Genomic DNA, 144,179 nt, shown 5'->3' on the forward strand with positions numbered 1-144,179 from the left:
ATGAGGTGGGTGGGGGACGATGGGTATGGTGTCTGCAAGTTGGTGGTTAATCTGTCCATAGAGAGAATAAGTAATAATGGTGAATGGGCTGAACCTTAGTGGAGTCTACACCGATGGCGAAGGGTCCAAAAACTCCAACTGAACAACAAACAGCACATTTGACATTGTGATACAAAAATGTCCTCCATTGTCATTTTGGGTTCTGTTATGGCCATCATAGTCCATTGTTAATTTTTCTCCTTTCCACTTAGTCTCTTGAAGACACGTGATGCTAATTCGATTATTTTAAAGGACACTGACCAGCTCATGGTGTCTTCTGGTGCTGGTACCGACATTGAGAGTGCCAAGATGTAATTAGACCCGCTTCTTTAGCCCACCATCTTTGCATACCTCTAAGGCGGGGATAGTACACATCCCTTAATGGGAATGCCCTAGCCCATTGTTCCAAAGCCTGGAATGATATTGCATTATATAGATGTGACTGAGAAGATACCGTATTTACTCGCGTATTAGACCCCCTCGCGTATTAGATCCCCTTGGCTTTTCGAGACGAAGAAAATGAAAAAAATCTGGCATACAAGACCCCCCAACGTAATTCGTCACAGAAGAACAACGATTCCGCAAGCTTTATGCAGCTCTGATGACATCACACACATTTGTGAATAGTTTCGTCCGTTCGACCCACTCAATGAAAACACGCGTCGAAGTCATGCTGTACATCTGTGTTTCCTAGTTAAGAAATGTGGAAAATAAAAACCTTCCATCAACCAGATTTCGATTGTGTTTGTGAACTGTGCGAAAAGGTGTGCGAAAGACATCATGCATATTTGTGTTCTCGGAGGAAAATCTCACTGGCCAGAGATCTGTAGCGAGTGACTTACTTATATTGCACATATTCATTGCAACTCATATCCATATTGAACCCATGACCTTTGTGCCCTAAGAACATTATGCATAATGTAACAATTAAACTAAAAGTTGGATTCTTGATAGCATGGATTTGACACGTGACGAGGGGGTGATTACCTTCGGTCCCACGCTCTGGGGTACGTGACGTCAACCACACGTGTCGACGGCGGAAGAATCTCAAGTCATTTTTATGAACTATTTCAAAGCGCGTGTACATGGCGTGACCACGCCAAGTCAAAAAAATATAGTGCCTATCAAAGGAGGTCAATCATCTCACAAATCGAACCCGTAAAAATTTTAAATGTCCGTGAACACTACCGCCAGAAATGTAGCAAGCATGTAGTCACTTTCAAAACTCTTGAAATTGCAGTTTAGGTAAGTCAGAAAATTTATAGAAATTTTCTTGGCGGCAAAGGGAGAGATCCGAAGAGAGGGGGTAACTGCTATAAATATGAAGGAACGCCATGACGAAGTCTCCTTCTCCGGCATTTGTGATACAAAGCGGACGAAAAATTGTTGAGCTGCTCTGCGAAATCAAACCAACGAAAGTAGACTGAGTTCAACTGCAGATTTTAGCCATTGCGGCTAAGTCTTGACTCCATGAGGAGATAGTTTTCTTGAGTGAAATAATTGTACCAGATAGGACGGTCAAAGTACTGAATAAATTCTAATGAGATTAAGTAATTCGTGTGCGTAAATAACTATAGTCCATCATGTGCACTCAACAAACAAGTGAAGGGTATTTTCTTTTTTTATGCTTTATTCCAGGAAACCTGAAGAAAATTAATAATGAACTGTGAAGCCATGAATGTAAAAATGGCTAAATAAAATGCCAGGGTCACAGGTGAGCCCTATGACGAACACTGGCGTGACGACATGAGGTAGGTGACTTTCCATCTTACTACCTTCTATATCTTGTCTCGTGATTTCTTAAAGTGTATTTGAATGGGGATATACGACGCAGTGGTCACCCCTACTAAGTTTTGTAAATGTGAGCGCACGACTAAAAGAGTCATTTGTTTTATTTTCCATTTGGATAAAAGTTTGAAGTCTTGCGAGTGCCGTATAATGTTGTAAAAAGTTATTGAATAGGGTTCCGAAGTGATATCACGTCCAATGTAGATCGTCATCCGTGTGAGTGTACTGCCTATATTTTGTGGTGTCAAATTAAGATGTTCATTCGACGTAAAATTCTTTTGTCTGCAATTTGACGTTAATAATAATAATCCATGGTCACTCATTTTCAATTGAGCGGAAGCGCGCTGTCGGGTGAGAACCTAGGGTGATGAATTTGGTCACGGAGAGAAACGTTTTTATTTAATGCCCATTTTAAACTGTGTCTGACTGACAATAAAAGATCTAGTAGAATGTTTCAGTCATTTCTCGTAAAAATCAAGTTATTAAATACGATATCATTTATGCGAAGTTATTCATGATTAATGCATTGTGCGATATTAGACGTCGGGATTTCTAGTGAGGATTTTATTCCAGTTCTTTGTCGATGATAATTGTGGAGCTGGGAAACAGAGGTTAGTTTGTGAATCAGGTTGGACCTGTCATTGAAGCCGGGACACGGAAGCCCGAGGAGTGTTTTATATGAGTTGAGATGAGATGTGCGAATCAGGTTAGAGTCCTGTCATTGAAGCCGGGACATGATAGGCCGAGGAATATTTTATAATGTTGGGAATGGAAAGAAATTCATAGAAATCCATAGCGGTATCAATTGGCGACGCGTGTAATTAGTGTGGGCATCTTGAAGCATAATCTGTGCATTTTGTTGGTTAGGATATCGTATTTGTTTAATTATGTCGGCAGAGTTTAAAGGGAGCATTTTGAGAAGTCAGTCAACTGTGAATATTCCAGGTGTTTCCTGTAACTGCCAAGCGAGCTTGGGGGGATGAGAGGCCTCAGCTATGATAAACGGGAAAGGAGCGGAGTTGAGATTGTACTGTAATTCTCGGCCAGGGGAAACGTTAAAATGCTGGATTTAGTTGAAATTCATAGCCGGTAATGATCTAAGTATTGTGAAATACTGTAATTGGGGACGTAATGAACATTTGAAATCACGAACTTTGAGTATAAGGAACAGAGTAACCCAATTTCAGGGTTGTCCAAATATATAGAGCGATGGTCGTGATGATCGGTTTGTCTGTGAGGGGTGTGCAAAATTCATTATGGTATGACGAGATATGACATCGTAATTATATGGCGAGTTGTTTGGTTTGTACGTAGATTATTAGGATATCCAAGCGTTAATAACGGTTAGGACTAGATTAGATTTTTAAGCGTGATATCACGAGACAGGATATATATAGCTGGGCATGAATTATGTAAAATTCTTTTCCAGCCAGATAAACATCGCAATATTGAACTCACATCACAGCTGCGTAGAAATTTGTGAAGAAACCAGAGTCCGCGGAGATAAAATTTGTTGTTCGTTAATATTTCGTTAAATCATTTAAATTTATTTAATTATTAAATTCAGTGAAACCGCATTTGAAATAACTTTAATCAAGCGAATAACTTGGAGATGCATTCTGGAAATTTTAGTTTGTTTTCTGGGGAGTGTTAACATGTAAAGTAACGATTAAGGGGACATATCCGAAGGAAATGGATTTTACTGCCACAAAGTTTGTGAGCATTGCTATTGTTGTAATTATTGAACTTTGATTGATTGAGCAGTGAATGTGCTGGGGATAGTAAAGTGGAACTTTGGTCATAAACCGATGTAACTTAATTGTGTTTAGCCTTCAGCCTAGAAACTCGGATGGTCAGGGGGTCATCAACCTCACTGACTTAGATTAGGGCCATATGCCATCGTAGCATCATTTCCTTGCGGTCATCATCCACAATGACTTTAAAGTAACTTAGAAGATTAGATGTCGGTCCATGACATAGACGCAGGTCACATCGATTCAGTTAAGGGTCCATGCCGTAGAACCACTGTGTGGCACACACCGATTGGACGGCCTTAATTATACTCAGAGTCCAGAGTTCGTGTTACGAGGGCTGGACCATAACGAATCACTATGATGGTACATGTGATCTCACATGGAAGCCGAATTTAAGGATTTCCAGACTTTCCTTTCTTAAATGATTAATAATTGAGACAAAGGTTTCTAGTAAAAATGCCCATCAGGCAGTTACGTTAAAGTCTCACACCAGTGTTCTGATATTTATGTAAAAATGATTGTGGTGTCCAGTGGACACAATTGACTATGACACCGTTGACATAGTAAATTACTTCAGAATTTCCTGAATAAATAGGAATCTTTTAAACAGACCTTTCATTCCTGTAGATAGATTAGAATTAATGAACCCTACCTTTACCTCAGCAAGTGACGAAGAACCCGAAACGACCCAAGAGACAGATCTCATGAACTTTGCTGATAGGTAAGGAAGGTAGGTATCCCTCAATATGGACCTAAAGGGTTCAATATATTCCCGTAGGCCTACTGCAGCTCTAATGACATCGCACAAATAGGTGAATAGTTTCGTGTCCGACCCGCGCATTGCAAGCACACATGTCATTTATAAATGTCTGTGTTTTGTGGTTAAGAATGTCCGCCAGCGTGATGGTTCGCACAATTAGCTGCCGTTCTCGGGAGCCTGAGTTCGATTCCTGGTATCATATTGCTAGATTTATGAATGGCAGGAAGGTTGATTTGCGGTAAAAATGTTACATGCAACCCCCTTCCACTGGGAGCCTGTCTAAAAAAGAGCTGCACCACCTCCGGATGAGAAATGAGTTGACTTTATTTACGAAATATTCACAGTTGTTGCTAGGCCTATTAATATAGGCAGGCGAGATCATTAACAAAGTGATCGTTTAATATCTCGTAATTCGGGCCAATATGGGGTTTTTTGGGAGATAAGTAGTTTTAAAACGTGATAAAAACAATTCAATAACAGTTGTTTTACTCGCCAACGCACCTAACAAATAATAATAATATCGATTTTTTATGTCCCCACTTACTTTCAACGATTTTCGGACACGCCAAACAAAACATACTAGGGTATGCGTTAATAAAAAATGGGAGACAACGAACGTACGAAATTAAACATTATAATAATAAAACGCATTACCGACACACCTGTAGATATCCATAAATGCGGCAAACTTTCCTGTTCTTTATTTATTCTTTCCGTCGTGGAACTTTTGGCACTATCCGGGCGATACCATACCTAACTGAAACAATGCGGTCTCTCTTATCTCATTTACAGCTGTTTAGGTATTACCCATCGTCGCCATAAGACCTATCTGTGTCGGTGCGACGTAAAACAAATCTTAATCTGAAGGAATAATTAGGGTCATCGTGTTAGTCGGTAATGCTATTTTTAATGGGAAATGAGTTAATAACCTATCTTCGGAAAATATTTACAAAGCTAATTTATACCATGAAATCAACCGAATGTAGCGGAGCATCATATGAACTCCGCCACACTATGACCCGCTTCGCCATCCATGGTTTTATAATAATAATAATAATAATAATAATAATAATAATAATAATAATAATAATAATAATAATAATAATAATAATAATAATAATAATAATAATTAATAATAATAATAATAATAATAATAATAATAATAATAATAATAATAATAATAATAATGTTATTTTCTTTACGTCCCACTAACTACTTTTTAAGGTCTTCGGAGACGCCAAGGTGCCGGAATTTAGTACCGCAGGAGTTCTTTTACGTGCCAGTAAATCTACCGACACGGGGCAGTCGTATTTGAGCACCTTCAAATACCACCGGACTGAGCCAGGATCGAACCTGCCCAGTTGGGGTTAGAAGGCCAGCGCCTTAACCGTCTGAGCCACTCAGCCCGGCATCCATGGTTTTCACTACAAGATTTGCAAAATAAAAACCTTCCATCAACCAGATTTCGATTGTGTTTGTGAACTGTGCGAAAAGGTGTGCGAAAGACATCATGCATATTTGTATTCTCGGAGGAAAATCTCACTGGCCAGAGATCTGTAGCGAGTGACTTACTTATATTGCACATATTCATTGCAACTTATATCCATGCATATTGTCCGGGAGGCAATTAGGCATACAAACAACACCATTACTATTAAGTAGATGATTAGGTTTAATTAATCATTATTATTAATAATAATTTAATTGTCTGACTCCCCGGCTGATTGTTCAGCGTTGAAGCCTTCGGCTCAGAGGGTCCCTGGTTCGATTCCCGGTAGGATCGGGGATTTTAATCGCGTCTGATTATTTCTTCTGACTCGGGGATTGGGTGTTTGTGTTTGGCCCAACACTTTCATCGTCATATTCAGACAACATACCGCACTACCAACCACCACAGAAACAGGCAATAGTGATTATATCTCTCCATATAGGGTTGGTATTATAAGAAGGGCATCGGCCGTAAAACAGGGCCAAATACACATGTGTGACACAGTTCGCACTCGCGACCCCACAGGTGTTGGAAAAAGCTGTAAAACATTATTATTATTATTATTATTATTATTATTATTATTATTATTATTATTATTATTATTATATTCATTAAATTTTTACCAACCTCCTTTATTACTAAAGTCCAAGAATATAGAGAAGCAACATGAATCAGCAGACTGCTGCCGTCCATCTATTGCTTGCTGTAGCATAATAATGACCTTGACACAGAGGGAGAGCATGATCTTGCGAAGTATTTAATTATGCGATTTGAAACAATTAGGAACTTGACTTCAATAAAATATTATAAGTTCTGTCGGTGACATGTTATAAACAAACTTCGGCATGAAAAGCACCTGCTAATAACTACAAATAAAAATGTTATTGGCTTTATGCCACACTAACAACTTTTTACGGTTTTTGGAGACGCCGAGGTGCCGGAGTTTAGTCCCGAAGGAGTTCTTTTACGTGTCAGTGAAGCTACTGAGACGAGGCGGACGTATTTGAGCACCTTCAAATACCACCGAACTGAGCCAGGATCGAACGTCAACTTGGGGTCAGAAGGCCAGCGCCTCAACCGTTTGAGCCATTTAGCCGCGCCCGCTGGTATTGTTTTCTGAAACAACTAGCATATGTACCCGTCCTTCGCACGGGATTTGATAATCGATTACTTCATGAATTCATGCGAAGTTACATACCTGTATTCAAACGTTATGCGAAATGTTAAATTGATAATCTTCTACGAAAACACGTGGCAGAAACGTGAAGTTTGATAAAGCTGAACAAAGGGGAGACAGAATGAGGACGATCAGAGAGTTTATCAAACGGTTCGCCTCCTGGTCCGAAGTTGTGCGTCGTTGTAATTACACCTCAGTTACATATTCTTGTTGATCTGAATCCGGCAATGGCGCATTTTATCAATCAATCAGGCACTACTGATCTGCATTTAGGGCAGTCGCCCAGGTGGCAGATTCCCTATCATTCTGTTGTTTTCCTAGCCTTTTAATCTCAGTGACCCCGAAAACTATGGATTCGACACTAATATCGGCTGTTTTCGATTATTTTACATGTCACCCCCTCTCCCAGGGATGTCTTACCCCTACAGTATCTTTTCGAGACAGTAACTGATATCCATGTCAAGTTTGGTTGAGAGCTGTGATGGGGTATGACATTCAACTTAAAGGCACCCGGATTGTCAGTATTGATCTAAGCGACCACGAAGATGGATTAGACAGTAATAATCGTCGTTTTAGATTTTTTTCGTATCATCCCCTCCGCCAGGGGTGCTCCGGATATCTTACCCCCCAAAAAACCAAACCAAACCCCATGGCACTACAGCCCTTGAAGGGCCTTGGCCTACCAAGCGACCGCTGCTCAGCCCGAAGGCCTGCAGATTACGAGGTGTCGTGTGGTAAGCACGACGAATCCTCTCGGCCGTTATTCTTGGCTTTCTAGACCGGATATCTTACCCCACGTAATTATTTTCCAGATAGTACAGTAAGTCATGTGTGCACCAATTTTAGTTGAGAGCTATGCTGGAATGTGTCGCATACATCCATTTCGGACATTCTTTTTCTCACCTCTTCTCAACCTCCATTCCGACTGGGCCTGAAGTATGACTTCAACGGCATCCAAAGAGTCACGGTGTTAGGGGAGTCCTTCCCCCACAATCAATCAATCAATCAATCAATCAATCAATCAATCAATCAATCAATCAATCAATCAATCAATCAATCAATCAATCAATCAATCAATCAATCAATCAATCAATCAATCAATCAATCAATCAATCAATCAATCAATCAATCAATCAATCAATCAATCAATCAATCAATCAATCAATCAATCAATCAATCAATCAATCAATCAATCAATCAATCAATCAATCAATCAATCAATCAATCAATCAATCAATCAATCCTGATCTGCATTTAGGGCAGTCACCCAGGTGGCAGATTCACTATCTGTTGTTATCCTAGCCTTTTCCTAAATAATTTAAAAGAAATTGGAAATTTAATGACAATCACCCTTGGTAAGTTATTCCAATCCCTAACTCCCTTTCCTATAAATGGATATTTACCCCAATTTGTCCTCTTGAATTCCAACTTTATCTTCATATTGTGATATTTCCTACTTTTAAAGACGCAACTCAAACTTATTCGTCTACTAATGTCATTCCACGCCATCTCTCTGCTGACAGTTCGGAACATTTCACTTAGTCGAGCAGCTCGTCTTCTTTGTTCCAATTCTTTCCAGCCCAAACTTTGCAACAGTTTTGTAACGCTACTCTTTTGTCGGAAATTACCCTGAACAAATCGAGCTGCTTTTATTTGGAATTTTTCAGTCCTTGAATCAGGTAGTCCTGGTGGGGGTCCCGTACACTGGAACCATACTCTAGTTGGGGTCTTACCGGAGACTTATATGCCTTCTCCTTTACATCCTTACTACAACCCCTAAACACCCTCATAACTATGTGCAGAGATCTGTATCCTTTATATACAATCCCTTTTATGTGTTTACCCCAATGAAGATCTTTACTTATATTAACACCTAGATACTTACAACGATCCCCAAAAGGAACTTTCACCCCATCAACGCAGTAATTAAAACTGAGAGAACTTTTCCTATTTGTGAAACTCACAACCTGACTTTTAACCCCGTTTATCAACATACCATTGCCTGCTGTCCAGATCACAACATAATCGAGGTCATGTTTCAGTTGCTCACAACCTTGTAACTTATTTATAACTCTGTATAGAATAACATCATCTGCAAAAAACCTTATCTCTGAACCCACTTCTTTACACATATTATTGATATATATATAAGAAAACATAAAGTTCCGATAATACTGCCTTGAGGATTTCCCCTCTTAATTATTACAGGGTCAGATAAAGCTTCGCCTGTTCTAATTCATCTTTTTTCTAGAAATGTAGCAAACCATTCAGTCACTCTTTTGTCTAGTCCAATTGCACTCATGTTTGTCAGTAGCCTCCCAGGATCCACCCTATCAAATGCTTTAGACAGGTCAATCACGATTCAGTCCATTTGACCTCCTGAATCCAAGATATCTGCTATATCTTGCTGGAATCCTACAAGCTGAGCTTCAGTGGAATAACCTTTCCTAAAACTGAAATGCCTTCTTTCGAACCAATTATTAATTTCGCCAACATATCTAATATAATCAGAAAGAATGCCTTCCCAAAGCTTAAATTCAACTCATTTCAAACTTACTGGCCTGTAATTTTTAGCTTTATGTCTATCACCCTTTCCTTTATACACAGGGGCTACTATAGCAACTCTCCATTCATTTGGTACAGCTCCTTCATGCAAACAATAATCAAATAAGTACTTCAGATATGGCACTATATCCCAACCCATTGTCTTTAGTATATCCCCAGCAATATGATCAATTCAAGCTGCTTTTCTAATTTTCAACTTTTGTATCTTATTGTAAATGTCATTGTTATCATATGTACATTTTAATACTTCTTTAGCAATTGTCATTATCCTTTTAACCCTGACAATTACACTATACGACCTTCTGACGTGTCGTACGAATGAACGCCATCTAGCGCATTTTTTCTCGTTTGCCTAAATCAAAAACAGACTTTTCATTGTAGTCACTTCTTACAACGAAAGTTTTTAAATTGTTCAATGTCAAATGGAAATATAGATATGCTAGCTGAAACAATTCTTTTACCTTTTCAGTCGTTCCATTTCCTTGTAAATTAAAATGACCGAATTCAACAAAACTTGCGGACTATTTCTAGAGCATAACGCCTACCGAATGGTAACTTTAATTAATAGGCTTTAAATGGCACGTTTTCGAGACGTGTGGTGTAACTAAAGCGATATGTATGTACTTGTTACTGTCAGGGGTAACCAACAGTCTTTACATAGTGCTGACTGAATACTTCTGCCTTCTGAAGATCCCACATACACATTCCTCTTGTTCATTAATTATTCCTGTAATGTCATTCTTGGAACCTGTTTCTGCCTTAAAGTACCTGTACATACCCTTCCATTTTTCACTAAAATTTATATGACAGCCAATTTGGCTTTCCATCATGTTATCCTTAGCTGCCTTCTTTGCTAGATTCAATTTCCTAGTAAGTTCCTTCAATTTCTCCTTACTTCCACGGCCATTTCTAACATTTTTCTTGCCAATCTGCACCTCTTAGTCTCTTTATTTCTGTATTGTAATGGGGGGAGGGGGGGGGGGCTTACCGTTCCTTACCACCTTTAAAGGTACAACCCTGTTTTCACATTGCTAAACAATTGCTTTAATCCCATCCCAGAGTTTGTTTACATGTTTATTTACCGTTTTCCACCGTTCAGAGTTACTTTTTAAAATTTGCCCCATGCCTGATTTATCAGCCATATGGTACTGTCTAATAGTCCTAATTTTAGGACCTTCCTTTCTATCACATTTCATTTTAACTACGACAAAAACAGCTTCATGGTCACTAATACCATCTATTACCTCGGTTTCTCTATAGAGCTCATCTGGTTTTACCAACACCACGTCCAGGATATTTCCCCCTCTAGTTGGTTCCATCACTTTCTGAATAAGCTGTCCTTCCCATATTAACTTATTTGCCATTTGTTGGCCATGCCCCTTGTCGTTTGCATTCCCTGCTTGACTTCCAGATCTCTGTACCCTTATCACCGCTTCCTAGACCAACTCGTTTCCCTAAATGTACCTCCGTATTACCCTTCCAAACAAATTTCCTAACTTATACGTACCACTGCGGTTTAAGTGAAGGCCATCTGAGCGCAGATCCTTATCTCCTATCCACCCATTAGGATCTACAAATTTCACTCCCAGTTTCCCACCTACCCACTCATCTCATCTAAATCCCCAATCGCCCTCCTGTCAGTATCCCTCCTACACAGTATTCGACTGATAACAATCTCCGCTTCTTTAAACTTCACCCGTGCTGCATTTACCAGATCCCACACATCTCCAACTATGTTGGTACTTATACCGGCTTGCCTTACGTTGTTGGTACCAACGTGAAACACTACCACCTTCTCCTTCGCTTCTACTTTCCTCAACATCTGCTTCAACCTAATTCCTGGATAACACTCTACCCTGGTTCGCTTTTCTGCACACACTTTCCCCACATGTCTAACGATGGATTCCCCCATGACCAGAGCCTCAACCCTACCCACCTCATTTGATCCCCTCCCCTCTTGGTCAGCCCTATTTTCTCTCACTGCTGCAGAAGCTACTTCCTCTTCCCGTTTCTCCCTCCCATGACCCTGTTCCACCTGTCTCTTCCTATTCTCTACTCTACATTTCCATTCCCTACCTTTTCCCTTCGTCCTACTTCCACACATCTCAACAACAGTTCCCTGTTCCTCATCTTCCTTGGGTTATTCTTCCTGGAGTGACTCGTACCGATTTCTCACAGACACCTGTCCTGAATTCTGATCCTGAATAGAGCCCTTAGCCTGCAATCTCCTTCCTCTTTGAACATTAGACCACCTGTCTTCTACAGTTCTCTCCTTTCCTTCCCATTCCTCTTTTACACCTACTGTAACCTGTACATTGTTTGAGGGAGGCCTACCTTCCTTGCTGTCTTCTGTGAGAATCCTAATTATCTCACAATGCCTCGCCACACCCACAGTTACTCCTACACTTGCACTTGTTAGCCATTCTTTACGGAAAAAATGAAAAGAAAAGGAAAATAAAATAACTTGTCATGTGCAAAAAAAAAATGTACGGAAGGAAATATTGTCTAGGATAGTACTCAAAGATCACACGACAGTAAGTCATCGTTTGTTTGTTTGTTTGTTTGTTTGTTTGTTTGTTTGAAAGCTATGCAGGAACATACATTCATCCATAATCACGGTTATTTTGGATATTTTCTTTTTCACCCCTTCTCAGTCTCATGCCGATGCGGGTGAACTTGGACTTAAACGACATCTGGAGTGTCAATATTCATCTCAGCGACGCCGAAAACTGTGGATTCTACTTTAATATTGGTCGTTTTCTATTACTTTTATACTTCATCCCCTTTCCACTCCCTTCTTGAGGGGTGCACACATATAAATCCATAAATTGGGCCATTTTAGGCTATTTTCAGCCCTTCTCACCCGCACGCTGATGGGGATTGAACTTAAATGTAAATGACATGCGGAGTGTCACTGTTCATCTCAGCAAATCAGAAACCTGTGGTTTCGACATTATTTTCGATTATTTTTATATACGCCACCCCCTCCCGACCACAACCCCTAGGTTTGGCTTACCCCCACTGTGCTTTCTTCGAGACAGTCATATATGTAGCAGAATCTCTTCTTGGCCTCGTCTACATTTACGCACGTGCCTACTTCGAACACCCGGCCTGTATTCTACTGCAGAATCCTTGAGCTGACGTTACCATGGTTACTGCTGGTCATTTCTGCATCCAATTCCTAGAGCGGGGTAGTGTGACTTTCTTCTTTAGCATGCCATTTCTCTGTTTCATAAATTTTCCGATACTACTGCTACCTAACACACTGGTTCATTATAGCATTCGAGCTATTCAACCCTACACTGAGGCACTGATTGGTAAGAGGAAAGTTCATATTTAACGGAATAATGGCAGAGGAGTGTTCACGGCTGTCTGGGCCCTGGTAATTCCAGCTCTAGAACTTTGGACTGTTAGATCGGCACCGTAGTACTGTACGTTAAAAGTGAGGAAATGTGCAGTTTTTCATTTGATCGAGTATTTTATGTGATAACATTGCTTTTAATAGCTACATTCCTACTGACGTTTTTGTAATGATTTATGTTGACTTCAGTTAGGAAAACCACAAAGTCAGTCTTTCTGAGACTACCGTAGCGAAGCACGGTTACATCAGCTATTATAAAATATAGCTTATAGCACTCAGGGATAATGTATCTTTCTATTAGTGAAATAACTTTTAGAATCGATCCAGTAGTTTCTGAGATATACACAAAGTCACAAAATTCGCACTCTATATTACATTATTAGTATAGACGCAAAGAGATGATCATCTTCTCCCAACTCCAATCATAAGAGAAAGAAGGGCTAGGTTCTACTCATCGAAGAGAGAGGGTATAGCCAAATAAAAAGAGAAGGGCCATGGAAGGTATGAACATCAGAATGATTTTCTGCCTAGATCACGACTTACCTTTGGAGTGGACAGAAAACGAGTTGGCCAAGGGAGGTCAGGTAGGAAAGATGAAAACGAGGAACCTAGAACAATTAAGACTGAAGTAGGGACTATGTGATCCAGAACCGGCCGCGGCACGTCAGCTCAAAAGGGTGCCAAAATAATAAAAAATTACACTCGTATTACGTATTTGATCTTTTTGTGGCGAAAATTACTTCTATTAGATTATCTTCGGCGTGTTGCTATTTCTTGATGGATGCAGTATTTTGCACCTGTCTCTTGGCACAATTGAGAGCAAAATGTAACTTCCATCGTCGTCATAAGACCTATCTGTGTCGGTGCAACGTAAAGCCACTAGAAAAAAAACAAAAACAAAAAAAACCACTTCCATCGAAGTCTGTATCATTAACAGCTGCGACAGTAGGGAAGCTGCTAGATTAAAGGTGGTGCTGAGTAAAGATATTCTTAGCATATGTATGTATGTACAGTATGTATGTATGTATGTATGCATGTATGTATGTATGTATGTATGTATGTATGTATGTATGTATGTATGTATGTATCAGCTGTCAAAGGTGGACCAGTCATCACTGAAGAGGTGTATTAGGTAAATGAAGAGTGAGGTAGTTTCCTGGATATTGAATGCAAAATTCTATTTTGAAATAAAATGAACAACAGAAGAAAGTGAGGAGTGGAGAAGAAGAAGAATCACTACTGACTAATCTTCGGATTGAGGAACCAAGAAAATGAAACAGTGTAGTCTAACATGAAAAACTGTTCAAAAACTCTTAATATTTTAGTGTGAATTAAAAGTTAATGTGGAGTCGTACACCGTGTTATGTAATTAAAACATGTACTAGAATAATATTAATATTACCTTCAATCATGGATGTCCGTGTTTTGAGCCATGAAGTATGCTAAGTCACTGAATACTTTATAAGTAAGATTGTAGATTATCGCGATAAGTGCAAAATGTGGCCAGTATTGTAAGCATTCTACGTTCAAAAGACAATTAAGTGTATCTTTGAGGTTTTTAATTCGCGATAAAATGCGAAATCAACTGCAAAATGTGAAATGTTATATTTCCCCGAAATAAGAGTAAAATTCATTTTTGTGATATGTTTTTATTTGAGAAAAAGAAAGCCACAAGTGTGTGCGCTGTTTGTATTACCGGTATACTTTCAATTGACTTTAAATCAGAAGGTTGGCGCAGGTTTAGATTTTTTTTGTAAAGTAGTTTAACCACCCCTCATTATTGTCTTGAATAATGATGTTTTCACTGAATTTCGGGCTAAAAATAAAATACGAAATGAAATCATTTGTGTTAAACTTATAATGAGTGTGTTCAAATGACAAAATAAAAATAATTTATTACCTTGAACAATGATTTCTGAACACACACACAGATATAACTTATTTTATGAGTACCAGGTCGATATTAATATATATGGTTTTTATGTTCACGATTTAATTTCATTGCTATATGTTCCTTTATTTATTTTCTTGAATTTAAACAAGAAAATCTAGAAAGTGTAGTGGTTGACAGCGTTGATATTTTAACATCCAATTCTCCATTCAGAAACATCACTTCCATTGTAAAACACTACGAAGTGATAATTGCTAACATGCTATAAAATACCAAGGTTTAATTTCGAAATTCTAATATCTTAGTATTATAACGCTAAAATCTAGCGTCTCTAACTATAATGGGTGATTTAAATCTCAGAACTTAAGATACCCAAAAACCCTGAGGGGGAAAAAAAAAAGAAAGCGGATGGGGACGATAGTATCATTTTGTTTTAACCGATACTTCCTTCAAGTTGAGACCCGCTGATGCTGTGAGACTCTCCTAATAAGAGTGAGAAGCTGAGTCTTACCAGATCTGTAGAACGACTGGTTCAGCGTGACTGCGAAGGAGACGGAGAAATTCAGACATATCATAAGACATACAGAGACGGCGTTGACCTTCATCTTAGCTTCCTGAACACCACTGTGTAACACACTGGATTATCTCTGGCTGATGTTCGGCTTCCATATTTATATAAGAATGGCACTTCCAGGATATTACCAGTGCTTGTGGCATTCTCATATATTTTTAATCTTTGGTAGGTTTATGGGTAGATAAGTGGTTTTATACTTCCCTTGGAAAGTCTGAGCCACTTTGCGCGTGATTTGAGTTACGCAGCTATCAGCTTGCATTTGGGAGACAGGGGGTTCGAACCCCACTGTCGGCAGCCCTGAAGATGTCTTTTTTGTTTTCTTCAACGTAGCAGGATGTCCTAATTCCAGTTTTTCTTAAAAAAACGGAGTGTTTGGGATATTTCACTTCGTTGTGTACAAATCTTAATCTTTAATCGTAGATCGCAGAAGATCGACAAGATCTCTAGTTTTACGAGGAATTAGATACTTACATAGACCGATGACCTGGATGTTTTACATTTGGGAGATAGTGGGTTCGAACCCTACTGTCGGCAGCCCTGAAGATGGTTTTTCGTGGTTTTCTATTTTCACACCAGGCAAATGCTGAAGAATTAGGGCCACGGTTGCTTCCTTCCCACTCCTAGCCCTTTCCTCTCCCATCGTCGCCATTAGACCTATTTGTGTCAGTGCGACGTAAATCAAATTGTAAATTGAAACTATGTTAAACGTAGCAGGGTATCCTAATTCCAGTTTTTCTTAAAAAAAAAAACAGAGTGTTTGGGATATTGCACTTCGTTGTGTACAAATCTTAATCTTTAATCGCAGATCGCAGAAGCCTGAAGTTCGACAAGATCTCTAGTTTTACGAGGAATTCAAATTATTGTGGCATGCCTTTTCGAAAATCTCACTGTCAACGAATATTGGACATAGTTCTATGTTAAGTCTGGTGACGACAAACGGAAAACATTCATAGACCTACAGAAAGCTCTTTTTCTTGGTTTTAATAAGGAGCATAAGGAGCACTTGTAGATTATGTTGGACCGACAGACTTACTGGTGTAGCTTTGGACTCCAGCGTGGCAGCGTATGAAGTGTCATTTTGACTCGTCTCGATGAGGTATACATATATGGCGTAAACAAATCAAATATTGAACATTTGAGAAAGTTGTAGTACAAAAAGATGCAAAATTTCGTGACATATGGACAACAAATGGCCTCAAAATGATCAAAAACGCATTTCAGAGGGTAGAGCGGATTGTCAACATTTCACAAAGTCCAAAATGACCAGTTCGAGCGTCAAAAGGTTTACCGGGAACGTCTCGAAGTTAAAAGGGCGAGCGTCGTCAGACGAGTTCCGCGCTATTGGATCCCAGCCGGGCACATCTGTTGCCCCAGTAGTAGTAATCACAAACTTCTACAGACTATACCTTAATTTTACGATTGCCTACATATCACGCGACACGTATTCTACGCCAAAACATGCAACCACCTGTTCGATTTTTTCTTTACAGAATTAACCAGAATCAATCAGAATTGTCTAATTCTCGTGTATTCCTTTCGGTATTCAGTAATTAACAGCAGTTTTTATCCTGTTACGGTGTTGTAGCATAAAAATAGAGCACTACTAAGTAGTATTGTAGTGTAGTCGTATATTAATTATCTTATTGTCGTGTGATCTTCGAGTACTATCCCAGACAATATTTCCCTCCGTTCATTTATTTTGCACATACGTTATTTTATTTTTCCTTTTCTTTTAATTTCTTCCGTAAAGAATGGGTAAGGCGTGCAAGTGTAGGAACTGTGGCTGTGGCGAGGCATTGAGGGGTATGAGGGGTATGAGGGAGGAGTTGGATAGTTTGAGGGAGATAATTAGGATTCTCACAGAAGACAGGAAGGAAGATAAGCCTCCCTCAAACAATGTACAGGTTACAGTGGGTGTACAAGAGGGATGGGAAGGAAAGGGGGGAATTGTAGAAGACAGGTGGTCTAATGTTCTAAGGGGAAGGAGATTGCAGGCTAAGGGCTCTATTCAGGATCAGAATTCAGGACAGGTGTCTGTGAGAAATCGGTACGAGTCACTCCAGGTAGAACAACAGAGGGAAGAGGAGGAACAGGGAACTGTTGTTGAGATGTGTGGAAGTATGAGGAAGGGAAAAGGTAGGAATGGGAAATGTAGAGTAGAGAATAGGAAAAGACAGGTGGAACAGGGTCATAGGAAGGAGAAAAGGGAGGAGGAAGAAGTTTCTGCAGCTATCAGTACCAACATAGTTGGAGATGTGTGGGATCTGGTAAATGCAGCACGGGTGAAGATTATCAGTGGAATACTGTGTAGGAGGGATACTGACTGAAGGGTGATTGGGGATTTAAATGAGACTACGGTGTGGATATATGGGAAACTGGGAGTGAAATTTCTAGATCCTAATGGGTCGGTAGGAGATAGGGATCTGCGCTCAGATGGCCTTCACTTAAACCGCAGTGGTACTTATAAGTAAGGAAATTAGTTTGGAAGGGTAATAGGGAGGTACATTCAGGGAAACGGGGTGGCCTAGGGAGCGGTAACAAGGGAACAGGGAACTGGAAATCAAATAGGGATGACAAAAATGTTAGTGCTCAACTGTAGAAGTATTGTAAAGAAAGGAATAGAACTAAGTAATTTAATAGATATATACTCACCAGATATTGTAATAGGAGTTGGATCATGGCTGAGATATGATATAATGGATGCAGAAATTTTCTCACGGAACTGGAGTGTGTATCGTAGAGATAGGATAGGAATGGTGGAAGAGGGTGTATTCATTCTGGTGAAAGAAGAATTTGTAAGCTACGAAAAAGTTAAAGATGGCAAATATGAAATTCTAGGTGTAAGGCTCATTTCTAAAGATAATAGGCAACTTGATATCTTTGGAGTGTACAGACCGGGAAAGGATAGCGCTGACACGGATTCAGAATTATTTGATAAGATAATCAGCTATGTGGGAAACGACATGGAAAGGGATGTGATTGTAGCGGGAGATCTGAATTTACCAGATGTCAATTGGGAAGGAAAAGTGAACGACAGGAAGCATGACCAACAAATGGCAAATAAGTTAGTATGGGAAGGATAGCTTATTCAGAAAGTGATGGAACCAACCAGAGGGAAGAATATCCTGGATGTGCTGCTGGTAAAACCAGATGAGCTCTATAGAGAAACCGAAGTAATAGATGGTATTAGTGATCATGAAGCTGTTTTTGTCGTAGATAAAAATAAATGTGATAGTAAGGAAGGTCTTAAAAATAGGACTATTAGGCAGTACCATATGGCTGATAAAGCAGGCGTGAGGCAGTTTTTAAAAAGTAACTATGATTGCTGGAAAAGGGTGAATATAAATATAAACAGACTCTGGGATGGATTTAAAAGAATTGTTTTGAAATGTGAAAATATGTTTGTACCTTTAAAGGTGGTAAGGAATGGTAAAGACCCATCTTATTATAATAGAGAAATAAAGAGACTAAGTAGGAGGTGCAGATTGGAAAGAAATATAGTTAGAAATAGCTGTGGAAGTAAGGAGAAATTGAAGGAACTTACTAAGAATCCATCAATCAATCAATCAATCAATCAATAAATCCTGATCTGCATTTAGGGCAGTCGCCCAGGTGGCAGATTCCCTATCTGTTGTTTTCCTAGCCTTTTCTAAAATGATTTTAATGGCATTGGAAATTTATTGAATATCTCCCTTGGTAATGTCAAAAACATATCAAATGTAAGGCTTTTCAGGCGTTTGCTCTATTAACCAGCGTTTCGTCTTAGGTCTCCTTTGGGTTGGATCATGGCTGAGATATGATATAATGGATGCAGAAATTTTCTCACGGAACTGGAGTGTGTATCGTAGAGATAGGATAGGAATGGTGGAAGGGGGTGTATTCATTCTGGTGAAAGAAGAATTTGTAAGCTACGAAAAAGTTAAAGATGGCAAATATGAAATTCCCCAATTTGTCCTCTTGTATTCCAACTTTATCTTCGTATTGTGATCTTTCCTACTTTTAAAGACGCTACTCCGCTGACAGCTCGGAACATACCACTCAGTCGAGCAGCTTGTCTTCTTTCTTCCCAGTCTTTCCAGCCCAAACTTTGCAACATTTTTATAACGCTACACTTTTGTCGGAAATCACCCAGAAAAAATCGAGCTGCTTTTCTTTGGATTGTTTTTTTTAATCTAGCAAAGAAAGCAACTAAGGATAACATGATGGTAAGCATAATTGGCAGTCATACAAATTTGAGTGAAAAACAGAAGAGTATGTATAGGTATTTTAAGGCAGAAACAGGTTCCGAGAAGGACACCAGGAATAATTAATGAACAAGGGGAGTGTGTATGTGAGGATCTTCAAAAGGCAGAATTATTCAGTCAGCAGTATGTAAAGATTGTTGGTTGCAAGGATAATATCCAGATAGAGGAGTAGACTAATGCTAAAGAAGTATTAAAATTTACACATGATAACAATGACATTTACAACAAGATACAAAATTTGAAAACTAGAAAAGCGGCTGGAATTGGTAAGTTTCCTGGGGATATACTAAAGACAATGGGTTGGGATATAGTGCCATATCTGAAGTATTTGATTATTGTTTGGTTGAAGGAGCTATACCAAATGAACGGAAAGTTGCTATAGTAGCCCCTGTGTATAAAGGAAAGGGTGATAGACATAAAGCTGAAAATTACAGGCCAGTAAGTTTGACATGCGTTGCATGTAAGCTTTGGGAAGGCATTCTTCCTGATTATATTAGACATGTTTGTGAAATTAATAACGCGTTCGATAGAAGGCAGTTCTGTTTCAGGAAAGGTTATTCCACTGAAGCTCAACTTGTAGGATTCCAGCAAGATATAGCAGATATCTTGCATTCAGAAGGTCAAATGGACTGTATCGCGATTGACCTGTCTAAAGCATTTGATAGGGTGTATCATGTGAGACTACTGGCAAAATTGAGTGAAATTGGACTAGACAAAAGAGTGACTGAATGGGTGGCTATATTTCTTGAAAATAGATCTCAGAGAATTAGAGTAGGCGAGACTTTATCTGACCCTGTAATAATTAAAACTGAAATTCCTCAAGGCAATATTATTGGACCTTTATATTTTCTTATATATGTATACTAGCTTATGTACCCGTGCTTCGCTACGGGATTCTCAGAAAGACTGACTTTGTGGTTTTCCTAACTGAAGTCAATATACGCCATTACAAAAACCTCAGTAGGAATGTAGCGATTAAAAGCAAGGTTATCATATAAAATACTCGAGCAAATGAAAAACTGCACACGTTCTCACTTTTAACGAACGGTTACATATGATAATACTGCATGTGATAATAGGCGAAACATGTACCATCCAATGTATTAATTTTATGTTAACAATTTTAATAAGGACAAAGTCCTAATTTTTAAGATTTTATTGTATTGAATAGGTGGGTGAACAATAAAAAGCATACTAGTGTTATTTATCACAATACTACGGTGTCGATCTAACAGTCCAAAGTTCCAGTGGTGGAATGACCAGGCCGCAGACAGTGCTGAATACTTCTCTGCCATTATTCCGTTAAATATGCACAATTCTCATTCCAATCAGTGCCTCAGAGTAGGGATTGAATAGTTCGAATGCTATGATGAAGCAGTGTGTTACGTGCTAGTAGTATCGGAAAATCTATGAAATAGAGGAATGGCATGCTAAGGAAGAAAGTTTCCTAACTCCCCAGCTACTTCCCACCCATATTTAGGCAGACTATTACACTCGTATGACTGGGCGAGTTGGCCGTGTGGTTAGGGGCGCGCAGCTGTGAGCTTGCATCCGGGAGATAGTGGAATCGAATCCCACTGTCGGCAGCCTTGAAGATGTTATTCCGTGTATTCCCATTTTCACACCAGGCAAATGCAGGGGCTGTACCTTTATTAAGGTCAAGGCCGCTTCCTTCATACTCATAGCTCTTTCCTATCCCATCATCGCCACAAGACCTAACTGTGTCAGTGCGACGTAAGGCAAATTAAAAAAATACTCGGTACGTAGCAGTAATCCTATCTATCGGAGGTGAGTGGCAACAGAAGACAAAGCACATCACAACAATGGGCAATGTAATGTTATTGTTGATTTTTTTTGAGCTTTCTATATTGTAGGCTTTCACATTATAGTTTTCTGTCGACTCTGTGGTCTTAGGGCTTCTTATAAAATTATTTATAGCATGGACTGTAGTTCCTTATTCTCCTACTTTACGTACCGATTTTCATTAAATCCTGTCTACCCATTTTCTCGTGACTCGGTGCTGATACGAACTTAGTAACAAAAATCCAAATTCATGAATATCTCTAGTCATAGCCGGTATTGTAACAATGTATAAGACAACAATGATCAGAAATATAATACTATATAACTTAATTTACGTAGTATTTATCGATACGACCAATAATAATATAATTATTTGGGAATTAAATTTTAGGCCTTCCCCTAAACTACCATTTCATTCAGCGTGAATAAAATTATTTATGGTCTAGATTATAGCGACTTATTCCCCGACTTTGCATACCGATTTTCATTAAGATAGGACCACTAATAACATAAATATTTGAGAATTTCATTGTAGGCCTTCCCCTAAACTACCATTTCTCTCAGCGTGAATACATTTATTTATGGCCTAGATTGTAACGACTTATTCCATGACTTCCCCTACCGATTTTCGTTAAGATATGACTATTAATAACAAATATTTAAGAATTAAATGTTAGGCCTTCCCCTAAACTACCATTTCACTCAGCGTGAGTAAAATTATTTATGACGTAGATTATAGCGACTTATTCTCCGACGACTTTGTATACCGATTTTCATTAAGATGACCACAAATAACATAAATATTTGAGAATTAAATGTTAGGCCTTCCCCTAAACTGCCATTTCACTCAGCGTGAGTAAAATTATTTATGACCTAGATTGTAGCGACTTATTACCCGACTTTGTATACCGATTTTCATTAAATTCTCTTCAACCGTTTTCTCGTGATGCGTGTACATACATACATACATACATACGTACATACATACATACATACATACAGACAGACAGACATTACGGAAAAGTAAAAAAGGGGATTTCCTTGTTACTGTGGGCACGACTGATACAGAAACACCATCCTTTTTAAATTCTGAGCAATGTACAAACAAAACTCTTATTTTATATATATATAGATGTGATACGAAATGAAATCAGAGGTAAGGCTTTTTGCGGATGATGTTATTCTGTATAGAGTAATAAATACGTTACAAAATTTTCAGCAACTGCAACGTGTCCTCGATAACGTTGTGAGATGGACAGCATGCTATGGTATTCTGATAAACGTAGTTAAAATTCAGGTTGTGAGTCTCACAAATAGGAAAAGTTTTAATTACTGCGTTGATGGGGTGAAAGTTCATTTTTGGAATCATTGTAAGTATCTAGGTGTTAATATAAGAATATCTTCATTGGGGTAATCACATAAATGGGATTGTAAATAAAGGGTACAGATCTCTGCACATGGTTATGAGGGTGTTTAGGGGTTGTATTAAGGATGTAAAGGAGAGGGCATATAAGTCTCTGGTAAGACCGCAACTAGAGTATGGTTCCTGTGTATGGGACCCTCACCAGGATTACCTGATTCAAGAACTGGAAAAAATCCAAAGAAAAGCAGCTCGATTTGGTCTAGGTGATTTCCGACAAAAGGGTAGCGTTACAATAATGTTGCAAAGTTTTGGCTGGGATGAATTGGGAGAAAGAAGACGAGCTGCTCGATTTAGTGGTATGTTCCGAGCTGTCAGCGGATAGATGGCGTGGAATGACATTAGAAGACGAATAAGTTTGAGTGGCGTCTTTAAAAGTTAGAATTCAAGAGGAAAAATTGGGGCAAATATTCATTTATATGAAGGGGGGTTAGGGATTGGAGTAACTTACCATGGGAAATATTCAACAAATTTCCAATATCTTTGAAATCATTTAAGAAAATGCTAGGAAAACAACAGATAGGGAATCTGCCACCTGGGTGACTGCCCTAAATGCAGATCAGTATCGATTGATTAAACCTTCCTCTCTAATTTGGTCGAAAAACTCCACTAATTAAAACGATATTTGTAATTGTCCATGTATGTCTCTTATTAGTAGGGTACTGATTCATATGCACTAAGAAGTCCAAAAATATGCATGCACAATGCACTAAAAATGTTGTAAATGTGCACGAAAATATGCACTAAAATAAAACAAAATACACTTACCAAATTCATTATTTAATTTCAGCTAAGTGTTAAATTGATAAACATGTTTCATTCTTTGCAAATGATGCATGGCAGTAGGTTATCTGCAGAATTTTCAATATTTTCAGGGATCAATGACTTTCTGTTGTCTTACAGAATTAATTTATACTCCAAAAAGGTTGTTCTACGTCGACGGACGTAACTGGGCAATACTTGTACACTGGCAACGACTGCTCGGAATGTTCTTCTGGCAAAGACTGCCTGATTCCACTTATGTAGTTTCTTATGGATTGAATCTTCTTCAGTCCTGGCTTTGAGTCCAATACCGCATTGAGTTACCTTTAAACTTTTTCTACAATTTCACCACGTACACCATTTAAAGAACTAACGGGTATTTTGATTTAACTGAAGGGATTCGTGTAGAGGTGGACCGCGAGTTTCTAGGCCCTTAATCGCCTTCGAAAGTGACGAATCATGCACATGGACGAAACTGATATATTTATAGCGGTATACAGTATCAGATGTGGTGTAGTGGTTAGCGTGATTAGCTTCCACCCCCGGAGGCCCGGGTTCGATTCCCGGCTCTGCCACGAAATTTGAAAAGTGGTTCGAGGGCTGGAACGGGGTCCACTCAGCCTCGGGAGGTCAACTGAGTAGAGGTGGGTTCGATTCCCACCTCAGCCATCCTGGAAGTGGTTTTCCGTGGTTTCCCACTTCTCCTCCAGGCGAATGCCGGGATGGTACCTAACTTAAGGCCACGCCGCTTCCTTCCCTCTTCCTTGCCTATCCCTTCCAATCTTCCCATCCCTCCACAAGGCCCCTGTTCAGCATAGCAGGTGAGGCCGCCTGGGCGAGGTACTGGTCATACTCCCCAGTTGTATCCCCGACCAAGAGTCTGAAGCTCCAGGACACTGCCCTTGAGGCGGTAGAGGTGGGATCCCTCGCTGTGTCCGAGGGAAAAATCGACCCTGGAGGGTAAACAGATGATGATGATGATGATACAGTATCAGATTCAAATGCGCACTTTGCTTCACGATCACACGTAGTAAGACTATTATCAATACCTTTAACTACACCTTTCACTTGATAAAGTTCTCCTGGTAGAACGATATTGCGGATTACCAAGTTCCCCATCTTGTTAGAACAGGTTCCGGCGGAAGAGAAACCTGAGGCAGATGAGTTTTGTACAACTGTACACGAGTTAGTGCTTTTAGGAACAGATTTTTTCCCACTTGGAAATAATTTGTTGACAGATGGAAAGAGAGTACGTATCTTTTCTGCAACACGATGCTATCCATAGGCCAAACATGTGTCATTGATGCTATTTGAAAAAAAAAAATACTCGAAGAGACTGACCAGCTTTCATCATATACGAAGCTGCATCTGACTAAAAGGCGCACTTTGTAACAATCACTCTCCTATTCACTAGGCCACAGAAGTCGCAGGGAATCGTTAACAAATCTTGCAACTGTAGCGTGGTTGAATGTTTCTAGCACTTTTCACGAAAGTAAATGAGGTTTGCTGGATTCTTCTGGACATTATTTACCCACTATGAAGTTTGCAATGTATCGACCACACGAATCGGTTTTTCTTCATCTACCAATATCCAGAAACAGTTCTCTCCTATATCAGATGGTATCGAATCCACGACAGAAGCGTGCATTGAAAGTAAATTGTTCTTCCTAAGGCTAGATTCATCTGGTATCCTTTGATTAGCACAATACGTTTCAAGAAAGGAGCGTAGATGTGGATTATTCAACCTTCATACAAAAGTTTTACAAATATCAGCGGAAAATGTACTAACTTCACGCTGTGTTACCACGTCAGTTAAAAGTAGTGTTGCGTATTCTTACTCTGTTCTTTTGATCTGAGACGTGAAGTTTTCGAATGCTGTTCAGTCTGAATTTTTTTTATCGCATTTTACACTCTTGTCGCACATTTGGTAGTACACTACATCACCCTCACTTGTATAGTCGCTGTTGCCTGATATCCGCAGTGTAATTAAAAAAGACCTAGAGCTGTTATCTTTAGGCATTTTTACTTTTTAATTTCGTAAAAACACTGCAATAGGCGAGGAGCAAGTTAACAGATGAACGCACTTGTTTAAGCAAACCTTGGGAGGCTACTGTAAGGAGGAAAGAATGTCAGAAAGAAGGAAATATCTGTTGTGAAAAGGATTATTACCCGCATACCCGCTTGTATTACAACACTGAAAGCATTTTCCTTCATCAGGGAAGGCTTCTCGTGTTGCCAAGGGACGTATTACATATAGAGTTCATTAGATTTTCATTTCGTTCAGAAATCTTAGATAATCGGTCACACATAAGATAAAAATATACCTGTATATGCACTAATGTTCATAATATGCATTAACGTTTAAAATATGCATTTGCATATGCGCATATGCATTTTTAAATAATCCTGGCCCAAGGTCCCATTCTATTCTAGAGTATGGTTGTTACTCATTTTCCATAACTTTAATTTTATACACGGTTTCATCATAATTCAAAAACTGTTGAAAATATTAGCATGAAATATCGCAGAGTAGTGTATTCAATTCGTATATGAAACATGTTGTAAGCTCTTTTGTTTGGCACATGTAATTTAACGTTTAAAAATAATTCTTGGTGCAAAAATCAGTTTGTTGAATGGTCAGCGTTGAGGCCATCGGTTCAGAGGGTCACGGGTACGATTCCCTAACGGGTTGGGGATTTTCATCGTACCCGGTTAATTTCTCTGGCTTGGGGATGGGGTTTTTCTGTTTTTCCAAACACTCTCCTCTTCATATCCAGACAGCACATTACACTACCAACCACCACAGAAACATGAAATAGTGAATACATCCCTCCACAAAGGGTTGGTGTCAGCAAGTGTATCCTGTCGTAAAATAGGGCCAAATCCACATGCGCAACGTAATTCACGCTCCCAACTTAACAGGTGTGGGAAAAGCGGTAGAAAAAGAAGAAAAAGTAGTATAAAAATGAGAAAAGATGATATGAGAGGTACCGATTAAGAAAGAAAATTACTGTGGTGGGTTATCAGGGCCCTTCAAACTAAAATTGCTATATAGAGAGATAATGTGTTTTATTAACCACTCAATTTGTTAAACTACTCTCTACAGTTACCACAAGTCCACTCGCGTTTGTTTTCCACTTGATACAGTTTTTCTCACAATCGTAACACACACTCGAGCAATCACACAGCACTCCCAGCTCGTTGGACTCCTGTTTTTTTAACAGGCATGTCGCAGTGCAGCCTCATTCTAGAAATTTCACCTTCTAGCTCGCCCACGCCTCGTAATCCAGCTCGTAAACCGCCTTGAATCATTACAGTACTTGTGTCCATTTCGTAAATTACTCGCGATTGACGCAACACTGACTCACTGAAGACCGATTCCGCGATCCCACAGATGCGCTCTTTATGTAGGCCCGCAGAAGATTGTGTTAGTTTCCACTTTCAGATACTTCTAGGCCCCTGGCCCATCGTTAATCAGCATTCAACTTTTTCTTGAGGTTTCCTTGTAGTGAGCCTCAACAATTCACCGGCGCTATTGTTTTGCTCGCCGCTGTCGCTGCGTGCCAGCATTGTTGTGTTCTCGTTGGCTGAACGGTCAGCATACTAGCCTTCGGTTCAGAGGGTCCCGGATTCGATTCCAGGCCGGGTCGGGGATTTTAACCTTAATTGGTTAATTCCAATGGCACGGGGGCTGGGTGTATGTGTTGTCTTCATCATCATTTCATCCCCATCATGACGCGTAGGTCGCCTACGGGCGTCAGATAGAAAGACCTGCACCTGGCGAGCCGAACCCGTTCTGGGATATCCCGGCACTAAAAGCCATACGACATTTCATTTATGTTCTGCCGACCCCACTGCACTCACGGCCTTCGTTGTCACAATACGTTTTGAAGGAATAAAAGGTTTCCAGGGTATATTTTTGATGAAAATGAAAAAAATGAAAACCTACAACCTGTTTTCCAGTCATTGACTGGGTCAGGGATGGAATGAATGAAGCAGATATATGCTATTGGTACGATGGGGTCGCCACTCCCAAAGTGATTTCTTAATGACTGATAGATGCTATGAAATGAGAATGGAGAGTGTTGCTGGAATGAAAGATGACAGGAAAAACCGGAGTACCCGGAGAAAAACCTGTCCCAACTCCGCTTTGTCCAGCACAAATCTCACATGGAGTGACCGGGATTTAAACCACGGTATCCAGCAGTGAGAGGCCGACGCGCTGCCGTCTGAGCCACGAAGGCTCTATATTTTTGATATACGTCTTAAAATAATTTCAGTGAATGATGTGGGAAATGCAATTAATTTTGGTATTTATAGTGCAAAACAAATATTGCTGCAAAAAATTACCATGAAAATTTAATGACAGGTTTAAGTCAAATACAAACTTTTTGAAATATCTGAACATATGAATGTAATGAATGTAAGTTACCGTGTTGATGAAAGAGACGGAATGGCATGAAAATTAAAAATATTCTCTTGACCGTCGAAGCTGGAAGAGAACGAGAGTTGACCGATGGAGATTGAATAGGAAATATATTAGAAAGCAGAATAGAACTGGAAGCAATGCTAGTATCAGTTAGGGACCGTTTGGTTACTCCAATCTTTCAAGTACGCTATGTAATGTAAATGTCTTTATTTTCCTCCGATCTACAGCATTTAAGCCTTATTGATCTATTAAGGAGAAAAATAATATTGCCCAACCTAGGCAGCTTAATCTAACATACACATATACTAATTCTTGTACAATAAACATAACTAACACCAAAGCAAGGAAAAAAAAAGCAACATTGATGTACGAGTAAATAATAATAATCAAATGGCACCGGGGCAGAATGGTCTATTGTCCCTAGTGTAAGACAGTATGACAGTATGGCAATGAGAAGCTAAAGTTGTAACATATTGCTATGTCAAGTACGCTATGAAGGAAGGTCTGCATGGGAAACAATACTGTACTGATCTTTACATTCAAGTGGGTAACTCCACCTCGCGATAGGACTGAGCTGCTGGAACAAGATACGAATCCCTCACTGCCAGCGGGTGTATTTTGATTATGGTTCTCTTAGCGGCTCCTCCTCATGCTCACACCAGAAACTACTAGGGTAATATTCATTTCATGTCTAGAAGAATGCATCTCAATAATTAGTATTACACACTCTAGAACAACGTTTCTCAACCAAGAAAGCGGACCCCAGGGGGGCCTCAGTATAGTAAAATGAGGATTGTGGAACATGTAAAATGCTTTTATAAGAATTTCAGGTTGCGAATTTTACTCTAATAAAAATGCTGATATTCTCTTACAACCTTTCGATTTGTTTAGTTTACGTTTACTTTAACTTTAAGCCGGCCCCGTGGTGAAGGGGTAGCGTTCCTGACTCTTACCCGGTGGCCCCAGTTCGATTCTCGGACAGGTCAGGGAATTTTACCTGGATCTGAGGGCTGGTTCGAGGTCCACTCAGCTTAGGTGATTACAGTTGAGGAGCTATCTGACGGTGAGATGGCGACCGCGGTCTAAAAAGCCAAGAATAACGGCGGAGAGGATTCGTTGTGCTGACCATACGACAATTCGTAATCTGCTGACCTTCAGGCTGGGCAGCGGTCGCTTAGTAGGCCGTGGCCCTTCGGGGCTGTTGCGCCATGGGGTTTGGTTTGGTTTTACTTTAAAGCGAGGTGTTTCTCTTGGAAACATAATTATTGAAACTTCGGATAAGCATAAACAGAAAGTATCTTTCGCTCAACAGCGTGACATTCTCAGATACCTGGTTATATGAGGCAGGATTTTTGGCAAATTATTTCAATATGTTCAAAGGAATGGAATCAGGAGGGGCTACAAGATCTGGAATACTCTTTGTGCCCATGTCTGAATAAAACACCGAAGCCGAGAATAATTACTACTTTGTTCAGTGGTTACGGAAACAAATGCCACAATAATCTATGTATAGAAATGCGGTTGCCGGTGCTACGAAAGGAACCCGCATTAGAAGTTTCCGGTTTACTGAGTATGAAATCAAGGAAATATTTTAAGTAATTTTAAAAAGGATATTGCTCTTTTATCCTCAACCTTTGACTCTGGAAATATGGAGGAAATAAGGAACCTTTGGCATGATCGTGGGATAAATCAGAGCCTCGCAAAGTGAACTGCACATTAATTCACGGGTCACTAAGACTTCGAGCCCACCCTGACAACGCCTTTCCTTCGTGTTTTCCCATTCTTACTCCAAGAAATGATTCGATTCTGCACCAAATACTTACTTTAACCTATTCAGGCCCACCATGCGTAATTGTGTATAGTACGCGAACCTTTTTTTGAGCCCTACTTCCCATTCAGCACTATGGAGCTCAGGGCTCAAGAAAAGGTTCGCGTACTATACATCGACTTTGAAGGTTGCGTTTGGCTGTGGATATCATTTACGAGACGTCAAGACGTGTTGTGCACCATTCTGTACATCATATAGTCCAAACTTTGGCAGTAGTACAGCCATCTAGACCAGCGGTTTCCAACATTGTTCGAAAGCCACATTGGAAACCTTAGGCATGATCGCGGGCCGCACTTTAATAATAGGACAATTTTCGTAAAATTCTGCAAATAGAACAGAGGTACCTGTGTGAAACGAAGGTTTAATCATTTTATTGCTTAACATACTGTTTTACATTAGAGCTATTTGCTTTATGTCGCACCGATACAGATAGGTCTTATGGCGACGATGGTATAGGAAAGGCCTGGGAATTGGAAGGAAGCGGCCGTGGCCTTAATTAAAGTACAGCTCCGGCATTTTCCTGGTGTGAAAATGGGAAACCACAGAAAACCATCTTTAGGACTGCCGACAGTGGGGCTCGAACCCACTATCTACTGGATACTGGCCGCACTTAAGCGACTGCAGCTATCGAGCTCGTTGTTTTACAATAGAACAACTGAATTTTTAAGAACACTCAGCAATATCAATTTATTTGAATTAATATTTGACAAATGGTTAAAAAGGAAAAAAAAAGAACCTAAAGACCAGCTGAAATTGATAATGTAGTAAAAACGAAACTTCAAAAAGGGATACTTTAGTGGTAGTACTGTGGTAAATCAGCTGAATCTACCAGTGAATGAATGTCTACCTCCATCTCTGTTGTTGCTAATCTCATAAGGTGAAGCTAGAAAAAAATCTGATTTTTAATGAATTTCATAGAAGGAAAAGAACATTTACATTCGTACGCGCTTCCAAACATTGAAATCGTCTTGAAATTGTCTTTAGTTTGGGTACTTTTAGCTGGATAGCAGTTTTAAAAATTGTGATCCCTGTTCTTGTCTGATCCAAATCCAAAGAACATTGATCAGTAGCGAGAGTCTAAGATCCTTGCAATGTACTTCGACTAATACTTCCCTGAAAATTTCTTCGCATGCGCCGCACTGTGTATGTGTCAGTGCTACCAACAAGAGAAGAATGAAGGACTGAAAGCGCCCCGTACACTAATGGAAATGAAATTATTTTTTCGTATCCGTTGTATGCTTGGTTGCATAAAATTTCCATGGCCGAGGTTGACATGGAGTTCAAGATTTGGAATGGATCCCATAGCCATTTTTATAATGCTCAAAACCTAACACTGATATTTGTGAGGCTCATTACCGAGCTCGATAGCTGCAGTCGCTTAAGTGCGGCCAGTATCCAGTAATCGGGAGATAGTAGGTTCGAACCCCACTATCGGCAGCCCTGAAAATGGTTTTCCGTGGTTTCCCATTTTCACACCAGGCAAATGGTGGGGCTGTACCTTAATTGAGGCCACGGCCGCTTCCTTCCCACTCCTAGCCATTTCCTGTCCCATCGTCGCCATAAGACCTATCTGTGTTGGTGCGACGTAAAGCCACTAGCAAAAAAAGGATTTAATTTAAAAAAAACAATCAAAAATACTCTATTTAGATCAAGCGAATACATAAAAACAGGAAGTAATATTAATTAATATATTAGTTCTCAATCGGGCCTATAAGGGGTGTGAAAATTAATACATTTTTGAATGGGCTATGAAGTATTTTTCGTAAATTTTCTTCTCATTTCCTCATTATTTTTTCAAAAATCTTTCGTGGGCCGCAAAATGTGGCCTCGCAGACCTCATGCGACCTGCCGGCCGCCGGTTGTAAACTTCCGATCTAGAGTAGATGATACGGAACTTCAACACGCTGAAGAAACCATCGCTGGACAGCACACATTTCATCGAGCTAAGGGTACAAATTTTGTTTATTTTGTATTATATCAAACCGTGTAGTTTGGATTACTCGTGCCGATTGTAGAGTAAAATTTTGTGGTTTCTATTGTGTATAGTTCTAATATCACATAATAATAATAATAATAATAATAATAATAATAATAATAATAATAATAATAATAATAATAATAATAATAATAATAATGGCGTGTAGCCTCCGAAGAGAGCTGGTGCGGGTCTTTCGAGTTGACGCCGTACAGGCGACCTGCGCGTCTGTGAGGATACTGCCCTGCCTATGATGGATTCTAATGATGAAGACGGCACACATACCCAGTCCCCGAGCCATGGGAATTAACCAAAAAATTCACTGATCCAGCCAGGAATCGAACCCGGCATCCCCTGGACCAAAGGACAGTACACTAACCATTTAGCCATGGGACCGGACTTTAATATCACATGTCATTGTATGATACCAAAAATCAACCGACTAAAATGATTATTATGCACATCACAATTTTTGGATTTTACATGTCACCTTTTCAGGGAACTATTATTTTATAATATTCTGTAGAACATTATGACAATGAATATGAAACAGTAAATGCGGTGTACAGCGCACAGGAATTCGAGCCTGGAGGTTTTTCCACTTCCTAATAGTTCCAAATAGTTCCCAAATATCTACCCACGAACCATCTCATCGCTCATACTAAACCTCATTTCACGTCAAGTTGCGTTCGTTCCTCCTCCCTGGGCACAGGATGAGACGATGACCTCATTCATGTGGCATCCTCTCGCTGTGCCTATAGACTATAATAGTGTTAAGAGAGGATTATTGCCCAGTTGTACTTCCTATTAAAATCTCTCCTATCGGACGAGTTGGTCGTGTGGTTAGGGGCACGCAGCTGTGAGCTTGCATCCGGGAGACAGTGGGTTCGAACCCCACTGTCGGCAGCCCTGAAGATGGTCTTCCGTGGTTTGCCATTTTCACACCAGGCTGTACCTTAATTAAGGCCACGGCAGCTTCCTTCCCATTCCTTCTCTTAACGCGTTCCATCACAGTCGGTTGGCCATTCAGTTTGTTTCAGGATCACTTCATTCCTGATTCTTTCAAGGTGCGTCATACACAGACTCCCGAAACCAAACCGTCACCATATTAACAACTCTCTATGGCTTTGGGGGGCAGCTTTTCTTACCTCAGATGAGAATGTAACTACCCACTTACTTGCGACGGGTTCTTCACTTCTATCTTTACTATCCACATCCTTCGTCAACTGTTTCTCCCTTCCAACCCCGACGGTATTAACTTTGCGAGGCTTTTCCCACCCTCATGGCCCTCTCTTTCTTTTTCCGATGCTTTAATTTTTCTGAGGGTCCTCTGATTAGTGTTAAGAGAGGATTATTGCCCAGTTGTACTTCCTATTAAAATCTCTCCTATCGGACGAGTTGGTCGTGTGGTTAGGGGCACGCAGCTGTGAGCTTGCATCCGGGAGACAGTGGGTTCGAACCCCACTGTCGGCAGCCCTGAAGATGGTCTTCCGTGGTTTGCCATTTTCACGCCAGGCTGTACCTTAATTAAGGCCACGGCAGCTTCCTTCCCATTCCTAGGCCTTTCCTATCCCATCGTCGCCATAAGACCTATCTGTGTCGGTGCGACGTAAAACAAATAGCAAAAAAATAAATATTAAAATGAAACCACTCTTCAGGCCTCGAACCCATATTCCCCACTCTCCATATGGATGCGTTAATTATTTTGACCGGGACATTTGTTAAACGAAGATGTACCACATTTAGCTCTGATATTGAATTGATTGTCCCTAAAATCATCAGTCGGGCTTGGATGGAATTACCTTGGATCTATCTACCTGCCGGTGTTCAGAATTCTTTCAGAAGATTTCCTCCTTTTTAACTAATTATTATAACACTAATTACTACTCTGCACCAATCCTTATCATTCGTACATAAAAGTTTTTTACAATGAAGTGCCTGATCAGACCTCGTTCGCCAGATGCCTCCACAGACTGATAATCGAACATCAAAGAACAAATGCGATACAGACGGGTGTCTTAAGTCCTAGTGGTGGCACGAGATTGTGGAATTTGGGTTCGGCTTTCAATGGTAATCACTCATTTAAGATAATAAATATTTTACGTACCGCAATGAAACAAATTACTGTAGCTATTGAAACATATCTTATTTTCTGCTCCTTAAGGGCTCACATCTCGCTGTATGGTGAATACAAGCAGCACTAGCTGAGCGTATCATTTCCTCTACTTACTTGTACCTCACATCTTTACTATCAGACCTTCCTTTGTCTAATTTTGTTCTTTCCAAGCTAGACAGTCTTCATTTTGCAAGATCTAGACCTAGGGCAAGTGTGTGTGTGTGTGTGTGTGTGTGTGTGTGTGTGTGTGTGTGTGTGTGGTGTTAAGAGAAGAAGCGGGTGCCTCATCACTCGGCAAGCAGAACATCAGCTAAGGTAATGGCCACCATTTTTCTAACTCAGTAGTTATCTCTGCAAGCTAACTCGAGGGAAGGTTTCCTGTTTTTAATAATGTGACTGTAAATTTCCTAAAATGTAAACTTTCTTTTTTTCTCATGTTTTTGCGAGCCTCTTTAAACTGTATTTTCCCTATCGTACTTCGCGACCCCAAGTACTCCAGTGCGAAGTGCCTAGGTGCAATTCGCAGTAGAGAATTGAGCTGGTCATTGGTGGTTTCAGGTGCGCACAAAGTCGATTAATATGTCCAATCCGTCGATACGATGTAATTTCCAAGAAGCTTGGGAATAGAATGACAATGCTCATTGTCCCAATTGGGGTTGAATGGAAAAATATTTTGGGTGGGCCCAAATTTAAAGTTACTTGCACGCTCATTTTTCGTAAAATTAAAAAACAAATTGGCCCAACAGCCCCGAAGGGCCTTGGCCTATCAAGCGACCACTGTTCAGCCCGAAGACCTCTAGATTACGAGGTGTTGTGTGGTCGCTACGACAAATCCTCTTGGTTGCTATTCTTGGCTTCCTTGGGCGGGCAACTATCTCGCTTGCAGACAGCTCCTCAAATCACGTAACCTGAGTAGATCTCGAACTAGTGTTTAGGTCCAGATCCTGGCCTGCTCGGGAATCGATCCCGGGGCCTCCGGATAAGAGGCAGGCATGCTACCCCTACACCACGGGGCCGGTTACAAATTCAAAAATAGCATAGTGTTCAAAATGTCATTAATACGTTCATGTTGTCGGAATATTTAATAGAATGATTGAAACTGCTTCCTAACAATGCATGGCCTAATTCTTAGAAAATGTCAAGAAACAATATGATTATACTGTCATCATCAATTTCCAATGTAAAGACGCGATTTTCTGTTTTCTTTGTGTACATTCCTTAACGAATAGTCATGATGTCATTACAGTTGCAACGCCTGTATCACAAGCGACTTCCTAAGAGAAGAAACCAAGTCAGTACGTTCCGAAGCCTTAAAGGACGTTTCTGTTCAACTGGGGTCCTTGGTATGAAACATCCATTCGAGATATAGACCTATAATGTCTAGTCATAATAAAGAGGTTCTTACAGACTTCCGAAATGTCTCTAATATTGGTACGACATACCAACACCTGCTACGCGAGTAGTACTTAACATTGTCATCCGCACCATCTGCAATATTGTACTCAGAAGCTTCACGATCTGAGAAAATATAAGTAGATATTACACAAAATGGGCAGCGATGCAGCCTTTTTATCAACAGTCCTCTTTTCGGATGAATCAAGATTTCAGAAAATTCACGCTACGTTACATCTGATTCAAACAGACCTTTTCCGGACCAAATAAAATCCACTGTTTGGAATTTAGTAGGTATAATCCCATACCGGGTCTTAAGCGTCCGATTCGTTAGCTGAACGGTCAGCGTACTGGCCTTCTGTTCAGAGGGTCCCGGGTTCGATTCCCGGCCGGGTCGGGGATTTTAACCTTAATTGGTAAATTCCAATGGCACGAGATGTATGTGTTGTCTTCATCATCATTTCATCCTCATCACGAAGCGCAGGTCATCTACACGCGTCAAATAGAAAGACCTGCACCTGGCGAGCCAAACCTGTCCTGGGATATCCCGGCACTAAAAGCCATACGACATTTCATTTCATCCCATACCGGGTCTTAAGGGATGATGGTGACGATAGTGCTTGTTGCTTAAAGGGGCTAAACATCTAGGTCATCTGCCCCTGTGGTCTTTCAGTAATATCCAGTAACAAATCTCCCCGGTATTTTAACCTGCCTCTATACGGCCTGTTTTCTTAACCAGAGGTCCATGGTTTTACTTCCTTAGCTAGGACGAGGCCTAGCATTCAGTAGCAAGTTCGCAGTTTTGATTGTATCATAGGATTCATGTACGCGTCCTATTATAATGTGAGTGTTATTCGCAGCTGTATTCATTTCATGCATTCATCACAGTTTCTATCATTTAATTACCGTTGGCGCTAAGACTGTCAAATATTCCGTTGTAGATGCTAATTCTGTTTGGGAAGAGGAACCGATATTATTAGGTTGTCTGTGTAACATAGAGCTCAAAGGACGTTTAAAATATCATGTTAAAGAACACAACGAAATATGGCATTATTAGGAAGAAAAGTGAATCTTCAACCTCCCCAGACTCGGAGATGTAAATTATATGTACTTTCGGACGTCACCTCAGACTTTAAGCTTCAAACAAGTACTGCATACTATTGAATCCTTCTACCCTCATGTGAATCAACAGTGTTTTCCACCCATGAAAATAATCTACTATCGTATTTTAAACCGTCATCTTCTCACACCACTGATCTTGGAAATATTGCTCAACAAAAACTGGGAAAGTATCTGGAAGCAGTTCACAACTCACGAGAGCCTAACAGACTGGAAAAGTTCTGCATACATATCCATCCAGGATGCCATACGAACCGAGGAGAAAACATTTCACCACAACTTTGTCCAGTCGCCCATGTGTAAAAGAGGTGAGATTCCAACTGTTGACACACAACTCCACAGACTAACACGATGTGGTAGTATGATAGACGTCTGGCAATGGACACTTCATATGGTGCAGCAGCTAACATCTTCCAGTAACCCTGAAGATATCCACCGTATCTTGTTAATTTTGGACGTAACCAACAGGGAAAAGAAGTTCGCCCTACTATGGCTAGCAATGTGCTTTCTTCACTATGCGCAGACCAAAGGTAGATGCTCTGTACAATGTTTTAGGTAGTTTCTCAAGATAGGCAGATAAAAACTGGCATTGTATAGTAGTTCTGGAGCGCAGGAGAAATTCAATGGACTGTATGTTCTTGACTTGTCAGCATGCGTAAATACTATTCTGTTGATGTATGCATTTATTTGTTTCTTCGTTTAATTATTTAATTTAACGATGTAATAATACGGTAGTTACAGAACACAGAAGAAGTTGAATGGTCTTTCTGTTCTTTATTTTAAAGTGATAGCTCACGTGTGGAATTTTTAAAAAAACCTGGATATTGTTAATATTCATGCATTCTGAAGATTTGTTGATTGTCGTTTTTGTGTCTCATTTTTATTTGTAACATTATCACTATTTAAGTATCCTTTACTTTACCATAGGAAATACAACAATGTTCTAATAAAAAATAACCATAGCAGAGATACAAGAGTGTAATAGAGAAAGACCATCCCACGACTTTTATGCCCTCTTCGTTAGGGAGTCAAGACGATGGTGGTTTACTGCCATTTTCAGTGATCGACAGACAAAAACGAACGAGTTCAAGAGCAACATTCTTCGATGAATTTATGTAATCATACACAAGAATGAGAGGTCGTACCATTGACCCACGGTATCATGACCCAGATAATATCTCCCATACTGCATCTTACCGTCACACACTGATTTTAGCACTGTTTTAAATATACTGCTCACTATTCAAAACGCAGGTCGTCTTCTCCTCAAAACTCATCTAGGCCGTAAAAGCAGACCTTAGACTTTTAAAAAGAACCCGTAGGAAGAATTCCGCCCAACCACATAAAGCTCGTCCGCGTTAGCAGAGTTACGAGGAACAAGTATAGCAGTTCAACAAGAGATTCAAGACACAATTGGCAGCAGGTAACAATTAGTACGTGACATGTAATACTGTCCAGTTCGCCCTGACTGATCCAATTATATAGCCTCGCTTAGGGCTCTCCGGTCCAGAGAGAAAGTCCTCACAGTACTTCTTCATGCACAGATGATTCATCAGACTTCTCGGCGTTGTGGTTACTGTCCGTAATTAGCTCAGAATGCCCAAGGACTGTACACATATAAGAGGAGACAGTTTCTAATACGGAAAACATTCCAGATTATAAATTTAACTTACCGGTACTAAATATATTTATACAAAATAGACGTAATAAAATACATGTCTCCAGGTTGTTATATCTTCACTATCTTTTTGTAATGGGGGCAAACGTCTAGTCCCAGAGCCACCGAGTCAGAGAAATTATCCAAACGCAGCTAAAATTTTCGATCCAGAGATCGAATTTGGGAACCTCCACATCTCTAAACCGAAGGCCTCGACGCTGACCAGACAACGAGCCGAACCAATGAGTGAATGTCTATAATGATGATGGTAGTGTTAGAATTAGTTAGTCGGCTTAGTAGGATTATATTCCTCTGTGCTTGAACCTCGCAACACACATACTTATAAAGAGGAGAATAAAGCAACTTTCGAGTTGTTCGGGTCACTGGATTCCGTAGAAGCCCGTAATATGAGTCTGGTAAGTGTCTTGCATTGTAGCTGTGCCCATATTACACTACTGCTTAAAAAGTAGATGAGAAGATATTGAACATAATTCAGTAAACCTTGTTCAATGCAGAATCTCAAAATACTGAGATTCCTTTCTGAATAAGACACGGTTTATGCACAATACCATACAAGACAAATATTCATAAACTGTACTAAGAACTTACCTGTGTCTTCTTTTCATAGGATGAATGGAATAGATTAAGAATTAGCATAAAGAAGGCCGAGACAACTATTTAACTGAATTTATGTACAAAACTCAGCAGATCTGATGAAGAGGTATGAAAGATGGAGGGGATTGGAGTGGGGACTGTGAACATTTACTTTCCCATGAATTTAGCCTGTCAGCATCCGATTACTTGCTTTGAATGGCCTCGACCATTCTATGCAAACCATGCGCAAGACATACAAACGGTCTTTTCTGGGGTCAAATAGTGGAAGTCCTTTTGGTTGACTTAGTCCCGTACGCGGTTACGGAGCGCAAACATATCTAGGAAATGTCACTGTAATATTTGTCCCAAATGGAACATAATAATATTAATAATAATAATAATAATAATAATAATAATAATAATAATAATAATAATAATAATAATAATAGTAATAATAATAATAATAATATGCGGTAAATTAAGAAATAGTACGAAATATTTTACTTGCAGAGAATATTATGGATACATACTTTACTACCGTACAACTATTTTTTCTGCTACCTTGCATGTACTGTATGTGTTTTGTATGTCTAACACTTTCGTGTGTGATGTCTTTGCTCACTGAAGTTGTTTGCATTAATTAGGTGTCGTTTTCTTCATGTTGCTCATTCGTTTTTTGCCTAACTCATTCATTAAATAATATATTTATTGGTCCAGGGATTTTCCTATCAACAAAAAAGTAATACATTGACTGGTCCAGAGAAACGACTGTTTGAACTGCCCGCGCTAGTCATATGGGCAAAGGTAATGAGAATTCACAGATATAGCACTCCCATTCGACGGTGCTAGCCCTGGACCTCAAGAAAGAAAGAAAAGACGGCACGAGCAGTGGAATACAACATAATGGAGTCCTATCTACAGCCCGTAAGTACGTATACATATTTCTCTAGTAACGAAGGTATTTCTTAATTTACCGCAGATTTTTCACTTCATTTGTGTAAAAGCAATTATTATGTTCCATTTGGGACAAATATTACAGTGACATTTCGTAGATAAGTTTGCGCTACGTAACCTACGTACTCTTCTTTTTTCTCTTTCACCCATGCGATCAGATAATATCCGTAGCATCATCGAACAGCATTGCATTGGCGGAGTGATTAACCTTCTGTGGAACTTCGCTCAATCCCCCCAGCCCCACTCCCCACATAAATAGTGACGCAGAGGGATGATAAAAGTAGATCGTGATCGAAACTGACAGGAAACAGTCATTAGCTGAACTTGGCTTCCGATACCAATAGACCAAGTATAGGAAGCAACACTAAAGTCGATACACATATATTAAGACTGATAATCTTAAATAAAAGGGAGTTTATTCAAATGAAAAGGAAAGACATAATAAAAGTTGCATTACTCTCATAATAGAAGGTAAGGGTGTATTCTGCCCAATGGCAGGTCCGAACCTCCGCAGAGGTGTGACTGAGCCGGAACTTACGTACGGTAGGGCGGACAGTTCCTATCCGCTCCTACGTTTCCGAGGGTAGGTGGGCGAGGAAAGGAAGTATGCATAGAATACATACTTGGAGAAAAGATAACAAATACGAAATTTCCATGGTTACCTTCAAAATACACAAATGAAGTTAAAAGATGGCAGAGCCAAAAATAAAACGAGAGAATGGATGGGAAAGCCAGAAACAAGAATTAAATAACAAAAGATACTGGAAATCGGACACCCCAAAGAAAACAACGTAGATCCAGATATCAAACTCATTCACACGAGCACACATAGAGACCAACACACAGAAACGTAGGGCGGAGGGAGAAACCGGTAAAGCACGTCGTAATAGTTCACAAGTATAATCAAAACAATCAATTTGCTCGTGAATCCGATCTGGTAAAACAAACACAGAACCAGGCCAATAGGGAAAACGTGCACCACACCAGTAACGACGTATCACGCAGTCCAAACCCTCGTTATCAGTGCACGTCCATACCACACACCAAGAGCGGGCATGAATAGTACAGAGTGGACGAGCAAGAAAACACCAAAGGGTGTCGGAATCGAGAAAAATATAGAATGCTCATGCGTACACAAAATAGGTCTCCATACATGTATACATACACACGAACCAATCAAACTGAGCAGAAAATATAACGGGATCTACAATGCCCTTGGTTTCCGAACAGAACATAAAAATTGGCAGACATACCAGAATATAAGATCAATGAGAAATAAGTCTACAATAAAATGAAAGTAGAATAAATACGTAACCCCAAAAATAGCAAAATAATAAGTAAAAGAAAATAATTACGGTACCTGATGAATAATAAGAACATAAAATCTCTCGAAAGAACCAAGAGTTTCACAATATCACATTTAAAACGGTTGAAGTATCTTTTATGGGATAGAAAAGCCATGTCAGAAACCTCAGTCGCCATTTCCTTTTTCAAAACTGAAAAATAATGAACAAGAAGGCAGAAATAAAGAACGACGAATCTGAGAGCGAGAGTCGCCGTCTATCTACATAGAATTGAGTTGTTCGATAATGCAGACATACTCTTTGGATGATCAGCCATATTGAGCCGATACAATAGATCGCAAGGCGTGATACATGTCCCCCGCACGGCACTTAACGCCCTTGAAAGGTCTTGGGCCTGCCAGCGACCGCTGCTCAGCCCGAAGGCCTGCAGATTACGAGGAGTCGTGTGGTCAGCACGACGCATCCTCTCGGTCGTTATTCTGGGCTTTCGAGACCGGATACATTTCAAAGAAGGGAAATAGCTAGTATAATGAAGGCGTGATTGAAACTTTACATGTTAATGCAAACTTCTTTCTTTTTTAACTTCAGTAATATGGGCATGAAGCTTGCATCGGCTGTTTGCTCTATTGAAGTTGATATCTAATAGTTCGCCAGAGAAAATCTCTTCTTAAAGATATCTTCATACCGAGAGGAGATAAACATTTTCATCATTGGACAGTTTGTCAAAAACACCGGATTAGCAATAATAGCAATAATATTTTCCATTGTCCTGTTGTTGCTCAAGTTGTCACTTAGAAATCGCTTATTTATTTGATGATTGTAGCCGTAGTTTGACAGGAATACCAATAAAAGGGATGCGGTTTTGAGCTGAATAAACAGAAATAAATGTGACAGTTCAGAAGTTAGTGTGGATTATTGAAGGAAACAATGGTGCGAAAAAGAAATGTGTATTATATTTGAGATTTAAGCCTTAACACCATTATGATTTTATTGTTGTATTTCTGGACATATTCAACTTCTTTTTGTGTTGAGATCAGCTGGACTCGAAGTTTTATTTACAATTAACGTACTATAGGTCAGCCATACTGCCTGCTGTCATTTTTTGATGGATACAGTACTTTTGCATCCATCTCTTGGCACAGGCCAGAGTAAAGTGTAGCTTCCACCGAAGTCCCAGTCAACATCCATGGCTGCGACAATATGGAAGTTGCTGGGGTATGGGTAGTGCTGTGTAATGACATTCAGAGCACGACTAGTGCATCTGAGTATTGTGAAAGGTGCTGCTCATAGGGTCAGTCATGCTGCAATACCACTTTCTGACCCAGTGGGGAAAGCAATGGCAAACTACCTCACTCCTCGTCTCGCCTAGTACGCCTCATTTTGGTGCTGCCATTGGTTTTTGGGGTTTCCTTATAACCGCATAACCTTTGGTGGTGCTATTTGAGGATCCAACCAGCCTCTGGGCTGATGACTTAACAGACAGACAGGTCAGCCGTCACTGTTAATGCCAGCGATTGTATTGTTACCTGCTAAGAACGGGACAATATCAACCACCAACAAACTTTAAATTACAAAAGAATGTCACTTGCAAATATTTTAATGTCCACCCATGTTGTAACATTCGACGTTCATTGTTATTTATTTTCTTGAAGTGGTAGTGGTGGTGGTGGTGATTATTGTTTTAAGTGAGGGGCCTGGCACAAGTAAGTGGAAGCAATGCGAGGACTCAGCTGAGGGCCCCGTGGTCACCAACCCACGCTCCTAAGTTCAGAGCCCCTGGGGCCCCTTTTAGTCACCTTTTACGACAGGCAGGGTATACCGTGGGTGTTATTCTACCGCCCCCACCCACAGGGGATTTTCTTGAAGGATTGATTTCATCATTAAAATGGAAGCTCCTTCCAAATGAAAGCCTACCCTAATGTTATCATTTATGAGCTACAAAATACTTCCTCGTCCTCAACTAGTCATAAGCCAATGCATTTTGCCATAATAATAATAATAATAATAATAATAATAATAATAATAATAATAATAATAATAATGAAAAATGTGATGGTGATTAAGGCCGTACCCAGGAATTTCTTTCGAAGCGGTTTAAGATTTGGGGGTGGTGGTGGGGTGTGGGGGGGGGAGTCTTAAAACAAAAACTATAGTACCGGTAACAAATATGTTTTGCTTTCAAATATATTTTACAGAAAGAAAAGTCTGAAATAGTTTTAAAGCAGTACCTTTTACAGCTGAAATGGTGATGTAGAAAGGTAAATTTATAGCGGCCTGATGGGAAGAACACGCTTTAACACGTGCATGCAGTGCGACACAAAGATTTCTGTCATTAAAAAAAAAAATGGAGGTAACAATATGTTTCACTCTAAGTATTAAAAATATTAAGATGTTTTATTCATTTTATTTAAAAGTCTTCTAGTGGCTTGGTAGTGTGAAAATATTTCTATATGTTTATTGAAATTTATTTTTATGGTGCAAAATATATTAAGAACAAAAAAAAATATCTCAATTTATCTTTTCAGTAAATTTATAAACTGTACTCATAGATAAATATTTAAAGATGGTTATAGGTTAAATTCATTTGTTTATTTTGCGAATGTTTGTTTTTGTAATATGTATAACATTTTAATAATATTTCTAATTTAATGTAGGCTGTTTCAAAACCCGTATATGCTACTTAAATTTGTCAAGTCACTTTTATTTCGGAGGGTGTTTGAAACCCCCTCTCCTCACCCCATGGGTATGGCCTTGATGGTGATGATTATTGGGACTGTAAGCAGTGTCTATCAGAACCTGCACGACTGTTGGTGGATTCTCTTGTCGTCTCCGATGAGCAACGCTGTAGCAGAACTTCGAATCCATAATTATGATTTTATACGGTGAACGGTTACAATAAGTATTCCAGCTCGAGACTTCAAATGATTAAGATTCTTACCATCAAGCAGGGATACTTTGTACTTTTCATCGTTCATCGTGATTTGTGACACTGTCCAGGAAATAATACCTTAAGTCGCGTGAAAACTTTTACGCTACGAAGGAAAAAGGCGGAAAGGGCGAGAAATATCGATTTTTAGATTTGAGCGTAATCTGTTAGGTTGATCCTTGAACTACGTGATGAAAGGAGTGACAGTGATGTGATCATACGGAAAAGTGTTCAAAGTAACATTGGAAACAAGCTATGAAATCTAAGAAAACCATACCTTAGGTCGCAATGGGAATTCAACATTGGCGACTTAAGGTATGGTTTCTTAAACGAAGTTCCTGCTTTGTCTTCTGGAACCTAAATATGAAATAACCAGCTTGTGGATCAAGATAATGTATAGTTACAATTATAGACATTTATTTGGATGCATAGTTTATAACTGGCAATTTTAACTAAGGCTGAACAGGAGCCCGGTCGTAGGTGCTGTGATTTATTTCTTCACGCTGACAAGTGCGTCACACAAAATGAAAATAACATTACCATGTTGATAGTTATGTCAGGTTTATATGAAGAAATAATTATTACTTTTATGCCGGTGGGTCTTAAGAATTTTTTTTTTATGACTGGACGTTTGGTTTCATGAGAAGGAAGTACCACGTGACAGGTATTGCCTCGGTCATTAAAGACAACACCGCTGAGTCAAAACTTAACAAAGGTGCCATCAGAAAAGAAACTGGCGAGCTGTTAATAAATGTATATGACTGGAAACATGGTTGGAAATGGGTTCGTTAGATCACAACTTTCAATCATTTTACTGTGAAAAATTATATACCCAGGGTCATTACGTGTCAACAAAATTTGGATTGTCCAACTGTAATTGTGAAGATTTGCTAGGCAGATAATCTTCCTCAGAATATACCTAAGAAGTTGGAAGTAAAGGGCATGACTGCAGGGAGGACGAAATACCTGTTTGAAAACGTTCGAGAGTACTGCACAGCAGAAACGGGAGATTCGTTGTGCCAACGGCCAGACGGCAAACGGCCAACGCCGCTGAACCTGGGCCAAGGTGGATTGTGTTCGCAAAAGAACATTCCAGAAAATTGAACAACTATTCAATTTTGTTATTACAGGATACAAGATAGATGAGGGATATAAATCATTAATCATCAATTGGATAAGGACTGTGTGTAGTTTCAGATCGATCTTTCAAAACATCCACAATATTATTATTATTATTACTGTTATTAACATTAGCATGAATGTTATTGTTATAATTATTGTATCCTTTTCTTATTTGTATATCTTAAGACAGAACGTCTGCATTTGATGAGTGCCGCAAGAGTAAAAACTTCCTTTTTCACTTTTTTCAAATCTTGAACATGTTTTTACATATTTAATTTCCGGAGGATAAAACTCCTAAATTTTTATGAAAATCATTTTAATACGCGAAGGTGTTATTCCTTTATCCATTGAAACAGTCAAATTTTCTTAACTCCTTAATATATTATCGGACTACTATATCTCATTTTCAAATTTATTTTCTCGAAATTCAATACATTCTGTCTTTCAACTTCAAAGTTACATAAAATGTTCGGTTTTAAAGCTAGATACTTGTAGTTTTCACGAAAACGATCGCACATTTATTTACTATCAAAATATGAAATAAAACAAAAATGCGATTTGCCGACTTAAGGTATGGTTTCCTGGAGAGCGTCACATTTTGAGATTATGCTTTTATTACAAGATATTAAAATCATTCCGTATTGACGGTTTTCACTTTACACAGGTGAAAAAATGAGAGTATCCTCCTAATTCAATACACCATATATTCCGTCATTAGACGGAGTAAACAAATTCAAGCATGTTTCGGCTCGTTTGAGCCATCTTCAGTGAAAAATGAGGGGGGTTGAAATAATTTACATAATACAAGTTTAAAAAATGCCAAAAAACATAATGAAGGAACAAATGAAAAAACAAACAGAAGAGAGCCTAGACGCAAACAAAATAAGCACAAATATACAATATTTACATCATTATGTGAAGAAAAAAAAACACAACTTACTGCGGCAAAATTCAGTGAAACAGGTGTTAATACAAAAATAATAATTGAAACTAAAAACTGTGTTAACCTAAGAAGAAAAGAAATGAAAACAAATGATACAGATGGAAATGAACAATAGGTGCACATGGTAAGGTTGCGGACCTCATAGTTTACAAAGTATTGGTTTTGTAACAATAACAAATTATGCTTTTAGACCAAGAATTTCAGTTACCTATGATATCCGCAAGGCAATGAATACATAGATTTCTCAGAATGAACGAATTCTGAAGGATGATGCCAATTTTTAATATATTTTTAAGAATAATATGTTGAGTGGTTTTACAACGAAGAAAGTTTTGAATGGTCGAAGAGGAAACATACAGTGGGCTGCGGTCGATGAGGAATAAAAAATAACATTAAAAAGTAGACATTGGTTACCTATGAGTCAGGTATTCATTTAAGGTTTAATTTCTGGACTTATCTCGTCAAAAGTCATACGCAAATTGTCCTCTCGAACAAATAATAATAAAACTCTACAGCTTGTTTGACATACAAAACTTTCCATTTCGGATTCTTTAGTTCACATGTAGGTTTTTTTTTTTTACTCTGTACTAATTATTAAACACAGTACTTGTGGAGTAGAGGGGTTTACTCTCGTAAGTGTGGTGAATAACTCGCTCAATCAAGTAGTTTTCTTCTTACTGACATTCCGTAAGCTCTCGAAAGTAGTATACATATTAAATACATTATTAATAACTAATAACACCATTTACACGGCTCAACAAACTATTATTGTCAAGATTCCGGAACACTAGTTTTTATTTTCTTAATTAATTGACAAATATACAGCTTCAGTTGGTATACTATTTCTTTCGGCCACATTCACGTAAACGATATATAATTATACATATATATATATATATAGGATGTCTGAAATAAATTACGGAAAATAAACCCAATGATGTAAGAGAGGATCCGTCATCCATTTTTCTTAAACTATTTGGTTAATCACCAGGAGTAATTGGTTCATATCTCTTATGTCCTGCGACGTAGTGCTCTGAATTCGATACAGAACGTCAGCGGTGAAGAGTATTGCTGTCAGCATTCAAAATTCCCAAGGAAAATACATGGGGTACGCAGAAATGATCAAAACCTTTACTAGTGAACGAAGTACAGATTTGAGCGCGTGAATGAGGACCATACGGTATCGGTGGTTTACATATGTTATGCAGTTGGCAAGCAATACAGTAGAGTGCATTGCGTGACTCAACACATGTAGGGTAGGGGAGTGGACAAGCGAGGCATCGGGAAGGAGAAATTTAAAGCATCATTTCCATTAAGTTTCGCGCTTGTGCCCTGCACCGGGTGAAACACACTACAAAAAATTAAATTGAAATATTAATGTTAACAGTGTGTGCGATTCATAAACAGTTAACAGAAATCGATCACTAATCATGTCTCCTCAATTGTCTAAGGAATCTAAAAGCCGAGCTGTAAAGGTCCGGCCTGTTACACCAGGAAATCTAAACAACGTAAAGATGTTTAGCATTAATAGTTGTGTACATTTCTACCTATCAAAACACGATAATGGCGTATGTAAATATTTTGCATTTATCAATCAATCAATCAATCAATACTGATCTGCATTTAGGGCAATCGTCCAGGTAGCAATTTCCTATCTCTTGTTTTCCTTGTTGAACATCTCCCTTGTAAGTTATTCCAATCGCTAACTCCTCTTCCTATAAATGAATATTTGCCCCAATTTGTCCTCTTGAATTCCAACTTTATCTTCATATTGTGATTTTTCCTACTTTTAAAGACGCCACTCAAACCTTATTCGTCTACTAATATCATTCCACGCCATCTCTCCGCTGACAGCTCGGAACATACCTCTTAGTCGAGCAGCTCGTCTTCTTTCTCCCAGTTCTTCCCAGCCCAAACTTTGCAACATTTTTGTAACGCTACTCTTTTGTCGGAAATCACCCAGAACAAATCTATCTGCCTTACTTTGGATTTTTTCCAGTTCTTGAATCAAGTAATCCTGGTGAGGGTCCCATACACTGGAACCATACTCTAGTTGGGGTCTTACCAGAAATTTATATGCCCTCTACTTTACATCCTTACTACAACCCCAAAACACCCTCATAACCATGTGCAGAGATCTGTACCCTTTATTTACAATCCCATTTATGTGATTACCCCAATGAAGATCTTTCCTTATATTAACACCTATATACTGTACTAACAATGATCCCCAAAAGGAACTTTCACCCCATCAACGCAGTAATTAAAACTGAGAGGACTTTTCCTCTGATGTTTAACCCCGTTTATCAACATACAATTGCCTGCTGTCCGTCTCACAACATTATCGAGGTCACGCTGCAGTTGCTCACAATCTTGTAACTATTTATTACTCTATACAGAATAACATCACCCGCAAAAAGCCTTACCTCTGATTCCACTTGTTTACTCATATCATTTATATATATAAGAAAACATAAAGGTCCAATAATACTGCCTTGAAGAATTCCCCTCTTAATCATTATACAGGGTCAGATAAAGCTTCGCCTACTCTAATTCTCTGAGATCTATTTTCTAGAAATATAGCAACCCATTCAGTCACTCTTTTGTCTAGTCCAATTGCACTCACTTTTGCCAGTAGTCCCCCTTTAGTTTTATTAGCCTGTATCCTAGGATACTCTGTTCTAAATTTAGTCTTTAATACGTGTCAATACCACGTCCGGAACTACTTTGGATTTAATTTTATTAGCTTATTAGCAAATGTACCCGTGCTTCGCTAAGGTATTCTACATAGTATATGGATTTCTCCGTAAATTATGGTACTGTAAAGGCAGTGAGTAAGATTATATTAAATCGCATGTCTCTTAGCGCTATCCTAGAAACAAAACAGGGAGGACGGAATACGCTGTTTCCGATGTAAGGTAGGCATCGGGGAAATTTTGAGGTTAATGGCAGGCCACATTTCCTACTGCCAATCACAATCGAGTTCGGGAGTTTCTACTGTAACGGCAGACTAACCTGGCAACTGCGATTCACAATGGATATGGAGGGTTTTCATTATAAAGACAGGCCCTTTTTCGTATTGCAAGTCGCAGTCGAGTTCGAAAGATTTGATTAAAACCGAGAAATGCAGCGCTATCTAACGCATCAACAATCGAGACACGACAATAAGTCATATGACTAAAGTTGTTGATCTCTCCAAATAGAACGGCTATTATGCTATCTGTTTTGTAATACGACTTACCGTTTAGACACCAATTATCCCGAAACGAAGGTCTGCACCGTCATGAAAAATTGCATCCATATTTCGATATTTTCCGGGGCCAAAAGTTATACATTTGCATAGCTTGGAATATTTCCTCAAAGAAAAGAGTGTTCAGGTTTCTGCATTAGCACTCGCATACATACGAAGTAATTAAGGAAGAAAATAATACAGTTAAGAAAGTTGAAAGTAATAGAAAATATTATTATAACTAAGGACAGCCGGACAGGGCAAATATGTGAATACCAAGTGGATGTATTGGAAAATCAAATGCCCCTCAATAAATTATGCTGGTATGAGTTACGGATATAAAAAGCGGTAACAGAGGAGAAATTTAGGCGCAGGGATTCTTAGGTAAACAGATAAGAAGACGACTAATGGTGTTATTACTTAAGCTGTTCGAGGACGGTTATAACCTCCAACGATATTCCGCCAATATTCCGCAGAATGGCGGATTGACGTCTCTCTTGCTTTCTATCCAAGGAACAACCACGAATTTACAGGAATGATGACGAAAATAGCCATACGTTACTTCCCTGATGGCAAGCAGAGACGTTGCCATGGTAACCTGTAGGTTCGTTGTCTGTCAGTCGGTCAATCAATGCAGAGCATGATACCCGCAGAAAATAGTAATTTTCTCCGTCATTTGAAGTGTAAGCTAAAGTATGAACATAACGAAAGTTGTTTATAATGAAGAGACGTTTCACGGAGTTTAGAAAAAATCACCGAGCTCGATAGCTGCAGTCGCTTAAGTGCGGCCAGTATCCAGTATTCGGGAGATAGTAGGTTCGAACCCCACTGTCGGCAGCCCTGAAGATGGTTTTCCGTGGTTTCCCATTTTCACACCAGGCAAATGCTGGGGCTGTACCTTAATAAAGGCCACGGACGCTTCCTTCCCACTCCTAGCCCCTTCCTGTCCCATCGTCGCCATAAGACCTATCTGTGTCGGTGCGACGTAAAGCAACTAGCAAAAAAAAAAAAAAAAAAAATCAATAGTATAAGAGAAAATGGAGGAACGGTTTTCCTATAAACTCCCCGTCTATTCAAAGATTTTTAAATGATATCATATCGAAACCTTCCCTGGGATGAGTATACTCTAAATATGACGTTTGGTCGAGATCTATCCAGCCGTTTCGCCGTGATGGTGGATCACACAAACAGACACGAAAACTAAAAACCACCGATTCGGTCTTGAGTTGACCTAAAACGAATAAGTATCTGAAAAATTGGCCAAAAAACAAAAACCGAAGTTACAGACAGCGGACCACCTACAACTTTATTTATGTACATATGCTTGGATACTCTGTTCTAACTTACCCTTTAATACTTGTCAATACCACAGGACGTGCTTGTAATGTTTACAATGTTTACTTTTATTACATAAGTATTGTTATGTGGGTATATCATTTGGGGTGTGGCGATCTATGACATGCACGAAATGTAAATGCATTTTGCTCATCCTAAACCGGGAGGAAATTTACTACTACGTTTTAAGTTTTGTACATCAGTCGGTTCAGAATACCTCAGTGCATAAGGGTACGTTTATGCTGCAGCCTGGCTGCTGGCACATCGCTAAGCCTCGCTGTTCGATGTTAGGCGATGATGAAACAAACCAATGAATCTCAATCAGTGCATTTACCCTGGAGCCCGGCTCATAGCTGCGCTGCTGGCTGCTATCCTTGCCACATCCATGGTTTCAAACACGTTTGATTTTCGAGCCTGGCCCATCGCTGGCAATCCTGTAACTTGGACTGTGATTGGTTCTTTCAAGGTCACCCGCTCTCCCACTCTTCCTCTTTTCGCACTCTATACACACGTTCAGTGATCACTTGCTCACTTGCTATCTGAACCTGTCTTCGAACTCAATGCGATTTGGAGCCAGCGGCATGCGGATCATCACACGAGTTTCATATGAGATAAAAGGAGTGACGAGATGACGAGCGGACAGTAGACCTTTTCCTACGTTTTATGAGAGAGAGTGGCTTGTTTTATCCTGTTTAAAAGTAAAGTAACTATTTGTGTTTTAATTGGTTTATTGTTAACTACTATTTTACCCTACCGGGCGAGTTGGCCGTGCGATTAGGGGCGTGCAGCTGTGAGCTTGCATCCTGGAGACAGTGGGTTCGAACCCCACTGTCGGTGGCCCTGAAGATGATTTTCCGTGGTTTCCCATTTTCAGACCAGGAAAATGCTGGGGTTGTACCTTAATTAAGATCACGACTGCTTCCTTCCTATTCAGAGGCCTCTTCTATCCCATCGTCACTATAAGACCTATCTGTGTCGGTGCGACGTAAAGCAAATAGCATTTTCCTAATCCTAGTCAATGGGTTAATTATAACTTTTAATCCATTTCGTCTCATCTTGTACCATCAGGGGCCGATGACTTACATGTTAGCCCACACAAGCATCATCATCAAACTATCGAATGACGTGGCAAAAGAATGCGGAACGATTACATCAACTTTGTTCTTTTAATCTTGCCATTTTGGGGACCTCTATTTTTACAAGCAGGTGATTTATATGAAGTACCTCCTTTTTCATGGAAAGTTCGACAGTTATTTTTTCAAACTGTAAAAAAATGTTGTTAAGGAGACCTACAGTAACTAAAGTCAAAATGACATACTCCATAACCCCCTATTTTACATTACTTAAAGTACACTATTAAATTACGAAATGAAGCATTTGTAGCTTCATTCTTCAATCAACTCCCGCCGTGGAAATGCACTGCAAAATCCAGGCTAAGCATTTTACACTTTTTATTTCACATTCAGTACACCAAATTATAGTAAGATACACTCGCCAACAGAACTGCGACTCGTTAAAAAAATCTCTGAATTTATTCCGCACTTCAGAAGCTTCAGCTGGAGCTGTGTTCTTTCTCCTCGACGGGGTAGCTCTTGGAAGTACGTCTTCGTAGTCTAAGAGGTGTTTTTTTTTTTTTTTTTTTTTTTTGCTTTACGTCGCACCGACACAGATATGGCTTACGGCGACGGTGGGATAGGAAAGGCCTAGGAATTGGAAGGAAGCGGCCGTGGCCTTAATTAAGGTACAGCCCCGGCATTTGCCTGGTGTGAAAAGGGGAAACCACGAAAAACCATCTTCAGGGTTGCCGACAGTGGAGCTGGAAGCCACTATCTCTCGATTACTGGATACTGGCCGCACTTAAGCGACTGCAGCTATCGAGCTCGGTAGTTCATGCCCTCTATATCTATAATCAAATTATGCAAAATAAAAACCGCCTTAACTATCAGTTCCTCTGTTTTGAATTTTCGACTACAGCTGAGAGCTGCCAGCAGCGTGCGCGCGGGGCTGCTGCAGGGTAAAAGCTCCATGGCGAGCAGCCAGGCTATAGCCAGCAGCGAAGTGCTAGGGCGAGCATCCATGAGCCGGCAGCGAAGCTGCAGCATAAACGTACCCTTAATAATCAAAACAAAGACACTACATTATCTGAGCATGATGATCAGATGCTGCTCTGTGATATGCCGCCATTACTAGTAAGATTGCATGTGAGTGAGCGACACTTCATTGTGCTTCAGTAGCGCACCGCCCAAGGTTAACAAGCATGAGAGCTTTGCTGGCTGCACGCTCTACAGGTTGACACAGAAGTTGCTCACTATTGAACTTACATTTATTTGTCGATTTTCTGGTGGGCTTTCACGAGGAGGAAATAAAATACGCTAGAGATCGATTTTTGTTTCGTCTTCTTGCAATTTCCGTAACTTATTTTCAGACACGCTGTATACTGTACATATATAAAATAACCGGAAGAACCTCCTTCCTCGTGTTGCAGTTAGTATTTTCACCTCAGTATTTGGAAGACGGAAACTAATAACTGCTGGTCTCATCATATCATGCCCATCTTTTTCCTTCATGGAAACCCATGGAAGTATTTTTCTGTTAATATTTTTATATCAAATTCCAAGAATATAATGGTTGTCAAATTACAAGAAACTTCATTGTTGTATAACTCCTTCATTTCCCCAGACAATGCACTCAATCCACTTCAAATAATAAGAGACATCCGTGTAAATGCTGGGGTTTCTCATGTCACAAGCTGTGTTATGTGTGAAGGATGCCAGACCAATTAACACTGGATAATCATACATCTTTTTGACGAGAAGGCCTCCAGAATTAGCCTATAAAAAGAGAAAGGAATGAGAGATATTTTTTGAAGGGAATATTCTGATATGAGTATATACATATCTCAAGAGAAAAGAATATTAGGAAGCAAGTCTTAAATTTCTTAAATGGCCAGGTACAAGAATAATGAAATATTTCTCAGGTTCAATAGACCCAAATACGATGCACGTGACTGAATATCTGGTAAAGGAAAAAAAATCAGACTAAACAATACACTTCACACAATATTCAACATATTTAACAATAAAATACTGAATCTCAGAGTACTAATGATAATGGAACAAAGGAAAATAATTCCATCTTGTGTGACTGATGTGACCTCCGTCTGTGGATCAATGGTAGAGTATTGGCCTCTCGACCCGAAGATCACGGGTGAACCCAGCAGAGGTAGTCGGATATCTGAAGGACGGAAGAGAGTCCATTCAGCACTCCATATCGTACAATGTCAGCATGTAAAACTTTTGTGACACATTTGGTGTTTACCCCCACAACATTAATTAAAACTCGGCTACAAGTTGCCAGAGTTCCAGTTTCTCTACCATCTGGTAAAATAAGATGGAACATAAAAAGGACATGCAGGAAGCCTAAATGGCATAAATTGATTTTGGAGAAGCCGAGATCCCGGAGTTTTGTACCATAGGAGTTCTTTTATGTACCGATAAATTTGCCTACTCAAGGCTGACTTGTTTGACCAACTGCAAATACCAGCGAACTGAGCCGGGATCGATCCCGCTAACTTGGGGTGGGAATACTAGCGCTTTTACAGTCTGGACAACTCAACCAGCATTCTTTTGAGAATGAATAAAGGAATCATTTACTCAAATTTCTTTGTAACTTAATTTTTCGTTATCGTACTCATCAAACTGAAATAATCCTCTTAAAAATCGAGTTTCAGAAAAATGATCGGTTTATAGGACAAAAAGTTGAAAGATACCAATTTCCACATTGGGGAGTTCTCAAAAATATTCTTTGAATGAGCATTGCTAATTCTAGGGACAGTGAAGGAAACTGAACATAAAAATTGAGCTATTTATTCCCTTAGATCAGCAGGGTTGTAAAACTAGAACAATATAACACGTAGACGGATTGCCTAATATGAGGCTGTGTTAAACCGGATAAAATGTACTACAAGCATTATAGTAGACGTCTGCTCATATTTGTCCGCGCTGAAAGTTAAATCTCTCTACATACTGTTCACTTACCTTGCAAGTATCAGGATTTGTTGTGCTGGTAGTACTTTTATAGGCACTACATAGCATGGAATCCTTAATTCCTTCAGGAAAGTAGGTACCTTTGAAGTATGCGGAGCATTCATGAAAGTCAACGTTGAATTTCTGAATAAGTCTTCTTTGATCGTCACCTGGAAAAGTTACAGTGCAGTTAAATATATTGTGCATAGACAGCATATACGTTAATGGAAAACGGTTGAGGGGACGTTTTCCGAACCGGTACATTGACCAGATAAAGAGTTTGGCGAATTTGCCACTTGAAAAAAGTAATGGGAAAAGCAGAAGACCGGGTTATATGGCGGAGTATTGTTCGTGGAATTCCATGAAGAATCAAGACGTTCTAAATCGAACCACGACCTAGAAGAAGATCATGCACACATACACACGTACATACATCTCGACATCATTCGTGCTGAATGACTCAGGTCGCCAGACCACTGGCCTTCTGAGCCCATGCTTACGGGTTCGATCCAGGCTCAGAACAGTGATTCTTGAATGTACTCAAATAAACCAGCCTCATGCCGGTAATATCGGTTGATTTACCGACCCGTAATGGAACTCCAGCGGGACAAAATTTCGGCAGCTCGGCGACTTCAAAATCGTAAAAGTGTTTAAAGGGACGAAATCCCATATTCTTCTTATTGTCATTTATTCGCTGGATTCATCGAAGACCACATTAAGTCTTGTTACATTTGGCTTTGCTTTCTTTTGAACCCAGAATTCCCTCAGTCTTTCTGAGTGGGCCTGTTTGAATTCCTCTGTCTATGGGACACCATGTCTTCTTTTCGGTTGTTCGTCTCGGTTTAGCCTGTTCGTCGCTATCTTTTTTTCGAAAAAAAGAACCCTCTGCCAAAGACGTCTTCCAGTTCGATTTGTAGCAATTGGAGGTCTTCTTTGTTGTTTCAAAACAAAGGCATTGTGTTTTTAGGTTTTGAATCAAATAGGTAAAAGATCTGTTTGATCAACCTGTTTCCATCCATTCGTTTGAGGTGACCGTCTTTTGCGAATCATGTTTGTAATTTTCTCTATTTTGTTATAGACTTCCTAATTGAATCCTTCTTTGCTAGTTGCTTTACGTCGCACCGACACAGATAGGTCTTATGGCGACGATGGGATAGGAAAGGCCTAGTAGTTGGAAGGAAGCGGCCGTTGCCTTAATTAAGGTACAGCCTCAGAATTTGCCTGGTGTGAAAATGGGAAACAACGGAAAACTATCTTCAGGGCTGCCGACAGTGGGATTCGAAACCACTCTCTTCCGGATTCAAGCTCACAGCCACGCGCCCCTAACCGCACGGCCAACTCGCCCGGTGGGATCTTTCTTGGTGGATGCCATTCTTGTAGTTGGCTCCCATGATTTCCCTAATTATTCTGCGTTCCTTTTTCTCCATTTCTTCGAGGCGTCCTTTATTGGCATTTAGGGGTAGGTTTTCGGATGCATACACTACTACTGGCATCAGAACCGTTTCATAGTGACGTACCTTAGTATTTTGGGAAAGGCATTTTTGTTGTTGTTGTAGATCGTGCGGGACGTTTGATAGGCTATTTCAAGTTTGCGTATTCGCTCCTTAAGTGCTTTCTTGTTCAGTCCACTTTTCATGATGATCACACCCAGGTACTTACATTTTTCTACTTGCCCGATGTCTCCGTATTTCGTCCCAAGTTTTGGTGGTTCGTCTTTGATGTTAGTCGTTACTTCTGTTTTTTCAAATGATATCTGCAGGCCAGTTTGTTCGGTGATTTCCTGTGACAGTTCGATTTGATTACTAGCGGTTTCACTGGGCGAGTTGGCCGTGTGGTTCGGGGCGGGCAGCCGTGAGCTTGCATCCGGGAGATAGTGGGTTCTAGCCCCACTGTCGACAACCCTGAAGTTGGTTTTCCGTGGTTTCCCATTTTCACACCAGGCAAATGCTGGGGCTGTACCTTAATTAAGGCCACCGCCGCTTCCTTCCCACTCCTAGGCCTTCCCTATACCATCATCGCCATAAAACCTATTTATGTGGGTGCGACGTAAAGCAAATACATCGTTCGATAGAATGGCGTTGTCATCGGCAAAATCTAGACAGTCTACCATGATTCCCTTGGATTTTCTTCCCATTCTCATTGGGCTATAGTCGTTTTGTTAAGTGACACTTGAAATCCCACCTTGGCAGCATGGTGTTTGACAAGTAGCCTAACATTCGGGAATTGCCTGGCGGGTATTTCTCTCGCCTTCGGTAGATAAACATAAATGATCGGTGTCGTAAAAGTTGCGCCGAGTAAAAGTTGCGCCGTGGTCATTAATTATTCTAGGATCTCATTAGCGAGAGGTCTTGTTTGAGAATTCCACAGGGAAGTTTCATGTTTCAGAATGTGACAGTGTCCACTCCCTACTTACCCCTTATCAGGGTTTTCCTGCTTCGTCACGTACACATAAAACAATTGTAATTTCTGATTTCATCTTTATATCAGCATCACTGTTTGAAACAATTTCATTTGTTATTTATTAATCTTTTATACCCAGGGGAATGCGACAGGCCTCGCCAGGGCACACAATTTCCTTTCATTGGCAGTAGCTATGGTTCATTCTTGACCTCTATCACTTCATAAGGGGTGAATGTCGGGGAAACGTAGGGTGAGACAGTTTTTTTTCTGTTTTCACTGGTCTTTCTTTATTCAGCAAATTCGCTATATTTCATTTGCCATCCATTAATCCTTGTCCAGAAAAGCACGTCAGATCTCGTATTCGGCAGCATTTTCTTCCTTTAGCGGTATTTCATTCTTCATTCATTCTATTCCTGACCCTGTCAGTTAGCTACAAACAGGCTGTGGATATTCTTCATAAGACTGAAAGACTGATCTCGTATGACGTAAAGGACAGTCTTCCCGAATTTAAGCAGATTTTAACAGAGGACAGAAAAGGCTTCACTCCTGATAATCTAAAAAAAAACCACATTGTTCAATGCCATATTAGCAGCTCTACTGTAATTGAATTAGCGCTTGACGGGTGTAATGATTTAATAAAGGTACAGCATTGTAAACAAAATAGACTATTAATTTTGGTAGTTACATAAGGCATTTCATTATCACTTCATATATCATCAGGCAATAACGGATACTTTAATACAATCTAATGTTACTTTCGCCACTCTCTGATGGCCTTCTCCAATGCACAATTGAAGAGGAGAGGCGAAAGTCCATCTACCTGTCTGAAACCTTTCTTTGTCTCAAACCTTTCCGAGAGTGATCCTCAGAACTTCATTCGTGATCTTTTGGCTAAGACTGAGGGTCTTCTAGTACAGTCCGATTTTTCGCAGAATTTGCATAAAGGTGTCAACTGAGTCGTATATCTTCTTCCCTTTTAGCATAACTTGCCTTAATGTATGTATGTATGTATGTATGTATGTATGTATGTATGTATGTATGTATATGTATGTATGTATGTATGTATGTATGTATGTATGTATGTATGTATTGCACCCTTGAAAATTGGTTATTGGTTTGTATGGAAAGAATATTTTATTACTGGGGTGGAACAATGCATAAAATTATCATCCAGGAAGGAGATTTCAACTCTGCACTGTCTACTAGCCCGCAGTGAAACAGGTTTTCCCCGCTGTGTAAGCGAGTCTGGGTTTTTTTGTGCCTTGTTGAAGACACCAGATAAGTAGCACGTGGACAGGAACTCTACGAGACCAAAAGCGATCACTACTTTGAGATTTTGACGTCATGATAATTAACCAATTGGATCGCAAGGTTACCCGATCGCTAAATCTCAGCCAATAAAATTCAATTAACAAACACACCTACGTCTTGAAGAAATAAATACCCATGTATCTGGGGGAATCTTTCTCATTTGCTCTTCTGCTTTTTTGCGTTTATGTGTCTTGAGTTATCTACGGGAGTAATTGCTTCGCACAAGTACAAGTCATCGTGTTGTAAGAGCACATGTGTTATTGGAGACGGCATATATGACGTTGAACATTACAAGCATTCATTTGATGAAAGACGATATTTTTTTCTGCTTCTGAGGAAATTTTGAGATACGGAAATATTGGAAACGCAGCAGTTCAGATTTCCTTAATTTTATAAATCTGAGGGAAAACTTAAAGTACGTAAAAACTGAGCCAGCTTGGAGAATCGAGTGTGTGTTGGGAACTATTACTAAAACAAACTTTTTAGTTTCAGCTTTCACCAGAAGACGGAAGATCATTAGCAGTCCTGAACTATTTCAGAAGAATGGAACTTCAACATTACGACGGAGTTTGTAATTGTCCTAAGTCCTCGCCTGCTGCAGCCATGTGTAACTAAAATGTGAGGCATAATTCAGCCCGGGGGAGAATAATATCGGAGATGGAGTTTGGTTAAATATTCACTGATCATCAACCGAGTCCAGAAGCCAAGTCTACTACAGCTAAGAATTTAAATTATACTTTTCTCTATCTTCTGTTGTAATAATTATGTAGACGTAGTCCTTGTTTGAATATTTGAGATCATTTCTAATAGTCTTTGTAGTTAGGAATTTCACTCTTCTTTCACTGGTGTTGGTAGATTTGATGTGTGTGAGAGCGTATTTGGGACCTATAATTTGTTCTATTTGAGTGAGTGCTTCGTGACATGTTCTCACTGTCCCATGATAAGTCGAGGAAAGTATTAAAAATATTTGACCCACGCGATAACATTTATCTATATAAATAAAATTGTTTCTGTTTGTCTGTTTGTCTGTCTGTTTGTCTGTTCCACCATCACGTCGAAACGGCTGGATAGATCTCAACCAAACTTCATATTTAGAGTATACTGACCCCGGGGAAGGTTTCGATATGCATATCATTTTAAAATCTTTGAAAAGACGGGGGTTTTATAGGAAAAACGGTTTTCCTCCATTTTCTCTTATACTATTATAGGCAAAATATCGAATTTGTCGTATAAGGACGAGACAAAGCTCAATTTAATCCTCTTGACGCAAAGAACAAAACTCGGTAAGCCCTACGGGCCCGAAAACCATGTTTTAAGGCCCTAAAACCAACCGTTACGGAGATATTGGCACCACACTACCCCTGCTCTAGGAATCGGATAAAGAAATGAACTGCCGTAACCATGGCAACGTCAGCTCCAGGATTCTAGAGCAGTGAGATTATGCATGTACGTTTGGGCATAGCTGTCAACCAAAATAGGTACAAATAAGACTTAATATCTGGGAAAAAAATATACTGTTGTGTAAGGCACTCATAGGACTCCTTTGGGCGGGGATGGAAAGGGGGTGAAGAACGAGTGTAAAAATCTTACTATATATAGAAATGGAAGTGTGTGTGTAAATGACACATCTCCAACTAAACCACTGGAGCAATTTCAACCAAACTTGGTACACGAATCACTTACTATCGGGAGACGATCACTGTGGGGGGTAAGCCATCCCTAGCGCCCTTAAGGGAGAGGGTCAGGGGGGTGGTAGTTACAATAATAATCGAGAATAGTGTCGAATTCATAGTTTTCGGGGTCGCTGAGTTGAAAAGTGATACTCTAGAATTTTTTTAAAATCCAGCCCCCTTTTAGGTTGGGAGCAAAGGGTGGGGGGGTGGGGTGAGATATAGAAATAATTAAAAACAGTTTCGAATCCATAGATTTCAGGGTCTCTGAGATGAATAGTATTACTCCGGATTTTTTGCAAATCCAAGTGGGGAGCGAAGGGGGTGAAATTGATGTATGTGTGTGCGTGGGTGTGTGGGTGTGGGTGTGTATATGACACATCTCCTCCTAAACCACTGGAGCAATTTCACCAAACGTGGTACACTTATCAATTAGTATCAGGAGACAAACCGCGTGAGGGTAAGACACCCCTAGCACCCTTTTGGCAGGGGGCGAGGGGAGTGGTATAAAAATAATCTTATAAATAAAGTTGTTCGTTTCTGTTTGTCTGTTTGTCTGTTTGTCTGTTTGTCTGTTTGTCTGTTCCACCATCACGTCGAAACGGCTGGATAGATCTCAACCAAACTTCATATTTAGAGTATACTCATCCCGGGGAAGGTTTAGATACGCATATCATTTTAAAATCTTTGAATACACGGGGGGTTTATAAGAAAACCAGAATGGTTTTTCTACTATCACGTCGAAACGGCTGGATAGATCTCAAGCAAACTTCATATTTAGAGTATACTCCTCCCGGGGAAGGTTTCGATATGCATATCATTTTAAGATATTTGAATACACGGGGGGTTTATAGGAAAACCAGAATGGTTTTTCCACCATCACGTCGAAACGGCTGGATAGATCTCAACCAAACTTCATACTTAGAGTATACTCCTCCCGGGGAAGGATTAGATATGCATATCATTTTAAAATCTTTGAATACACGGGGGGGTTATAGGAAAACCAGAATGGTTTTTCCACCATCACGTCGAAACGGCTGGATAGATCTCAACCAAATTTCATATTTAGAGTATACTCATCCCGGGGAAGGTTTCGATATGCATATCCTTTTAAAATCATTGAATACACGGGGGTTTATAGGAAAATCAGAACGGTTTTTCCACCATCACGTCGAAACGACTGGATAGATCTCAACCAAACTCCATATTTAGAGTATACTCATCCCGGGGAAGGTTTCGATATGCATATTATTTTAAAATCTTTGAATACACGGGGGGTTTATAGGAAAACCAGAATGGTTTTTCCACCATCACGTCGAAGCGGCTGGGTAGATCTCAACCAAACTTCATATTTAGAGTATACTCCTCCCGGGGAAGGTTTCGATACGCATATCATTTTAAAATCATTGAATACACGGGGGGTTTATAGGAAAACCAGAATGGTTTTTCCACCATCACGTCGAAACGGCTGGATAGATCTCAACAAAATTTCATATTTAGAGTATACTCATCCCGGGGAAGGTTTCGATATGCATATCATTTTAAAATCTTTGATTACACGGGGGTTGATAAGAAAACCAGAATGGTTTTTCCACCATCACGTCGAAACAGCTGGATAGATCTCAACCAAACTTCATATTTAGAGTATACTCCTCCCGGGGAAGGTTTCGATATGCATATCATTTTAAAATCTTTGAATACACGGGGGTTTATAGGAAAACCAGAATAGTTTATCCACCATCACGTCGAAACGGCTGGATAGATCTCAACCAAACTTCATATGTAGAGTATACTCCTCCCGGGGAAGGTTTTGATATGCATATCATTTTAAAATCTTTGAATACACGGGGGGTTTATAGGAAAACCAGAATGGTTTTTCCACCATCAAGTCGAAACGGCTGGATGGATCTCAACTAAATTTTATTTAGAGTATACTCATCCCGGGGAAGGTTTCGATATGCATATCATTTTAAAATCTTTGATTACACGGAGGTTTATAAGAAAACCAGTATGGTTTTTCTACCATCACGTCGAAACAGCTGGATAGATCTCAACCAAACTTAATATTTAGAGCATACTCCTCCCGGGGAAGATTTCGATATGCATATCATTTTAAAATCCTTGAATACGCGGGGGTTTATAGGAAAACCAGAATGGTTTTTCCACCATCACGTCGAAACGGCTGGATGGATCTCAACCAAATTTCATATTTAGAGTATACTCATCCCGGGGAAGGTTTCGATATGCATATTATTTAAAAAAATTTGAATACACGGGGTGTTTATAGGAAAACCAGAATGGTTTTTCCACCATCACGTCGAAACGGCTGGATATATCTCAACCAATCTTCATATTTAGAGTATACTCCTCCCGGGGAAGGTTTCGATATGCATATCATTTTAAAATCTTTGAATACACGGGGGGTTTATAGGAAAACCAGAATGGTTTTTCCACCATCACGTCGAAACGGCTGGATAGATCTCAACCAAATTTCATATTTAGAGTATACTCATCCCGGGGAAGGTTTCGATATGCATATCATTTTAAAACCTTTGAGTACACGGGGGGTTTATAAGAAAACCAGAATGGTTTTTCCACCATCACGTCGAAACGGCTGGATAGATCTCAACCAAATTTCATATTTAGAGTATACTCATCCCGGGGAAGGTTTCGATATGCATATCATTTTATAATCTTTGAATACACGGGGGTTTATAGGAAAACCAGAATAGTTTATCCACCATCACGTCGAAACGGCTGGATAGATCTCAACCAAATTTCATATTTAGAGTATACTCCTCCCGGGGAAGGTTTCGATATGCATATTATTTTAAAATCTTTGAATACACGGGGCGTTTATAGGAAAACCAGAATGGTTTTTCCACCATCACGTCGAAACGGCTGGATATATCTCAACCAAACTTCATATTTAGAGTATACTCATCCCGGGGAAGGTTTCGATATGCATATCATTTTAAAACCTTTGAGTACACGGGGGGTTTATAAGAAAACCAGAATGGTTTTTCCACCATCACGTCGAAACGGCTGGATAGATCTCAACCAAATTTCATATTTAGAGTATACTCATCCCGGGGAAGGTTTCGATATGCATATCATTTGATAATCTTTGAATACACGGGGGTTTATAGGAAAACCAGAATAGTTTATCCACCATCACGTCGAAACGGCTGGATAGATCTCAACCAAATTTCATATTTAGAGTATACTCCTCCCGGGGAAGGTTTCGATATGCATATTATTTTAAAATCTTTGAATACACGGGGCGTTTATAGGAAAACCAGAATGGTTTTTCCACCATCACGTCGAAACGGCTGGATATATCTCAACCAAACTTCATATTTAGAGTATACTCATCCCGGGGAAGGTTTCGATATGCATATCATTTTAAAATCCTTGAATACACGGGGGGTTTATAGGAAAACCAGAATGGTTTTTCCACCATCACGTCGAAACGGCTGGATGGATCTCAACCAAATTTCATATTTAGAGTATACTCATCCCGGGGAAGGTTTCGATATGCATATCATTTTAAAATCTTTAATACACGGGGGGTTTATAGGAAAACCAGAATGGTTTTTCCACTATCACGTCGAAACGGCTGGATAGATCTCAACCAAACTTCACATTTAGAGCATACTCCTCCCGGGGAAGGTTTCGATATGCATATCATTTTAAAATCTTTGAATAGACGGGTTGTTTATTGGAAAACCAGAATGGTTTTCCTCCATTTTCTCTTATACTATTGATTTTCTGTAAACTTCGTTTACCGTACGTGAAACGTCTCTTCATTATAAACAACTTTCCTTATGTTTATAATTTACCTTACTCTTTACATGTTGGAGAAATTTACAATTTTCTGCTGGTACCATGCTCTGCATTGAGTGACCGACAGACCGACAACGAACCTACAGTTTACCATGGCAACGTCTCTGACTGCATGCCAGCAGGGAAGTAACGTATTGCCATTTTCCTCATTATGCTTTTAAATTCTTGGTTGTTCCTTGGGTAGAATGCAAGAAAGGCGTCAATCGGCCTATCTGCGGGATATTGGCGGAATATCGTTGGATGTTATAACCGCCTTCGAATAGATTAAATAATAACACCATTAGTCATCTTCTTATTATTTGTTTACCTAGGAATCAATGGACCTAAATTGCTCCTCTGTTACCGTTTTATTATATCCATAACTCACACTAGCATAATTTATGGAGGGGCATTTGTTTTTCCAATACATTAACTTGGCATTTACATATTTGTCGTTTTCCGGCTGTCCTCAGTTATAATCCATTTTCTATTACTTTCAGCTATCTTAACTGTATTATTTTCTTCCTTAATTACGCCGTATGTACGCGAGTGCTACAAACTACTGGATGTATTTCCACCAATTCTCATATTTAGAATACACCTGTCCTTGATAGATTTTAGGGCAAATATTGTTTCTAAATCCCTGAACTGACTGGGGGTTTATACGAAACCGAAACAGTGATTTTGCACTTCCACAAAATATACACAACCAACGTTAATTTAAATCTACCTGCCTTGGTAGAAATTAATTTCTAAACCTTTTTTCTCATGTGCATCATTTCGATACGAGGATTAATAAGGGAGATATCATTAACGGACCGTTTTTTTGTACAAGTCCCATCGGACTTAACTCACGAGCGGGTGCGTGTAAAGCGTATTCCTTACAACTTGAAAACTACTGAAGACATTCGAACCAAAATTCATATTTAGCATCCACCTGTCCAAAGGTAGGTTTTAAACGTAAATAACATTTCATATTCCGGAATGGACTGGCGGTTTATAGGGAACCGAAATGGTGATTTTACTCTTGCACAATATATAGAGAACAAGACCAACCTGACTGGAAATCGACCAAACGTGATGGAATTCCACCTCTAAACCTTTTTTTCATGTGCATTTTTTCGTCAGGAGGATTAATAAGGGAGATATCATGAATGGTCAGTTTTGCAGGTTAAGTCCAGCGGCCATAACCAAAAAGGTGTTTTACATGGAGCAGATTCCTTATCTATATAAATCAAATCGTAACGACTGTGTGCCTCTACACTGACTATTTTGGCGAAATTTTCGTACAGCTTTCCGTTTAAGGGGTAATAATGACCATCTGCATAATTTTTGGTTTAGTTTCTGAAAGTCCTAATTTTTACCCGCCTCGCCGAAAATCCAGATTGCGGCATAATCTGCCAGAAGAAAAAGAAGATAATTGAAATTTGACAAAATTATACGTTTTAGCCTGTAACGAACGGAAAACATCCAAGATCATTAAATTCTTCACTTTTTATCCCCGAAGAATATCGAAATATGCAGGCAATTTTAATAATGGTGCAGACCTTCTGAAATTCCTATCGCATAACAGATTGCACAATCTCCGTTCAATTTGGAATGATCTACAACCTTGGTCTTATTACTCTTTGCCGTATCTGTATCAATTTTACGTTTGATTTTTCTCTATTAATGGATGTTAAGTCAATTTGGAATTTTCACATGCATAATTTACACCTTCGATTACTTATATGAAATACAGAATCACCAAACTCTTCACGAAAATTGGCCCACCCAGTAGCCATATATGAGCCAAATGCTATGTATATAGCTGTCACATAATTATCCGAAAAGTAATGTAATGTGAGATAATCTTACAAGAACGTTACCCTGTTCCACGTTTCTAACTCAATCTGACCCAAGAATAGATGACATATCATAGGACCAGCCATTTAGGCCACTAAATCCGGCGTGTCTTATGGTATAATCCTTTGTCGATATGACGTACGTTTAGTAGCAGTTAATCTGTAAATGAAGGTCTTCAGTATTGTAAACACGCATATAGTTTCGTATGTCGATCTATATATATTCACTGATGTCGATTTGTAGCGATCGAGAAAGGGTGGGTCTGCTATTGTAATCAGTACTCCCCACACCGACTTTGACTGGCAGTATGAAAGGGTTCCTTCTCCAACTCCTGTGTAACTGTCATTAGTAAGGAAGGTCTACAATTGTAATGAATAGTTCACTTCTCGATTTGACTTGCAGAAGGCAAGTGAGCATGCAGTTTTGTTTAAAACTCCCCTACCCGATTGTGTTTGGCAGTAGGCAAGGGTGCCCGGCATTATAAAGAAATGTCCTCATCTAAAATGTGACTGGCATTAGGCATAGTGGCCTGCTATTTTGATGGAAACTCACCAACTTGGTGTGACTGGCAGTAAGCTGGCTGAAAGTAGGAAAATGGGCCTGACATTATAATGATAACTGCACAACTTAATTTCGAGTGGTAGTAGGGTAATTGCATGCCATTATAATAAAAACTCTAATCTGTCTGGAAGTAGGAAAGGGGGGCTGCCATTTTAACGAAAACTCCCCAAATCGATTCTGTCCGCATAGTAGGCAATGGGGCCTGCAATTATAACGTAAACGTCCCAACTCGATTGTGAATGGCAGTAGGCAGTGAGCCTGCCGTTATATCACAAATCCATAACAAACACTTTACATTGGAAACAACGTACGGGGACCTCCCCATGCTCTTTCTCGGATAACGCTAAGAGACATGCAATTTTAAAACAATCTTATTTACTGCATGCACACTATTTACTTCGATATTCGAATACAATGTAGAATACCGTAGCGAAGCACGGGTACATTCGCTAGTAATCTATATAAATAAAATTGTTTCTGTTTGTCTGTTTGTCTGTCTGTTTGTCTGTTCCACCATCACGTCGAAACGGCTGGATAGATCTCAACCAAACTTCATATTTAGAGTATACTGACCCCGGGGAAGGTTTCGATATGCATATCATTTTAAAATCTTTGAAAAGACGGGGGTTTTATAGGAAAAACGGTTTTCCTCCATTTTCTCTTATACTATTATAGGCAAAATATCGAATTTGTCGTATAAGGACGAGACAAAGCTCAATTTAATCCTCTTGACGCAAAGAACAAAACTCGGTAAGCCCTACGGGCCCGAAAACCATGTTTTAAGGCCCTAAAACCAACCGTTACGGAGATATTGGCACCACACTACCCCTGCTCTAGGAATCGGATAAAGAAATGAACTGCCGTAACCATGGCAACGTCAGCTCCAGGATTCTAGAGCAGTGAGATTATGCATGTACGTTTGGGCATAGCTGTCAACCAAAATAGGTACAAATAAGACTTAATATCTGGGAAAAAATATACTGTTGTGTAAGGCACTCATAGGACTCCTTTGGGCGGGGATGGAAAGGGGGTGAAGAACGAGTGTAAAAATCTATATAAATAAAATTGTTTCTGTTTGTCTGTCTGTTTGTCTGTTCCACCATCACGTCGAAACGGCTGGATAGATCTCAACCAAACTTCATATTTAGGGTATACTCATCCCGGAGAAGGTTTTGATATGCATATCATTTTAAAATCCTTGAATAGACAGGGGGTTTATAGGAAAACCAGAATGGTTTTTCCACCATCACGTCGAAACGGCTGGATAGATCTCAACCAAACTTCATATTTAGAGGATACTCGTCGCGGGGAAGTTTTCCATATGCATATCATTTTAAAATATTTGAATATATGGGGGGTTTATAGGAAAATCAGAATGGTTTTTCCACCATCACGTCGAAACGGCTGGATGGATCTCAACCAAACATTGTATTTAGAGTATACTAATCCCGGGGAAGGTTTAGATATGCATATCATTTTAAAATCCTTGAATAGACGGGGGGTTTATAGGAAAACCAGAGCGGTTTTCCCACCATCACGTCGAAACGGCTGGATAGATCTCAACCAAACTTCATATTTAGAGGATACTCATCGCGGGGAAGTTTTCCATATGCATATCATTTTAAAATATTTGAATATATGGGGGGTTTATAGGAAAATCAGAATGGTTTTTCCACCATCACGTCGAAACGGCTGGATGGATCTCAACCAAACATTGTATTTAGAGGATACTAATCCCGGGGAAGGTTTAGATATGCATATCATTTTAAAATCCTTGAATAGACGGGGGGTTTATAGGAAAACCAGGGTGGTTTTCCCACCATCACGTCGAAACGGCTGGATAGATCTCAGCCAAACTTCATATTTAGAGTATACTCATCCCAGTAAAGGTTCCGATATGCATATAATTTTAAAATCTTTGAATAGACGGGGTGTTTATAGGAAAACCACAGTGGTTTTCCTCTATTTTCTCTTATACTATTGATTTTCTGTAAACTTCGTTTACCGTACGTGAAACGTCTCTTCATTATAAACAACTTTCGTTATGTTCATAATTTACCTTACTCTTCACATGACGGAGAAATTTACAATTTTCTGCTGGTATCATGCTCTGCATTTAGTGACCGACAGACCGACAACGAACCTACAGGTTACCATGGCAACGTCTCTGACTGCATGCCAGTAGGGGAGTAACGTATTGCCATTTTCCTCATCATGCTTTTAAATTCGTGGTTGTTCCTTGGGTAGATGGCAAGAGAGGCATCAATCGGCTCATCTGCGGGATATTGGCGGAATATCGTTGGAGGTTATAACCGCCCTCGAATAGATTAAGTAATAACACCATTAGTCATCTTCATATTTGTTTACCTAAGAATCACTGAACCTAAATTTCTCCTCTGTTAGCGCTTTATTATATCCATAACTCACGGCATTTATTTATTTGTCGTTATCCGGCTGTCCTCAGTTATAATCCATTTTCTATTAGTTTCAACATTCTTAACTGTATTATTTTCTTCCTTAATTACGCCGTATGTACGTGAATGCTAGAAACTACTGGATGCATTTCCACCAAGATTCGTATTTAGAATACACCTGTCCTTGATAGGTTTCAGGGCAAATATTGTTTCTAAATCCCTGAACTAACTGGGGGTTTATACGAAACCGAAACAGTGATTTTGCACTTCCAAAAAATATACACAACAAAAGTTTATGGATGTCTACCTACCTTGGTAGAAATTAATGTCTAAACCTTTTTTTCTCATGTGCATCATTTCGATACGAGGATCAATAAGGGAGATATCATTAAAGGACCGTTTTTCTGTACAAGTCCCATCGGACTTAACTCACGAGCGGGTGCGTGTAAAGCGTATTCCTTACAACTTGAAAACTACTGAAGACATTCGAAACAAAATTTATATTTAGCATCCACCTGTCCAAAGGTAGGTTTTAAACGTAAATAACATTTCATGTTCCGGAATGGACTGGCGGTTTATAAGGAACCGAAATGGTGATTTTACTCTTCCACAATATATACAGAACAAGACCAACCTGACTGGAAATCGACCAAACCTGATGGAATTCCACCTCTAAACCTTTTTTTTCATGTGCATTTTTTCGTCAGGAGGATTAATAAGGGAGATATCATGAATGGTCACTTTTGCAGGTTAAGTCCAGCGGACATAGCAAAAAAGGTGTTTTACATGGAGCAGATTCCTTATCTATATAAATCAAATCGTAACGACTGTGTACCTCTACACTGACTATTTTGGCGAAATTTTCGTACAGCTTTCCGTTTAAGGGGTAATAATAACAATCTCCATAATTTTTGATTTCCTGAAAGTCCTAATTTTTACCCGCCTCGCCCAAAATCCACATTGTGGCATAATCTGCCAGAAGAATAAGAAGATAATTGAAATTTGACAAAATTATACGTTTTAGCCTGTAACGAATGAAAAATCCTATATCATTAAATTTTTCATTTTTTATCCCCGAAGAATATCGAAATATGCAGGCAATTTTAATGATGGTGCAGACCTTCGGAAATTCCTATCACGTAACGGATTGCACAATCTCCGTTCAATTTGGAATGATCTACAACCTTGGTCTTATGACTTTATGCCGTATCTGTATCCCTTTTACGTTTGATTTTTCTCTATTAATCGATGTTAAGTCAATTTGGAATTTTCACATGCATTATTCATACTTTCAATTACTTATATGAAATACAGAATCATCAAACTCTTCACGAAAATTGGCCCACTCAGTAGCCATATGTGAGCCAAATGCTACGTATGTAGCTGTCACATTATTATCCGAAAAGTAATATATGTGAGATGATCTTACAAAACCTTTACCCTGTTCCACGTTTCTAAATCTGACCCAAGAATAGATGACATATCATTGGACCAGCCATTTAGGCCACTAAATCCGGCGTGTCTTATGGTATAATCCTTTGCCGATATGACGTACGTTTAGTAGCAGTTAATCTGTAAATGAAGGTCTTCAATATTGTAAACACGCATATACTTTCGTATGTCGATCTATATATATTCACTGATGTCGATTTAGCGATCGAGAAAGGGTCGGTCTGCTATTGTAATCAGTACTCCCCACACCAACTTTGACTGGCAGTAGGAAAGGGTTCCTTCTCCAACTCCTGTGTAACTGTCATTAGTAAGGAAGGCCTACAATTGTAATGAATAGTTCCCTTCTCGATTTGACTTGCAGAAGGTAAGTGAGCATGCAGTTTTGTTTAAAACTCCCCTACCCGATTGTGTTTGGCAGTAGGCAAGGGTGCCCGCCATTATAAAGAAATGTACTCATCTAAAATGTGACTGGCATTAGGCATAGTGGCCTGCTATTTTAATGGAAACTCACCAACTTGGTGTGACTGGCAGTACGCTGGCTGGCAGTAGGAAAAGGGGCCTGTCATTATAATGATAACTGCACAACTCAATTTCGAGTGATAGTAGGATAATTGCCTGCCATTATAATAAAAACTGTAATCTGTCTGGAGGTAGGAAAGGGGGGCTGCCATTTTAACGAAAACTCCCCAAATCGATTCTGTCCGCATAGTAGGCAATGGGGCCTGCAATTATAATGTAAACTTCCCAACCTGATTGTGAATGTCAGTAGGCAAGTGAGCCTGCCGTTATATCACAAATCCGTAACAAACACTTTACATTGGAAACGTACGGGGACCTCCCCATGCTCTTTCTCGGATAACGCTAAGAGACATGCAATTTTAAAACTATCTTATTTACTGCATGTACACTATTTACTTCGATATTCGAATACAATGTAGAATACCGTAGCGAAGCACGGGTACATTCGCTAGTCTATATAAATAAAATTGTTTCTGTTTGTCTGTTTGTCTGTCTGTTTGTCTGTTCCACCATCACGTCGAAACGGCTGGATAGATCTCAACCAAACTTCATATTTAGAGTATACTGACCCCGGTGAAGGTTTCGATATGCATATCATTTTAAAATCTTTGAAAAGACGGGGGTTTTATAGGAAAAACGGTTTTCCTCCATTTTCTCTTATACTATTATAGGCAAAATATCGAATTTGTCGTATAAGGACGAGACAAAGCTCAATTTAATCCTCTTGACGCAAAGAACAAAACTCGGTAAGCCCTACGGGCCCGAAAACCATGTTTTAAGGCCCTAAAACCAACCGTTACGGAGATATTGGCACCACACTACCCCTGCTCTAGGAATCGGATAAAGAAATGAACTGCCGTAACCATGGCAACGTCAGCTCCAGGATTCTAGAGCAGTGAGATTATGCATGTACGTTTGGGCATAGCTGTCAACCAAAATAGGTACAAATAAGACTTAATATCTGGGAAAAAAATATACTGTTGTGTAAGGCACTCATAGGACTCCTTTGGGCGGGGATGGAAAGGGGGTGAAGAACGAGTGTAAAAATCTTACTATATATAGAAATGGAAGTGTGTGTGTAAATGACACATCTCCAACTAAACCACTGGAGCAATTTCAACCAAACTTGGTACACGAATCACTTACTATCGGGAGACGATCACTGTGGGGGGTAAGCCATCCCTAGCGCCCTTAAGGGAGAGGGTCAGGGGGGTGGTAGTTACAATAATAATCGAGAATAGTGTCGAATTCATAGTTTTCGGGGTCGCTGAGTTGAAAAGTGATACTCTAGAATTTTTTTAAAATCCAGCCCCCTTTTAGGTTGGGAGCAAAGGGTGGGGGGGTGGGGTGAGATATAGAAATAATTAAAAACAGTTTCGAATCCATAGATTTCAGGGTCTCTGAGATGAATAGTATTACTCCGGATTTTTTGCAAATCCAAGTGGGGAGCGAAGGGGGTGAGATATAAAATTAATCGAAAAACTACATATAAAAATATTATCTTCTTCTTCTTACTATATATAAAAATTGATGTATGTGTGTGCGTGGGTGTGTGGGTGTGGGTGTGTATATGACACATCTCCTCCTAAACCACTGGAGCAATTTCACCAAACGTGGTACACTTATCAATTAGTATCAGGAGACAAACCGCGTGAGGGTAAGACACCCCTAGCACCCTTTTGGCAGGGGGCGAGGGGAGTGGTATAAAAATAATCTTATAAATAAAGTTGTTCGTTTCTGTTTGTCTGTTTGTCTGTTTGTCTGTTTGTCTGTTTGTCTGTTCCACCATCACGTCGAAACGGCTGGATAGATCTCAACCAAACTTCATATTTAGAGTATACTCATCCCGGGGAAGGTTTAGATACGCATATCATTTTAAAATCTTTGAATACACGGGGGGTTTATAAGAAAACCAGAATGGTTTTTCTACTATCACGTCGAAACGGCTGGATAGATCTCAAGCAAACTTCATATTTAGAGTATACTCCTCCCGGGGAAGGTTTCGATATGCATATCATTTTAAAATATTTGAATACACGGGGGGTTTATAGGAAAACCAGAATGGTTTTTCCACCATCACGTCGAAACGGCTGGATAGATCTCAACCAAACTTCATACTTAGAGTATACTCCTCCCGGGGAAGGATTAGATATGCATATCATTTTAAAATCTTTGAATACACGGGGGGGTTATAGGAAAACCAGAATGGTTTTTCCACCATCACGTCGAAACGGCTGGATAGATCTCAACCAAATTTCATATTTAGAGTATACTCATCCCGGGGAAGGTTTCGATATGCATATCATTTTAAAATCATTGAATACACGGGGGTTTATAGGAAAATCAGAACAGTTTTTCCACCATCACGTCGAAACGACTGGATAGATCTCAACCAAACTCCATATTTAGAGTATACTCATCCCGGGGAAGGTTTCGATATGCATATTATTTTAAAATCTTTGAATACACGGGGGGTTTATAGGAAAACCAGAATGGTTTTTCCACCATCACGTCGAAGCGGCTGGGTAGATCTCAACCAAACTTCATATTTAGAGTATACTCCTCCCGGGGAAGGTTTCGATACGCATATCATTTTAAAATCATTGAATACACGGGGGGTTTATAGGAAAACCAGAATGGTTTTTCCACCATCACGTCGAAACGGCTGGATAGATCTCAACAAAATTTCATATTTAGAGTATACTCATCCCGGGGAAGGTTTCGATATGCATATCATTTTAAAATCTTTGATTACACGGGGGTTGATAAGAAAACCAGAATGGTTTTTCCACCATCACGTCGAAACAGCTGGATAGATCTCAACCAAACTTCATATTTAGAGTATACTCCTCCCGGGGAAGGTTTCGATATGCATATCATTTTAAAATCTTTGAATACACGGGGGTTTATAGGAAAACCAGAATAGTTTATCCACCATCACGTCGAAACGGCTGGATAGATCTCAACCAAACTTCATATGTAGAGTATACTCCTCCCGGGGAAGGTTTTGATATGCATATCATTTTAAAATCTTTGAATACACGGGGGGTTTATAGGAAAACCAGAATGGTTTTTCCACCATCACGTCGAAACGGCTGGATGGATCTCAACAAAATTTTATTTAGAGTATACTCATCCCGGGGAAGGTTTCGATATGCATATCATTTTAAAATCTTTGATTACACGGAGGTTTATAAGAAAACCAGTATGGTTTTTCTACCATCACGTCGAAACAGCTGGATAGATCTCAACCAAACTTAATATTTAGAGCATAGTCCTCCCGGGGAAGATTTCGATATGCATATCATTTTAAAATCCTTGAATACACGGGGGTTTATAGGAAAACCAGAATGGTTTCTCCACCATCACGTCGAAACGGCTGGATGGATCTCAACCAAATTTCATATTTAGAGTATACTCATCCCGGGGAAGGTTTCGATATGCATATTATTTAAAAAAATTTGAATACACGGGGTGTTTATAGGAAAACCAGAATGGTTTTTCCACCATCACGTCGAAACGGCTGGATATATCTCAACCAATCTTCATATTTAGAGTATACTCCTCCCGGGGAAGGTTTCGATATGCATATCATTTTAAAATCTTTGAATACACGGGGGGTTTATAGGAAAACCAGAATGGTTTTTCCACCATCACGTCGAAACGGCTGGATAGATCTCAACCAAATTTCATATTTAGAGTATACTCATCCCGGGGAAGGTTTCGATATGCATATCATTTTAAAACCTTTGAGTACACGGGGGGTTTATAAGAAAACCAGAATGGTTTTTCCACCATCACGTCGAAACGGCTGGATAGATCTCAACCAAATTTCATATTTAGAGTATACTCATCCCGGGGAAGGTTTCGATATGCATATCATTTTATAATCTTTGAATACACGGGGGTTTATAGGAAAACCAGAATAGTTTATCCACCATCACGTCGAAACGGCTGGATAGATCTCAACCAAATTTCATATTTAGAGTATACTCCTCCCGGGGAAGGTTTCGATATGCATATTATTTTAAAATCTTTGAATACACGGGGCGTTTATAGGAAAACCAGAATGGTTTTTCCACCATCACGTCGAAACGGCTGGATAGATCTCAACCAAACTTCACATTTAGAGCATACTCCTCCCGGGGAAGGTTTCGATATGCATATCATTTTAAAATCTTTGAATAGACGGGGTGTTTATTGGAAAACCAGAATGGTTTTCCTCCATTTTCTCTTATACTATTGATTTTCTGTAAACTTCGTTTACCGTACGTGAAACGTCTCTTCATTATAAACAACTTTCGTTATGTTTATAATTTACCTTACTCTTTACATGACGGAGAAATTTACAATTTTCTGCTGGTACCATGCTCTGCATTGAGTGACCGACAGACCGACAACGAACCTACAGGTTACCATGGCAACGTCTCTGACTGCATGCCAGCAGGGAAGTAACGTATTGCCATTTTCCTCATTATGCTTTTAAATTCTTGGTTGTTCCTTGGGTAGAATGCAAGAAAGGCGTCAATCGGCCTATCTGCGGGATATTGGCGGAATATCGTTGGATGTTATAACCGCCTTCGAATAGATTAAATAATAACACCATTAGTCATCTTCTTATTATTTGTTTACCTAGGAATCAATGGACCTAAATTGCTCCTCTGTTACCGTTTTATTATATCCATAACTCACACTAGCATAATTTATGGAGGGGCATTTGTTTTTCCAATACATTAACTTGGCATTTACATATTTGTCGTTTTCCGGCTGTCCTCAGTTATAAACCATTTTCTATTACTTTCAACTATCTTAACTGTATTATTTTCTTCCTTAATTACCCCCTATGTACGCGAGTGCTACAAACTACTGGATGTATTTCCACCAATACTCATATTTAGAATACACCTGTCCTTGATAGATTTTAGGGCAAATATTGTTTCTAAATCCCTGAACTGACTGGGGGTTTATACGAAACCGAAACAGTGATTTTGCACTTCCACAAAATATACACAACCAACGTTAATTTAAATCTACCTGCCTTGGTAGAAATTAATTTCTAAACCTTTTTTCTCATGTGCATCATTTCGATACGAGGATTAATAAGGGAGATATCATTAACGGACCGTTTTTTTGTACAAGTCCCATCGGACTTAACTCACGAGCGGGTGCGTGTAAAGCGTATTCCTTACAACTTGAAAACTACTGAAGACATTCGAACCAAAATTCATATTTAGCATCCACCTGTCCAAAGGTAGGTTTTAAACGTAAATAACATTTCATATTCCGGAATGGACTGGCGGTTTATAGGGAACCGAAATGGTGATTTTACTCTTGCACAATATATAGAGAACAAGACCAACCTGACTGGAAATCGACCAAACGTGATGGAATTCCACCTCTAAACCTTTTTTTCATGTGCATTTTTTCGTCAGGAGGATTAATAAGGGAGATATCATGAATGGTCAGTTTTGCAGGTTAAGTCCAGCGGCCATAACCAAAAAGGTGTTTTACATGGAGCAGATTCCTTATCTATATAAATCAAATCGTAACGACTGTGTGCCTCTACACTGACTATTTTGGCGAAATTTTCGTACAGCTTTCCGTTTAAGGGGTAATAATGACCATCTGCATAATTTTTGGTTTAGTTTCTGAAAGTCCTAATTTTTACCCGCCTCGCCGAAAATCCAGATTGCGGCATAATCTGCCAGAAGAAAAAGAAGACAATTGAAATTTGACAAAATTATACGTTTTAGCCTGTAACGAACGGAAAACATCCAAGATCATTAAATTCTTCACTTTTTATCCCCGAAGAATATCGAAATATGCAGGCAATTTTAATAATGGTGCAGACCTTCTGAAATTCCTATCGCATAACAGATTGCACAATCTTCGTTCAATTTGGAATGATCTACAACCTTGGTCTTATTACTCTTTGCCGTATCTGTATCAATTTTACGTTTGATTTTTCTCTATTAATGGATGTTAAGTCAATTTGGAATTTTCACATGCATAATTTACACCTTCGATTACTTATATGAAATACAGAATCATCAAACTCTTCACGAAAATTGGCCCACCCAGTAGCCATATATGAGCCAAATGCTATGTATATAGCTGTCACATAATTATCCGAAAAGTAATGTAATGTGAGATAATCTTACAAGAACGTTACCCTGTTCCACGTTTCTAACTCAATCTGACCCAAGAATAGATTACATATCATAGGACCAGCCATTTAGGCCACTAAATCCGGCGTGTCTTATGGTATAATCCTTTGTCGATATGACGTACGTTTAGTAGCAGTTAATCTGTAAATGAAGGTCTTCAGTATTGTAAACACGCATATAGTTTCGTATGTCGATCTATATATATTCACTGATGTCGATTTGTAGCGATCGAGAAAGGGTGGGTCTGCTATTGTAATCAGTACTCCCCACACCGACTTTGACTGGCAGTATGAAAGGGTTCCTTCTCCAACTCCTGTGTAACTGTCATTAGTAAGGAAGGTCTACAATTGTAATGAATAGTTCACTTCTCGATTTGACTTGCAGAAGGCAAGTGAGCATGCAGTTTTGTTTAAAACTCCCCTACCCGATTGTGTTTGGCAGTAGGCAAGGGTGCCCGGCATTATAAAGAAATGTCCTCATCTAAAATGTGACTGGCATTAGGCATAGTGGCCTGCTATTTTGATGGAAACTCACCAACTTGGTGTGACTGGCAGTAAGCTGGCTGAAAGTAGGAAAATGGGCCTGACATTATAATGATAACTGCACAACTTAATTTCGAGTGGTAGTAGGGTAATTGCATGCCATTATAATAAAAACTCTAATCTGTCTGGAAGTAGGAAAGGGGGGCTGCCATTTTAACGAAAATTCCCCAAATCGATTCTGTCCGCATAGTAGGCAATGGGGCCTGCAATTATAACGTAAACGTCCCAACTCGATTGTGAATGGCAGTAGGCAGTGAGCCTGCCGTTATATCACAAATCCATAACAAACACTTTACATTGGAAACAACGTACGGGGACCTCCCCATGCTCTTTCTCGGATAACGCTAAGAGACATGCAATTTTAAAACAATCTTGTTTACTGCATGCACACTATTTACTTCGATATTCGAATACAATGTAGAATACCGTAGCGAAGCACGGGTACATTCGCTAGTAATCTATATAAATAAAATTGTTTCTGTTTGTCTGTTTGTCTGTCTGTTTGTCTGTTCCACCATCACGTCGAAACGGCTGGATAGATCTCAACCAAACTTCATATTTAGAGTATACTGACCCCGGGGAAGGTTTCGATATGCATATCATTTTAAAATCTTTGAAAAGACGGGGGTTTTATAGGAAAAACGGTTTTCCTCCATTTTCTCTTATACTATTATAGGCAAAATATCGAATTTGTCGTATAAGGACGAGACAAAGCTCAATTTAATCCTCTTGACGCAAAGAACAAAACTCGGTAAGCCCTACGGGCCCGAAAACCATGTTTTAAGGCCCTAAAACCAACCGTTACGGAGATATTGGCACCACACTACCCCTGCTCTAGGAATCGGATAAAGAAATGAACTGCCGTAACCATGGCAACGTCAGCTCCAGGATTCTAGAGCAGTGAGATTATGCATGTACGTTTGGGCATAGCTGTCAACCAAAATAGGTACAAATAAGACTTAATATCTGGGAAAAAAATATACTGTTGTGTAAGGCACTCATAGGACTCCTTTGGGCGGGGATGGAAAGGGGGTGAAGAACGAGTGTAAAAATCTTACTATATATAGAAATGGAAGTGTGTGTGTAAATGACACATCTCCAACTAAACCACTGGAGCAATTTCAACCAAACTTGGTACACGAATCACTTACTATCGGGAGACGATCACTGTGGGGGGTAAGCCATCCCTAGCGCCCTTAAGGGAGAAGGTCAGGGGGGTGGTAGTTACAATAATAATCGAGAATAGTGTCGAATTCATAGTTTTCGGGGTCGCTGAGTTGAAAAGTGATACTCTAGAATTTTTTTAAAATCCAGCCCCCTTTTAGGTTGGGAGCAAAGGGTGGGGGGGGGGGGGGGTGGGGTGAGATATAGAAATAATTAAAAACAGTTTCGAATCCATAGATTTCAGGGTCTCTGAGATGAATAGTATTACTCCGGATTTTTTGCAAATCCAAGTGGGGAGCGAAGGGGGTGAAATTGATGTATGTGTGTGCGTGGGTGTGTGGGTGTGGGTGTGTATATGACACATCTCCTCCTAAACCACTGGAGCAATTTCACCAAACGTGGTACACTTATCAATTAGTATCAGGAGACAAACCGCGTGAGGGTAAGACACCCCTAGCACCCTTTTGGCAGGGGGCGAGGGGAGTGGTATAAAAATAATCTTATAAATAAAGTTGTTCGTTTCTGTTTGTCTGTTTGTCTGTTTGTCTGTTTGTCTGTTTGTCTGTTCCACCATCACGTCGAAACGGCTGGATAGATCTCAACCAAACTTCATATTTAGAGTATACTCATCCCGGGGAAGGTTTAGATACGCATATCATTTTAAAATCTTTGAATACACGGGGGGTTTATAAGAAAACCAGAATGGTTTTTCTACTATCACGTCGAAACGGCTGGATAGATCTCAAGCAAACTTCATATTTAGAGTATACTCCTCCCGGGGAAGGTTTCGATATGCATATCATTTTAAGATATTTGAATACACGGGGGGTTTATAGGAAAACCAGAATGGTTTTTCCACCATCACGTCGAAACGGCTGGATAGATCTCAACCAAACTTCATACTTAGAGTATACTCCTCCCGGGGAAGGATTAGATATGCATATCATTTTAAAATCTTTGAATACACGGGGGGGTTATAGGAAAACCAGAATGGTTTTTCCACCATCACGTCGAAACGGCTGGATAGATCTCAACCAAATTTCATATTTAGAGTATACTCATCCCGGGGAAGGTTTCGATATGCATATCCTTTTAAAATCATTGAATACACGGGGGTTTATAGGAAAATCAGAACGGTTTTTCCACCATCACGTCGAAACGACTGGATAGATCTCAACCAAACTCCATATTTAGAGTATACTCATCCCGGGGAAGGTTTCGATATGCATATTATTTTAAAATCTTTGAATACACGGGGGGTTTATAGGAAAACCAGAATGGTTTTTCCACCATCACGTCGAAGCGGCTGGGTAGATCTCAACCAAACTTCATATTTAGAGTATACTCCTCCCGGGGAAGGTTTCGATACGCATATCATTTTAAAATCATTGAATACACGGGGGGTTTATAGGAAAACCAGAATGGTTTTTCCACCATCACGTCGAAACGGCTGGATAGATCTCAACAAAATTTCATATTTAGAGTATACTCATCCCGGGGAAGGTTTCGATATGCATATCATTTTAAAATCTTTGATTACACGGGGGTTGATAAGAAAACCAGAATGGTTTTTCCACCATCACGTCGAAACAGCTGGATAGATCTCAACCAAACTTCATATTTAGAGTATACTCCTCCCGGGGAAGGTTTCGATATGCATATCATTTTAAAATCTTTGAATACACGGGGGTTTATAGGAAAACCAGAATAGTTTATCCACCATCACGTCGAAACGGCTGGATAGATCTCAACCAAACTTCATATGTAGAGTATACTCCTCCCGGGGAAGGTTTTGATATGCATATCATTTTAAAATCTTTGAATACACGGGGGGTTTATAGGAAAACCAGAATGGTTTTTCCACCATCAAGTCGAAACGGCTGGATGGATCTCAACTAAATTTTATTTAGAGTATACTCATCCCGGGGAAGGTTTCGATATGCATATCATTTTAAAATCTTTGATTACACGGAGGTTTATAAGAAAACCAGTATGGTTTTTCTACCATCACGTCGAAACAGCTGGATAGATCTCAACCAAACTTAATATTTAGAGCATACTCCTCCCGGGGAAGATTTCGATATGCATATCATTTTAAAATCCTTGAATACGCGGGTGTTTATAGGAAAACCAGAATGGTTTTTCCACCATCACGTCGAAACGGCTGGGTGGATCTCAACCAAATTTCATATTTAGAGTATACTCATCCCGGGGAAGGTTTCGATATGCATATTATTTAAAAAAAATGAATACACGGGGTGTTTATAGGAAAACCAGAATGGTTTTTCCACCATCACGTCGAAACGGCTGGATATATCTCAACCAATCTTCATATTTAGAGTATACTCCTCCCGGGGAAGGTTTCGATATGCATATCATTTTAAAATCTTTGAATACACGGGGGGTTTATAGGAAAACCAGAATGGTTTTTCCACCATCACGTCGAAACGGCTGGATAGATCTCAACCAAATTTCATATTTAGAGTATACTCATCCCGGGGAAGGTTTCGATATGCATATCATTTTATAATCTTTGAATACACGGGGGTTTATAGGAAAACCAGAATAGTTTATCCACCATCACGTCGAAACGGCTGGATAGATCTCAACCAAATTTCATATTTAGAGTATACTCCTCCCGGGGAAGGTTTCGATATGCATATTATTTTAAAATCTTTGAATACACGGGGCGTTTATAGGAAAACCAGAATGGTTTTTCCACCATCACGTCGAAACGGCTGGATATATCTCAACCAAACTTCATATTTAGAGTATACTCATCCCGGGGAAGGTTTCGATATGCATATCATTTTAAAATCCTTGAATACACGGGGGGTTTATAGGAAAACCAGAATGGTTTTTCCACCATCACGTCGAAACGGCTGGATGGATCTCAACCAAATTTCATATTTAGAGTATACTCATCCCGGGGAAGGTTTCGATATGCATATCATTTTAAAATCTTTAATACACGGGGGGTTTATAGGAAAACCAGAATGGTTTTTCCACTATCACGTCGAAACGGCTGGATAGATCTCAACCAAACTTCACATTTAGAGCATACTCCTCCCGGGGAAGGTTTCGATATGCATATCATTTTAAAATCTTTGAATAGACGGGTTGTTTATTGGAAAACCAGAATGGTTTTCCTCCATTTTCTCTTATACTATTGATTTTCTGTAAACTTCGTTTACCGTACGTGAAACGTCTCTTCATTATAAACAACTTTCGTTATGTTTATAATTTACCTTACTCTTTACATGTTGGAGAAATTTACAATTTTCTGCTGGTACCATGGTCTGCATTGAGTGACCGACAGACCGACAACGAACCTACAGTTTACCATGGCAACGTCTCTGACTGCATGCCAGCAGGGAAGTAACGTATTGCCATTTTCCTCATTATGCTTTTAAATTCTTGGTTGTTCCTTGGGTAGAATGCAAGAAAGGCGTCAATCGGCCTATCTGCGGGATATTGGCGGAATATCGTTGGATGTTATAACCGCCTTCGAATAGATTAAATAATAACACCATTAGTCATCTTCTTATTATTTGTTTACCTAGGAATCAATGGACCTAAATTGCTCCTCTGTTACCGTTTTATTATATCCATAACTCACACTAGCATAATTTATGGAGGGGCATTTGTTTTTCCAATACATTTACTTGGCATTTACATATTTGTCGTTTTCCGGCTGTCCTCAGTTATAATCCATTTTCTATTACTTTCAGCTATCTTAAATGTATTATTTTCTTCCTTAATTACGCCGTATGTACGCGAGTGCTACAAACTACTGGATGTATTTCCACCAATTCTCATATTTAGAATACACCTGTCCTTGATAGATTTTAGGGCAAATATTGTTTCTAAATCCCTGAACTGACTGGGGGTTTATACGAAACCGAAACAGTGATTTTGCACTTCCACAAAATATACACAACCAACGTTAATTTAAATCTACCTGCCTTGGTAGAAATTAATTTCTAAACCTTTTTTCTCATGTGCATCATTTCGATACGAGGATTAATAAGGGAGATATCATTAACGGACCGTTTTTTTGTACAAGTCCCATCGGACTTAACTCACGAGCGGGTGCGTGTAAAGCGTATTCCTTACAACTTGAAAACTACTGAAGACATTCGAACCAAAATTCATATTTAGCATCCACCTGTCCAAAGGTAGGTTTTAAACGTAAATAACATTTCATATTCCGGAATGGACTGGCGATTTATAGGGAACCGAAATGGTGATTTTACTCTTGCACAATATATAGAGAACAAGACCAACCTGACTGGAAATCGACCAAACGTGATGGAATTCCACCTCTAAACCTTTTTTTCATGTGCATTTTTTCGTCAGGAGGATTAATAAGGGAGATATCATGAATGGTCAGTTTTGCAGGTTAAGTCCAGCGGCCATAACCAAAAAGGTGTTTTACATGGAGCAGATTCCTTATCTATATAAATCAAATCGTAACGACTGTGTGCCTCTACACTGACTATTTTGGCGAAATTTTCGTACAGCTTTCCGTTTAAGGGGTAATAATGACCATCTGCATAATTTTTGGTTTAGTTTCTGAAAGTCCTAATTTTTACCCGCCTCGCCGAAAATCCAGATTGCGGCATAATCTGCCAGAAGAAAAAGAAGATAATTGAAATTTGACAAAATTATACGTTTTAGCCTGTAACGAACGGAAAACATCCAAGATCATTAAATTCTTCACTTTTTATCCCCGAAGAATATCGAAATATGCAGGCAATTTTAATAATGGTGCAGACCTTCTGAAATTCCTATCGCATAACAGATTGCACAATCTCCGTTCAATTTGGAATGATCTACAACCTTGGTCTTATTACTCTTTGCCGTATCTGTATCAATTTTACGTTTGATTTTTCTCTATTAATGGATGTTAAGTCAATTTGGAATTTTCACATGCATAATTTACACCTTCGATTACTTATATGAAATACAGAATCACCAAACTCTTCACGAAAATTGGCCCACCCAGTAGCCATATATGAGCCAAATGCTATGTATATAGCTGTCACATAATTATCCGAAAAGTAATGTAATGTGAGATAATCTTACAAGAACGTTACCCTGTTCCACGTTTCTAACTCAATCTGACCCAAGAATAGATGACATATCATAGGACCAGCCATTTAGGCCACTAAATCCGGCGTGTCTTATGGTATAATCCTTTGTCGATATGACGTACGTTTAGTAGCAGTTAATCTGTAAATGAAGGTCTTCAGTATTGTAAACACGCATATAGTTTCGTATGTCGATCTATATATATTCACTGATGTCGATTTGTAGCGATCGAGAAAGGGTGGGTCTGCTATTGTAATCAGTACTCCCCACACCGACTTTGACTGGCAGTATGAAAGGGTTCCTTCTCCAACTCCTGTGTAACTGTCATTAGTAAGGAAGGTCTACAATTGTAATGAATAGTTCACTTCTCGATTTGACTTGCAGAAGGCAAGTGAGCATGCAGTTTTGTTTAAAACTCCCCTACCCGATTGTGTTTGGCAGTAGGCAAGGGTGCCCGGCATTATAAAGAAATGTCCTCATCTAAAATGTGACTGGCATTAGGCATAGTGGCCTGCTATTTTGATGGAAACTCACCAACTTGGTGTGACTGGCAGTAAGCTGGCTGAAAGTAGGAAAATGGGCCTGACATTATAATGATAACTGCACAACTTAATTTCGAGTGGTAGTAGGGTAATTGCATGCCATTATAATAAAAACTCTAATCTGTCTGGAAGTAGGAAAGGGGGGCTGCCATTTTAACGAAAACTCCCCAAATCGATTCTGTCCGCATAGTAGGCAATGGGGCCTGCAATTATAACGTAAACGTCCCAACTCGATTGTGAATGGCAGTAGGCAGTGAGCCTGCCGTTATATCACAAATCCATAACAAACACTTTACATTGGAAACAACGTACGGGGACCTCCCCATGCTCTTTCTCGGATAACGCTAAGAGACATGCAATTTTAAAACAATCTTATTTACTGCATGCACACTATTTACTTCGATATTCGAATACAATGTAGAATACCGTAGCGAAGCACGGGTACATTCGCTAGTCTATCTATATAAATAAAATTGTTTCTGTTTGTCTGTTTGTCTGTCTGTTTGTCTGTTCCACCATCACGTCGAAACGGCTGGATAGATCTCAACCAAACTTCATATTTAGAGTATACTGACCCCGGGGAAGGTTTCGATATGCATATCATTTTAAAATCTTTGAAAAGACGGGGCTTTTATAGGAAAAACGGTTTTCCTCCATTTTCTCTTATACTATTATAGGCAAAATATCGAATTTGTCGTATAAGGACGAGACAAAGCTCAATTTAATCCTCTTGACGCAAAGAACAAAACTCGGTAAGCCCTACGGGCCCGGAAACCATGTTTTAAGGCCCTAAAACCAACCGTTACGGAGATATTGGCACCACACTACCCCTGCTCTAGGAATCGGATAAAGAAATGAACTGCCGTAACCATGGCAACGTCAGCTCCAGGATTCTAGAGCAGTGAGATTATGCATGTACGTTTGGGCATAGCTGTCAACCAAAATAGGTACAAATAAGACTTAATATCTGGGAAAAAATATACTGTTGTGTAAGGCACTCATAGGACTCCTTTGGGCGGGGATGGAAAGGGGGTGAAGAACGAGTGTAAAAATCTATATAAATAAAATTGTTTCTGTTTGTCTGTCTGTTTGTCTGTTCCACCATCACGTCGAAACGGCTGGATAGATCTCAACCAAACTTCATATTTAGGGTATACTCATCCCGGAGAAGGTTTTGATATGCATATCATTTTAAAATCCTTGAATAGACAGGGGGTTTATAGGAAAACCAGAATGGTTTTTCCACCATCACGTCGAAACGGCTGGATAGATCTCAACCAAACTTCATATTTAGAGGATACTCGTCGCGGGGAAGTTTTCCATATGCATATCATTTTAAAATATTTGAATATATGGGGGGTTTATAGGAAAATCAGAATGGTTTTTCCACCATCACGTCGAAACGGCTGGATGGATCTCAACCAAACATTGTATTTAGAGTATACTAATCCCGGGGAAGGTTTAGATATGCATATCATTTTAAAATCCTTGAATAGACGGGGGGTTTATAGGAAAACCAGAGTGGTTTTCCCACCATCACGTCGAAACGGCTGGATAGATCTCAACCAAACTTCATATTTAGAGGATACTCATCGCGGGGAAGTTTTCCATATGCATATCATTTTAAAATATTTGAATATATGGGGGGTTTATAGGAAAATCAGAATGGTTTTTCCACCATCACGTCGAAACGGCTGGATGGATCTCAACCAAACATTGTATTTAGAGTATACTAATCCCGGGGAAGGTTTTGATATGCATATCATTTTAAAATCCTTGAATAGACGGGGGGTTTATAGGAAAACCAGAGTGGTTTTCCCACCATCACGTCGAAACGGCTGGATAGATCTCAGCCAAACTTCATATTTAGAGTATACTCATCCCAGTAAAGGTTCCGATATGCATATAATTTTAAAATCTTTGAATAGACGGGGTGTTTATAGGAAAACCACAGTGGTTTTCCTCTATTTTCTCTTATACTATTGATTTTCTGTAAACTTCGTTTACCGTACGTGAAACGTCTCTTCATTATAAACAACTTTCGTTATGTTCATAATTTACCTTACTCTTCACATGACGGAGAAATTTACAATTTTCTGCTGGTATCATGCTCTGCATTTAGTGACCGACAGACCGACAACGAACCTACAGGTTACCATGGCAACGTCTCTGACTGCATGCCAGTAGGGAAGTAACGTATTGCCATTTTCCTCATCATGCTTTTAAATTCGTGGTTGTTCCTTGGGTAGATGGCAAGAGAGGCATCAATCGGCTCATCTGCGGGATATTGGCGGAATATCGTTGGAGGTTATAACCGCCCTCGAATAGATTAAGTAATAACACCATTAGTCATCTTCGTATTTGTTTACCTAAGAATCACTGAACCTAAATTTCTCCTCTGTTAGCGCTTTATTATATCCATAACTCACGGCATTTATTTATTTGTCGTTATCCGGCTGTCCTCAGTTATAATCCATTTTCTATTAGTTTCAACATTCTTAACTGTATTATTTTCTTCCTTAATTACGCCGTATGTACGTGAATGCTAGAAACTACTGGATGCATTTCCACCAAGATTCGTATTTAGAATACACCTGTCCTTGATAGGTTTCAGGGCAAATATTGTTTCTAAATCCCTGAACTAACTGGGGGTTTATACGAAACCGAAACAGTGATTTTGCACTTCCAAAAAATATACGCAACAAAAGTTTATGGAAGTCTACCTACCTTGGTAGAAATTAATGTCTAAACCTTTTTTTCTCATGTGCATCATTTCGATACGAGGATCAATAAGGGAGATATCATTAAAGGACCGTTTTTCTGTACAAGTCCCATCGGACTTAACTCACGAGCGGGTGCGTGTAAAGCGTATTCCTTACAACTTGAAAACTACTGAAGACATTCGAAACAAAATTTATATTTAGCATCCACCTGTCCAAAGGTAGGTTTTAAACGTAAATAACATTTCATGTTCCGGAATGGACTGGCGGTTTATAAGGAACCGAAATGGTGATTTTACTCTTCCACAATATATACAGAACAAGACCAACCTGACTGGAAATCGACCAAACCTGATGGAATTCCACCTCTAAACCTTTTTTTTCATGTGCATTTTTTCGTCAGGAGGATTAATAAGGGAGATATCATGAATGGTCACTTTTGCAGGTTAAGTCCAGCGGACATAGCCCAAAAGGTGTTTTACATGGAGCAGATTCCTTATCTATATAAATCAAATCGTAACGACTGTGTACCTCTACACTGACTATTTTGGCGAAATTTTCGTACAGCTTTCCGTTTAAGGGGTAATAATAACAATCTCCATAATTTTTGATTTCCTGAAAGTCCTAATTTTTACCCGCCTCGCCCAAAATCCACATTGTGGCATAATCTGCCAGAAGAATAAGAAGATAATTGAAATTTGACAAAATTATACGTTTTAGCCTGTAACGAATGAAAAATCCTATATCATTAAATTTTTCATTTTTTATCCCCGAAGAATATCGAAATATGCAGGCAATTTTAATGATGGTGCAGACCTTCGGAAATTCCTATCACGTAACGGATTGCACAATCTCCGTTCAATTTGGAATGATCTACAACCTTGGTCTTATGACTTTATGCCGTATCTGTATCCCTTTTACGTTTGATTTTTCTCTATTAATCGATGTTAAGTCAATTTGGAATTTTCACATGCATTATTCATACTTTCAATTACTTATATGAAATACAGAATCATCAAACTCTTCACGAAAATTGGCCCACTCAGTAGCCATATGTGAGCCAAATGCTACGTATGTAGCTGTCACATTATTATCCGAAAAGTAATATATGTGAGATGATCTTACAAAACCTTTACCCTGTTCCACGTTTCTAAATCTGACCCAAGAATAGATGACATATCATTGGACCAGCCATTTAGGCCACTAAATCCGGCGTGTCTTATGGTATAATCCTTTGTCGATATGACGTACGTTTAGTAGCAGTTAATCTGTAAATGAAGGTCTTCAATATTGTAAACACGCATATACTTTCGTATGTCGATCTATATATATTCACTGATGTCGATTTAGCGATCGAGAAAGGGTCGGTCTGCTATTGTAATCAGTACTCCCCACACCGACTTTGACTGGCAGTAGGAAAGGGTTCCTTCTCCAACTCCTGTGTAACTGTCATTAGTAAGGAAGGCCTACAATTGTAATGAATAGTTCCCTTCTCGATTTGACTTGCAGAAGGTAAGTGAGCATGCAGTTTTGTTTAAAACTCCCCTACCCGATTGTGTTTGGCAGTAGGCAAGGGTGCCCGCCATTATAAAGAAATGTACTCATCTAAAATGTGACTGGCATTAGGCATAGTGGCCTGCTATTTTGATGGAAACTCACCAACTTGGTGTGACTGGCAGTACGCTGGCTGGCAGTAGGAAAAGGGGCCTGTCATTATAATGATAACTGCACAACTCAATTTCGAGTGATAGTAGGGTAATTGCCTGCCATTATAATAAAAACTGTAATCTGTCTGGAGGTAGGAAAGGGGGGCTGCCATTTTAACGAAAACTCCCCAAATCGATTCTGTCCGCATAGTAGGCAATGGGGCCTGCAATTATAATGTAAACTTCCCAACCTGATTGTGAATGCCAGTAGGCAAGTGAGCCTGCCGTTATATCACAAATCCGTAACAAACACTTTACATTGGAAACGTACGGGGACCTCCCCATGCTCTTTCTCGGATAACGCTAAGAGACATGCAATTTTAAAACTATCTTATTTACTGCATGTACACTATTTACTTCGATATTCGAATACAATGTAGAATACCGTAGCGAAGCACGGGTACATTCGCTAGTGATGGAATAATTTTTGAATTATTTGGGACAGAATATCGACGTGTTCTGTGAATTTAGGATTTTTCCTTGATGTTTTTGTGGTTTATCGTAGATTCGAGATAGGATAGAGTCATCTATGATTTCATTAAACCATAGCCTACGATGACGCGACCGCGCGCGTATAATAATAATAATAATAATAATAATAATAATAATAATAATAATAATAATAATAATAATAATAATAATAATTGACATTATTACGGTCTAATAGAATGTTTAAAGGTCATGAGTGTAATTATAACTGTGCTTATAAATGATTAATGTGTGCTATATTGAAGTAGATGTTGGCCTGGAATATTGGTCGTGGCTTGAATGTCCACAAATTTTGCATTTACTGTTATTGGTATTTTTGAGACTTATAAATGGATCTTAAGATAGGAGTTTATTTGTGTGTCCATTACATGAGTCAGTTAAGGAAGAGAATGTGTCTTTGAACATAATTTCTTCTTATGCAGCACATATTGATCGATAATTTGAGATAATAGGAGATTAAAAATAACGTAGTCGTGACTCATAGACCGTATGCGCGAATGCTTATTTATCTGTGACTGTAGGCAATGCTATGGAATTTTCAGTGATGATTTCTACTGTAAAATTATCCTGGAACATCGTTGTGGAATCTATTTCATTGGAAAAGTGATAATCCTGTTACAATCACACGCCAGACGATCGTAATGGTAGCCCTTGTCTGATATTGTCATCGGGAGAAATTCTCATATTTCAAATAAAAATTAAAATTAAAAATCAAGAGATAGGGTTCGATAAATTTATTAGATAATATTACCGTGGACCAAAGCTTGTATGTGAGATGGATGAATGACTGATTTTGTTTGTAAATGTGAATATCATGGTGATATTTCGTCATGATATGTGTACGCTGAGCGCGTAATGTTTTCGACTTTTTTGTTGTTTTGTGGCGAGCATATTTGGCTCAATTATGAATCTTTAAGCAATTTTATGACGGAATAAGATAGATTAGGATCTTTGCTTCTAGGGAAAATACTTAAGCAAGGATCGCGTCAATGAACTAAGCTCACAAAATGTAAACTGTTTAACTTTACAATGCGAGAATTTTAAGTCTTTATTGTGAGTTGTGCACAACACTAGGTCAATTGACACAAGAGTAAAAATCTAATGAGTTGAATATTGGATTTCAAAATAATTTAATTAAATAATTTGAAGCATAAGTAATTAATTAGGATAATATTTAATTAATAGAAATGATTTATTTAATTTTTCGTGTGAGGTAAAAGGTTGACTCATTGCAAAATAAATCGCAGAGTATTGTTAATTTAAATAATAATTTGAAAAATCAGATTTTTATATTTTGAGATAGGATTTTCTCAGATAATAATTTAATTAATTTCCTAATACGATTTAATAAGACTCAGTTTCGTATCTTTGCAGAATGCAGTTTAATGAAGAACTGTGGGTGAATTCCAGCAGGGAAGAGATAGATATCTTTTATTCAAGATTTTGAAAATATTAATGGAATTTGGAAAGTGCTAATAATTTCTTTTTAATACATGTTAAAACCCATATATTTTTAGTGTTTTCATTTGTCGTCAGTCCTTAGGTTGTCCCTGTCCTCAATGATTTAGCGTTGCCTGTAAGCGAACGTTTCGCCTCTGGGACTTTTGCTTACCGGCTGAGCTGCCCGGCAAAACGGGGGCAGTATGTATGTATGTACTGTATGTATGTATGTATGTATGTATGTATGTATGTATGTATGTATGTACTGTATGTATGTATGTATGTACTGTATGTATGTATGTATGTATGTATGTATGTATGTATGTATGTATGTATGTATGTATGCATGTATGTTCAGTCCTCAGCCCTAAGGCAGGGTGGATCCTCAACAGCTCCGCCACCAGCTGTCACAGATGGCATAGACTCACTGAGGAGGTGTACTAGGGAAAGGAGGAGTGAGATATTTTCACACCATTCATAACAGGGACTGACTGTATAAGCATCGCTCATACCTTGGTCATTTTCATATTGTCAAAGCCAAGGATGTAGCTGAGACAGGTCAGTGAAAGTAACAAATTTATCCTAGCCCATACCAGAAGACATAGTGCACTGTAAACACTACATCTCGTCAACAAAGGCATGTAATTTAAATAACAAATGGAAAACAAACTGAGTTTTTTCAGATCATTTTTAATATTAGAGGATTTTGAAACGAAACACTCGTTTTCACTGTATTTTCAATACATCAACGTGCTTTGAAAATAATCTTGAACCATCCCCTCCAACAATGTGCTGTAAGAGTTTGCGAAAAGTATGCGTAACATGAGCGAAACATTTGAATAGAGAAGTTACGGCCACGTTTAGCTTATTAATCTCTGATTTAGTCCAGGTTGTACACCCACCTTGCTAGAAAAATTATTCAAGTCATACTCCAGAACAGATAATGACAGCTTAACGTGATACCGTTTTTTACTCCTTACTATAGATTCTCTTCAGTTTATTCACAAACAGTACAGAAAAATGCTGAAACTCAGAAATAGCTATCTTATTCCCTTATATCATACACTTTACCACAAACTTTCTGTTAATACAAAAACTCATCGCAATAATTCTCCTTCAAAAGGTGCATAGAGCTCATCAAGAACGTCTCCACCGAGCTCGATAGCTGCAGTCGCTTAAGTGCGGCCAGTGTCCAGTAATCGGGAGATAGTGGGTTCGAATCCCACTGTCGGCAGCCCTGAAGATGGTTTTCCGTGGTTTCCCATTTTCACACCAGGCAAATGCTGGGGCTGTAACTTAATTAAGGCCACGGCCGCTTCCTTCCCATTCCTTGGCCTTCCCGGTCCCATCGTCGCGATAAGACCTGTCTGTGTCGGTGCGACGTAAAGCAAAAAAAAATGTCTCCATCCGCAAAGAATGGAGCAGAAAATAATTAAAACATATATTATTTGTGGCACTCTAATATATGAATTACAGGTCCGTAAAGATGGTGCCATTCTTCAGTGCGGTATAGAAACATGAGCGATTGAAATTATGCTAGTTCAGTGTAAGATCGTAATGGTTTGTGGTCACTGAATCTGAGGTACTGTTATCATGTCATTTCTATCTACACTGTGCAAGTAGTCAAAACGTGATTAAGCTTACTTTTGTTTTACAGAGGAAAGAGTTTTCGTACGAGAGTGTACAAAGTTTGTAGCGTACAGATACAACATTTTGACAGAACGGCTTGGAAATGTCCTATGAAATTTCATTCATGGTATCCAGTCTTTCAGTATGATTTAGCCGTTCGATCTTATATATAAATATATATAATACCGTACATACCTGCAGTAGTGGCAGCGTCCCATCCAATGATGGCAAAGGAGTCTGTTTTATCAGAGTTTCCATCCATGCTTAAGCACGGAAGTAAGAATCGGACACTTAGTGAGATAGTCTGGGCCAGTTTAACTAAAGCTATGTCGTTGTACTTCACTGGCGGATCGAAGTCCTCGTGAGGAATTATCTCGTCAACATCAAATATTTTGTCTCTGGCGGAGGCGATGACGCCAATCCTTGCTTTCTTGAGAGATCCTCTGGAACAGAATTATTTGAACTCAATGAATGTTTCGGTAACTGAATTTAATTTATATTCTAACATGTGTAATTCATTTATAATTGTGTATTGAAGATTTGTGAATTGGGTAACGTTAAGAGTTGCGGACTTAGCAAGTGAAAAGCAGGAAAACTCCGTGGACACTAAAGAATTACGGATAGGATCTCCAATTATAAACACATACAATAACATGGAATTGGAAATTTCTTAGATTACATCTGAACATGTAAAACACTACAAAGCAATTACAATGAATTCTTTATTACATTATCTCGCTCCCTTTAAAGTTAAGAATTTACAAGAAACACTGGTTTAGAATCCGACTGAAATCACCGCTATGGAGTTCGCAACTCGTATCTCGTATGAAGTAAAGGACAGTTTTCCCGAATTTAAGCAGATTTTAACAGAAGGCAGAAAAGGCTTAACTCCTGATAATCTAAAGAAAACATTGTTCAGTGCCATATTAGCAGCTCTACTGTAAATGAATTAGCGGTTAACGGGTGTAATGATTTAATAAAGGTACAGCGTTGTAAACAAAATAGACTATTAATTTTGGTAAATAGCTCCATAAGGCATTTCATTATCACCACAAATGTCATCAGGCAATAACGGATACTTTAATACAAGTGCGATAGTTATTGCAATATATGAATAGTATGCCGTTTGTATATTATTTATGTTAAAATCTATATATAAATAGAAAGAACAGATTTTAAGTCCTAAAAATCCATGGGTTGAGAAAATCTAATTTTAGTTTTTTAAAACTGAAAATCCGCTGCTTATTATTACGTAATACGCCATTTTGAGTTGGAGTTTGAACTACATTCTTTTCTTTACAATCTGATTTACGTCTCACCGACACAGATCTTATGGCGACGATGAGATAGGAACGGGTTAGAAGTGGGAAGGAGCAACCGTGGCCTTAATTAAGATTCAACCCCAGTCAGCATTTATCTGGTGTGAAAATGGGAAGCCATGGAAAACCATCTTCTGGGCTGCCGACAGTGGGGTTCGAATCCACTATACCCCGAATGCAAGCCGACAGCTACGTGACTTAAACCGCACAGCTACTCGCTCGGTGAACTACATTTATGAAACTGTACGTGATATACATCATCATAGGCATTTATTCGTCAACGAATATGTAGTATATAAATACAATGTCATTTCGACATATTAATTGTGTCGTCTTAGATGGCTGAACAGTCCGATTCTGGATGCACAGATTTTATTGCAGTGACAGCACACACTAGTAGTTGCAGCAGATGGTTGTGCATATTAAAAGGAGTTAACTGATAAGATCATTCTCATATGATCCTTTTTTATAAACACAGCGAACTACAATATGATGCAAAGTAATTGCATGCTCTTGTTTAGCCGTTTTCTTAATAGAAAAATAAAATTCATTATGTGTTTATAAGAACAAAACCTGCAGTTTTGATCTGGTTATAAATTAAGGATATAGAGAAATACGTCTTACCTGGTTAAACTTTCCTTTACGTTTTAAAATAATGTGTAATCTAATACTAGTACTTTTAAACTTTATTCAGTTTAACGTATTATCTTAAGAGCACTTTTAGCATATTGCTATGGCTGTGCATCATTTTGCTTGTAACTTGCCAAAATGACAAATTCTTATTTTTCTCAGTGGATGTATTTTTATGATATCTGGTCCTTTTGATCACTTATTAAGAAGGAAGGCTCACTACAACTTTCACCACACCTCCACAATCTTTACAAGACACTGTTACAGACACATTTCGGAATGGATATTTTCTTTCTCAATTTTTTCTTGAATACTTAATTTTGTATATCGTAACTGACACTATATTCACTGTCACTGGTATCTTATTTATTTATTTATTTATTTATTTATTTATTTATTTATTTATTTATTTATTTATTTATTTATTTATTTATTTATTTATTTATTTGTTGCGAAGTTATGGCTCTCGGCCCTCTCTTACACTTAACCACATTATGTGGCTTGATATTGTATACATTATATATGTTCAAACTCAATATACTGTTTATAACATAACAATATAATTTAAGAAATAAATTATCCGTCCTCCAAAGAGGGTGACCAATCGGATCCGGAATACAGTTACAATTTTAGTGGAGTTTAAAAATATTAAAAAATGGGAATCAGATCTTTAATGCTGTTATCTTCCTTTTTTTCAGGGTTAGTGGGGGAGGAATGTTAGTCACGTTCTCAGGTATTGATGGAAATGAATGATCTGCAGAGGGTCCCTCAGTATCTGTATTACTACTCTTTTCTAACTCGCAGAATGGAAGTTTCAAACTAAAAGATCTATATCCTAAGTCTAAAATGAGCAAAATAAATGCAATATTAACTATTCTACGTGAAATTCATGTAATAGTAATTTATCAAAACACTTGGTAACTATTTACTCAAGACATTACTCATACATTCACACATAACTACATAATATAGCCTACGTATTCAAGAGAAAATCGTTAAACTGTCTTTTGAAGGTAATTAATGAGGAACAATTTCATATTTCAGGGGGTAAAGCATTCCATATTCTAGCGCCCGACACAAGGATTACTGAAGGCAGATGTATGGTGTGGAGGTATTGCAGTTATTGACCTAGACCGCATGTCACGGTCATGAAAGGAAGATAGAAATCGGAAATTATAAGAGAGATATTCAGGCATATTTTCAATCAAGAGTCGATAGATTAGGGCTGATACATGCTGATATCTCTGCTGATCTACTTTTAATCAAGAAAGTTATGCATAAAGGGGGGATACATGTGAGGCAAAATTCAATGAAATTTAAAGCTCTCTTCAGTTTCTTATTTTGTTTACTGGTAGCATCCAGCAACATATTTAAAATATAAAATATCAAATCTAAGATGTTTCCCGCATACTTCAACATAAACTCTCTCACACAAACCGGCAAAATCAAACAACTGACCAAAGCCCTCCATGAAAACAATATCTCTCTAATAGCATTGTGAGAAACTCACTTCACAGACGAAGAAATTTTCGAATTTGATGGGTACAGTTATTTCAAGAAAGGTGTAATCTTCGACACGGCTTTTGCAGTCAACTTCTCAATCCGTAGGTCTGTCTCAAATTTTAAACTTCTAAACGATGAATTATCCCAACTACGTGCGCTGTGCAAACAAGACGTATATGTTAATCAATGCCCACGCCCCGACTCGACTAACGACCAAAACCAGAAAGATTCTCAGAACACACCCTATAAAGATCTTAATGGTTGATTTTAATACATACTGTAACAGGGACGGGAGCAGAACTACAGACGCGTCATTGGACGAGAACCAACAAGTATGGAAAACGTCTTGTTGAATTATGTAAGAATCATAATCTTCAGCTAATGTCCACCCACTTTCGCCACCTTCCCAGAAACCGAACTACATGACGATCCCCAAACACGGCAGTGAGAGAATTCAAAGTAGACGATGTCGCAAGATCTCGAAGGTACAGTGCCGGATTAATGAACATCATAGCCGAAAAGTGGACGAACACACAGTATATTAAGACCATCATGTCTGAATAGTTAGTTTCAAAACCATCCCTTTAAACAGAAAAACAGAACCAATCTACCATAACCCGCTTCGACACAAAGAAGCTCAGAGGAAAAAGGGAGCGACTTCAAAGAACTCGTCCGACCAGTGGATTTGGACTTTAACAGTACAAAGTGGCAAATGTTCAAGCTGCATAAAGAAGTAGTCAGCGGTTAAAAAGAGGAAGAAACACGCCTGGTGGAACGAAAGTTGTGAACGAGCCTTGACGGAAACTGTACTACACGTCGAAAAGAGAAGAAGACTGGAACATCTACAAAACCCAACGGGCGCAAACGACGAAGATAATTTGGAGTGAAAAACGCAAGTACGGAAAGTAACAAATGAACAAGATTGAACAAGACATCCAGCGAGCTGAGTCCCGATAATATTATAGGAGTTTTAAAAAGAAGGCACAAGGGTACAAGCCTCCTTCCTTCTGATTTCAAAGGAAAGATGGAACGTAACAACAACAAACGAAGAAAACTGTGAGATCCTTGCCGAATACTTCAAAATTGTAAAAGCGAATATCAGTTAACCCTATCACAACCAACAAATCAACATGCCAAAACCTGCCGTCTACTCTCCCGGATCGCGATGAAATCAAACGCCGAAAAGGGAGACTGAAAAACAAGGCTTCTTGTGAAGACTCTATGATAACAGAACTATGGAAATACGTCCCAGAAGAAGAAATAATACCATCATTGATATAATGGTAGAAAGAAGAACTACCAGAGGAATGGAAGGTAGCTTTAGTCCATCATTTACATAAGAAAGGAAATATCAAGATGGTATCTCATTACTCCTAACAGCTTACACGATTATATAATTATCCACCCTAGAACCACTACAACAGCACACTGAACGCTCGCTTGGAGAATACCAAGGAGGTTTTCGGAAAGGCCGATCAGCAACAGAACAAATCCACAATCTTAAAACGATAATAAGAGACCGAACATACGCATGCACACTTGTAAACTTCAGAAAAACGTACGACTATAGTGACCGCGATGTGTTGCTTCATATAATTGCAGAAATGCGAGTCGATGAAAAACTGCTAGTGGTAATACGGGAAACACTGACCAATACCATCTTCAAAATAAAATTCCAAGGATGCCTCTCTACACACTTTGAAATTAAAACAGGACATAGGCAGGGAGATGGACTCCTTTCGTCGCCGAAAACCTTCAGTGTGTTAGTGCGACGTTAAACCACCAGCAAAAAAGAAAAAAAAGACTTGCGACGTCGAAACTTGAGGGTCGCTAGATAATCGAAAGATTTTGCTGGTTTGATTTTCACTTCGCTATTCACTATGGTCTAGGCTGGGTGAAAATAAATTGTTGCAGACTTGGGTAATGAAATTTTGTCTTGTTAATTATTTATTCTAGAATGTTTGTATGGTCAGCCTATCACTGCTATCTTTTGAAACTGCCTTTTAGCGTATTGTTAACATTGAAGTTTTGTACAATGTGAAAAATACTGTTACTTATATTTTCATCTTCCAGATTATCTCAGGCTAGTAAGTATGATGACTACTCGTAAGCAGATTATCACTATCCTTCAAACAGTATTTTGTGAACTGGGATGAGTGGTTCAGATCTTCCGAGCCCAACTTGGCGGGTTCAATCCCCCACGTGAAAAAACTGTTGCGTCTGTGAAAACCATCTCCAGGGCTGCCGACTGTTGGATTCGAACCCACCATCTTCCGAATGCAAACTTACAAATATACGGAATGTACAGTAAAACAAATAACATTTTTATTATTATTTTAACGGTTATGACGTATTTGAGCACCTTCAAATACCACCGGACTAACCGGGATCGAACGCACTATCTTGACCCCAGAAAGTCAGCGCTCTACCATCTGAGCTATTCAGCCCATCTTAGAACAGACGTGCATGTACCAATTGTAGTTTACAATCTATGATATTTGATTACGATAAAGAGAGGTTTGGCGTTTGGCAGTACTCTACATATAGTTTAAACTTTAAATGAAGTTTCTCATAACTTACATGTTTTCACATTAAAGGTGCACTTTCTCAAAACCTACTGCATATAGAGCAATGAATCTTGGCAGTTTCATTGAGAATGGTAACGTAGTTAATGATTTGTAGTAATTAGGGTATGAATAGGGACGTTCAAGCAGACTTCTACATTTTTCCAAGTGAGTTGGCCGTGCGGTTAGGAGAGTGCAGCTGTGAACTTGCATTCGGGAGATAGTGGGTTCGAACCCCACTGTCGGCAGCACTGAAGATGGTTTTACGTGGTTTCCCATTTTCACGCAGTGCACTGTAGCGAGAACGTACTTCGCACTAATTAGGGCTCCAAAACAGTGACCCGACTGTACCTAACAGGCCACAGCCGCTTCCTTCCCACTTCTAGCAATTTCTTATCCCATCGTCGCCATAAGACCCATATTTGTCGGCACGACGTAAAGCCAATTGTAAAAAAAACTTTTAAATTTAAATAATTTAAAAGATCAAAATTCTGTTCCATAGGATTTTTAAGTTGACGCTCTCTAAACGTGGGAAAAAAGTATCGAAATAAATATTTGTTTTGAAGAAAATGCACCATACAATTTTTAATATGTTAAAAACATTTAAGTCCGCCTCTGTGGTGTAGTGGTTAGCGTGATTAGCTGCCACCCCCGGAGGCCCGGGTTCGATTCCCGGCTCTGCCACGAAATTTGAAAAGTGGTATGAGGGCTGGAACGAGGTCCACTCAGCCTCGGGAGGTCAACTGAGTAGAGGTGGGTTCGATTCCCACCTCAGCCATCCTGGAAGTGGTTTTCCGTGGTTTCCCACTTCTCCTCCAGGCGAATGCCGGGATGGTACCTAACATAAGGCCACGGCCGCTTCCTCCCCTCTTCCTTGCCTATCCCTTCCAATCTTCCCATCCCTCCACAAGGCCCCTGTTCAGCAAAGCAGGTGAGGCCGCCTGGGCGAGGTACTTGTCATTCTCCCCAGTTGTATCCCCGACCAAGTGTCCGAAGCTCCAGGACACTGCCCTTGAGGCGGTAGAGGTGGGATCCCTCGCTTTGTCCGAGGGAAAAGCCGACCCTGGAGGGTAAACAGATGATGACGATGATGAAAAACATTTAAATTTATTAAAAAAGAAATTTAAAATTATATCCTAAAATGCAGCACTATATTAGGCATAGTACTAAAAAGTGCATAACATATTTCTGGTCACATTTTAAACTGTGGGTAGAATGTATCCACATTTAACTTCAATCATGTTTTTTGTTTTTTAACCTACAGATACTCCCATAAATATTCGGTCAGTCTGTTTTTTTGACACACTTTTATTGAGTAGCTATTCTTACACTGTAATGCTAACGTATACTACAACGAAGCATCTAGGAAAACATAATAACACGTTCTACAAACATAGTGATGTAAGTCAAACTCTTCTGACAGTCATTAGTACGCCATCAGTCATACATTAAATAAAAGCAATAATTTCAGTGCTGCCTCAAAAATATTCGGCCACTATACAAAAAGCAAAATAAACTCGCATAATTGACAACCCTGTTACACATTCGGTACTTTGTAGGTCCACCTTGATGTTTTATGACATCTTCCAGTCGATTCGGCATACTGGCGATAACGTTTTTTTATACAGTACAATCAGGGCTTAATGCCACTCATTCTTGTAGCAGTCTCATCTTCAATTCTGTGAGGGAACTTGGCGTCCCCAATTGCAGAGCTGCCTTCATTCGACCCCACACATTCTTGATGGGGTTCAGGTTGGGCGATTGTGGTGGAGTCTCCAAAACCTTCGGGCAATTGTACAGCAGCCACACCCTGACAAGGTACGACTTGTGTTTGGGGTTGTTATCGTGGTAGAACTTGAAAGTTCGTTATATACCAAGTTGTTCCGCAGATTGTCGCAAATTGTTTTTTAGGATAGCCAAATAGCCCTCTTTTATCAAAGTATGTTCAGTGAAACTCAGTGCACAAAGCACGTTCGATGCAACACATTCCCACACCACTGCACTTCTACCACCATATTTTACCGTTGCTTGTAAATGCTTGTTTTAAGTTCCTCGTGACATTTCCGCCACATCAATTGCTTTCCATCGGATCCAAAGACATTGAACTTTGACTCATCAACAAATAACACATCCTCCAACCAAGCACTGGGTTTGCGAACGTAGGATTTTGCGAACTCTAGCCGCTTCTTTTATTTACCGCACTAATGTATGGTTTCCTCCTAGCTCTTCTCTCAAAGAACTCATTCCTTTGCGGTGCTCCTCGCGCGGCTTCAGTGCCCACATTCCTTCCACACTCCTCTAAAACAGCTGCTGCCAGTTTCGGGGCACTAATTTTCGGATTTCGTTCCACATTCCGAAGCATATACCGCTCCTCTTGTTCTGTTCGCCTTCTCGGTCTGCCAGTCTGGGGAATTGAATCATTCTGTCTTCATATTTGAATCGTCTTAGTGTATCTCCAACTGTTGTTCTGCTTATTTTAAGCATCTGCGATAACTTTCTATGCGATTTACCTTGAGCATGATGGAATATAACGAGCTGGCATTCTTCAAACGTGGTAGTATGTTGTCTTTTGCACCCCATTTGATACCAGTCCGCAACACTGTAGCATATGACTTCGGCACGACGTGTCTTGCGGCACCGCACTCCTGAACTGAACGTTTTGCAACAATATGTGCCCTGTCGCTGTCAACGACCAAAGCGGCAATCCCGGCCTTTCCGGGTGACCGAATATATTTGAGGCGTGTCATTTCACCCATGTGCGCAATGTCCTTTCTTTTACAGCATACTGTACATCAATGTACCGTGATTCCTCTTCTGCATAAGCAACCACATGTAGTTCCATTACGTGGACACATTTGGTTCCACATTCTGCTCATGGTTACGTTATTTTCATCACTTTTCCGCGGATTTTATCAGTGGCCGAATATTTATGGGAGTGACTGTACGTCCTCCCAACACGGAGCCTTGACTAATCGAGTCTCCATAAGCGGGTTTGTACTGCAGTTACATGAAAATCCACAGCCTGTTTCCAGTCATTCGACCGGGTCAGGAATGGAATGAAAGAAGCCGCCACCTAGTGGCGAGGAGAGGAATTGTGCCGGCTGCCGAAGCCTGTCGCACTCCTCTGGGGCAATGATTAATGACTGAAGATGAAATTAAATGATATTGGAGAGTGTTGCTGGAGTGAAATATGACAGGAAAAACCGGAGTACCCGGAAAAAACCCTGTCCTGCCTCCGCTTTGTCCAACATAAATCTCACATGGAGTGACCAGGATTTAAACCACGGAATCCAACGGTGAGAGTCCGGCGCACTGCCGCCTTAGTCAGGGAGGCTCACTGCAGTTAACTATATTTAACTATCGGTTCTGTAAAGCAATGTGCCTGAGCAAGCACTTACTTCCTGGAATTAGTGACACAATATGCAGAAGTAAGCACTTAGTTACATGTAATTACATTTTGGTTTCTGTGAACTGTGTGCCTAGGTAAAAACTTGCTTATGGAACTTTCGTACTTACTTCTTGGGATCAGTGACGCAGTGCGCTGTAGTGAGCACGTACTTCGCACTAATTAGGGCTCCACCACAGAGCCATGCTACTTTCGGTTTACTCGCTAAGCTGTTCTTCTGAATAAATCCCAATGCAGCCTGTAAATAGATAGATGACATTTTTTAACGTCACAAAAGCTCAAATGTTTCTGGGCGACCATAGAGTCGGAGAGGACTAAGAAGGGGAAGAAAACCGGCGTGACCTTTATTACGGCACACCTCCAGCATTAGTCTGGTATGAAAATCGTACACCTCTGGAAACCATTTTCAGGGATGCCGATGGTTGCATTCCAACCCACCATCTCCCCAATTGAAGCTTACATCTAGGCAGCCCATACCAGGTAGCCAACTCACTCGGTAACTAAATCACAATCTCACGATATTAGAACATGCAATGAAGAAGAAAACAAGTGAATACAATTGTTGCAGTCTTCTCCATCTGGAATGTTTCATTCTATCTGAGATGAGTTGCGGAGAAGCCAGCAGTTCAGCCAGTGAACGAATCACGCCCCACTGTTTAAGGCAATTTGTGGTGAATAATATATTTTAAACTCGATCTAAATGCATAAAAGGACACTCTTTAAGAGCAAAGTGTAGATACACCTCCATGTATTAATTAGCCAAGAAATGTTGATTACGAAGAAAATGGAAATTTATTGAACATCTCCTTTGGTAAGTTATACAAATCCTTAACTTCCCTTCCTATAAACGACTATTTGCCCCAATTTGTCCTCTTCAGTTCAAGTTTTATCTTCATATTGTGATATTTCGTACTTTTAAAGACACCACTCAAACTTATTCGTCTACGGATGTCATTCCACGCCATCTCTCCAATGACAGCTCGAAACGTACCAATTAATCGAGCAGCTCGTCTCCTTTCTCCCAAGTCTTCCCAGCCTAAACTTTGCAACATTTTTGTAACGCTACTCTTTTGTCGGAAATCGCCCAGAATAAATCGATCTGCTTTTCTTAGGATTTTTTCCAGTTCTTGAATCAAGTAATCCTTTACATTCTTACTGCAACCCATAAATACCCTTATAACCAAGTGTAGAGATCTGTACCCTTTATTTACAATCATATTTATATGATTACCCCAATGTAGATCTTCCCCTTATATTAACACCTAGGTACTCATAATGATTCCCAAACGGAACTTTCACCCCATCAACGCAGTAATTAAAACTGAGAGGACTTTTCCTATTTGTGAAACTCACAACCTGACTTTTAACCCCGTTTATTAACATACCATTGCCTGCTGTCCATCTCACAACATTATCGAGGTTACGTTGCATTTGCTCACAATCTTGTAACTTTATTTATTACTATGTACAGAATAACATCAACTGCAAAAAGTATTATCTCTGATTCCACTTCTTTACTCATATCATTAATATATATATAAGAAAACATAAAGATCCAATGATACTGCCTTGAGGAATTCCTCTCTTAATTATTACAGGGTCAGATAAAGTTCCAACTCTCTAATTCACTGAGTTCTATTTTCTAGAAATATAGCCACCCATTCAGACACTCTTTTGTCTAGTCCAATTGCACTCATTTTTGCCAGTAGTCTCCCATGATCTACCCTATCAAGTGCCTTAGATAGGTCAAGCATGATACAGTCCATTTGACCTCCTGAATCCAGGATATCTGCTATACCTTGCTGGAATCCTACAAGTTGAGCTTCAGTGGAATAACCTTTCTTAAGCCCGAACTGGCTTCTATCGAACCAGTTATTAATTTCGCAAACATGTCATTTAATCACAAAGAATGCTTTCCCAAAGCTTACATGCAATGCATATCAAACTGACAGGCCTGTAATTTTCAGCTTTATGTCTATCACCCTTTCCTTTATAAACAGGTGCTACTATAGCAACTCTCCATTCATTTGGTATAACTCCTTTTTACAAACAATAATCAAGTAAGTACTTCATATATGGTACTATGCAGTGGCACATGAACACGTGGACACCAAATTCTAATGTATATTCACGCATTCATGGATAGTTCAAAATTGTTTCCCTCGTTTCGACCTTATTTCATCAATCGATCACAAGCATTCGACTTATGTAGAAGCTCCGTTACACTGACAGTTGTTCGTTTCGACTGACAATACATGAAGCACACTGGAGGTTGTGCTACGAGCCTGAAGAATATACGCATGCGCATGCAGATGATGCCATGGTTTATGTACAGAGCATCCCCATGAGCGAGGAGCACGGTAAGGTATGTGCCTTTCCGTCTTAACCACCCTCAAACCAGAGATAGTATTACGGCTGACCACAAGGGTCCGCCACCTCCCCTGTTACTGCTTGGCCACAGTTCCCAGAAGTTAATATTGCATTACATCGCCGGAAGATTTCGCCAGTAGGTAATTCCGAACAGGTAATCGCGGGAAGAAGTTTGCTTTACATTGTGGGTGGAGAATTTTAATTTAAGTACCGTTAAATATGGCACCGGTACGCATGATTTTTATGCTTATTGTCATACCTAGATGAACTTCGTGCTATGTAATATTCGATACAATATAGCATTGTAGCAAAGTTACTGTGAATTTTACTAATAACGAGCTAATAACGAGATGAGCAGTTTCGGCTAACACCGAGCTCGATAGCTGCAGTCGCTTAAGTGCGGCCAGTATCCAGTAATCGGGAGATAGTGGGTTCGAGCCCCACTGTCGGCAGCCCTGAAGATGGTTTTCCGTGGTTTCCCATTTTCACACCAGGCAAATGCCGGGGCTGTACCTTAATTAAGGCCACGGCCGCTTCTTTCCACTTCCTAGGCCTTTCCTATCCCATCGTCGCAATAAGACCTACCTGTGTCGGTGCGACGTAAAGCAAATAGCAACAAAAAAAAAAGTTTTAGCTAGCAGTGGCCACGACTTCACTGCGGCTTTTCAGATCTGCATTCGGGCGGTGGGGTTGGTCTCTAAGAGGCCAAGCATCAGGGTACGGAATAAAAACAGAGTAGTCGTACTTTTATACTACTACTACTACTACTACTACTACTAATAATAATAATAATAACATTATTATTATTAAGTCCCACTAACTACTTTTACGATTTTTGTAGACGCCGAGGTGTCAGAATTTAATCACGCAGGAGTTCTTTTACGTTCTAGTCAATCTACCAAACGAGGCTGACGTATTTGAGCATTTTCAAATACCACCCCGGACTGAGCGAGTATCGAACCTCCCAAGATGGGGTCAAAAGGCCAGCGCTACAACCGTCTGAGCCACTCAGCCCGGCAGTCGTAATTTTAGTTTTGTTGTACACTCACAGAATAGTGTCGGGAAAGTGCATCCGCGGTTGTAAGGGTTCTGCCATATTATGAGTGGAGAAGGAACCGTACTGGGAACTTTTAGTGAAATGATTTAAGTATTTTGTACTGCTTTGCACTCTACTTTGGTACATTTGAGACGTGAACAAAAATGTTACTGTGAACCTACTGAAAACTTAGTCACAAGCCTCCACTGGTACTATATCCCAACCCATTGTCTTTAGTATATCCCACGAAACATTATCAATTCCAGCTGCTTTTCTAGTTCTCAACTTTTGTCCTTTTTATCATAGGTAAACTTTAATACTTCTTTAGTATTAGTCACCTCCTCCATCTGAACATTATCGTTGTAACCAACAATCTTTACATACTACTTCTGCCTTTTGTAGATCCTCGCACACACACTCCCCTTGTTCATTAATGATTCCTGGAATGTCCTTCTTGGAACCTGTTTCTGCCTTAAAGTTCCCATACATACCCTTCCATTTTTCACTAAAATTTGTATGACCGCTAATTATGCTTGCCATCATGTTAACCTTAGTTGACTTCTTTGATAGATTATATTTCCTAGCAGATTACTACAATTTCTCCTTACTTCCACAACCTTTTCTAACTCTATTTCTTTCCAACGTGCACATCCTTCTTAGTCCCTTCACTTCTCTGTTATAATATAATGGGTCTTTGTGAGATTGTGAGCAACTGCAACGTGACCTCGAAAATGTTGTGAGATGGACAGCAGGCTATGGTATGTTGATAAACGGGGTTAAAAGTCAGGTTGTGAGTTTCACAAATAGGAAAAGTCCTCTCAGTTTTAATTACTGCGTTGATGGGGTGAAAGTTCCTTTTGGGGATCATTGTACGTATCTAGGTGTTAATATAAGGAAAGATCTTCATTGGGGTAATCACATAAATGGGATTGTAAATAAAGGGTACAGATCACTGCACATGGTTATGAGGGTGTTTAGGGGTTGTAGTAAGGATGTAAAGGAGAGGGCATATAAGTCTCTGGTAAGACTCCAACTAGAGTATGGTTCCAGTGTATGGGACCCTCACCAGAATTACCTGATTCAAGAACTGGAAAAAATCCAAAGAAAAGCAGCTCGATTTGTTCTGGGTGATTTCCTACAAAAGAGTAGCGTTAAAAAAATGTTGCAAAGTTTGGGCTGGGAAGAATTGAGAGAAAGAAGAAGAGCTGCTCGACTAAGTGGTATGTTCCGAGCTGTCAGCGGAGAGATGGCGTGGAATGACATTAGTAGACGAATAAGTTTGAGTGGCGTTTATAAAAGCAGGAAAGATCACAATATGAAGATAAAGTTGGAATTCAAGAGGACAAATTGGGGCAAATATTCATTTATAGGAAGGGGATTTAGGGAATGGAATAACTTACCAAGGGAGATGTTCAATAAATTTCCAATTTCTTTGAAATCATTTAGGAAAAGGCTAGGAAAACAACAGATAGGGAATCTGCCACCTGGACGACTGCCCTAAATGCAGATCAGTATTGATTGATTGACTTTCTTTCCATTCCTTATCACCTTTAAAGGTCCAAACATGTTTTCACATTTCTCAACAATTGCTTTAAACACATCCAAGAGTCTATTTACATTTTTATTTACCGTTTTCCACCGATCATAGTTACTTTTTAAAAACTCCCTTATGCCTGTTTTATTAGCCATATGGTACTGCCTAATACTTCTAATTTTAATACCTTCCTTTCTATCACATTTATTTCTTATCTACGTCAAAAACAGCCATTTGTTGGTCATGATTCTTGTCGTTCGCATTACTCATACATATATATATATATAAGTATATTTCATATAATGATGAATCATGTAGATTATAATTATCATTCTTCAAGAATGGTTCTTGTCGTTCGCATTACTCATATATATATATATTTCATATAATGATGAATCATGTATGAGTAATGCGACAAGAATCATGACCAACAAATGGCTGTTTTGACGTAGATAAAAATAAATGTGATAGAAAGGAAGGTATTATAATTATCAGAACTGCTTACTTACAACGTATGAAAATTCATCCTCTATTGCGGCACGATCCATTCTTCTTCCGGTGTTATCAATATAATATTGTTTATACCGCTCACATGCTGCAAGACAAAAGATATGGAGTTATTATCTTGCTCAACATTACAGAACATTGAAGACAGGTAGATGTATCGTTCAAAATCTAATTATTCAGTTGTTAGTAAGTACAATACTTGTTGAAATTCTAAGTTGGTCGGAGAGCATTATATTTTCTGTTTCCTTTGTCTTTGAATTGCTAGGTGACAGATATATTTTTCGAATTGTGAGGAATACTTCCAGATGACACAGTACATACTCTATATTTACAATTTACATGTCGTACATATTTGGCTAATATTTTCCGAAATATTGTTGGATGTGAATGAATACAAAATTGAAATTCTTTGTTTCGTAGATTTCTTTACAGGAAATATTTGTGTGGGCATTCTGCAGCTGGAGAACTATCTGAAGTTGGAGTTAAAAGTTAAAATTATGCTTCCTAAAATAAGCGCGGGTGTTCATTTAATATATAGCTAAGAGCTTGGTAGGCTGGGTGCTGAGTACTGAAATGTAGATGTATCTGGAATGTTGTGAAGCACTCACTGGGCATGAAGTTTCCTTCTCATTTACGAGTTATATTGGCAGTGATTCACGTATGGAGAGATACGTAAACGTATTCTGACACTGAAAGTGAAGCGAGTGTGACGGTGTCCTAAAATCATAATATTTTTTATCAAAGTTCATTGATATGAATGAAAATCAGTTAAACTCATTAATGAATTTTTATTTCAAACTAACTGTATACCTGGCAGCCAGCCCCGTGGTGTAGGGTAGCGTGCCTGCCTCTTACCCGGAGGCCTCGGGTTCGATTCCTAGCCAGGTCAGGGATTTTTACCTGGACCTGAGTGCTGGTTCGAGGTCCACTCAGCCTACGTGATTAGAATTGAGGAGCTATCTGACGGTGATAGTGCCCCCGGTCTCGAAAGCCAAGAATAACGGCCGACAGAATTCGTCGTGCTGACCACACGACACCTCGTAATCTGCAGGCCTTCGGGTTGACCAGCGGTCGCTTGGTAGGCCAAGGTCCTTCAAGGGCTGTAGTGTCATGGGGGAGGGTAGTGCCAGGTGTTGCCCGGATAGTTTTTGAATGTTTACCTTTAAGATTTGTATTACCAGTGTGAAGAGAATTTTTATAGAATTCATGTGTGACACCTTGACTGATATTTTACAAACTATTGTTTAGTTTTAGAGTTATTTAGAAGTGTCTGATTTCAAGTTTTATTTAATTTTCGAGTACATTTTTATTTAACCTTATGGAAGCTCAAATTGACTGGGAAGTATCTGATCATGTCAAAAAATAATCTGTGATAACTATATTTATTTACCCACCGCACTATAAATACGTTGTACACGATTTCATTTGTCATTGATATTGTCACCAATCAGCTTTGCGACCCCAAAAGCAGTGCATTCAACGCTGATCTCGGTTATTTTAGACTATTTACTTTTTGGACCATCTCAGCCTCCCTTCTCAATGGAGGCTGAACGTGGACTTAAAAGGCATCCAGAGCGTCACAATTCGTCTCATAAATAATGGGTTCGACACTAATATAGGATTTTTTACATTATTTTTTACATGTTACCCTTCTCATCCCCCCACCTTAGCGGAACTTGGGATGTTTCATTTTCATGGTTTTTTACGAGGTTCGAGTCATAATTCTTGGCAACTATATTTTTTCTCGCGAACAGGAGACAGCACGGAAAAACTAAGATATGCATTTGGAAATATAGGGCATGTACTTATGTATAGTGCCTGAAGACAAATTCTGACTTCAGGAGATTCTCGTAGGAAAGTGACAGAACACAGGTCATTGGTAAACCTTATTTTATTATGGTAGAGGCAGCAAATACACAACACTACGTACAAGGGACAGGTCTCCACTGTTTACAGACCTTACCCAAGGTTTCCACTGTGCGTTGCCAGCGGTGGGCAGGCGCTGAATACCATTCGCTGCATGTGTATCTCTAACATGACACCTTTCTCCGAAATGCTGTTACGATGTCCTCTTTGTTAGCAAACCGTTGTCCACGTAATGGCCTCTTGACTTTGGGGATCAGATCATAATCACACACCTAATGCTTCCCGCAGCTCTGCATGGCATTGACGTGCATTTCTGCCGCAGAGAACTGCTATTTTCATATACGATCGTTGCCCCTGCTTGTTGACTTCCATTTTGTGACGCTCTCACTCACTGAACTTGGGGGCATGCTTAGACTCACACGGTTGTTTACACACAACATCTAGTGGCATCATACGCAAGTACATACCGTACGTTTTCAAATGCATATCTTAGATTTTCCGTGTTGTCTCCTGTTCGCGAGAAAACAAAATATTTGCCATGACTTATGACTCGACCTCCGTATTTTTATTTTTCGGATAGTAAGCTAAGTCATATGTGTACAAAGTTTCGTTGAGAGCTATTCTGGAACATACCCAAACATATCCATGATATCAGTCGTTTTCATTTGTTTTTATATTTCACCCCCTCATCTGGGAGTGCTAGGGGTGTTTTCTGCAACAGTATTTTTTCAAATAGTAAGTCATATGTGTACCAATACTCTATGAGGGCTATGCTAGAAGAAACTCACATACATGCGTAATTTTGGTCATTTTGGACATTTTCCTTTTCACCACTTCTCATCCCCATGCTGATTGGGACTGAAAATTGTCCTAAACGACATCCAGAGTGTCACAGTTCATCTCAGCAACGCCGTAAACTATGGACTTCACTCAAATATCGGTCGTTTCGATTACTTTTACAATTCACTCCTACCTTAGGTCGCAACGGGTCTCTTACTACCGCAGTATTTTATTCCAGATAGTCATACTTGTTTCAATTTTGGTAGAGAGCTATAATGGAATATACACACATACGTCCATTATCTCGGTAATTTTGGAGATCTTTTCCATCTTTTCTCACAACCTATGCAAAAGGAGTCTGAACTTGCACTTTAAAAAAAATCGGAATGCCACTATCCATCTCAGCGACCCTAAAAAGTATGGATTCGACACTTTTCGATCATTTTTATCTCACCCCCTCTCCCCCCGACGGGTGATACGGTTGTCATACCTCCACGCAGTTTGTCTCTTGATAGTAAGTCTTAAGTGTACCAAGTTTGGTTGAAGTCACTCCCGTAGTCCCTACAACGATGGATTCAACACTAATATTGATCTTTTTCTGTTATAATTACATTTCAACCTCTTCCCTATGGGTTCTAGGGGTGTCTCGCCCCCATAGTATTTTTTACAGATAGTAGGTAATATTTATACGAGGTGTAGTTGACAGCTATGTTGCAACATACATGCAAACATCCATAATCTCGGTCGCAATGGACATTTTCTTTCCTTCACCTCTTCTCACTCCCTGCCGATCAGGCTCAACTTGGATTTAACGACATTCGGAGTGTCACTATTCATTTCAGCAACCCCCAGAACTATAAATTCGGCACTATTTTCGATTATTTTTATATCTCACCCACTCCAACTCCTACCTCTATAACTGATAAGATTGTCAAAACCCCACGCGGTTTATCTCCTGATAGAAAGTCGTAAGTGTACCAAGTTTGGTTGAAATCGGTCCAGTAGTCCCGAAAACTATGGATTCGAAACTTTTATTGATCGTTTTTAGTTATATTTATATTTCACCCCCTACCTCAGTGGTTTTAGGGATGTCTTACCTCCACAGTATATTTTCCAGATAGCAAGTCACATATGTATCAATTTTGGTTGATAACTACGCAGGAATATGTGTACTTCCATTATCTTGGTAATTTTGGACAATTTCGTTTTTACATTTTCTCAAGCTGTATACCAAAGGGGCTGAACTTTAAAAAAATCCGGAGTGTCACTATTCATCTCAGTGAGCCCGAAAACTATGGATTCGACACTATTTTGTATTATCCTTAAATCTCACTCCCACCACTAAGGGTGGTAGGGGTGTCATAACACTACACGGAAAGTCTTCTGATAATAAGTCATATGTGTATCAAGTTTGATTCAAATTGCTCCAGTATTCCTCAAAACTATGGATTCTACACTAATATCGGTCGTTTTTAACTATATTTATACTAGCTGTTACCCGCGGCTTTGCTCGCGTGGATTTCGTACTTTGATAAAAGTAATCATTCCTCGCTACTGCACTAAGAGATTTTCTGAAACTTCTTAAGGCACAAAAACTTACCGGAAAAGTGAGGTTCATTTACCCCAGTAACTTTTTGAAAGCCGCGTGTGGCATTGGATCTTGTGACATGGAACTGTCCATGTGAGAAACAGCCCACTCTCAAGTCGAAAAATAAAACATTCTTTTAGGAAATTCCAAATAACAATTTCCATATCTGTAATATCAGTTTTATAAGTTTCCCCATAAAAATAATTCAACCCAGTCTTCATTTTCTTCACACCCCTCCTCCCATTCCTTAAGTGGATCTTCCGAAAAAAAGAATATGCGTGTGTCTTTATTTTCAAAGGATATTCCAGTACCAATTTTCACGTCTATAACATCTTCATTTTTTGAGATATGCGTATCCTCATAAAAAGAATTCAACTTCTTTTTCAGTTCTTTTCACGCACCCCCTTAAGTGGATTTTCCTAAAACAAAAGAATACATCGTTCGTTTTTTAACGGAGATTCCAAGCACCAATTTTCACGCCTGTGACCTTCAGTTTTGAGATAGGCTACAATTACCCTCACTTTTTCACATCTAATACGCAGCTATATTCTTCAAACTGGGCAGACCTATCAAAGCTGGTCTTATGACATGAAAGTACAGTACATCTCCATCGCCGCATATTGGGCTGCTATTTCCAAATAACAGGCACGGTTATGATCCGCCTAGCAAGAAATGTGCTTTATAAAGCTTGGTGGCTTGTTCCCATCCTCCTATGTACAGCATTTCTCACCGGACTATCATGATATAGCGTAAACTGTCCGGTTCCATGGCTTAAATGATTAGCCATTTGATCACAGGGGCCTCGGGTTCGATACCCGGCAGGGTCGGGAATTTTAACCATCATTGGTTAATTTCGCTGGCACTGGAGCTGGGTGTATGTGTTGTCGTCATCATCATTGCATCCTCATCACGACGCGCAGGTCGCCAACGGGAGCCAAATCATAAGACCTGCACCTGGCGAGCCAAATGTGTCTTCGGACACTCCCGGCACTAAAAGCCATACGCCATTTCATTTCATTTAGCGTAAATTGCTGTCGCCTAGCGACAGTCTGTCGATCAAGTCGATCCGATCTTGGTGCGAGTTTGCAATTAAATTAATTACATAAAATTACTCATTACAAAAATACTACCCCTCGGATTTCGTTCAAATTAATTCCTAAACCTTCCCAAGAGTGTTAAGAAAACATTGTGACAGTTCGGTCTAGTAAGTTTTGAGTCCATTTGTGACATACAAACATACATTCATTTTATGTATATACTGGAAAATATAACTCCGTTGAAGAGTAGAACAGTTAGGTACGTAGATTATAGATATAGCATATAATAATTTTATCGTAATAGTTCTATTAGTCTGCACGATTTTTGTTTTTCTTTCGAGAGTCAATATTAATATTCATTTCAGGAGTCGGACATATGGAGGGATTGAGGATAACTACTGTGCTGACCTCTTTGGGGCGGGTGCCATGTTTCCTCGATAGCATGTCCGAGAAGTTCAATTTCTTACAATAATATTTATAACACACTTTTCAGGCCATTCTTTTTTCTGTTCAACTTCTCAGTTACTCACAAATACTTGTATTAAATTTTTATTCATTACATTTCCGGACAGGTTATTCTTTCTTTGTGCTTTTAGTGCACGTTTTTTCAATTATACTATAATCATTTTTGTACACTGCATGTATCGAAAATTAAGATTAAAATAATCAATACCATCTCCCAATTGATTTCTGAAATTATGGGAGGTGTGTATTGTCTTAAATCTCCCGTTAACACTATGGTTGTGTGCTTTTCAATAACCCATCAGTGTAAATACATTTAGCCTTCTTTATTTGATTGAATATTAAAAAATACTGCAGTTAAGAACAGTGATGATGAATTTCATTTAGCAAATATCATAGGGATATACGAAATTATCCATACATAGATTTTATTACCATCCATTGATACCAACAATCTACAATTGAAACTCTTCACATCAACTGAACATGCGTCATTTTGTCGACTCACCGCACGTTTCTTCTTTCTTGTCAGATAGTGGGTAGAACTTCTCCACCATGCCTCCTTGACCTAACGCAGGAAGCTTTCGCAGAGGTGATGGCTCCTCCCCGCCATCACCCGTGGCGACCATCCAGTAAGTCGATGCGCTTTGTCGCCCCCGGAATCCTTTCGGACGCGCACCTCTTCCCGCGTATTTGTTAATATTTCCGAAGTTTCAGTCGTTTCCGACACGAGGGACTGAATCCCCAAACAGAGAAAACCCCTGTTCTGAGGAGCAGTGCCTCGTGTCGAGTTCGGCTGTCACTCCGACGATATTAACAAGTACAGTGGGGTAGTACCAACTGCGATCGCAGCAGGCTTCCCCGTAGTGATGGCCCCTCCCCGCCATCACCCGTGGCAACCATCCAGAGAGTCAGCACGCTTGATCGCCCCCGGAATCCTTACGGACGCGTGCTGGGTGAACGGGGAATAGCGACAACTTTTCTTATCCTTCTTATATGAACTGAATGCGGACTGCACAGTAAGCGACCTGTTCAACAATAGTATGTTTCTGTCGTGTCTTATTGTTGACTGTGCACCGAATGTGTTGCGATTATGGAGCAGAATGAAGGCTTCTCCCAATTCCATTATTTCCTACCAGAACTTAAAATTATAGGTATATTACACTAAGGAATAGGGTCGTAAGAAAATAGAACTCAGTTTCTCTCGTATATTATATTGTTTCCTTCCGGAGGATTGTTGAATTGGGCTGTGAAACTTCTTCCCTCGCATTCTGTTCTGGATACTTTTTCCTTTAAGGATACCAAATACTGTAGTAATGTTTCTACCTCAGTCCTGGAGATGGTGCATCACGCTCAATGATCAGTGACTACTATGTGTCGGATGTATGAGAAGCTGCCACTTTCTCATATATTAATACGTTTTTGTGACAATAATGAGATTATACGTTTCCTTAGAAACAAATCCGACATGTCAAGCTTCCAAAAACTGACCCGTCATATCATTTCCAGTTATTCAGAGAACTTCCTTCGTGATATACAGGCCGTATCGAGGCTTTCATCCACCCGAGAGTCCACATGCATGTCACATAAATTCTAAATACTATCTTACATTGCTATATAAAATCTTTCCCCACGAGCTACATCTCACACTAATATAACAGTTAACCTTTTTTAACTCTCCATCACATACTTTCACAATTTCTGTGAAGCTTATACAAGAACATGAAAGCCCCAGGACTCTTAACTTAGAGCGTGGGTTGGCGACCAGGGGGGCTTTTGATATATTACACAACTCTAAATCACAAAATAAATATAAATCTGGAGTATACAGATTCAAATGTAACAACTGCAGCTCCTCGTACATCAGTCAAACTGGACGCAACTTTAATATCAGATACTCCGAACATGTCAACGCCATTAAATACAACAGATTCTCTGTTATAGGACAACACATACGATACTCCAAGCATAATTTCACCAATATTGAAAAAGACATAAAAATACTTAAAATCATTAACAAACGCCGACTTCTAAACACTACTGAAAATCGTTTTATTCACCTTGATCAATACTTCAACCCTAATTTCAATTTAAACGACATATATGAAAAACCCAATATTCTTTTCGACTTCCTAATCCTTTTTCTCAAAAATGCTAAATTTCTAAACACGAATTCAATTTCTCATGTCTTACACAGTTCCTACCCACGTTTTCTACCTCCAATAATCCATCCTCCTAACCCACTCTAAACTACCCCTCCTTTATTTCCCTATCCTATCCTTTCCCATTTTCTTTTAACGTCCAGTTCTGTTAATCTTCTCTTATCTACTAATCCTCCTCCTTTATTACCTTATTCTATCTTTTCTTTTCACCTCTCCCCTCGAAAAAATATATTTTCCGAATTGTACTCTATACTATACTAGCTGACTACCCGGCGTAGCCCGGTTGGTTTAGGATGTTTACTTTTAAGATTAGTATCACCAGTTAGTTAAAGTGAATTTTTATAGAATTCCTTTCTGGGATATGGATTTTTACCATCTATTATATAGTTTTAGAGTTATTTAGATGTGTTTGATTTCAAGTTTTTAAATGATTTCTTTTTTTGGGTAAAATTTTATCCTTGTGGAAGCTCAAATTGATTGGGAAGTATTTGATCCTTTCAAAAAGATAATAGGTGATAACTTCATGTGTTTATCAGTCACGGTATAGATATGATCTACACGATTTCAACTGTCGTTGAGACTCTCACCAATCAGCCTTGAGACCCCAAACGCAGTGGATTCAACACTAATCTCGGTCCTATACACTACAAAACTCCTTTCAGTGCACCGTCCCAATGGAGGCTGAACGTCGACTTAAACGATATTCAGGGAGTCACAACAATGAATTCGACATTAATGTCGGTTATTTTCTATTATTTTTTAAATTTTTGATGGTTATTTTTACATTCATTTTCACCCCTTCACAACCTCCATACCAATTGCGGTGAAGTATGACTTATCCATCCAGAGTGTCACAGTTCAACTCAATGAACTCGTAAACATTAATATGAGTCATTTTTGTTTATCTTTACATTTTACCACCTCCACGAGGAGTGCTGCTGGTGTTTTACCCAATAGTATTTTTTTCAGACACTAAGTTATATGTGTACCAATTTTGTATGAGGGCTATGTTGGAAGAAACATACACAGAACGACGTCCGGAGTATCAATATTGGTCTCACTACTCCACACTATTTTCGATTATGTTTACATCTCAGCCCTTCCCACCTCACCCCTAGCGTGCTAGGTCTACCATACCTTCTCGCAGTTTGTCTCACGATAGTAAGTCATAAATGTACCAAGTTTGGCTAAAATCTCTCCCGTAATCCATAAAACTATGGATTCAACACTAATATCGGTCGTTTTTAGTTTTAATTATATTTCGCCCCCATCCCTAGGGCTTCTAGGGGTGTCTTGCCCCTGCAGAATATTTTACAGATAGTGTGATTTATTAAATAAAGTATTGTACCAAGTTTAGTTGACACCTATGCTGGAATATGCATACAAACACCCAAAATCTCGGTCATTTGCACATTTTCTTTTCTTCACCCCTTCTCACAACCTTGCTTACTGGAGCTCAACTTGGACTTAAACGACATCCGGAGTGTCACTATTCATTTCAGCCATCCCGAAAAGTATGGATTCGACACTATTTTCGATTAATTTTATGTCTCACTCACCCCCCCCCCCCCAAGGTCGCTGAACTCACTTCAATAGGGAACACTACGAAATTCTTATCTCTTAATGCTTAACATGAACTTTTAAAAATCCGGAATGTCACTATACATCTCAGCGACGCCGAACACTATAGATTCGTCACTATTTCCGATTAATTTTATATCTCATTACCCCTCGCCCCCCACCCCAAAGGGTGATGAACTTTGAATTTAAAAAATTCCGGAGTGCCACTATTCATCTCAGCGACCCCGAAAACTATGGATTCGACTTATATTTTCTGTTACTATAATTATTATATCTCACTCCCGCCTCGTCCCCCTCCCCACTTAGGGTGCTGAATGTGAACTTTGAAAAATCCGGAGTGTCACTATTCATCTCAGCGACCCCGAAAACTATGGATTCGATACTATTTCCGATTATTTTTATATCTCACTCTCCCTTCGTCCATCACCTCAAAGGGTGATGAACTTGGACTTTAAAAAATTCGGAGCGTCACTATACATTTCAACGACCCCGAAAGTTGTGGATTGGGCACTATTACCGATTATTTTTATATCTCATTACCCATCGACCCCCCCCCCCCCAAAGGCGATGAACTTGGACTTACACAAATTCCGGAGTGTCACTATTCATCTCAGTGACCCCGAAAACATGGATTCGACTTGTATTTTCTATTATTAATATGTTTATATCTCCCTCCCACTCGCCCCCCCCCCTCTGCTAAGGGTGCTGAATATGGACTAAAAAAATCCCGAGTGTCACTATTCATCTCAGCGACCCCTTAAACTATGGATTCGACACTATTTCCGATTATTTTTATATAGCATCCCCCCTCGTCCCTACCACCCCAAAGGGTGATGAACTTGGACTTCAACAAATTCCGGAGTATCACTATTCATCTCAGCCATCTTTAAAATGATGAATTCGGCTCTATTTTCTATTCTTCTTCTTCTTGTTATTATTATTATTATTTCTCACTTCCCCTCGCTTCCACCCCGAAGGGGACTGAAATTGGACTTTAAAATCCGGAGTGTCACTATTTATCTCAGCGACCCCGAAAACTATGATTTCAACACTATTTTTGATTATTTTTTTAACTCGTGCTTATGGTGCTTATGGTGTCTTTCCCCCACGATGATTTTTTTCCTGATGCTAAGTCATAAGTGTACCAAGTTTGGTTGAAATCGCTCGATTGGTATACGCCATTTCATTTAGCGGACTATCATGGTATAACGTACGCTGCTGTCGCCTAGCGACAATCTGTCCATCAAGTCGATCCAATCTTGGTGCAGCTTTGCAATTTAATAAAATTACATAAAATTACTCATAATAAAAAACTACGTTACCGATTTCATTCAAACCAATTCATAATCCCTTTCAGATGAAATAAGAACAAATTGTGAAAATTTCAGCGAAATCGGTCCAGTAGTTTTTGAGTCTATTAACGTCAAATATACCAACATCCAATTTTATATATATAGATTTCACTCCCTCCCTTGAGGGTTCTAGGGTTGTCTTGCCTCAACAGCATTTTTCACAGATAATGAGCAATACACACATACATCCACAATCTCGGTCATTTTGGTCATTTTATTTTTTCACTCTTTCTCACCTCCTATGCCAAAGGGGGATGACTTCGAATTTAAACAAATCCGGGGTGTTACTATTCATCTCAGCGACCCCGAAAACTATGGATTCGACACTATTTTCGATTATTATTATATTTATTATTATTATTGTTAATATTATTATTATTATATATCACTCCCCACTTGCCCCACCCAAAAGGGGACTGAACTTGGACTTTAAAAAAAATTCAAAGTGTCACTCTTCATCTCAGCGACCCCGAAAACTGTGGATTCGATACTATATTCGATTATTTTTACAACCAACCCCCTGACGTCCCACCCCTAAGGGTGCTAGGGATGGCTTACTACAACAGTGCTCGTCTCCAGATGTAAGTCATAGGTGTTCCAAGTTTGGTTGAAATTGTTCCAGTGGTTTAGGAGGAGATGTGTCATTTACACACACACACACACACACACACACACACATCCGTTTTATATATAGTAAGATGTATATTCTACAAATTAATTTAGACGCATATATGGTTTTTCGACAGTCTTATGGCCTCAGTATTGAAAGAAAAATAAAGCTTTTCTGTTACATAATTTTTCGATAACTAGATCTGTCAGTGGTGGTTGCGCTTTTAAGGCGTAAAGTAAAGGGATTTTCAGCCCCTTCAGTAGATCAAACCATACTGCATGCGTTAGTCATGTTATCTTATTCGCCATTATACCAGTGTATAAACGTAGAGTCATCATGTTTATGCCTTTTGTCTTTAGTCTGTGTATTTGAGCCTCAAAATGTTTAACATTGCCAGACTCTATTCCTTTGGATACAATGATTATTTAAAACACGACCTACTTATCTGAATCACATTTTGAATGCGAGAAAAAAATATTTGAAGCAAAAAATACAGTAAGCTAATGGAACTGTTCTCTAAGTTTAACAAGAAATCATACGAATAAATTAATTTAAAGGGCACCGTATAGCCCTCAGTTATCTAATGGTCTCAACGTCTACGCAACGCATATTGGTTCCCTGAATCTAGCTATAAATTAAATTCAAAAGGATGTTCTCGTATTGCTTGACTTACAGTATTATCTGCATTTGAAATCAAGTTGTATTTTAAATCGTCCAATACTGAGGCCATAAGGCAGTCGAAAGGCCACGCGAGGCGTCCGAAATTATTTGTAGACCATACATTTTAAATTTAAATTCATTAACGAGTTTCATCGAATTGAGAGTATCTGTAGTGTTAACTACATAATATATCATATCTGCTTCAGTTTATACCGCAGTTAGCTTTAATTACGAGTATATTTTAATATTTAGAATCATCACAGTTTCCATCATGTAAATTTCGTGTAAATTTGGCTGAATAATTGTCATTCTCGTCATAACAACGTTCATTTACTTCAAGGAAAATTAATGCAGTGGTTAAATAGTATTAGACTTTATCAATAAATTCATGACATTATATATTAAATTAAAAGCAAGTTAGTTACCAAATTATAATGAATTTTCAGATTTGAGCATACATCTGAAAACGTTTCTGTAAACAAGGCAATGTTTTTAGTCCAGGGATAATTAGGTTGGAATAACGACCTTAAAACAATGACGGAAGGTGACAGTTACGTAGACATTGGAGTAACTGTTTATATTTCGCCGTCTGTTTTAATGTCAACATCTCATTCTGCCTCAGCGTTGGTACGTAATAAAAACAGTCGTCTCGTAAAAAGTCAGGAAAAGTATCTTGGCGATATTTAACGAAGTGTTGGTGTTGTTGACAATAGCATTCACAACGCAATACGGACAGATACTCCGCACGCTATGTGACGGTCGCTTCCCGTCATAGTTTCAAGGTTGTGAATCCAATTTGGTCAACCTTGTTTAGTCCGTCAAGCTCACACGATTTTTCTCAAGCTTACACTAATTCTCTTTAAGGAAAGAAACCTAAATATTGAACTCCAAAGCTGGGCTGAGTGGTTTAGACGGTTAGAAGTCCAAGATGGTGGGTTTGATCCTAGATCAGTCTAATGGTCTTGTAGGTGTTCACATACGCCAACTTCACGATGGTAGATTTACTGACACGAAATTCTTTCACTTCGGAGACTCCGAAAGCCGTAGAAGAAGTTCATGGGACGTAAAACCAATATTATTATTATGATGAACGCTAAAATTGAGGGCCTCACAATCAATCACTACTGATCTGCGTTCAGGGCAGTCGCCCAGGTGGTAGATTCTCTATCAGTCTTTTTCCTAGCCTTTTCTTAAATGATTTCAAAGAAATCGGAAATTTATTGAACATATCCATTGGAAGATTATTCCAAGCCGTAACTCCCCTTCCTATAAACGAATATTTGCCCCAGTTTGTCCTCTTGAATTCCAACTTTATCTTCATATTGCGATCTTTCCTACTTTTAAAGACACCACTCAAACTTATTCGGCTACTAATGTCATTCCACGCCATCTCTCCACCGACAGCTGGGATCAGACCTCTTAGTCTAGAAGCTCCTCTCCTTTCTCCCAAGTTTTCCCAGCCCAAACTCGGCAACATTTTTGTAACGCCACTCTTTTGGCGGAAATCACCCAGTACAAATCGAGCTGCTTTTCTTCGGATTTTTTCCAGTTCTTGAATCAAGTAATCCTGGTGAGGGTCCCATACACTGGAACTATACCCTAGTTGGGGTCTTACCAGAGACTTATATGTCCTCTCCTTTACAACCTTACTACAACTCATGAACACCCTCATAACCATGTGAAGGAACTGTACCCTTTATTTCCAATCCCATTTATGTCATTACCCCAATGAAGATCTTTCCTTATATTAACACCTAGGTGCTTACAATGAATCCCATAAGGAACTTTCACCCTATCAACGCAGTAATTAAAACTGAGAGGACATTTCCTATTTGTGAAACTCACAACCTGACTTTTAACCCCTCATATAATTTTCACATGATGGTTCAGTTAGATACCCTTCACTCCGTAGCCAGACATTGCCGATTAATAGTTCGTATACTACACTCATGCTCATAAATTAAGGATAATTGCATATTGTGGTGCCATACAACGTGGCACTACACAAAACTGGGGCTAATAGCATAGGCACATAGTGGACACAAACGAAACATATCTGTAAGTCCACGGTATTGGTGATAAGCTGAGAAAACCGTCCCAAAACCTATGTGCTACGAAACGCCACTGTTTCCTGCGCATGTACCCCGACATCAATATGGGGTATGATCACCATGCACACGTACACAGATCGCACAACGGGTTGGCATACGCTGGATCAGGTGGTCGAGCAGCTGCTGGGGTATAGCCTCCCATTCTTGCACCAGTGCCTCTCGGAGCTCCTGATGTGTCCTAGGGGTTTGAAGACGTGCAGCGATACGTCGACCGAGAGCATCCCAGACGTGCTCGATGGGGTTTAGGTCTGGAGAACAGGTAGGCCACTCCATTCGCCGGATATCTTCTGTTTCACGGTAATCCTCCAAGATGGCACCTCGGTGGGGCGGTGCATTATCATCCATCAGGAGGAAGGTGGGACCCACTACACCCCTGAAAAGGCGGACATACTGGTGCAAAATGACGTCCCGATACACCTGACATGTTACAGTTCCTCTGTCAAAGACATGCAGGGATGTACGTGCACCAATCATAATCCCACCCCACACCATCAAACCACGACCTCCATACAGGTCCCTTTCAAGGACATTATGGGGTTGGTATCTGGTTCCTGGTTCACGCCAGATGAGAACCCGGCGAGAATCACTGTTCAGACTATACCTGACTTGTCCGTGAACATAACTTGGGACCACCGTTCCAATGACAACGTACTGTGTTCTTGACACCAGGCTTTACGGGCTCTCCTGTGAACAGTGGTCAGTGAAATGCACCTTGCAGGTCTCCCGGCGAATAAACCATGTCTTTTCAGTCGTCTTTAGACTGTGTGTCTGGAGATAAGTGTTCCAGTGGCTGTGGCAAATTCCCGAGCAAGGCTACCTGCAGTACTCCGTGGCCGTCTGCGGGCATTGATGGTGAGATATCGGTCTTCTTGTTGTGTTGTACACTGCGGACGTCCCGTACTGTAGCGCCTGGACACGTTTCCTGTCTGCTGGAATCGTTGCAATAATCTTGAGATCACACTTTCTGGACCACGGAGGGCCCGTGCTACAACCTGCTGTGTTTGACCAGCCTCCAGTCGCCCTATTATTCTACCCTTCATAACGTCATCAATATTTGTTCGTTGAGCCATTTTCACCCCACAATCACCATTAGCACGTTTGAAAACATCTGCACACTTACTCGCTGCACCGTACTCTGACATGCACCAACACACCTCTGCGTATTTGGACTGCTGCCAGCGCCACCGTGCGACGACCGCAGGTCAAATACACCACATGGTCATACCCTGAGGTGATTTAAAACCGCAAACCGCCCACCATAGCGTTGATTCACCATGTATCAGCATTATCCTTAATTTCTGAGCATGAGTGTATGTTTGAAGTGGTCCGGTCCCGCGGTGTAGGGAGCAACGCGTCCATCTGTCACCCGGCGGCCCCGGGTTCGATTCCCGGCCGGGTCAGGGGCTTTTAATTGTAATGATTAATATCCCTGGCCTGGGGACTGGGTGCTTGTGACGTCCTTAATCTTCCTTTCATCACATACAACATTCCATACTACCGCCATTCCAATTACACGCAGGTTCATACAATATGGTGCCAGTAGGGGCAAAAGATTCACATGGGTCGACGCCCCGAACAAATAGCATTAAAAAAAACTTTTGGCCAATGTACAATAAACGATCAGTGAACTCACTTGAGACTAAGAATGCTCCTCGTTCAGGGAGAGAACAAGCGGGCGAGTTGGCCGTGCGGTTAGGGGCGCGCAGCTGTGAGCTTGCATCCGGGAGATGGTGTTTTCGAATCCCGCTGTCGGCAACCCTGAAGATGGTTTTCCGTGGTTTCACATTTTCGCACCAGGCAAATGCTGGGACTGTACCTTAATCAAGGCCACGGCCGCTTCCTCCCCACTCCTAGCCCCTTCCTATCCCATCGTCATCCATAAAACCTATCTGTGTCGGCGTGACTTAAAGCAAATTCAAAAGAAAAAAAGAAAGAGAACATATCAACATACCCAAGTTCCATTATTTTGACTACTGCAGTGAGTTGAAAGGTGTAAAAGCATTTGAAGCAATCAATACCCACAACTCCCGTAACACGTTTGTACAACAATTTTAATCTATGATTTTAATTGGACTTCGTGCTTCATATCATGTTCACGCCGCACCATTTTAACATTGAAGATTGACAAGACGCCATCACGCCGCTTCACAGGATACAAAGACTTTTTATTTACTTATTTCAACGTGTCCTCGCCGTATTTTTAATGTTTTGTATTTGTGACTGAAGATGTCCCATAACAGGACGAAACATGTTTCACGAGTATAATTTAATGTAGCCTTTTTATTAAAGACAATTAAAGTATTGTAAAGGTGGAATTATAAATTCAAATTTTCACAAGTTGATATCAATATTAATTAGGTTCTTTTGTGTTTTAATTGTTTTTCTGTGGTACAGAGCAGTGGTTGGGTTTGCGAAAGTTATAATATATTTTGTACGGCAATAGGATAAAAAAGCAGTGATTTATTGTGGCACAGAAGTAAGATATTATGGCTTGATTGTTAAAAGGGTCCGCCTCTGTGGTGTAGTGGTTAGTGTGATTAGCTGCCACCCCCGAAGGCCCGGGTTCGATTCCCGGCTCTGCCACGAAATTTGAAAAGTTGTACGAAGACTGGAACAGGGTCCACTCAGTCTTGGGAGGTCAACTGAGTAGAGGTGGGTTCGATTATCACCTCAGCCATCCTGGAAGTGGTTTTCCGTGGTTTCCCACTTCTCCTCCAGGCAAATGCCGAGGTGGTACGTAACTTAAGGCCACGGCCGCTTCCTTCCCTCCTCCTTGACTATCCCTTCCAATCTCCCCATCCCCGCAAGGCCCCTGTTCAGCATAGCAGGTGAGTCAATCTGGGCGAGGTACTAATCATCCTCTCCAGTTGTATCCCCCGACCCGGAGTCTGAAGCTCCAGGACACTGCCCTTGAGGCGGTAGAGGTGGGATCTCTCGCTGAGTCCGAGGAAAAACCCGACCCTGGAGGGTAAACAGATAAGGAATAATAAAAAGAAGAAGAAGATTGTTAAAAGGCACGCAACTCGTGGTGTTGCAATGGACATGGAGCAATGTGGCCTACAATCCATTTCCAGTTAACCGTTTTCTAAAAAAAAAACTGTACTTAATTGGTAGAAAGCCGGCCCCATGGTGTAGGGGTAGCGTGTATGCCTCTCGCCCGGAGGCCCCGGGTTCGATTCCCGGCCAGGTCAGGGATTTTTCTCTCGATCTGAGGGCTGGTTGGAGATCCACTAAGCCTACGTGATTAGAATTGATGAGCTATCTGACGGTGAGGTGGCGGCCCCGGTCTCGAAAGCCCAGAATAACGACCGAGAGGATGCGTCGTGCTGACCACACGGCCCCTCGTAATCTGCAGGCCTTCGGGCTGAGCAGAGGTCGCTGGGAAGGCCAAAGCCCTTTCAAGGGCGTTAAGTGCCGTGGGGTTTTTATGGGTTTAATTGGTAGAAAATCCAGAGGACAGGATAGTTTTCGTGTTTTTCTCAAAACTGTCCAAAAGTAACTTAGGTCCTTTTTAAAAATCACGCATTCAATTGTATTTGACGCTAATGACGACTTTGTATTTAAAGGACTATGCTAGTTCTGTAACCCGAAGAAAAATACAATTTCATAACTTGGACTTATTTATTAACAATAGGTTCCATTCTTCTCTTATTTTCCCTCCCGTTTTCTCAAGAACAGCGAATTCGGTTTCGAAACATAACAAAATAATATACAACTGCTGTTAGAATATTGTCCTGTATGGCGATCGGTAACCTGTTCTTCTTCTAGCCCTTTCAGCCCTAGTGTTGCTGCAGCGCTACATGATATTCCAACATTTTTTTTAGTACCAGAAAACAAAATTATTCCCTTCAACTCTGATGTCACTTTGAACCCACGTCTTAGTAGTTCCTGAATCACCCACTAGATGCCTCATGCCTGCTATTCCATGATAGTATGTGTACACTTTGGATTCAGCTGCATCACAGAATGGCGGGAACCTGCAGTGAATGTTTTTCAGCTTGTGTTATCGTGTGTTTAGTTTGAGTTTTGAAACTGCTATCTACTATAATTATTACAGGATATATTCCAGAATTCATATTCTACCTTTAAATTCAATGAAGTGTTTGTGTGCATTGGTTCAAAAATCGTGTTGCTCCTAAGCTACACTGGGGCTGAGTGGTTGTGCTTCCTCTAATCTAAAAGTAATATTCAAAGTTTCAGTGTTCAAATAAAACTCGGTAGATAATGCTACTTGCTTTACGTCGCACCGACACAGATAGGTTTTATGGCGACGATGGGACAGGGAAGGCCTGGGAGTGGGAAGGAAGCGGCCGTGGCCTTAATTAAGATACAGCCCCAGCATTTGCTTGGTGTGAAAATGGGAAACCACGGAAAACCATTTTCAGGGCTGCCGACAGTGGGGTTCGAACCTACTATCTCCCGAATACTGGATACTGGTAGATAATGAACTCAATACTTAATACTGAAAGAGATATAGAGGACCTTCTTGCCAAAGTATTGGATGGTAATATTTCTGACCTAGAAGATGATAACTTTTCAGATATAGAAGATCAAACATCTTTATTTACTAGAAGGGATCTGGATACTGAACCTGAAAACGTGGTAAGCTTCTCAAGGCAATATTTGTCCGTGAAAGAAGTATAGCCTATTATTCAAATGTATATTGTAGACATAATATCTATATATGCAGCCACTGAGTCACAGGAAACGGATTAATGTTGATCGCCCATATATCGTGAGAGAGTACAATCAATTTATGGATGGTGTTGACTTGGCAGATATGCTGCTTGAAATGTACAGAATTGATATCCGTTCTCTGAAATGGTACATGAGAATTGTGTTCTGGAGCATTGGAGTTGCCGTAGTTAGTGCTTGGCTTCTATACCGAAGACACCAGAAGCAACAAAGTAAGAATTGTGAATATTCACTACTGAAGTTCTAAGCTCAAACAGCATCAGCTTTGACTAGGGCAGGGAAAGCACAATATAGGAAACGAGGTCGCCCAAGCGAGTCACCTAAGGAAATTAAAAAGAAGAGGCAGTTTGCCCCAAGACCTGTTGCAGATGTACGATGTGATGAATGTGGGCACTGGACACAAAATGAGGAAAAGAAAGGTGGCTGCCAATTTTATCCTACTGGATTCACTCAGTTGCTGTGTACTAAACGTAAAGTGCGCCTGTGTTTGACATCTTCACGCAATTGCTTCTATAACTTCCACAATAAGTAATGACATCCATGAAGACAGACTGCCAGTATGAAGGGATCAGCGGTTCAAGTATTTGTGACTGTTTCACCACCTTCGGAAGTTACAATTTGCCATATGAGCCTGTTTTCATCTTCCCTCTGTCAAGAACTCTTTCTACTAATATACTGTAAATACTATTTCAAGTGTTGTTCTGTTTTGTCATATGACCAATTATGCACCATCATTTCATCATCACCGGGCGAGTTGGCCGTGCGCGTAGAGGCGTGCGGCTGTGAGCTTGCATCCGGGAGATAGTAGGTTCGAATCCCACTATCGGCAGCCCTGAAGATGGTTTTCCGTGGTTTCCCATTTTCACACCAGGCAAATGCTGGGGCTGTACCTTAATTAAGGCCACGGCCGCTTCCTTCCAACTCCTAGGCCTTTCCCATCCCATCGTCGCCATAAGACCTATCTGTGTCGGTGCGACGTAAAACCCTAGCATTTCATCATCATTTGCACATTTTTCTTGTAAAACTGCAATGTAACAACAGTGAGTCACTACTTCTCAGCCACCCTGTATATAACACAATTTATAGTTTTAAGTGTTAATAATATATTTGTTAAAATATACAAGCTGAAATAATAGGAATACATAAAGGTTACACATTGTAACAAACCCAAGTCTGTTGATTTTTTTATGTATAAAATATCGACTCCTGACCCCAATGTTCCTTTAAAGCAACATGTTCTATTTTATTAACCAAATTGAAAAAAAAATTCACACATTTACATGTTTACAGCACAGTATTGAAACTGAATAACTCTTAAATTTATTTATTTTTTGTTCAAAAGTATAATTCGGGGCTCAAAGGGCGCTCCGTTTGTTGCAGCAAATAGAAATTTACTGTCTTTAATATTGGACTAGGCTAACTATGAATTATTGCATAAAACAGTTATGTCTTACCCATTTGACTTAAACGTTGAGTCTCATCACAACAAACAATAGGTTCCTTTCCAGTACAAATGCAGCATGATCCTTCTGCGCCGTACGCATATCCACAATGAACAGCTGGACATTCTGAGGCCTTGGTGCATACCCCCATTCCGCCGTCATGTAGTTGGCATGCATACCCCTCTAAAATGTAGAACAACGAGTAAAACGAAAAGGGAACTTACAGAATTATCAATGAAACAAAAACAAAAAACTTGACAATATGTAAATTCAAGTAAACACCTGTATCACACATCAAAATTGGCCCTGATAAAACTGAACAAGTGAAACAGTTTTGCTACCTAGGAACCCTAATCACGAGTGATAATCGGAGCATATCAGAAGTATTTTTCTTCAGGTTTCAGAACTAGCATAGTCCTTGTAATACAAAGTCGTCATTAGCGTCAAATACAATTGAATGCGTGATTTTTAAAGAAAACCTAAGTTACTTTTGTACAGTTTTGAGAAAAACACGAAAACTATCCTGTCCTCTGGATTTTCTACCAATTAAAACCAAAAAACCCCACGGCACTTAACGCCCTTGAAAGGGCTTTGGCCTTCCCAGCGACCGCTGCTCAGTCCGAAGGCCTGCAGATTACGAGGGGCCGTGTGGTCAGCACGACGCCTCCTCTCGGTCTGTCGTCCGAGCGAATTACTGTAAATCATTATTGAAATAAAAATTAGAATGAACTGAGTGCGGAACATCCGAAGAAATGCTGAGATTGTACGTTGTTCACGCTCCAAAACACCAACCTCCATTCCAGGTGCTCGATAGTTACATACACTGTCACAGGCCCAAAAATGAGTCACTACCATCACCATTTTATAGAAAGATTGCTTAATTATTCTGATGTTAGTCCAATGTGGGGTCTTGAACAGGGGACGATACTCTGCAGAGCTCAGTTTGAGATTTTGTTGTTTTTGATGATTTTCGTAGTAACAGATCCACTATAAACAACAAATTTCAATTAGGATTATTAATGATAAGGTGTGAGAACACAAGGAGTCGGTTCATTATCTCTTTATAGATTTTTTCAAGGCATGTTATTTAATCCATAGAGAAGGGCTGTGGAACATTATGATGGAGTTTGGCTCTCCTATAAAATTAATTAACATGTGCAAACTGTGTATGGATGGTAATGTTAGCTGTGTTTTGCTTAAGGGCAGAAAATGAAGTTCCTTCCAGAATCAACCTGGTCTGAGACAAGGGGATGCACTATCTGCTCTTTTATTCAACACTGCACTGGAGAAGATTACGTATCTGGAAATTAGCTCTTGTACTTGATGGCATCATATTGAGGAGACCACATAAAATCCTTGCATATAAGGATGATATTGTTCTTATTGGCCGCAATGAATTAGACATTAGGCAGTTATTTGTGGAACTAGAGGAAATGACAGCAAAAATTGGCTTACGGGTAAATGATAAAAAGACATATTACATGGTTGTACAGAAACCGAATCATGTGGAGGTTGAAGGATTGCCTTTGAAGATTGGGAAATATATATTTTAGAGGAGTTTAAATTCCTTGGTGTATTAATCGATGAGTAAAACCGAAGGCAACAGGAACACCAAGCTACAGTTAAGAATGCAAATAAGGCATTTTACTCTATGATCCCTATATAAGCTCCAAATTTTTAACAAGGAATGAAAAAATGAGTATCTACAATACTATCATTCGACCAGTACTTTTGTATGGTTTCGAGACATGGAGTATAACCAAGAAAGAGCAGCAGCAGTTGCAAGTCTTTGAGAATAAAGTTTATAGAAAAATATTTGGCTCATGGTTCGATCCTATCTCTCAAAGCTGACAGAAAAGATCTAACTGTGAGATTTACATCCTCTCTCAACAACATACCATAATGGGTGTGATAGAATCCAACAGACTGCGCTGGGCTAGACATGTACTGAGGATACAGGAAAACAGAGCACCAGTAGATCTATACAAGGGATCTTTTAATGGGAAAAGACCTTCAGGAAGACCCCGAAGCACCTGGAAGGAGGAGATCAACAAGGTATGCCGGACTCTCCAAAATGATACGGTAACTGGCAAGAGCAAGCTCAAGGTCGAAAAGGATGGAAGAGGATTGTGAGATCGGCACGGGAACTTCACGTCCCTCAGACGCCTATGGAGTGAGTGAGTGATGATTTTAGCACTTCAGAGATGACATGGTTCACACATTCAATGTTATGTACACAGTTTACTTACCGACATAGGAAGAATTAAACGAACAACTCGCTATCTTCAATAAAAGCAGAGTGAAGGGAATAAAACTGACAGCATAACTCATTTTAGGTGCAATGATCAACGCAGTCAAGATATTCAATAAGAACTACTTTTCAAAGAAGTCTGTTAAAGGAGTTTTATCGTGGAGACAGGAAGAGATTGCGGTTAAGTAGTAATTATATATTTAAATGATACCATTCTAGCTATGAACTTAACAGTTTGCGGACCAATCACCGCATACAACAATAGCAGCAGCAGCATAAGGAGATAACGGAATTTGTCGTGATACACAGTGGTCGGAGTCGACCAAGTAAACTTGACAGGACGTGAAATCCTTTATCATTATTAAATACAAGTAGTAGAGAAACTAACATATTACAACTATGTATTACCCCCTTGCTCAACTGGGTCACTTTACTCACCTGCAGTACAAGTGATTTTATGTTTCCCTTCTTTCTGCTTCGAACTGCGGGGGCCGGTCGCAATGTGGCAGGAAAAGTTCAGGGCAGGTATTTAAAATACTACAGCACCAAAGACGCACATTAATCTTCTCCTGTCAGTAATCATCAATATAATTATGTATTTAGTTGCCGGCTCCATGGATAAATGGTTACCGTGCTAGCCTTTGATCACAGGGGTCCCGAGTTCGATTCCCTGCAGGGTCGGGAATTTTAAGCATGATTGGTTAATTTCGCTGGCACGGGAGCTGGGTGTATGTGTCGGCTTCATCATCAATTCATTCTCATCACGCCGCGCAGGTCGCCTACGGGTGTCAAATCAAAAGACCTACATCTGGCGAGCCGAACTTGTCCTCGAACACTCCCGGTACTAAAAGCCATACGCCTTTTTTTTTTTTTTTTTTTTTTTTTTTTTTTTTAGTTTCAACACTGTTCTCTGATATCCAGACTTGCAGCTTTCCCAGTCTGATGGTGAGCAGACACAACTGGCTTCGAGCTCGTCTTCGACCCATTTCATTAATATAATTTTCATTTTCAGTGAATGTGAATTGAGGCAGCCAATAGGAAGTACGACCGTGTGAGTTTCGTACTGATACTGCATTTAAAATGTAAGTAAACAGGGTGGGTGCACCAGGACCTCCCACCTCCACTGTATCAACTACTTCCTCGCAGGAGCTGCATAGTGACAGCGGGAATTGTCGTTCTTGGTTCTTAGACATCCGCAGTTCCGGTAATACAAGTCTAATTACTTACTAAGAGAGCCTTTAAATAAATCTGGAAGGAATGCTGGCAACTACGAGTATAAGCCCAGGCAAAATGAAGGTAAAGAATATTAGGTCCGCTAGTCCGAACATAACTGACTTGGAATGCACTCATATTCCTAGTACTACAGTCCAGTGGCATATGCAAGGGGATGGGGGGGGGGCGGTTTACCGGTTTCGAACCCCCCTTCCCGTGAATGTTTAACCACTTGTCTAATACTAGGCTTATAATAATAAAATTGACGTTAATGATAATCCACAGCCTGTTTCCAGTCATTCGACCGGGTCAGGAATGGAATAAATGAAGGAAGCCCCCATCTAGTGGCGAGGATAGGAATTGTGTCGGCTGCCGAAACCTGTCGCACTCCTGTGGGGCAATGATTAATGAATGACAGATGAAGTGAAATGATACTGGAGAGTGTTGCTGGAATTAATTATGACAGAGAAAACCGGAGTACCCGGAGAAAAACCTATCCCGCCTCCGCTTTGTCCAGCACAAATCTCACATGGAGTGACCGGGATTTGAACCATGGAACCCAGCGGTGAGAGGCCAGTGCGCTGCAAAAATTGACGTTAATAACCCCTATTATTCTAGTAACCTCAATAGAGTTATTCTTAGTTAGAGTCATATGCTATCTTCCCCTTCTGTTGTCCGGCTCCATGGCTAAATGGTTGGCGTGCTGGCTTTTACCCACAGGGGTACCTGGTTCGATTCCCGGCAGGGTAGGAAATTGTAACCATCATTGGTTAATTTCGCTGGCACGGGGGCTGAGTGTATGTTGTCTTCGTCATCATTTCATCCTCATCACGACGCGCAGGTCGCCTAAGGACGTCAAATCAAAAGATCTGCACATGGCGAGCCGAACATGTTTTCGAACAATCCCGGCACTAAAAGCCATACGCTATTTCATTTCATTTTCCCCTTTTGTTACTCAATTCCGAATAATATTCTACTTTTTACTTCTACAACTTGCTTGTACTTCTTCTCGGAAAATCAGATGACGGTATTTCTATTATTATTATTACAACTTCCCCCATGCGGAGGCTGCCACAAGGACAAAGTATGTCGGCTACACAGTATTCGACAATTGAGGACCAAAGATGGAAAAGGGTGAAAGTGCTGAAATATGAAAGATGTGTTTGTTTTTTTTTTTTTTTTTTTTTTTGTAATAAGGGGATGTACATGTGGCTTGAGGTCATTAGTTTCGTTGGTAGGAAGTTGAACAGGTAGAACCACAGTCCAATGTGCTCAGCTGATTTTGGTGGGGAAGGGTGAATGTGCCAGCGTCTCGCGATGCAATTTTTCTGTGCTGTCCATTCTGTCCATTGTGTCAGTGTGCTATCACTCATGTATTTTCTAATTTCTATGCCACTGAATTAAACAAATGAAATTTATAGAAGCTAAATATTGTTATGTAATTATATAAAATGTATTGGATGTAATATACAGTACTTGCACTTCAAAGGCCATAGGTAATCATTAATTCCTGGTCTCTTTTCGTAGAGAAGGATGAAAGTACCATTGTGCTCGGGAGCTCTATTATTGGCATTCACTCGAAAACATGTTTCTGGCACTTTCATCCTTTTCCATCAATGGTCCTCAGTTATAGTCATGAATGAAGCTGTTTCGCACCTTTGACGCCTCTGGTGGCTAGACTGGTAAACTGTTAGAATGTCAGCTGTTTATTCTCTCAAATTTCCGGCTCCATAGCTAAATGCTTAGCTTGTTGGTCTTTGGTCCAGAGGGTCCCAGACTCTTTTCCTGGCCGGGTCGGGGATTTTAATCTTAATTGATTAATTCTTGTGGTTCGGGGGCTGGGTGTGTGTGGCGTATTCAGCATTAGAAATCATCCTCACAGACAGGCAGGTCGCTTAATAGGCCGTCTACGAGAAGAAAACCCGCACCAGGCCTCTCCAGAGGCCATACGCCATTATTATTCTCTCAAATTACCTCGTATGTGTCCAGTGGATTAGCCAGTCATTTGCATTGAATTTCACGAAATATAATGGGGTATATGTTACTCCAGAGAGTCTACTTTAAGGATAGGTGCACAACTTAAAGAGAGCATCTATGTCATGCACGTAACAGAAATATCAAGAGAAATATCAGGGAGCTGCCGAGAGAACCGCACATTAACCAGCCGCCTTTAGTTGTCAAATTCAAGGTTATTGTTTATCTTTTGTGTTCTGGTTACGCCATGCGAAACCACAAGCGAAACAAATGACTGCGTTATTTGTCAGCCAACACTGAAGGCTCAAATTAATTTTGCCAAGCTAAACTGTATGATAATGCAATACATATAGACTGCATTTTCTCAAAAGTATTACCAGTCGAGTGTGAAAAGGAATATCACGCCGTTTGTAAATTCATCGCTGGGAAAATAGCATTCGATGCAGTTGAGCACAGTGAAAGCATTATGGAAATGCATAATCAGACTTAACCGGAGAACCACTCACAAGACACCTGAAAGATAATAATAATAATAATAATAATAATAATAATAATAATAATAATAATAATAATAATGTTATTTGCTTTACGTCCCACTAACTTTTTAAGGTCTTCGGAGACGCCGAGGTGCCACACCTGAAAGAGAGAACCACATAACGGTACTCACTGCCGGCAATGAACGACGTAAGGAACCGGTCGCGCCTATCCCTCAAGACAACAATGAAACTCTTCAAACTCACCCCCTCCCCCTCCATAATCACATACGGACTTGGGATAATCTGAGAACACTTAACCGTACGAGACATGGAGACATTGGAAAAGTGTAGGCCACAATTCTGAAGAAAGGACTATGTCTTTCTAGAAACACTCCATCATGGTTCGTGTGCTTACGTCACTAGCAAGTAGGAAATTCTGTGTTACTTGCTTCTTCTTTTTCGATAATAACATATATCAGCTTTCCTTCATTGTTTGACAATTTGCTTTTACGTCGCAGTGACACAGATAGGGTTTATGGGGACGATGGGATAGAAAAGGGCTAGGAGTGGGGAGGAAGCGGATGTGGCCTTAATTAAGGTACAGCCCCAGCATTTGCCTGGTGTGAAAATGGTAAGCAACGCAAAACCATATTCAGAGCTGCTGACAGTGCGGTCCGAACCGACTAGGCCTATCTCCCGAATGCAAGCTGATAGCTACGTGACCCGAACCACGCAGCCACTTGTTCGGTTTTTCCTTTTATATCTGACCGCAACTCTCTCAGCTGCTACCAGAGTGCAAGGACTCTATAATGACATACTGAAATCTCGATTACATCGTATTTTATGTATGCTCCCTGAATAGATGTCACCTGGGTTCCATAATGTACACTTCTTAAACAGCTGTTTGTTTATCTGTCCGCCATATTTGTGATCTAACCTGGTGAAAGGTCATAATTCATACTTATTTATACAGTTTAGTGACTGCTATGCCATTCGGTATACAATCTACAAGCTTATGTAGCCTATGAATGAACGATCAAAATATCACGACCATTCCATTTTTTAGGGTATCAATTGTACCAAACCTTCCTATGTACACTTAACTGCACAAAAATGGGCCGGTAAAGACATATTTAATTTTATACATTCTTGGAACGTGACGATATTCGTACACTGTGGACAGCAGGTGGCCAAAGAGATGATACTTGGAATCCTACCACCTGCACAATATGCTCATCCTATTTCAAACAAGAAGGCTTTGAACACTGTGGATAAGGTTCCCAAAGAGGTGATACGTGGAAACCTACCACCTGCACAATATGTTCATCCTAGTTCAAACAAGAAGGCTTTGAACACTGTGGATAGCAGGTGCCCGAAGATGTGATACTTGGAATCCTACCACCTGCTCAATATGTCCTTCGTATTCCAAACAAGAAGGTTTTGGACACTGTGGACAGCAGATGGTCAAAGAGGTGTCACTTGGAATCCTACTACCAGCACAATATTCATCCCATTTCAAACAAGGTTTTGAAAAATGTCATCTTCTCTGACGGTCACTTTTGTGTGGTTGAGTGTACTTACGTACTGCAAAATGTTCCAGTAATATTGTAGAATACAAATATCGTTCTCGATCAATTTTTCATTCCTTAGAAACCTAAGTCTAATAGTCTCCTGACCAACCTCTCTTCATCTAGCACAGTACAGTAACTATCCAATCGACGAACTGTTGCCGAAGTAAAAGCAGTAGTTCATTTATGCTTATTGCACTGCAATAACCCCGAAGGCTAGATTTTTAGTTGCAGAAAAAGAAACATAGATCCTGTATGGACTCTGCCTATACTACGATGCCAAACACTTCACAGCATGTTGTGTCATGTGGATTACTTTAGATTGTTATTATTGGATGCAAAAAGCCGATAAATGCAACTGAGGAGTCGACGCACTGACCATGCTTTACCCCAGTATCTGTAAGCCAACTGGTCGGACAACAGTCTTGGGATTTGGGTTGGTTTATTATAATTAATATTACTGAAAGCCAAAGCTCCAACGACCTGTGGCTGAGTCGGCGTGCTAACCACGCGTCACCCCAGTACCTGTAAGCCAACTGGCTGGACAGCAGTGGCATTTGGCAGGTCTAAGTACTTCACAGACTGTTGTGTCATGGGGTTTGGCTTACATTGCTATAATAATTATTATTGTTACCGGTGGTCCACAAATAAATGACCACATATAAGAAAAACTCTTTATTTCTTCTATTTTGATTATTTTTAAACAAGAAACAATCTATATATATAAAATAAGAGTTTTGTCTGTACATTGCTCAGAATTTGAAAATAATGGTATTTCTGTATCGGTCATGTCCACAGTAACAAGAAAATGCATTTTTTTACTTTTCCGTAATAATCTGTCTGTCTCTCTGTCTGTATGTATGTATGTACACGCATCACGAGAAAACGGCTGAAGAGAATTTTATGAAAATCGGAATGTAAAGTCGGGTGATGAACCGCTACAATCTAGGCTATAAATTATTTTAATCACGCTGAGTGAAATGGTAGTTTAGGGGAAGGCCTGAAATGTAATCTATATATATATATACAATAAGAGTTTTGTCTGTACATCGCTCAGAATTTGAAAATAATGGTATTTCTGTATCGATCATGTCCACAGTAACAAGAAAATGTAGTTTTAACTTTTCCGTAATTTCTGTCTGTCTGTCTGTCTGTCTGTCTGTCTGTCTGTCTGTCTGTCTGTCTGTCTGTCTGTCTGTCTGTCTGTAGCCAACGGCCGTAGCCGTGTTGAAACACCGGGTCCCGTGAGATCTCCGAAGTTAAGCAACATTGGGCGTGGTCAGGAGTTGGATGGGTTGCGACGCGTTGTTGGCGGGGGGGTAAGGGAATGGAGGAGCGGAAAGGAACTGGCCACCCTACCGCACGTAAACTCCGGCTCAGGAACACCTATGCGGAGGTTCGGACCTGCCTTCGGGCAGAATAACCCTTACCTTACCTGTCTGTCTGTCTGTCTGTCTGTCTGTATTTATGTATGTACGCATCACGAGAAAACGGCTGATGAGAATTTAATAAATTGGGTCGGGGGATGAGCCGCTACAATCTAGGCTATAAATTATTTTATTCACCCTGAGTGAACTGGTAGTTTAGAGGAAGGCCTAAAATTCAATTCTCAAATATGTATATTATTAGTGGTCATATCGATAAATACAGTTATGTAGAATTAAATTTGTGATCATTTATGTCTTATGCATTTTTACCGTACCGGCTATGATAACAGAGATATTCATGGCATGGCTTGGTAACCGTCAAGGCCCAGAAAGCCTGATCCCCCGTATAAATGAACAGGTTTGGAATGGCTCCACAGCTTGATCTCCTTGGGGCCGCTGGTACCTACTGGAGGGGGTAGGAACATGGCGACGGACCTCCTTCCTCTTTTTGTTTTAGCCATGGCAACTGAGATGGGAAGCTGGATGGCACACCAAACAGTTAAGCCACACCGGCCGTGTGGTGGTGATCACTAGAACAGCGATTGTATCGTACAGCGGAAACATTGCAAGAGCTGAAGAGGGTGACTTTCTGATCTCACCTGACGGCCGCATCTTCTTGCTGAGGTCCTCTTCTGGTTGGCTCCTTTTTTCCCTGGGTGCAGTGGTGAATTGCAGCTGGGTGGCCCTCTACTGTCGGGCTGGCATCTTCTTCCTGATACGTAGCCGACGTCATTGTCCTGGCGGCGACGACGGTCGTCCTGGCTGTGGCCCTCTTCCTGATCTAGGGGCCGTAGCGGGCTGGATAGCACCGCTGTGGTACCGGCTTCTCCTCCCTCGCTGGGGCGGCGTCGGCGTCGGTGGATGCTGGCATCTTAGTGCGTGTCCTGTTCTGTGGGGCACACATGGATGTCTGCATCGTGTAGGAGGCGCTAGTAGGCTGGGAGGCATGGGTAGATACCTGAGAACGCCAGGAGGCATCTCTCTCCACTGCCGTGCTGCTGTCCGCCACGCCACCCTGTTTTGCGGCCGTGTGATGGGCCTGTCCTTTGTGGCCCGCGCTGGAGGCTGTGTTTCTTGCCCGGTGGCCTTGGGCATCTACGTATTCTTCGAGAAACAGGACAGAACGACCTGGGTCTCGCCGTTGTGACACTCGGTAGCGTTGCTGTCCACGTAAGTTCTCGCAGTCGTCGGCTCTAAGGCAGGCGGAGGACACAAATGAGTGCCCATCTGCTTATGCATCTGTCTCCTGTCTACCTGCATGACGTTGGTGGCGGACGTCGCCTTCTCCTCCGGCAGTATCTGAGTAGCTGCCACCTTTATGTCGCCATCCTCTGGCCCTGTTCCCATACCAGGCAATCGGATGATCTTGAAGTCCCGGCAAAGGTGCCTCTCGTAGTAATAGAACCGTCTTAGGTCCTTTGAGCGTAGGATGAGCGCTTCCGTGAGTTCAACCGGGTCCAGACCGCCAAGCTCCACGTTCTACCGGAGGAGGTGGTTAAAGATAACACACGTCTCCTCGACCCATTCCGTGCGCTCTCGGTGGTACACTAACAGAGCCGATCCGATGGGGTCGGATCTGTGTGCTCCGTCTTAGCTGCGACACACCAGGTCCTGCCAGGTAGTAGTCGTAGTCGTGATTCGTCTCAGCGGCCACCTCGCAGTTTGCTGATCTCCTGTCATCTGAGATCTGTCCTAAAATGAAAGCCTGTAAGAATAAAGTAGCACTGATAAGTGTTTTACTCACAATGCTCTTAACCTTAGTGTGTACTTAAAATACTACTATAGACAATGCACTCTAGGAAAAGTACTGGCCTGGCTGTGCTGAGAAGTATGGGAAAGCCTGACGAGGAGAGTGACTAAGCGGAAAGCACGTTTGTCGTTACGATATCACGGTCAGCTTGCTTCTCTACATTCAGCAGATTTTTTTGGGATGAATTATTACTTTTTTCGGGGTTCCCCGCATCTCATTCTCCCCCGCTTGACAATCGTCACTGGTATAAATTGCCTCCGACATGCTATTAATTCTAAGAAGAGAAAGATAGCAGGGAGAATTGGGAGTGTGATACCACTGGAGTATCTGCCTGCCCCATGCTCAGCATGTTACCAGGCCAGATGTGGTGATGGGTATCAATAGCGGTGTAATCAGGTAATAAGGGTCTAGAAGAAACCACATAGGCAGAAATAGAAATATGCCTACATGTAAAACCTGACATTTTGTAGATAGCACATGCAATGATGTGGGCTGGGAGTTTGAAGGTTATGTTAGTGATGAGTATGTACAGTATCATGCACAAGCCATGTCCATTTTCCTGCAATGTTTGTTTTTTATGGGGGATCAGCGTTCTTGGCACTACGGGATTCCATGCGCGAGTCCAGTGGCGCCTGGGCTTTGGGACTACAGGAAAAGTCCTATTGTCCATGTGCTAGTGTTCCCTGGTGCCAAGCCTCCATTTACGGATAAGGGACAAGCCAAGCCTGCTATGTAGCTGGGGCTAACGCCTTCTTTAACGTCTTCTGTTTGTCCCTCGCGTTACTAAAACATAAAAATAAGACATAGAACATAAAACATAGAACGTAAACCATAGAACATAGGATATAGTAGGGATATATACAGGTTTTTATTTTTTAATTTTTTTAGTGATGATTGTATGTTTTGGTGTGGTAGACGCCTTAGAAGCGGTGAGACGAGCCTATTATTTTCTATTCCTTTGGCTGAACAGTATGTGTTTCGGCGTGGGGTACTTTTGCTATTGGTCTGGGTCGTACCTTCCAATGCTCCTGATTAAGGGATTGATTCGGTTGCCCCACGCCTTGGTGTACATGCTTTCTAAGATGGTGTCTTATATAGCGAGTGTTTGTTAGAGTGTGAAAGTCCCTTATTGCTGTTCCGTAAGGGAATTTAGCCTCTGCCCGCAGGCATTTATTTTGTATGTGTTTGAGGCTATTAAGGTTGGTTTTAGCCGTATATCCCCATGCTGGAGCAGCATACATGATGATTGGCCTGATTAGGGCTGTATACATGTTGACTGCTACCTTGGTGTTTATGTAGGGTTTGCTGTTTAGTATGGAGTACAGTTTCACAAGCTTTACGTGTTCTTTCCGCCTTATGTCTCTGACGTGATGTAGCATCGTTAGATTTTTGTCCATGATTACCCCTCTTTCGTGCCATTCTACTTGTTTGTTGAATAGTGTCAGTGGTTTGATGTTGGCAGGTTTGTGTGTGCGTCTGTTTTCAACATACAACTGGCCCTTCCTTTTGTAGTTACAGACTGGGCTATGATTAGTTGAACAAAGTTCAGTAGAAGCACTCCTAAGAAGTGAGCAAAGAGAAAGGCTTGAATGAATGTAAGTGAAAGTTCCACCATAAGTTCCTAGGTGGCAACCTTAAACAGGGAAGTGCTATCTATAGGTAGGCTTCAGAACTTTTGCGAAGATCCAGTAGGTAGATGGCACAGTAGGTAGATGTTAAAAGTGCTGCCTAACTCGAGGGAGAGGCCCACTTCACGTTACATTTTATTATTAGTGGATGCAAAATAGCCAAGGAAAACAACGGAAGAGTTGACGTTCTGACCGTGATTTACTTCAGTATCTGTAAGCCAATAGGTTGGAGATCAGTCATGGGGAATGAAAGCTCTGAAGACCGGGAATTGAAGAGCGAAATAGGTCACTTTGCGTCACATCCTAACAACCATAGAGGGTGTAATATAAATCACGCCTCAGTCATGAGTCATGACTTAACCCATCAGCTTGCCTTTTGGACATGAGATAACATCTGTCTCTATCAGAAAAAAACATAGTCATCTGCATATGCCGCTAGGTAAGAGAACTATTAGTCTTTCAAGAATTTGCTGACATGTCCAAGAGGCAACCTGATGGATTACGTCATGACTACGGCTCGGATGTTTAAGAGGTAAAAATTGCCCAAATATGCAATCAAATATGACCTTAAAATGACGAAATATTACTAAAAATGACAAAATATGACCTAAAATGACACTTAAAGTGGGCACTTTAAAAATAATTTGAATGAAACCTGCAATACCTTTGATGCAGATTTGTTAACTAAATTCTTCATTATTGTCTTCATATCAATTTTCTGAATAAACATGTTGAAATATACGCAGACTATTTTCCTTGATTATCTTCTCAAACATAATGTTATCTGACAGTGAGAATCCCTACCTATAAAGTAAAATTCAAAGTATGATTGCACACTGTGTTGTGAAATGAAGGAAAATTGAAATCACTCTCATTTAAAAAATGAGAGTGGCGAAGATTTACTTTACATTAATGTGTATATTGAAATGTGTTAAAGTTTAAATTGGACACCATGAAACGAATTAGAAGTCTTTCAGTGCACTACGGTGTAGTTTAAATGCTAGTAGGGTAAAATAGACGAGACTGGCACAGGGGCTAATGGGCAAAATGGCGGCTATACATTGGCCGTATGGGACTAACTACTAGGGAGCTACACTGGGGGTCCCGAGGCAAGATAGCCACTATACGAACACTGGTTATATGAGACATTAAGGAGCTGGGTCACGGGCTAATGGTTGGGAACTAAGGCAAGGTCTGCTAGGCAAGATGACTGCTAAACTCTATTCGTATGGACCTTACTACAGAGCTACGTCAGGGGCCCACAAGTTTTAACTTAGGGCTCATTCGTTTTAACGGCCTAATTTTCTGGAACTGAGGCAACGGCTACTAGGCAAGATGACTGCAAGACTTTTATGACCCATTAGTTTTATAAGCCTAGCTTTCGGGAATGAGGCAAGGGCTACTAGGTAAGATGGCTGCTACATTATTATGGCCCATTAGTTTAATGTCTAACTTTCGGAAACTGAGGCATGGGCGGCTAGGCAAGGTGGCTGCTATACTCTATTCGTATAGGTGTAACTATAGAGCTACTTTCTGAGCTCACAACTTATGAGCTATTAGTTTTATCAGCCAAATTTTTAGGAACTAAGGCAAGGGCTACTGGGATAGATAGCTGCTATATTCCATGCTTATGGACCTAACTCTATAGATTTACTTCAAGGGCTCGCAATTTGTGACTAAGACCTATTAGTTTTATCAGCTTAACTTTCTGGAACTGAGGCATGCGCTACTAGGGAAAATGGTTGGTATACTCTATTTGTATAGACCTAACTAGAGAACTGCCTCAGGGGCTCACAGCTTGTAACTTATGACCTATTAGTTTTATCAGCCTTTTAGGAACTGAGGCTAGGACTACTGCGAAAGCTGCTATATTCCATTCTTATGGACCTAGTTCTCAGAGCTACTTCAAGGACTCACAACATATAACATATGACAAGAGACGAGAATTATAGGCACTAAAACAGTTAAAATAGTCAGGCATATATGCTCTTAAATTAGCCAAAATAGGCATATAAATAGGCACTAGCATGTAAAATAGGCAACAAACTAGGCATGAGAAAACCTATAATTTAATAACACACTCAGTTACTATAAAATAATTTACAACAAGCACATTTTCAATGTTTTCCGGTGACAATCTTGTTCTCCTGCCGAGCAGCATGTTTTCTACTGACAGGAAGATCTCTCAACAGCACAGGAAGTGATTGGACAAAACTTCAATGAAGCCTCTTCATCTGGTTTTAATTCAACTGATTCATCTACCTCACCTCGTAGCATTCTGGCTACTTTTACTGTCGCTTTCCATCATGCATTTTGCTGCAGGACTCTTAGGGAACTTTTTTTCTGACAGCCCCTACCTTCCCAGAGGTTCGGTCAAAACTTCTCCTGACTTCTTCCACAACCCTGAATGACTCCACCAGGGGAAAGCCACTCTTCTCCAACTCGGTGATTGCTCCCGGCAGCTTGTTGAAGTTTGAAGGGGATATTAGCTCCCACCATTGCAGTGCACAGGTCGATAGAAAATTGTTGTTAGTCGCTGTTCACAGTGGACTGGAGAAAAGATGAGATGACAACGCTTTATGTACTCGTGTCAAATGCATTGCAGTATTTCTATGTTGATCTATACGGCATCTTTTCACATTTGATATGAAAAATAATAAAATTGACTTAAATTACAATGTTCCTATATATTAAACTAGCAATATACCCGTGCTTCGCTACGGTATTATACTGAAATTTGTAATTGAATGCTTATTGTTTTAGATATATAATACGCCAAAATTCGCGATCTGACTCGTTTTCTGCGAGAATCCGCCAAAATTCGCGATCTGACTCGTTTTCTAATAGATTACGGCAAGTTTCCTCACATTTTTCAATCTTTCTTTCCAGCAATCGATTTCGTACTTCCCGGGCTAGGTCCAGGTATTCCACCTGGTCAGTTGGGTCCCTCAATCTTTGCCATCTTTTCCTAAAAGCATTTTAAATATGGATCAAATCCTTCAGGAGATCCGGCGTGGTGTCGTCTTGGATGCCTTGGCGGTACTGTCATTACCTGTCCAGGACCCGTTTCCAGCGTGGTCCGCACATTTGACGGCTGTCCAGAACATTATTATTATTATTATTATTATTATTATTATTATTATTATTATTATTATTACTATTATTATTATTATTATTATTATTATTGGCAGTAAATTACATCTGCTGCCATTGTAATTGTTGACAATGTGACCAGCACCATTGTCGCGCGGAGGCAATTGTGCGGGATTACTGGCGATGCGATTGACGTACTTCCATGCATTATTGACCTTATTATAGAGGTGAACAATTGGACGGTCAATCTCATTCCTATCGTTTATTTCAAATGTGTTTAAATTTTTATTTATATGCCAGGAGAATCTACTGTAATCTAAGAACGTTCTCCGAAGGAAACGATGGCTGTCGAAAACGAACCCAGGAAAGATTAAAAATGATCGGTTTATGATCAGAATAAGTACATCGAAAATCTACAGCCTGTTTCCAGTCATTCGACAGGGTCAGGAATGGAATAAATAAAGCCCCATCTACCGGCGACAATAGGAATTGGTCGGCTGCCGAAGCACTCCTCTGGGGCAATGATCGATGAATGACAAATAAAATGAAATATTGGACAGTGTTGCTGGAATGAATGATGAGAGGGAAAACCGGAGTATCCGGAGAAAAACCTGTCCAGCCTCCGTTTTGTCCAGCACGAATGTCACATGGAGTGACCGGGATTTGAACCACGGAACCCAGGTGTGAAAGGCTGGCGCGCTGCCGCCTGAGCAACGGAGGCTCCTTATAAGTACATTATGAACAGTAAAATAAATTGGTCTCACCTCCATTTACACCCCACCGCCGTTAAGTTTATTAACCCCCCCCCCGAAAAAATTAAAAGAAGGCGTGTTTCTTTACATTTAGAGATTCCAAACACCAATGTTCACATCTATTACCTTCAGTTTTGAGATATAGCCCAAGTATCCCCATAAAAATAATTCACTTTTTTCACTTCCTATCACCCCCCCCCCCCCCGCCCCAAGTGAATTTTCCGGCAAAAAATACCTGTTTCTTTTATAGTAAAGGGTCTTCTAAATACCAATTATCACGACTATAACTTTTCAGTTTTTGATTTATGTGTGCTCATGAAATGAATTGAAATCGTTTCACTCCCACCCCCAAGAAGATTTCACGCTCGCCCCAAAAATGCGTTTTTCTTTGTTTCAAAGGAGATCCAAATACCAATTTTCACGTCTGTAACAACTTTAGTTTTTATTAGATGTATGTATTCTCATACAGTTAAGTCAATTAATTTTTCAATTCTTTCGCCCCCGCCCCCCCCCTTATTGGATTTTTCGAGAATACGTGTTTCTTTACTTTTAAAGCAGATTCCAAATATCAAATTTCACTTCTGTATCATCTTCATTTTTGAGATATCAGTAGCCTAATTAATTAATTCACCACCATTTTCAGTCACATTTACACCCACCCCCTCCACCCAAGTTGTATTTGCGAAAACTAAAAATACACGTTTCTTTATTTTAATAGAAATAAAAAATACCATTTTTCATTTCTGTAACATGTTAAGTTTTTGAGAT

General features: G+C 39.8%; 1 protein-coding gene across 1 annotated transcript; it reads right to left on the reverse strand.

Annotated features, from left to right (window-relative positions):
* Positions 1-53,152: 53,152 nt before the first annotated feature.
* Positions 53,153-113,308, reverse strand: LOC136867292 (chymotrypsin-C). The gene is made up of 6 exons (XM_067144446.2): positions 113,176-113,308; positions 106,937-107,022; positions 101,598-101,725; positions 92,261-92,508; positions 54,588-54,745; positions 53,153-53,381 (listed from the first exon to the last, which is right to left on the reverse strand). The coding sequence occupies exons 1-6, from the start codon at positions 113,294-113,296 to the stop codon at positions 53,199-53,201; spliced, it is 924 nt and encodes a 307-aa protein (XP_067000547.2). The 5' UTR covers positions 113,297-113,308; the 3' UTR covers positions 53,153-53,198.
* Positions 113,309-144,179: the final 30,871 nt, after the last annotated feature.

The sequence above is a fragment of the Anabrus simplex genome, chromosome 1, assembly GCF_040414725.1.
Source record: "Anabrus simplex isolate iqAnaSimp1 chromosome 1, ASM4041472v1, whole genome shotgun sequence".
In the NCBI taxonomy this organism is placed as follows: Eukaryota; Metazoa; Arthropoda; class Insecta; order Orthoptera; family Tettigoniidae; genus Anabrus; species Anabrus simplex.

What these genes read in the sequence shown, in the direction of transcription:
- LOC136867292 (XM_067144446.2), bottom strand. Translation starts at nt 113,296, where the DNA reads ATGGTCGCCACGGGTGATGGCGGGGAGGAGCCATCACCTCTGCGAAAG. An exon ending in TGCGTCACTGATCCCAAGAA is followed by an intron (nt 92,509 to 101,597) that starts GTAAGTACGAAA and finishes ATTCTGTTCCAG; the next exon opens with AGGATCTCTCAAGAAAGCAA. An exon ending in CAAATCCTGATACTTGCAAG is followed by an intron (nt 53,382 to 54,587) that starts GTAAGTGAACAG and finishes CTCTTTTTATAG; the next exon opens with GCTAATTCTGGAGGCCTTCT.